Source organism: Phalacrocorax aristotelis, chromosome 1 (assembly GCF_949628215.1).
Source record: "Phalacrocorax aristotelis chromosome 1, bGulAri2.1, whole genome shotgun sequence".
Taxonomy (NCBI): domain Eukaryota; kingdom Metazoa; phylum Chordata; class Aves; order Suliformes; family Phalacrocoracidae; genus Phalacrocorax; species Phalacrocorax aristotelis.
In genome coordinates, this window is record NC_134276.1 from 102,804,463 (window position 1) to 102,919,955 (window position 115,493).

A 115,493-nucleotide genomic window follows, 5' to 3' on the forward strand; every position below is an offset into this window, starting at 1 on the left:
ATCCCGAGTTAATCACTTTAAGTCATACATCAAAAGCCAGACTTCAGCTAAGACACATACAACACCCAGTTCTCCCAGAGCAGATCTTTCCATTGCTGTACCATCGTGTTTACTCTTGTTTTTCATACACACCTTCCAACTAGTCCAGCAAATGAGGCAAGGAGATCTTCAAATATTTAGTCAGAGACTGAAGGCGACAAGCCAAAGGGAAAAAAGTTTTAATTAAAAGACAACTACGTCCATGAAAATCAAGGTTAACTTAGGCATTTCTAGAGCGCTTTGACAGACTAGTAAGGGGCTTTAGTTCTTGGAAGCGTGTGGTGGGGAACCAAATACCATTTCTCTGCTGTACACAACATGAGACATTGATCCTTGTCCCCTAAGGGGAGAGACAGACACCTTGTTCCATAACAGTTGACAGAATACACACAAGTCACCTTAGTTTGTGGAAGAAGAGGTACTAGTAATTCTTCACCTCAACATTCCTACTACCATTGCAACGGTCAATTGCTTTAGGCCTGAGCATGGCCTTCCTGTGTACAAACTGTACTTTGTTCCTGTCCCAGACGAATTTCTGGTCAGTAGGTGTAACAGAGACCTCAAAGAGACTTCTATGAACTACTGGAGTCCATAAATCCTGGCAATCTGTTTGTAACTCAGACAGATCTGGCAAGAGGTGTACAATGCCCTTTCCAATTCAAAGTGCACGTAGCTAAAGTACTAATACTTAAGTTTAAAAAAAAAAAAAAAAAAAAGAGGGAAAAAAAAAAAAAGGAGGAGGAAAAGCTTTCTCCTTCCTCTCCCTTGTCAAACTGCCAAAACTCTGGATTAGGCTGTCTCCTTGAGGGCAGAGTACCATCACGGAAAAATTCAGCCCAAGGAGTTAATTTGGTAATAGTCCAAAGCAACCAAAAAGGACTACAACTGTTGATGATCTTCATAAAGCATACTTCTATGCTGTGCGTTTCTTCAAAACGTTGTTTTGGCATACATTTTAATTACTGTTTACTGACCAGCGATTAAGATTACGAACTTGTGCTGCTTTATTGACCAAGTTGGGTACAACAATTTAAGCATCATTCTATCCCCTCCCTCCCCCCCGAATCCAGTTGTAGATTTGTTAGAGTTTAAAATTCACATTAACCACAAATTCATACAATCAACATCAGGCAGTGTGTTAATTTGTTTGGAATAGACAACTCCATCCCCTCCCTTCTCAGAACATGCAGGGAGAGTCACCTTTACATTGCCAGTCTCATCAGTTCTGTTGCTGGACTTTGCCATCTGTTTGAAAGCAAGTCTTTTGCCTAATCGCGTACGTCCTAGAGCATGGGCTGTATGGCCAGTCGCAGTGCACCACCGAGTTAAACCCCCAAAGAAAATGCAAAGGGAAGCCGCAGTGCTAACGCTGTACAACAGGGCTGCCACCGCGCACCTCCTCACAGGGGTCACAGTACTGGCCCAGTATCTGTCCAGCAGTACACGCCAGCCTTGACTAGACTAAGGTTAAGCCGCACGACCTTGGACCAGCTGTCGGCAAAAGTGCAAGAGTAGCTTTACCGAGACCAGGGAAAACTGCAGCATAGTACAAAACAGTATGAAAGTGTTAACATTCCGTATTGAAGAGAAATCGCATGAGTTTTCAAACAAGGGTTTAGATTACTGATGCCTCCAGAGTCTGTCGTCTGATTTAGTCATTTAAGAAATAATTACATCACTAATGTAAACAATATAAACATACCAAAAACTAAGTATGATTTAAATACATTTTGATGGTACAAAAGAAAAACCTGAAGGTGTCTGTACAGTTTTTACAACGTGGGAATTGCCAATGTATTTACAACATGAAAGGGCAAATACCATTTTTGTGCAGAGTAAAATTATCTGAAATAATGTCAATATAAAAAACAATATCTAGCGGTGTGAGGCACTCCTAAACATGGTGGTATTAACCATGCTTTCCTTTGGTACAAGTCCCATCGCTTGGAGAGCCGCAGTTGCTGCTGTGGCTTTAGCATGCTTCTTATTAAGGCTGGCAAAAGTAGGCCTGTATTCATTTCCATTGACTCTCACCTGTTTGGGAAAGACGGGAGGAAAAAAGAAAGCGTTAGAAAGTGCCCCTTTGCTTCTGTTTCAAGGCAGTGCTACAGAGCTGCTGTAAGCACATTCTCTACCTAATTCCTCTCTAGGGGTAGAGAAAACCCGTATTTGGGCCATAAGCACAATCATTTCCAAATTGTGACTGCTGATACAAGGCACTATGTGAAAAAGAAAGCCGACATCATAAGGTAACTGAAGGACAAAAATAACTCAATCTTGTTCGCTACCCTTTACAACAGTAAGGCTTAACACCACACCTGCAAGTAAAGAGCAAGAATACAATACCCTATATATAGATTAATCATTTTAGTAAGGAGAATAGCATGTTTCTTGATGTATTTACAGGAAACAGAACACAGAAATTCTAGCATCAAGACACTGCTTGGCAGTCCTCAGCCACCCGAGGTGGCTTATTTGTTTGTATACATATATAAACATGGATTTACATCACCTTTAATAGAGAAACCAACAGCAAAATAAACCTCAAACACACCTTAAAGATAAAATGTTTGCGATGATCAGGCCCACTATCATCCACCAACACAAACTCAGGTGGTGACCATCTTCTTTTGTTACAGATCTCCATCAATGCAGAGACTGGATGTTTACCTTAAAGATAAAACGGATAAAATGGATTTCAATGTTGCCACCAAAGCAATCATTTTAAATGAGGGTATGAGGGTTTGTTTTTTTTTTTCTTTGACAAGTAATAATCTCACCTGAAAGATCCTTCATCACAACATAATGTCCAGATCTCTTTTGTGCCTTCTCTCCCACAGCAACAAGCCCTAAGCAAAACACAAGGAAGTTTACATTACAATTCCCACCTGATTTATTTATTCTCATCTGTAAAACAGTAACAACATGTATCAGTAGGGAAGAAACCTGGAGACACCATACAACTGCCTTCTCTGAAGCTTTTCAAACCTCCCTTTCGTCCAGCATTTTTTCCCTCGATACTACACAGAATATTCTTCTCAACTGCTTTAGTAAGACTCTTAACAAGTCAGGCAGTAGAAAACTTTCAGCAGTCTTATGCAAGTCGGGAAACACCTAGTTTTCCGTGCCTTCTTTGGAGAAACACTGAACAAGAGATATATTTAAAAACATTCTCTCATTCAGTATCTGTTTTGTGCAACCCAAAACTACCGTAGCAGTTTGCCTCTAACGTACTAAGCATTTGAAGTATTTCCACTGAACAGTAAAAAGTGTACCTAGCATATCCTTTTATGATACGAATAAAACGGTGGTGTTCTTACACCATGTGCTCTCTTTATCTAACAGCATGTGCAAGCTCACAGCCCAATTACCGTGACTTCAATCACATCTGAATATAAAGCAGCAAAGCATGCAGCTGGGCCCCAAGTCAATACAAATAGCACAAGTTCCAAAGGAAGTCACTGTGAAACACCGAAGCTGAACATTTTTGGCTTTAAAATCTTATAAGAATAAGAAATAAAGTGTAGCGATTGCCAAAAACATATCAAATGCCAGTAACCATGCCATGCTCATGAAGTGACTCAGGCTTCTTTCCATCCATTCAGCCATAACCTTAACTACACGTAAACAAAATACCTGACTGGTTTTTCAGAATTTCTTGGACTTCAAGCCTTCAATATTACTTTGTTTCTTACCTCATTTTGTTTCTCTTCCTGGCTTTGATGAATAAAGACAGGGAAATAATGCAACTGTTTCCAGTTTCTTCGTGTTCCTTCAGCTTTCTGTGGTTGGCATTTTGGTTTGTTTTGCTTTAAAAGAAAATCCTTCCCTTCTTACCAGATTTTCATCCTAATATTCATGCAGCTCCTAAGCAGGGACTTTTCAAGTGGCATGAAACCCTCATGGACAACAATCATTGAAACCAAGTTTCTGTGGTTTGTTTTTTGGTTTGGGTTTTTTTTGTGGGTTGGTTTTTTTTTTTCCTTCTTACACAGCATTATATCCAAAACAATCAAAGATTTCCACTGAAGGGAAAAAACACTTTTGTCATTCTCCACATTCTCCCTCACTCTAAGTCACTGGCACACATCTTGTCCCTGGTACCTCAAGAGAGAATTTCAAACAAGCTGCAACAGATGCTGAGAAGCTCTGCTGATGGACCAAGCTTCTTTGAATACGAACAACCAATAGTTTACTGGCTGACGGCAAAGCTCAATAAGACTCTGGTTTCAGTGCTGTCTGTGACAGAACTACAGATCTCACTCAGTGTCTGGAAAAAACAGGGTCTAAGGGAAAGCTATGGCAAAGGCAGACAACATTTTGGTTCACATCTTACTGCAGCCTACTGAGTAACTCCTTAGCAAACTCCTTTTTGCTGTATCTAGAAATAGTATTTTATTTGGGGACAAGTCCTAGAAACGGTTTAAGAACCCTACCAAACAAAAACAGGTTGGTTACTTAATAACAGACAGGCTCCTTTTAAAAATTTTGCACTTTTCTTTAAACCTCACACAGAACTTTTAAAACAATTGACTGTTTATACATTTAAGCAAAGAACACTGATTTTTGAGGATGCTTTTCAGCTGTTTGTCATAGATAAATAGCCACTGTTCAGTTGCTTCTTTGTAATGCATGAAACCTGCTGCTTCTTTGTAATGTCAGTTGTCTCCCCATATTATAGACTCGGTTGACTCAACACAGTATTCTTTATCAACACAGAACACCTTTAGATTTTCTGTGGAAATTATCAGATAAGACTGCATATATGATAATAATGAAATATTTTTAAACTATGAAATTAAAACACAGCCTGGACATCACTAAGTTTATCACTATTTTCAGATTCATCTGTCACATGCCAGAAGAGGCACCCTTTAACTCCATTTAACATTTTTAATTGTTGTTGAAGACCCAAGTGTTCTGCAGCAGAAGGAACAAACTATCTGTTACAGAATGCCCAGCACAGCTAGAATCTGACCCTGTCTCAGGCCTTACGGCTTGATCCTTGAAACTTCAGTATCAAGTTCTGCAGGCATTAAGGAAATTTCTATCAGAAACTACATGAGGATCCTGGGGCACGCTTCTAGAACTGGAAACTTGAGCTGTGACAAAGTTGTGTATCACCAAAATGCTTTCAATATTCAAAACATTCACCGGTTGTGCAGCAATGCTGCCTCTTTCCCATGACGTGACAAGAAGCAAGCAACATAATGAAGAGAGCTAACTCTTCCCTCTCGCCACAAAAATCCATCACTGTGTTACGCAGGCTGCTTGAGAAAATAATAATGAAATGGTCTGTTTTCAGTTTCTTCCCTCTGACTGACATTAACCAAGCAAAATTGAAGGAACCCTTACCAGCAGTGAGAACTTCAGAAAACAACATCTACAAAGATCACAGTAACTAAGCAGAAGTAACAAAATATTTTTCAAAGATTTTCTTGGCCATCACTTTGTCACCAGCCGTATTTTTTTCCTTTCTTTAAACAGAAAGGTTGCGCAGAAGAAAAACAGCTGCAAAGCAATTTTGGTCATTGTTCATATAAAATGAGTATGTCTGTATTATTGTATTCTTTACTTTGAGACTGTTGCACTTCTCTGTAAAACTCTATTATGCTGCTAGAAGGTCTTTAGAATTTAGAAAGCAAAGGGTATGTTTCATAACGTAGGCTCGCATTCTCATTTTATGCCTCTATGCACTTAATATTTAAATGTTCAAAGTATATTTTCACTGATAGCCTGGTCACCTGAGCAGTACTGAACTATCTCTGTATTGAGAACTAGCGACTGACAGCTAAAGATTCCCCCAACAGCATCTCTGCAAATAAACTTCACAACGTTTGCATTTGTGTGCTGTGTTTTCTTCTGAACTCAATTATGAGCATGGACAAAAGCTCATACAAACCCATAATTCAAAGTATTTTCATGCTTTAATATTAGATGTGAACTATTTAATATATTAAAGGTTTCTAGTTTTTTAAAAAAATCTTTAGAACAACGGTAAGGATTTGTTTTACCCGCAGTCGGTATTCAATTGGTTATTTTGGTAACATGCATTATAGAACAATTAAATCATAAATCTTGACTGCTGAAATTCTGCATCTTGTATTTTAAATGGTTAGAATTTATATTTCAGGAGGAAAAAGATTCCCTCTGAAAACGGAACTCTTGCTTAATAGGCTGGCGAGATGGCCAATCACATGAGCCACGCTGCCAGCTTAAGCAGCAGCACACTGTCTGTAAATAAAAGGATAGTTCTTTCGAATCAAGTGAGGCGAGTGCAACAGTTCTCCACCTGTGGCCACGGACTACGTAAAGAAGAGGAGGAAAGACTGCTCAAGCAATCTTTGGAAACAGCAGGGGAACATCACTGTAGTTAAGCACAGGTGCCTGCAACAGGATCAAGCTAGGAGATGGAAGAGCAGGGAGATCAGGTGGACAAAAAAGGAAACTGAATCCATTTTGAAGACCTAAAACCATCAGTATGACAGCCTATTTATGTCAGGACTGCAGCTGAAAGGCAGCAGTTTCTCAGCTCTGTAGCTCTCACCTCTGACCTTCACCCCAGTTTAAAACTGATCCAACTATTCATTCTTCTATCCTGCCCCATTCCTGCTTCAGCCACTTCCTCTAGACCAACCACAATAGCTTTTCCACAATTCGCTCCCCTGTACGTGCCTTCTCTGTACATCCAACTGAAGCAGCACAGCCCTAACTTGAGAACCACTGAGAAGCACTTTTTAAACTGGAAGGTGACGGTTAGGGAAAGTTAAAGAATGTCTGGAAGAGGTCACAGGCGTAAGGACAAAGCCTATATACCTAATCCAGGGCTTGAAAAAACTAGTACAGAATCACCTACATCATCCTGTTCATTTTTAGAGTGAAGCTGTACCCAGACAAAGCAAACTACTTCAAAGTTATTTTGCTTATCTCCAAAACAGACATGAGAAGTTCATACTGCCATAAGTCATTTAAGGAAGGGCTTACCTTTTCGATCTGTCTTAAAATCGACCATAATAGGCTCAACGCTGCCTTCTTTGTTTTTTCCAAGCCCTTCTCCTTCTCTCCAGCCCATTTTTCTCATCAGCTGAGCTCCCATTCCTCCAGTTACAGGGGCTGCTCTTAAGAACTGATCCTATCCAGAAAAAGAAAAGTAAAACAAGTCCTGAAGTTAGCACTTGGATTTAAAAAAATAAGCGGGAGCTTCCAAAACAATGTTTCTAACAACCTTTCACAGACTCAATTCAAAAAAATACACCTTAGCTTTAGATACGTTAACATCTTGTATAAACCAGAATTCACGCAGACACACGAGACACAAATCAATATTTTCAAAAAAGAACAACTTAAGAAAATTCTAATGCAATCCAAAAGTGGCAAGTGACCCATTCCAGACATATGTACTTAATAAAATGATAACCGTCCATTTTTAAACACGCTACTTTGGTTCCAATGCATCTCTTCTCATCTTGTGAAAGGAGGCAGTGTTAACTGTTTAACTGGCAACATGTGTGCCAAGTGTACCTAGTTATCGAACAAAATACAAGCACATTTAGTAATGACATTCACATAGTGTTTAGGCATATTTTAGATAAAAAAAAAAGTTTCCCCATTTTATTATAATACAGCAGTTGCACATTCAAGTTCTACTCTGAAAATCCACATGAAACATACAGGTTTTGCTTTTCTTTTTTTAAAGGAAAACAGGCGCTTAGCCACACAGTTTAGCAGCAGTAGTCTTCACATTCTTTCAAATCATCATTAACATAAGAGTTGTTAAATGGTGAAAGCTTATAAACAGAAATTTTAAAAATCTGTTTTGATGTAAAGAACTTTAAAAACTCCTTAAATGTTTACGTACCTAGGCCTCGATGGCCGCAGTGTTGTGAATAGTAGGGCTGGCATTGACCGTGGCAAGAAGGCAGCTACAAGGATTTGACCCTGAAACAAGTTTCCATATAGAGGGGTGAAAGTTCACAGGTTATTCTGTGAACTATCATCTCTCTTCTGCCCCCCCCACTGACCCAAGTAAGTAAGTCAATCATTTCCATCACAGCAAAAAATTGCTTGCCTTAAAATATACAAGTTTACACACTGGCACTGATAAGTCCATCAGTTATTTCGCATAGTAGGTTAGATGATACAATGCCTAGTATTTTGTGAAAATTTCACTTACTATCAAAGCAAATTAATAGAACGATATTTTTTTGCCCTTCATTTTGAGCTGTGCTTGCAAAAGTAAGCATCTTCCAGATTTGGACAAAGGACTGATAGGTCCTTGGTTTTGATTTGTACGTAAAAAAAATCAGAAGTCTTACTTTTGCAGAGATTAAGGATAATGTATTTTTAAGGGGATTTCAAATTGGCAACTGACACACACTAATGATGCAATGGTGCATACGTGTGTAATCCCCACTACATGTGGTGTTTTAAAAAAATTTTTTTTTTAAAAATAATTGCTCAAGATTGTGGCAGGACTTCTCCAAATATTTACCTATTAAACAGTAAATACCTGTCAATCATGCAACTGGATGCTGCGTTCAACAGCAAAGTGCTCTGATGGAAGAATAGAGAAGCTAAGCGCACCTCTCCAGTTCAACTTTTTTTTTGACGGGTGCAGACCATGCAGTGTGTGTGTGTGTGTACACAGAGACAATCAGTTTCTTTGATACTAACTGCCTCAATCTATACACCTAGAATGGCTTTTACTTACTTCCATTTTCATCCTCCCCTCTCTTTTCCAGGAACCTCTCATAAGAAAAGGGCAACCATGCCGAGAATGATACAAACCCCAGTCAATGTCACCCTGGGTTCCGATTCCTCTTTTGTACCTGCTTTGCAATGATAGAATTTTCAATATAAACATCTGTTTCATTATCACCAGTGTGTATTCAGTTCACAAATGACAGAGTGCAATTTCTTGATGAGGTCATTTTAATGTTACACAGCCTTCTCATCACACCTGTAAATGTACCAATTCGGGGAGTAGAAGTGGTGTAAAGAGGGGAGAACAGAATCAAAATATTGCTATTTGTAGTTAAAAATCAAAGCCCCTTTTCCTACACAGGATACGAATTACCAGAGCCTAAACAAATCCCAGCTACTGGAAATAAAGAGTTCTACATTCCGAAGTGCCATTTATTCAGAACACTTCTTCCAACATGTGAATTCAGAACCCTATCTGACAACTTTATAGTAGGAATTTTTTACACTAGGCTGACTCTTTAACATGTACAACAGAACCAAGACAACAAAGAATTAGGAATTAAAGGTTTGTTTCGTTACAGAACAGCTGTACTTGTGCATCACACAAAAAGGTTAAATGAAGTAGTTCTCTACCAATATGAAAGCAGCCAGGAGAAGCCTACTTTGATTCAGTTTACTGAAGAAGCAAAGAAGGCCTGCAGCACGGGAAGTTCTTCCTTCCGTTTTTGGGTTTGTTTTGTTTTTTTTCCTTAAATAAAAAAACTGAATATAAATCTCTAATGTCACCTGCATAATCATATTCTCTTTCACTATTTCTTTATAATTTGAAGACAACTTCGCTCAGCCCATGATTTAATAGAGTATGGGTAAAAACTGGTGCTGTGTTTGTAATTACATTTGAAAACATAAAAATAGTAGAAACATTAACATGAGCAGGGAAGCAAGATCTAAATTTCAGTTTTAAAAATCATAAAAGCTGCTAAATAGTTTTGTGAGACTGGGCCTGTGTATCCTCGCAGATATGGCCCATAAGGAGGATATCAAGCTGAAGAGTATGCAGTATTATACACCCCCATGTTTACGTATTTGGTTACTGTTGTCAGAATTAACTAATTATTTACAAAATAACTGTTCTGTTTCATTCCCTAATCTCAATTTCAGTAAGTCTGCATGAAAATGTAATATCCTTTTTCTCATCCTTTGATCTCTAAATTCCATGAAAGGTCAGCCAAGTAAAGTACACTTCCATTCTTCCAGCAGATGGAGACAACTAATAAGCCACATTCTTGTGTCGACACTTTTTCTTTAAAAAGGCGGCTACATAGTAAAACCTTAAGAGGGTTTTTTAGTTATTTTAATTAAAACTATTCCTCTTTTACCTTAAGGCAACAGATTTTGGGGAACGTGAATGCATGAATTAGCATTTATGGGCTTAAACAAGCAAATACCAAAAAAAATAACACCTGAAAGATGATGTTACAGGTTTTTTTGCTGTAACACAGTACATTGGACAGTTGCTGTTTAACTGCAACAGCTGTCTTTGGGAAAATATTGCATACAGCATTGAACCAAACAATCTATAAAACAGCACCCGCAACATCCAAAATATTAAAGCCATAATTATTTGAGAGATCTTAAAATACATCATCAAAATTGCCTTCAGAAAATACCCATTCCTTCTCATAATGCTGACATGGCACTAAATCTTAAGTTCTGTCAGAAGGAAGGTTTATTTCTTTTGAGCAATAATTTATTAAGCAAAAGACAACAAAGCCTTAAAGACACTAGGTGGACAGTTTCAGCTCTAGCACAACAGGCTGCCTTAGAGATTACCTTAAGACTTAAGTCCAAAGAATTTCTCTGAGTCAAGTACCAGGAACAAGCATCTATCTTTGGCAAAACTTTTGTAGAGTAGCTGAATTTTCCATTAAATAAACTGGCACTTCTAGCAGCAGCTACATCCCTTCCCAAATACAAGAGGAAGAATACCTTTCTAAAGAATCCCATTAAATGCCTTAGAAAAACTACACTCACAATCGGCTTCAGGATTTCTGTTCACAGCTTTTGCACACAATCAGTAGAAAGCAAGCTGAGGATAGCTAGAAAAAAAAAAACCCAAACATTTTGAAGACTGAACAGGCAGGCAGTCCAATATAACTAACACAGAGCTGATTCGCCTTGCTGTGTGGCCTCCACTTCCAAAGAAAGCTCACTGTGACATGTAAGGCAATAGGAATACAAGTATTTTGGTAAGTGGCCTTCTTAGAAGGTCAGCAGTCCTTGTGCAAGTGACAATCACAAGACTTAGTTTTACCTCCACTGCTAGCATGTTTTACTCATCTGCCATGACTGTGGATGAATGGAAGGAATGCTTTAACTTTTCCGAACTTGCTACACAAAGCAGAGCGTTCTAACTGCTATAGTAAAACTGCATGTCACGCTTTAGCACAACTGAATAAAACAGCTTCCAAGCATTACCCTGTGCATGTATAATGTTGCAAAAACCTTGTTTTGGAGAGCAAGTTTAGGCTCTAGAATTAAAATGATAAATCCAGAAACCAGTGGTGAGTCTGGAAAGGCTGAATAAGCAGACCTCAACAGAATTTGCCTGGAAAAGATTTTTGACCACTTCCTCTGATTTGCCATTTATTCAGCAGCATGGTGTACTCGGAAGAAAAAAAGGAAAGAAAAAAAAAAGAAGCAACCTCCAGAACAAGGTAGTCGTATTTGTGAACTGATTACACCTATGATGATAAACTGAAACAGACACCACTTTTCAAAAGAAAAAGATAATATTGTTCATAAATCTGTTTTCATGATACAAGAAACCTAGCAACATATTATTGCTTTGTGAATACTGCTCAGAACCCTATGCATGAATATCATGAATTAGCACATTACTTAGAAAAAATAAGCCATACTTCTAATTGGTATGTCAATCATTCAAGTATACCACGTTAACCACTTCAGTAACTAATTCCCTCAAGACTTTATTGAAATAAAATTGAAAGTGCAGGCATACTTTGGTTTGAGTACATATTACCTCTCCAGAGTAATTTTTAAAGTACAAAAAACCCTGAAATCCAAGAAATGCAAAGTGAAGACAGTGCTTATCAAACAAGTTCCCCAAGTACTTTCATTTTTCTCCCCTCCTGACACCGCTCTTCTCTTTTGTTACATCTATCTCCTTTTGTGATTACCTCTGTCAAGCACAATGTCTGTACGTGTTCTAACTCTTTGTTTAAACGATACACAAATAACTAGCTGACATGGGTTCTGTTCCTGCTGAACAGTGCATGTCCACAAGTCCTCTTACAGCAATTGCTTATGGCAATCTCCCAAGCAAAATGCCTTCATAAACAACATCTTCAAAAACAGGCATTAATTTACACACCCAACATACCCCAAGAAACTCCACAGCCCTACTAGCAGATGAAAAATTTAGATACTATTTTTTTAAATGTTAAAATGCATTTTCTAACGACAAAGAAAAAAGGAGTACAAGTCTGACTTCTTAGTGCTACATTGCATAATTAACAGGAACTAAGTTACACAAGTTCAAGTGCCTAAGTAAAATACAACCTGTACTTTGCATTTCATGGTTGGTTTGCATTCGTGTCACTGAGAAAGATAACATGCATTCATAACCCATTATCCCTACTTCACTTTTTTCTGCAAAACCATTCTCTAAGCACAGGATGTGACTCCACATTGAGTTCATCAAACCTAAGTTTTGTGAGGGCTTTCACAGGCCCCACCTTCCCCCCCCCCCCCCCCGAAAAACCCCACAGGGCAAGTCTTGTGTAGCCCCTAACACATTTTATAGGGGGCGCGCGACTGTAACTACTTGTCATCTCATGAGTTTGATGGCAATGTGCGTGCAAATATGGAACCTAGAAAGAGCAAAAGAAGTCAAGCTGAGGAATGCCAGAGCAGGAAAGAGGACTGCGTCCTCATCTTCTTCACCCAACAACTCTTCTTGTTTCCAGTAGCAGCCTCCCTTCTGGCAAACCACATGATGCTTGCTAGGGAGGACGCCTACTACTGCAAACCACTTCCTTTTTACAGCTATGGGAAGGACAGAAGTGCTACTGCTGGCTCACTTTTATTTCTAGATTCAACAAAATGTTCCAATATGCTTCTGCTCCTCCCAGCAGTCACGTCCACAAGCCAGAGACCAGTCTGTCACTGGACCAAAAATGGTCTTCACTCATTTTCTCCCTATGAAGGGTTTAGTTGAGTTTTTTGTTGGTTTGCTGGGTGTTTTTTAAAGCAGAACGCTGAGTGAAGTTAGAACACTGAAAACACACTTGCCTTCTCCACTTAATTTTTGTTGGCAGACACTCCTGTTACTGTAAGGCACAGAAGACCACCACAAAACCTCAAGGGATGAAAACAGAATGAGAAGAGGAGGCTTGGGAAAGAGATGATCAGAGGTGCTCCCTTTCCGTTGCCTTGGGAACCCACCCAAGCTATGCAGAAGGGGAGGACACTTCGGTTTGCTGATCTCTTTCAAAAGCCTTGTGGTGGAAAAGCTCTCATTTTCTCACCAATACATCCCTGCTGACTGCTTTATATTTCTAAGTTCCGCTGCCAGGGACAATTAATGTAATCACCAAAGCCAACATTTTGCTACAATCTCAAAAGTTAAGAATTGTTAAAATAAGACTTTATCATCTATGCTCTGCATCAATACTGAGAAGAGCCCAAAAGATTCCCCCTAGCAAGTAACTTGGATCTCTGCATTGTCTGGGTCTCTGTATTGCTTGGCTATATAAAGTGGAAAAACAAGTTAGTGAATCTCGGCAAAAATATTTCTATTTTTAGGATGTTATAATTCTAGACTTTTGTGTTCAGTTTACACCAAGTTTTATGGAAAATTCTACCTAAGCCTCAAATCTAACCTACCAGTTTTGAGGGCTGTCTTAACACTGAGCTCTGGAAGGAGAAGCAGATACAATGTATACTCAGCTACATTACTGGCAAGATTGTCCGCCGTTAACTCATTATTCTTTTTGCCTGGAAGGTGGGTATTGCTTGAATTCCTCAGTTCTACTTCTTGAAAGAGAACCAGTTCAGTATTCATTTTCAAAGATGAAGCATGAGTTATTAAACTTGTAAAACGCATGTATGTATGACGCACCACACCCCAAAATAAGTCAGTATCACTCTGCAGTAAGAGGTAACTATTTCACTGTAGGATGACATTAAACTTATTAACCCAACTGCAACTCCTGGTTTAAAACTCAAAATCTTTGGCTCCCAGAAAACCCTGGTGATTCAAACAGAGGCAAAGCAGCAATCAGACAGAACCAAGTCAAACAAAATGGAAGTTTGGAACTTGGTTCTCTGAAATGGATGCCAAAACATCACTGACTTCAGTAACGTCAGGATCAAACCTTAACTGATCTGACCCAATCCCATAAATGTAGTGATGGACCTACCACTGCAACCATAGCAATATCATGAACGTCATTTCAGTGTAAGGTAACGGTATATATGAACCAATCTGACTCAAATACCAGACGCACACCTTATTGAAATACTCTGTCATGAGCAGCAACCTTAACACACAAGAAAATGGACACAGCAGCAGCAAGTATCTAAATTCATCGAAGACAATGATTTAACTCAACCTGTTGTATTTGACACATGCATTACCATAGGTTTTTATGGTACATTTTTTGCATTTTCCGATACTTCCACTGCTATTTAAATTGTGATAGTTAGACAAGTACATCTGCATAACTTCTACCTTTCTAATCCATGCTTGGGGACCACTGTTGGTCAGCTCATCCGAGGACAGTATCTGTGCTCCAGTACTTCCCGTGAACTGGCCAGGTATGGAGTTTGATTGAGCCCAGGCATCAATCTACAACATAAAAATCAAATGTAAGACCAAAATAAAGATTTACACATTCTTCCTTTGCAATTCTCTGTTGCTTCTCAATAATTTTCATCATGAGACCTCACTTATATTTAGTGCTGTCTTCATTAACACTCACTTGTAAGCATATAATCCAAAAAGCTGAGCATCTTTGCATGTTAACCCTTAAGCTTGAGTTCAAAGTCTAGCAAATTCACGGTTCATGGTTTGCTTATCCTCAAAATCAGTGTTATGAAGTGCAAAATAAAGGCAGAATTTTTAAACACGTGCCCATAAACTGGGCTTCCGAAAACCTATACTTAAATACATAAGAAAAATCAGCTGATCTGAAGGGTGAACATTTACGTTCTTCGAGTCCATCAAAATGCTGATGAGTAAGTGCAACATACCTGTTCCTGTGCACGATTCAACATGCACATGGCCTCTAAATCAAATGTGTTTTCATTAAGCCTTTTCTGAGCCACTGCTCGATCATTCATAGCTGTAGTTATGTCCACACCCTAGGAAGAAAAAGTTTATTTTTAAAAATATATCAGACCACAATAATATCCATTTGATCTGGAAAAAGCTGTTGCAGAATAAATGCTACAAATACTACAATGTTTAACACATTGAATAGTTGGTTTGATATATAAATAGGCAACATGAAAAAATCCTGGGACTATTTCTTAAGTATATACAGTATGGGCTTCCCTAAACAAATACAAAATCTGAAGTTGAAGTATAACATCCTGATAATTTAGTATCACCTGTACATACAAAATATCAAAAGACATATTTTCAGAGAACTGTTTCGGTCACAAAAAGCTCTGGTGTATAATACTTAAATAGAGAAGCGTATTATTGTTCAATGGAATCTTATTAACAAACAGAATTAAATGTAATTTAGCTAAGAATCTAAAAAAAAAAAAGTTTCTTACAGAGCTGTTCACATGAGCACCCTGCTATTAAGTCACACTAAAACTTTAAGTTATATGTATAGAAAAAATTACAGCAAGAATCACATGTATTCCATGAACTTGGCTTTAGTGTTTTGAATCTTAATCTTCAGCATAAAATAGACTTAGATAAAAGTAAAACCAGCCTGGTAGCTCATAAAATTGACTGTTTTGGAAAGGATTATTTAGATCTGTGCTGCTGAACTAGAACAAAATATAAAGAAAAATAGATTTTTAACCATCTCACACATACTAATCTGAATCATTTGCATAAACATATGGAGCAAATGAAGCTCAACGCAAACCTCTACTCTATATGCAAAGCAATCAAGAAAGAAATCCAAAAAACATTTGGGGATACAGAGATGTCACAAATTATGGCTAGTACATAGCTCTTTTGTAAAATTACTTGTGCCTTGTTCTTCAGATTTTATGCATCATTCTATTCTGAAAGGAGAAAAAGAACAGTGCTCAGAGAAAAGTGAAATTTCTTTGGAGATGAGCATGTGAAGGAGACTGAAAGGGCTGGAACTGTTTGAAGCACAAAAGAAACCCAATAATCAAAATGCCAGATGCCACATAGACATCGAGTTAGTCGATGGCTTAATTTTTTAATTTGTATTACAAAAGACTTGTACCTTTTGTTAGTCACCATCTCATAACCTTAGCCTCTCACACACTATACTAGAATAAAGGGCCAGTAAAAGAAACAAACTAATTTTAATATTGACTCTGCTAAACATTAAAATACAGTTAATCCACAAAATCCCTGTCACAGGAACCAGGTCAAGAATTTAGTAAATACTGAAAAACACTAAGAGACAGACATGAATGTCTACACTTGCATAAAACCAAGTAATTATTTTTTGTACTCTGGCTATTAAATCTTATTTTAAGATGGGAGATTTTTTTTTTTTTACTGTTTAGGACAAAAAGTATTTCTGTTGGGAAGATTATTAGTGAAACATCTGGCACTGAAGTCTTGTGTGTTTATTAAACTGGCTTCAGTGTTTATTTATTGTCCCAGCTGACAAAAACACAGACCATAAGCAAGGCACAATAAAAAATAAAATATTTTCTAACAATCACCTAGCATGACAGCCCCATATGTAGAAGAATGCCTGTTTATAATACACACTTTCTTGCGTTAATAAGTTTCCCCTATATCATTAAAATAATTCTTCAATGTTTTGTCTGTGAAACTGGTTCAGGAGATAAATAAAAGTTATTCTACTCACCAAAAGCTTCAATCCAGCAATACACATAGGCATGCAAGTAGTCCACTGAAACCACATGGGGACCACTCACATACTTAAACATACATGTGTACTTTAGTGCTTTACCGGACTGGGGCCTATTAGTAGATACCCTGGTTAGTTAGAATTCCCATACACTTTCCCCACATGGTCAGTCACCATTTTGGAGACCATCATGGCTTTGTATTATGTCAAGACACTCGATGGCAGCTTTGGATCTTGAAAAAAAAAATCTCTGCTTGAAGTATGAAAAGTTGTTATTATTTAGTCAAGTAAAACAGTTTCAAGTTCAGCATGCTATTCTCTGTAAGAGTTTTGCCTTTCCAATCCTGACTTTTAGTAACATTTTCCCCACAGACACAAATCACAAATATTGAAGCAAGAAGGAAGAGGCTGACAATAGAGAGCAGGCGCTTCTGACATACTTCGTAGGTCCATCAATACACCAAATGCATTTGCTAGATTTTTAGATCATGGCGACTTCTCTGCATAGTCACCTGTGCATACTCCAAAGTTAAATACAACACTTCAACTCTATACTTCCAGACTCCCAAATATAGCTTCTTTCTCACAGGTTTCTCTGGCTTCTAGAGACATGCTGATACTTCAGATTACTCAAGACCTTTTCCTCCATCTCCTACTACCACAAACAACTCTATTAAAAGCATAATGTTTTATTAAAACAGTTTGTAGTATATTAGCTGGGCCATTTTAGACTGCTTATTCCCATAACTAGTTCTGTTACTTGAATAAAAACATACCAGTAAAACCAATTATGTATTTTTTTAATGTCAATATAGACTTGCATCAGAATTGTCACTATCGGATTTCAAAATCAGCAACAAAATGAATGGACGTAAATTATATCTCAAGCTTTCTGAGGATCCAAGCACACTCCCCCACTACTCTACTCCAACAGCAAGGGAGCTTATCTGGCTTATTTTGCCAAAGGAAGCCATTTCATCTGTAAAGAGTCCTCGTAAGCATTTAAAAAATTAAGCAGAGAAGCACACTGTTACCTTTCAGACTCCCTGGAGAAACATACAGGGATTCTGCTACTACAAGTGCATTGCTGTATTTCAAAATTAAAGATTGCCAAACCCGAGGAGATGGTATGCTCTGCTGTCAGCTAATGACCCTTGAAATCACCCTTAACACAAACCAAGTTAAGGTAAATGCAAATAAAAGTATTTATTTACAAAATATAAAAAACAGACAACATTGTTACAAGCATTTATAAAGATACACGTGACAGGAAGGAAGGAAAGTTATGTTTAATATATTTACTCCAATGTCAATTTTTAAGGCCTCTTCTACATAATACACAAACCATCAGTGCTTAGCTAACCCAATTTGTCATTGGCAACCTGGATGCAGACATCTACAGAGCTCGCCTAACTATGAGCATATCATTAACCATTTGATGGACAAGACTTTTTACCACCTGGTAAAAACACAGCCAAATGTTAGTATACAATATTTCCGTGCTCCAGACTCTTTACATATACACTAGTAACTGGGAATGACATTCTGCACAAACATTTCAGAATGTTTGTCTTATTAGTGGTTCATGACAAAGACCAAACAGCAGTTACCATCTACACTGAGGGAACAATTAATTGGGTGCCTGACCGACAAACTCCAAAGTATACCGTGAAAATGTCCATTGAATGAGTTATATTCGCTGTGCGTTTGTTGCTGCAAGAGACACAGAAGGAAAGACCTTCTGCACTTCAGGAAGTGAATCATACAATCTTAGAAAGTTCTTGAAAAACAAAATGCATCAAGTGGAAAGACTGTTTCACCAGAAATTGATGCCAAGGCTTTTATGTTTATTTGCTTTGAAAGGTATGAGAACAAGTCTCCAGATGGAGTGAGGGTAACATCATCTTGAAAAAAATTACATCTACCTTAAATATTTAATTTACTTAATTACAAAAACCCCACAAAAATATCCTTTTGAAGACATTTCAAGGGGAAAAACATTTGCCTTCTTTTTTCTTTATAAGTTTATTATACATACAATTAGATTTCTCCCTTTGGAAGGCCACATGGAAGACAACTATGTAAGAAAATGTGACTGTAAAGCTGAAAACTTAGTAGATACATCCAGATGAAATGGCAGTTTTAGAAACTACTTTCAAATCTATTTTTAATGGATTACATTTCAATGCAGTGTTATTGCTCTAAGATCAGTAGGACAATTTTAATTGTTATTACATCTATAATTATGGAAGTCTCAACTTAGGGTATTAACCTCTGTGGGAAACCGGACAAAAAACTTGCTTTTCATCCTCAAGCAAAGGTCTAAATTCTGTTGAGACAAAGTCAGTAATTGACAAAAGCACACAGTACAGGTACACGTTGCTTTCATCATTGCCTACGTGAGCATGGCAACCGAATTTGAAGGCCGCAGCAGTTTGGATAATTAGCTTACTGAAGCGTTAGATACTACCTATGTAAGTGTTTTTTTTTCACAGACTGCGATTTGATACCAGACTGACCAGGTAATGGTTTTGGTTTTCTTATATGATATGCTTTCCTTCCCTTCCTTACCTCAATGGATGGTTTGGGGAAAACATCATCCTTGCTTTCTTCTTTGCCTTTTTCAACTGGAACCCATTCTCCATAGACACTATCTGCTTCCTTCTTCCGATGTTGAGACCCAGATGAAACAGGAAATTCCTTTGACAGGCTGACCTGATTTTTTGGTTGTGGTGGTGGTGCTGGTTTTATGCTGGGAGTCTTAAAGAAATAAAATCAGGAAAAGTTAAAAGCTTGAAAACACACAATACTCACAACATGTCTTTGAGAAACAATTTGGTATCAAAGTTTTCATAGAACAGTCATCCTTCTTACTAACAGCAAACCAATTAATAACAAATCATTTTAGCACAACCATAGAAACATTCAAGTAGCAACAAATTGCCATAGAGAAGATGAAACAGCTAGAAGCTAAAAACCGCTTAAATCAGCACAGCAGCCAAAAATAAGCAAAACCTCCCTCCCTCTCAAAATTAACAGCCCTGCTTTCCCTCCACCCCATCATAAAGAGAACAATCTTCATCTGCCACACATGCATTTTGTAATGAAAAGCTCCAAAATGAAAATCCTGGGCAGCAAAAAACATTGGCTGTGATATCCACATGATAAAAAGCTCTACATTACTACACATAGAGAAAGCAGTTTTCAGCATTTTGTTTTCTAGTTTTTGATTATTTTTTAATAGCAGCATGCATTTCAAAGTAAATTAGGCCTATCAGCTTGCATTCCTTAGAAAGTATTGGTAATATATTGAGAGTCCACAGAAATCTGACAGGTTCCTCTTCTAAGAGGCAAACAGAGCCCAGACAGGTCACAATATTGGGTAAACTCCGATTATCAAAGGATCATGGATGTGAATGGTATCAAGATTAGAATCCAGAAAGAATGGACAGAATGATACTAAGAGGGTCACAGCTGTGGAAAACAGGCAGAGCAGCCCATAACCACTAAAGAACATTCCTCTTTGGAGCCTGTATGGAATCCCAAGATTTGAGTTTCATCATACCACTTTCTGACGGTACAATATAAAGTATAAATCTATTTCTACCTTACATCTTACGTAAATATGTATTACTGCTTATTTTGTGTATATCACAAGCTATATATATTTGTACATTAAAAATATAAACAGTATTTTTATGTTTTCACTTGGCATATTACTACTTTTATAGTACTTTATACTCTGCAAAACCAGAGCAGACTTTCATGAGCACAAAACCCAACAGAGATACAACTGTTAAAAAAATCTAGACAAGTTCTAATCCATGATTCAAAGCATACAAATCCCAGACGCATTTCAAGAAACGCTCCCTCATTTTATTCCTTCCAACATACATGCCCATATCCAGCAAGTGTCAACACAAGCTGTGACAGAGTCAAAAGCAGTCCCCCAAGGAGGGGCTTTAGTGGGACATTTAGACCCTCTTAGTAACAGGCAATTATCAGTCATCCTCATTCTTAACACAGAATTTACTTCTCTACTGGCTAATCTCAAAGCTAACAGAACTTTTTTCTCCTTTAGCAAACATTTGACAACTGCTGAAGAAGCAGATGCACAAGATTTGGAGTCTGCACAAAGCTGATGGCATCATCTTATTTAGAACACCTCAAAATGCTTTTAGAATTTTGCTAGGGTTTTTTTTATTTGTCTTTTGAAGAAAACCAATGCTGTTACAAAAGCATTTCCCAATTCTAATGCTTGTTTATAAATCTATATCGGTATTTTTGAAACGAAAACATGAAGTAAAACCAATCATCTTTATGTTATTTAAGCCTTAAAAGTTGCAAAGACTTTAATGAAAACAGTTTCTATCCAATTGTGGGAACTACCACAGTTTCATAGTCTGCAGGTAGGTTTCCTACTGTACTAAGAGTCTTCTTAGCAACATCCCAGTGCAATTTCGTCATGATTTTCAATCCCTTTTTCATTTCTGGAAAATAACTTGCATTAATTTTAAATATTTAAAATTGTTGCTATTTTTAAGTAAAGAAATACTCACACTTAAATTGAAAAAAATAGGTTTTGGTTCACTGAGCTTAAAAGGATGATTATAGAAAGGACGTTCTTCCTCCTCTTCATCAGAAACATGAGGTTTGTTCACTATCACATCATCTGTGCTTTGAGCAATCTTCTTGCATTTCTAACATTAAAAAAAAGACAGGACAGCTCTGAATAAACCTGGACTTTCAACCAAAACATACAAAAAGAACATTTTTACAAAACGTGGGGGGGGGGGTTTCTAAATCAGGAGGTATAATCTGAGAAAATCTTGTAGCAATGTTATCAATATATGTACTTTTGACATTTTACGCATGTCAAATACCTACCTAGGTTTGCTAGGCACTCATGTAGCAAATAATTTCACAGACATAAGATTTCAGCAGCATACTGTAAAACTTGCTACACAGTGCTAGTGGTAAGGCTATAAACATTCCAGAGTAGGAACTCACTGGTTGTTCAGCATCCCACATAACTAGCACATTGCAATCTGATAGAAAACTCAGTGTAATTCACAAAACTACTACACAGGAAAACCTAAGAAATAACAGTTAATAAAGCTTTAGTATTAGTTTTTTCCAGTAGTTTTACTAACAGTTAGTAATCACTGGAGTGCAGGGACCTAGTCAGAAGCAACGGCTCCAAAAGATCTCAGATTTCTTCTGAAATATTTTGATATTGGCCAGGAATGCAAGACATTCCTGTTTTATATTCCACAGAAGCTGAACATAAAACAGAGATGCTATGGGGATACTACAGGCAAATGAGAACCTCCAGAAGGAGGGAAAAAAAAAAAAAAAAAAAGGGGGGCATTCTACAGAGGCTAGAATGTTATGATGAAAACCTCTTTACTAATCATGATTATCTGCACTGAGCATTTACCAGCACTAACTATAACTCAGTCCAAAATGCAAAATGCATCTGAGAACATTATAGTCTAGCATCATGCCTCTATTATGTCCCCATTCATGGAAAGTATACTTGCCAGACTTCTAAGACATTTGAGGACTTAATATTTGAGGAAATACCACCAGCAAAGTGAAGCCATCATCTGACTTGAAATTTCATACCATTTTAAGTTACATCTGTTTGATGACCTGATTGTTGGATTATAAAGACCAAACAGGCAGCTCCATCACTAAAAATCAAGACGCATTGATGGCACTGTTCTTATCAGTCCTTAAAAAAAGATTCCTGCACTTTCCTGTGCTAAGATGCCTCCAAACAATTACCGAAGCACATTCTTTAGGCAACAGGAAAGGTCTGCATTATTCGGAAAGCTAATCAACAAAATGTATTACCTATAGTTACTAGTTGGCTCCCAGCTAATTGGAAGCAGTTTTTCCAGTTTGCAGGTTACACTGCACAGAGGAAAGACAATGCAGCTAGCTTTGCAAGGAGCTGAACAGGCTCTGGAAGGGGTTCTCCGCTTGGGCCCACTACAATATGACAATGGCCGGGACTGCTTCTGTGGCCAATTGTGATTCAACAGAACAGAGACATCATCCAAGATTCCCTCAGTTGGAAACAGCAAGGAAGGGGCAGGTTTGGGGCTTCCAGATCAGCAGTAGCTACACTGGATCCTGGTCAGGTTACATCGAAAACCACTTAAGATGTCTGCACTGTTTATCTGCACAGCCTCAGCTTTTTTACTAACAAGTCCTTCTGATTCCAATAGCCCACACACCACTAAGAGATTACTTTTGAGCAAATTGAGGTTGCTTGATTTCAGATGTTATTTCTATGAACAGTTATTTCAGAACTGTCACACTGATGATGTAATTAATAAACAAAAAAGCACACTTTCTTTCCCCATTCCAAATTTTCTCTAGTTTCTGGGGGAAAAAGCATAGGGGGAAAATTAGCAAATGGAACAAGGTGACATTACTACCATAAAACAACAAGTAGCAATTTTTTCTCCACATCAGAACAATAACATCCCATTTATAGACTTGAACTGCAACAGGATAGAACTGCAACAATAATTCTCTAAAAATATCTTAGAGTGCATATGAAAATATACAGAACCACGTGAAGTGCGCACTGGATTTTTAACCCAGGGATAGCATTTAACCATGAGAAATTCACTATCAAAAATAAGAGCTTAAATAACAACACCAGAACCATAAAGTAGAAGTGAAAGCTTTGGTTTTATTAACAGGACTGCAAGGAGAACTATCAATTTGTACACAATTAGAGCAGAATAAAAAAAAAATAAAATAAAAAAAAAATTTGGATTTCATGCATTTCCAGGGAATTAAAAAGCCTGTTTTCATGACTTAAAAAAAAACCATGTAGAGAATAAGAGCTCAACCCACAAGCCAGCTTACACACCAACCAAGCACACAGAACAACAGCTTGCCTCAAAGTCACAAAAAAACAACTTGGTTTTTTTCAGGTTTGATACTGTTCTCACTTACCTCAGTGAGCTCCTTTAGTGTATCTCTTGATGACTTCTGATTGGCTTTGTCGTCTTTCTTTTGAGATAACAAAGGCATCAGGCTTGGTGGTAAGGGAACACCAGACTTAGCACACATGGCGGCTGCATTAGCTTTTGCTATTTCAAGTAGCTGGGCCTTGTCTAAAAAAAATTGTAATTTTTTTTTAAGAAAAAGTATTATTTTCAGATTCTTGTTTTAACAATAAATAATAATTTCTGGCAGACTAAACAAAGTACAAAGAAAAAGCACTAGATTTACCCACACTGTGCGCTTTTATATTCTATGAAACTAACTAAAATTGTACTTAGTTGCTCCAGACTTTTTAAAATTTGGTCTACCGAACAGACAAGTGAAATTGCAAATTTAACACAAAGCACCAAATCCAAATTACAGCACTCAAAACCCTCCAAATCCCCGAAGTTCTGATGCCTATTTTACTTCACTGATCACTCTAGTTTTGGAAATACTGGGTCATTTTACTCAGCATAAATTCCCAAGTCTACTTCCTAGCTACCTCTGAAAAGCAGTCAAAGGTTTTGAGGAAGTCCCCTCAAGTCCTCCAGTACACAGCCTGAAAGCTACTTGCAACGAACCAACAGAATAAGCACTGAATTAAATGTGTACTTGCATAAAATACAATTACACACAGAACTGTTAATAAAACAGTATTTTGCTTTATTAAGGAAAAAAGCACATGTGGCCCTATGACAGAAACAGGGAATGAAAGTATGCCTTATTTGATCTGCCAGCTTGCAAAGAAATGAGTTACCACTATCTCTGCAAGCATACAGCTTTACAAAAGATCCTGAAGGACAACATTCTTTTACTTCTTAAGCAACAGAAGTATATAGATACAGACTTGCTGCATAATCAAAGCATGAAGGCAGATTCAAGGACGCTCATTAATTCTCGTGTTCTTTACAAAAATACTTCTCTGGCAGAGGGGCTTCCATGGTAACTTTGAGACTAAAAGGATCAGATCCTGAGATCCACAAAAGGAAGCATCCTCACACACTGTACAAGAGCTCGTCTTTCAAAATTAAAACCTGCTTTCTCCTTATGCAACTTTCTGCTAAGGAAACTACGAGGCCTTTCTTCTCCAGTCACAGAGAAAAGATGCCATTCATTTAGGATTTTTTTCTTTTCTTTTTCAAACAGCTGGGTCTGGAAATGTTTTCAGAAACAAGCCTCCCTTTCCCATTAAGTTCTTAACACAGGAAAAGGGCAAGACAGAGTAACGGAAACAGATAAACAAGCATTACAGCTGACAACAGAGCTAAGACCTCTCCAACTGGCACTTACTTTTAAATGTTCTTTCAATACTCAGTTTCTTGTCAGGAAAACTAGAAATTCCTAAGTTTCTTACAGAGTACTTGGCCTTTCCTAACTATTACAATGAACAGTGTTCCTCAAGACTGCAACATACTACTGTCACATAAAAGCTCTATAATCAAGACATAACCTGCTCTAAATATGCTTTCATCCACATGGCAAGCACTGATTCAGGTCTGACATAAAAGTTCCTACTGGAAGTCACTGCCTAAAGGTAGTACACAATACGACTTCCAAAAAATTCCTTACGAATGCTACAGAGATATGTTAAAAATAAAGTATATGTAAATGAACACAGTTATCACCCAACCATAGAACTACTGAAAATAAAATTATCACTTACCCAAGTCTGTAAGACGTTTAGGTGACCTGCTTGAAAATCGTTCTGACGACCTCGACCGACGACGATCAGGTGATCTGCTGTATCTTCTTCTTCCTGAAGATCTTGATCGCCGTAGTCGAATTGGTGATCTACTAGAGCTCCGTCTTCTTCCTCTTGACCTTGATCGCCTTTGACGAATAGGTGTTCGACTCCTGCTCCGTAATCTGAGTGATATTCTACGATCTCTTGAATCTGATCTTCTTCTTCTTCTGTCAGTAGATCTTGACCTATTTCTCTGAGATCTCTTACGCCTGTCTCTTGATAAAGAACGCCGCCTTCTTGATGCTGACCTTGACCTACTCCTCCTTCTGTGCCTTGAACGCGACAATGAGCTAGATCGAGAGCGACGATTAGATTTTGATCTTGATGCTCTTCTGCGTGTTACTGATCTGGAGCGATTCCGTCTGGAGCGAGATTCTGTATCATATCTCTGGGATCTGTGCTGAGAAGACCTGGAGCGTCTGCTTCTAGACCTCCGTGAAGATTCTTTGTCTGCTGTTTTTTCAACAGATTTGGATCGACTCCTTTGGTGAGCTGTAGACCTGGAGCGCCTACGCCTAGACCTCCGTGAAGACTCTTTGTCTGCTGCTTTTTCAACTGATGTCGATCGACTCCTTTGGCGAGCAGTGGACCTGGAGCGTCTACGTCTAGACCTCCGTGAAGATTCTTTGTCTGCTGTTTTTTCAACAGATGTGGATCTACTCTTCTGGCGAGCAGCAGACCTGGAACGTCTACGTCTAGATCTCCGTGAAGACTCTTTATCTGCCACTTTTTCAACAGATGTGGATCGACTCTTTTGGCGAGTAGGAGATTTTGAGTGTCTGCTTATTGATCTTCCTGGAGACTCTTTGTCAGATGTTTTATCAACAGATTTGGACCTAGATTTTTCACGTTCAGAAGACTCAGAACGCCTACTGTCAGGTATAAAGGAAGAGTCCTGTTCCTCCAGCCTCTCATGAGGCATGGAATCCTGTTTATCTTCATCTGCCAAAGAGGGCTCCGCATCCTCGCCCTCCTCACCAGTGGTAGACCTTGACTCACGGTCATCTGACGATGTGGAATCTCTTCGTTCAGCTGTCAAGGAGGGCTCCGCATCATCTACTTCTTCACCAGTAGTAGACCTTGATTCACGCCCATCAGGGGATGTGGAACGTCTGTGTTCAGTTGTCAAAGAGGGTTCCATATCCTCTGCTTCTTCACCAGTGGTAGACCTTGACTCATGGTCATCCGATGATGTGGAATCTCTTCGTTCAGCTGTCAAGGAGGGTTCTATATCCTCCACATCTTCACCAGTGGTAGACCTCGACTCATGTTCATCTGAGGATGTGGAGTGTCTACGTTCAGTTGTCAACGAGAGCTCCTGGTCCTCTGCTTCTTCACCAGTGGTCGACCTTGACTCACGTCCATCAGGAGACATAGAACGTCTATGTTCAGCTGTCAAAGGCGGCTCCAAATCTTCTATTTCTTCGCCAGTTGTAGACCTTGAATCGTGATCATCGGAGGATGTGGAATGCCTACGTTCAGCTGTCAAAGAGGGCTCCCTATCTTCTATATCTTCACCAGTGGTAGACCTTGACTCACGCTCATCAGAGGATGTGGAATCTCTTCGTTCAGCTCTTAAGGAGGGCTCTGCATCCTCTGCTTCTTCACCAGTGGTAGACCTTGACTCATGCTCATCAGAAGACACGGAGCACCTACGTTCCGTTGTCAAAGGCTGCTCCAGATACTCTCCTTCTTCACCAATGCTAGATCTTGACTCGTGCTCATCAGGGGACGTGGAGCGCCTATGTTCAGATGTCAAAGAAGGCTCCAGATCATCCATTTCTTCGTCTATGGTAGATTTCTGGTCATGGCCCTCAGGGGACAGAGATCGCCTACGTTCAGAAGTCAAAGAGGACTCTAGACCCTCTTCCTCCATGGGGGATTTCAGTTCATGACCTTCCTGATATGAGGATACAGAATGTCTACGTTCAGATATCAAAGAGGGCTCTAGGTCCCCTGTTTCTTCACCAGGGCCAGATTTCACACTGTAGCCATCAGGAGACATGGAGCACCTGCTTTCAGGCATTAGAGAAGGCATTGCATCATCCGCTTTTTCAACAGCGACGGATTTCGTTTCGCTATCATCAGGGGACATGGAGGCTCTATCATTTAGCGTCAAAGGTTCAAGATCACCTACTTTTCCAATAGTGGGGAATCTCAACTTCTGGCTATCAGGGGATGCATCAAGTTCATTTTCAGGTGTTGGAGAAAGCTCCTGCACATCTGCTTTTTGAACAGGGGTGAACCTTACCTCCTGGCTCTCAAAAGACAAAATATGGTCATTTTCAGATGTCAAAGAAGAATCCATATCCTCTGTTTTCTCAGCATGGGTCAATCTTGATTCATACTCTTCAGGGAACAGAGCATGTTCATTTTCAGATGTTAGGGAAGGTTCCTTAGCCTCTACTTTTTCAGCAGGGCTAGACTGCAGCTCCTGACCTTCAGGGGACAGGGCACATTCACCTTCAGACATCAAAGACAACTCCTGAACCTCTGCTTTTCCAACAGCAGTAGACTGCAACTCCTGGCTATCAGTGGACACTGAACTTTCACTTTCAGATGTTTCAGAAGGCTCCTCCATTTCTTCTTTTTCAACAGGACTGGATCTCAAGTCATGGCCTTCAGGGGATACATCATACTCGTTTTCAGACAGCAAAGAACACTCCTGCACCTCTGTTTTTTCAGTAAGAGAAGAGAGCAACTCCTGTCCTTTGGGGGATGCAGCATATTCACTGTCTGATATTAGTGATGGCTCCTGCACCACTGTGTTTTCAGCAAGGGTAGACTGTAATCCTTGGCCTTCAGGGAAGATGGTATATTCACTGTCAGAGGGCAGAGAAGGCTCTTGCACTTCTTTTTCAGCAGGACTGGCTGTCATCTCCTGGCCCTCAGGAGATACAGCATATTCATTTTCAGACAGCAGAGAACACTCCTGCACCTGTGTTTTTTCAGCAAGGGAAGATGGCAATTCGTGATCTTCAGAAGACACAACATGTTCATTGTCAGGTGCTACAGAAGCCTCCTGCATCTCTACCTTTTCAGGAGAGCTAGATCTTAGCTCCTGGCCCTCCCAAGATACAGTATATTCATTTTCAGATGTCAGAGCAGGTTCTTGCACTTCTACCTTTGCAACAAGGGGTGACCGCAACTCCTGGCTCTCAATGGACACTGAACATCTTTCTTCAGACACCCGATAAAGTTCCCGCATCTCTCTTTTATCAGCAGGGGTTGATGTAAACTCCGGACCGTCAAGCCTGATTGTATATTCATTTTCACACATTTCGGAAGGCTCCTCTACCTCAGCTTTTTCAAAAGGGATGGATGTCAACTCATGATCATCAGAGGGAACAGAACATCTGCTTTCCAGTATCAGAGGTGCCTCCTGCACCTGTATTTCTTCATCATAGGCAGGTCTCAACCTGTGGCCATCGGGACATGCAATGCATTTCAGTTCAGATGACTTGTGCACCTCTGCTTTTTCAGCAGGGATAGCTCTCAATTCATGACTATCAGGCAACAGGAGAAGCCCACCTTCAGATGTCAGAGAAGTCACTGGAGCCTGCAGTTTTTCAGTTGGTGTGCTTACTGATTCACAAACATCAGCAGACTCCAAGAACCCACTTTCCAGTGGGAGAGGAGGCTTCTGTATCTCCATTTTTTCAGCTGCAGTGGATGTCATTTCATAGCCTTCAGGGAAGACAGAACACCTAAGCTCAGATGCCAATGACAGTTCTGCACCTTCTGTTTTCTCAAAGTAATTGTGTTTTGATTTATGGCCATCATGGCACACAGGAATTCCACTTTTAGACACCAAGAAAGACCCTGTACCCTCTATCTTTCCAGCAGGCAAGTATCTCGATTCATGCATTTCAGAAGATTCAGAGCAGTCAATTTCAAGTACATGTGAAAGTGTCGGACCATCTAAATCTTTGTCCACAGATGATCTGGACTCATGAACTTCAGAAGACTTGCAGCTTTGTCCTAAAGTTGTAAGTACAACTCCCCGCGCTTTTTCAAAAGATGACGCTGAAGTGAAGTCATCAGAGATCTCAACAGGACCACACTCAGATGGCAGGGAAACATCTGGAGCTTTTTTTTCAACAGACAAAGGTCTTTGTTCATTTCCATCAGGTGACTTGAAGGACCCACCTGCAGACATCAACAGAAGCTCCTCTCTTTGTGCAGCAAAGCTGGGTCCTGATTCATGTCCATCAGGAGACTTGAAGCGTCCACTATTAGAAGCCACAGAAGGCTCCTGTATCTGTCCTTCTTCAACAGGCAAGGACGCTGACTCACAGACATCAGGGAACACAGAGCATGTAACTTCAGGTGCTAGGAATGATTTTTGAGCTTCTACTGTTTCAAAAGATAGTGACCTTGACTCAGGGCTGTCAGCCGACATAGAAGATTCACTCTCAGGTACCTGCAAAAAGTCCGGATGCTCGTTTTTTTCAACAGGGATATGTCTCAATTCACGGCTATCAGACAAGTCAGAAAGCACACTTTCAGACGTCCGAGAAGACCCCTGAACCTCTGTTTTTCCAGAGGACGAGGAGATTGTCCTGTAATCATCAGAAGATACAGAACATCCACTTTCAAGTGTCCGGAGAGGCTCTGGACCCTCTATTTCTTTGAGAGAGGCAGATCTTGACTCATCTTCATGGGATGCGGAGAGCTGAAATTCTGTTACTGAAGAAGTTTCTGGATCGCCTCTTTTTTCAACAGATGAGGAACTTGATTTGGGTGTGGAGTATGTAAGCTCAGGTAGTGACGCAGACTCCAGAGCCACTGCTTTTTCAGCTGATCCATTTTCAGATGTCATAGAAAGCTCTGAAACCTGTGTTTTTTCCACAGGAATGGATGTCAATTCCTGGTCATCTGGGGTTTTGGAGCTGTCAAATTCAGATATCACAGAAGGCTGCAGACCCACTGTTTTTTCAACAGATGAGCTTTCCTCAAGACTATCGGAAGTTTTGGAAAATCCACTTTCAGATGCTGGTGGCAGCTCTGGGCCATTTACTCTTTCGACAGACAAAGCTACTGACATAGGACCATTAGAAGATTTTGAGGAGCTGTCTTCACTTGGAAAAGAAGGTTCAGGAACATCTACTTTTTCAAGAGATTTGGTTGACTCCTGAAGTTCAGAAGACTCCACGTGCTTGCTACTGCACTTCACCGAGGATAACTTACTCTCTCTTTTTTCTACAGATTTGGACCTTGACTTAACACTATCAGAGGACTTGGAACGCTTCCGTTTGGATTTTTTTGAAGATTCCTTGCGCTTTTTTTCAACAGACCTAGACCTAGACTTGTAACGTTCAGAAGATTTTGAGCGGCGACGCTTAGATTTTCTTGAGGACTCCTTCTTTTTTTCCACTGATTTGGATCTAGACTTGTAACGGTCAGAGGACTTTGAGCGCTGGCGTTTAGACTTCCGTGATGATTGCTTTCGATCTCTTTTTTCTACTGATCTGGATCTAGACTTGTAACGGTCAGAGGACTTCGAGCGTTGACGTTTAGACCTCCGCAGAGATGCCTTTCGACCTCTCTTCTCAACAGATCTTGACCTAGATTTCGAACGATCAGAGGAACCAGACCCTCTGTGTCTGAATCTCCATGAGTATTCTTTGCCACCTCTCTTTTCTGAAGACCTAGATCTAGATTTAGAACGGTCAGAGGACCTGGAACGTCTGCGGCGGGACCTCCAAGAGGACAACCTCTTTTCCACTGACCGTGATTTAGACCTGTAGCGGTCAGATGACCTCGAACGTCTGCGTCCAGACCTTCGGGAGGACAGCCTCTTTTCCACTGACCTCGACTTAGACCTGTAGCGGTCAGAAGACCTGGAACGTCTGCGCCCGGACCTTCGAGAGGACAGTCGCTTTTCCACTGACCTGGACTTAGACCTATAGCGGTCAGAAGACCTAGAACGTCTGCGCCCGGACCTTCGAGAGGACAGTCGCTTTTCCACTGACCTGGACTTAGACCTATAGCGGTCTGAAGACCTGGAACGTCTGCGCCCGGACCTTCGAGAGGACAGTCGCTTTTCCGCTGACCTAGACTTAGACCTGTAGCGGTCAGAAGACCTCGAACGCCTACGTCTGGACCTTCGGGAGGACAGTCGCTTTTCCACTGATCTGGATTTAGACCTGTAGTGGTCAGAAGACCTTGAACGTCTGCGTCTGGACCTCCCAGAGGACAATCTGCTCCCTCTCTTTTCTGCTGATCTGGATTTAGACCTGTAACGGTCGGATGACCTGGAACGTCTGCGCCTGGACCTCCGGGAAGACACTCTTCTCTCTCTCTTCTCCACAGATCGGGATCTAGATTTGGAATGCTTTTTTCTGGAATCTGAATAGTTTCTGCTCCTAGAACGTGCTCTTTTAGAGGTCAAACGCCTGGAAGTAGAACGTGACCTTGACTTTTTCTTCCTCTTCCTAGACCGGGACTGAGACTTGGAGCGACTCCTTTTTTGTTTCTTTGCATCATGTTTTTTATCACTGCTTCTATGGCTACTTTTTTCAATAACTTTTTCAAGCCTCATCAGTGTCTCCCTCATTCGTGCCGCCACATCAGGTTGCACATCAGATGTTTCTGAATCTCTTTTCTCTGACTCCTGTTCTGGAGTTGCTTCTTTGGCAGCCTCAGTCTGTGGAATGACTTCTGACTGGCCTGCCTCTGCCACAAGTACTGGAACGGCTTCTGTAACAGTCTCAGGTACTGGAGCTGCTTCCGAATCTTTTGTCTCAGCCTCCAACCCTGCAGCTGCTTCTGCATCCTTCAGGTCTACAACAGTCTCAGGAAGAGAAGCTGCTTCCAAATCTTTTGTTTCTGCCACATGAGCTTGAGCTGCTTCCAACTGTTCTGTGTCTCTGACTATCTCAGATTCAGGAGCCCCTGCTGACTCTTTTTCATCTGCTGCATGTGAAGGACTAAAAACTGTTCCTGCTATTAAAGGCTCAGATGCTTGAGTTTGCTGCACATCTTTCTTCTCAACCACTATCTCGCATTCCTGAGCTTGACCTGGAACTCCCAGGTCATCTATTTGTTGACCCAGCACCTCTTCTGCATATTGTGCTTCTGCTGCCACTTCATGTTCCAGTGTTGTTTCTGCATCTCTCATCTCCCCTGGCTTTGGAACTGCCTCAGACGACTTCATTTCAGCAGTACTCAATATTTCTGGAGCCTCTTCCATACTCTTCCACTCTGCAGCAGGTTTTCCTTCTAGAACTGCTTGCAGATGTTCTTGCTTTTCAGAGTGCAAAGATTCTGAAACAGCTTCTGAAGCATCCTCTAAAACATTAATCGCCCCCACAGCTCCAGACTTCTGGCCAGTTTCCAAACCTTGGATATCCATATCAGGCTCTTCGACTGTTTCAGAACCTTTCACCCCTACTGTTGCAGACTCTTCCATACTTTCCAACAACCTCACTTCTCTAGCTGGCTCCAAATATTTTGCTTCCATTGATTTCTCTGTTTCTGAAGCTTCTTCCAAATCTTTTACATTGGTAAACAAGGGCTCATTTTTTTTGGTGCTTGTCCTCCTCGTTGCAATTATATATTCTACAGTAGGTCCCTGAGTTCTCACATCTGTCGAAATGTAAGATTCCAAAGTTCCTCTCAAGTTCCTCACTTCTGTCACTATTTCTGATGCCACAGTTTTTTCTTCCACTCTGGGCAAAGACTCTAATACTGCTTCTGAATGACCTACTATTTGTTCCTGGACAGATTTTGAACTTGTTTCTAAGGTTTGCACAGGTTCTAGTATTGCTTCTTTGCTCCTTGCCTTTGCTTTGTTTGGATCTTCTGGAGCAACTTCAGAATGCCTAATTTCTCTAGCCACCTCAGATGCCAATGTCCTTCCCAAGCCTTGCATTAGCATCTTCGTTTCAGATCCCGCAACCATTTCCAAATTTTTCATCTCTGTTAAGGGTGAAGTTTTTGATCTCGCTTCCAAATCTTTTACCTCTGCAATGGCCTCAACTTCCGACAAGCTGGATAAACCTCTCACTTCTACAGTGGCAGAACTGGTAGCTAGTTCAGAATCCTTTATCTCCCCTGCCACCTCAGTTTGTGAGGTTCTTGTATGCGTCATGACCTCAGACTGTGAAATGATGGAACTCTTTGTTCTGCTTGCACCAAGAGGTTCTGCATGTTTTGGTTCTCTTTCTGCTGTGGTTTTCAAATGCATTAGTTCTGCTAGTGCCTCAGACTCTCTAGATGGTTCCATGCTTACACATGCAACCACAGATTCAGGAGTCCTTTCTGACCTTTCTTCTATGGCAAGACATCCTGGACTTGCTTCCAAGACTTTGCTACCCATTTTGGCTTCAGAACACACATTTTCTCCTAAGCCGCTTACCACTGCAAGGGTTCTAGGCTGCAAGACTGCTTCCAAAGCTTGTACCTTTGCCATACCTACAGACACTGGATCTCCTAAATCTCTCATGCCTTTCACATGCAGGTGGGATGAAGATGTCTTCATCTCTGTTTTGGCTCTGTCAAGGTCTGCTTCTGAATCTTTCCTTCCTGTCTCTGCTACAGGTCCTATAGTTGTTTCCAAACTTTTCACTGGTGTCACAGATCCGACTTTCATAGCTAGGAGACTGGCATCTGAGCCTGCTTCTACTCCTGCCATACTAGCTAGATTTATTTCTGAACCTTTTGACACCGCTGCTGAATCTATTGTTGCTGCTAAACCTCTGGCCACAGTCTCAGAATGCACTGTTTCTTCTGAAGCTTTCACGCCTTCCATTTGCAAAGACAGTGAAGCTGTTTGCAAAGTTTCTGCTTCCACCACAGCTGTTGGTCTTAGGGTTCCTCCTGGACTTCCCACGTCTCCTTTCTGCAAAGACAGGAGAGTTGCTTCCAAACCTCTCACATTTGATTCACTCAGCATTTCTGGCTGTCTCAGTAATGAAGTACCTTCTGAATCTTTTGCCTCTGTTACAGCTACAGGCTTGAGAGTAGATTCTGAAATTTTTGAAGCATTAGTATTTTCCAGTTGCAGAGTAGCTTGACTTGTTTCTAGACCTTTTATTCCTATTAGTGCTGCAACTTCTGTGGTTGCTTGTGGACCTTTAAAACCCTGCACCATCTGGATTTCTGGGGTTGTTCGGGGAACGAAGGTCTGCACAACTGCTACAGGTTCTGAAGTTGCTTTTAAAACTTTTGCCTCTGCAACCACATTCACATCTGTCAATTCTGCTGGAAGCGCAGATCCCTGGGTTCTATCCACACTTCTTGTTTCTGTCAAGACTTCACGTTGTAGGAACACTCCTGGTGCATTCAGCACTGTTGCAGGATCAGTGGTACCCTCCACACCTTTGAGTATTTCAACTTGCAGAGATTCCTGAGCTGCTTTGACATCTTTTGCTGTAACGCCCACAGGTTCCATGACTGTTTCAAAAGTTTTGGGCTTTACTACAGCAACTGGCTGTAGAGCTTCTTCCAAAGTTTTCACATTTTCTGTACGCGCGGAGCTTCTAGCTGGTTCAGTATCCTTCGCTTTTGTAACAGCTCCTGGTCCCAGAGGTATTTTGGCACTTTGTATTTCCACCTGGGTCACAGCGGGGCTGCACGGTGTCACACTCAAATTATCAGATATAATTGAGGGCTTCAGGGCTGGCTCCAAAGTTCTGCTCACGCCCCCCAGTTCCAAAGATCTTTCCACATTTTTCACATTTCCCATACTGAGAGATTTTTCAGTTGCTTCTGGAATTTTCACTCCTTCCATGGCCACAGACATGTGAGCTACCTTCACAGTACTCAGATCTGCCTGATTTGCAGATTCAGGAATTCTTGTCACATCACTTCCCCAAGACACAGATGCTGAAGTTGCTTCTACCTCTTTTTCTCCACCCTGTGCCACAGATTGTAGAGATGCTTCTGAATATTTCAACACCTCCATGGTCTTAGACTCAAGCACTGTATCTAAAGCTGCTACTTCCTCAGTGCCTTTAGATTTCAGAAAAACCTCGGAACTTTTTAGTGCTTCTGTAACCTCTGAAGCTAGAGTTGCTGCTGAATCTTTCTGAATCTCAGATTTACTGGCAACCCCAGATGGGATGCTAGAGGAAGTATCATTTCCAGTATCAGCAAAAACACCCTTTTCACCTGCATTAATAGCTATAGGATAAATATTTTCATGAGACTGTTTAATTTGTTCTTCTCTAGTGCAAATTTGAGTTATACTAGCATTTTCTTGGATATCACACTGGCTGCCTTCTAAATTAAATGGAGGATTTGTTGCACACAGAGTCCCTTTGTCACTTCCAAGATTTTCTGTAGATTGCTGAGAATCAGTTCTTGACTGAGAAACAAGTCCTAAAGCTTGTCTATCAAGCTCCTCACTTGCCTTTAAGCACAGTTCTTCTGGCTGCACATGGACAGCCAGATTTGCATCTCCAAATCCTCCCTGCTGTACACTGGAGGTTGATTTCTCTGGCATCAAGTGAGAAGCAGGCTGCAAACCTGCGTGTTCTCCATGACGTGTACTCAACTTGGACTCCTTTGGCTGCTTTTTATGCTTTTTCTCTTTCTTTCTTTTCTTCTTCTTTTTCTTCTTCTTCTTGCTTTTGTGTTTCTTGTTCTTTTTTGATTTTTTCCTAGGAATTTCATCTTCAGCCGTAGAGCTTCTTTTTGTAGACTGAGTACTACTTTTCACAGTATTTTTGTCTACATCTAGAAAAAATGATATTTTCCTTGTAAATGTTATTAAAAGTACATTTTAAAAATTCTTTTAGACTAGTGACCAAGTATATGGACAGAGATACAAAAAATTTAAACTTGAAACGCGTTCCTTCTTCACTGAAGTACCACACACAAGCCCCCTTTCAGCCCTCTTACCCTTCCTCTCAGGAATTACATTAAGTAAAAATAACTAATTCTTCTTCCAAAAAGTTAACCAAATCTTCTCAGTCAGCAACCCAGTTCCAATGGGAACATGACTCTTTCCAATAAGCAGTTGGATATACTTCCACCTATCTAACTGGGCAGTGCACTCTTCCAGGAGGCTGGAGATGTGCTTTTAACACCAAGCTGCACATGGAAGTGAAACAACTCCCATTTTCCAGGCAAATTATCTAAGAAGTGGTATGCTTATCGTGTAGAATGGGGCCAGCCCATTATCCTCTACTATGCTTTAACTTGTGAGCAAGCCCAATATCGCTGGTGTGTTAGAAATTATCTAAGCATATTTACCAATTAAGTTCCTGATGGCAAAGTTCTGCAAACAAATTTGGGGAAACAGCACCTACTTCCCCAGTCCCAAACAAGCTTTAAGGCACTGCAAGCAACCAGCTGTTCAGAGGGGACTGCAGTTGCCAGAAGCAGCTGCAAATATGCGAGTATCCAGTAGGGCTTTTCCTTCAAATAGGAAAGTAACCAATAAATTCAGGTGACTGCAGGGACAAGCAATCACTGAGAGGGAAAGATGAAGATGAGGTTTCAATCACCTTCTTTTAATTCTGTATCTCACTTCCCTCCACATTTAACCTGTGTTAGGTTCTTACCCTTCACTGGATCTAATGCCATGTTTTCATGAGAAAGGCACTTCTATTAAAGGCAATATGTTACCATTCTCTTAAATATGAGCTATATATTCAAGTCTGCTTGCATGCTATCTTCAATGATTGTATTTATACTGGCCAATGCAGCAATATGGATTCTCCAGCTATCATCTGGCTGTTATTACAAAGCATACTCTTTCAAGCAAACAACGAAAAATCATGCAAAAACTGTTGGTAATTACAATACTAGTAACTTAAGATTCCATAAAAAGCATCTCAGGTAGTTCTAAACACACACGTTTTTACAGGATAAACAGCTTAATAAAAAATGTTTCCACTAACACTGCTGTGAATGCAATGAAAGAGGACAACGAAGCTGCATCAAATGACCTTTCCTACACAGCATTTTCAGATAATCTCTGTTGTCCAACAGCAACATTAACTCCTTTCCAGATATGAACACTGGGAACATTACCATAGGTTAGGTTTATTTACTTGCAGGTTAATACGTTTCACTTATTTATTACTATGTTAGCATGTCTCATTCTTCCATGACAGCATAACAAAAATACAAAAAGATGCCAGCTTGAAGTGCTGCTTGTACAGTGTAAGTGAAAGACTGTTGAAAATGCTCATGGTAAACAATCCACTGTGCATAAAAGAAAGAAAAAGCAATTCTAAAACCTTGCAAACAGTATCTTTGAAATAAACAATTCTCTACACTGCATCTTAAAAAAAAAATCACTCGAACTATATTTACCAAGCACATACCAGTCACCTAATGTGTCAACTCAAAAAAAAAATTAGAAATGCAATAATTAGAGCCTTCATCTCACTAACTCTCCCAATTCAGAAATTTTACAGAAAGGACTAGTCCCATGGGAAGGGAAACTCATATGCAACTTTTTTGGCATAATAAATCCCATAATTTATTGAAGTTATGAGATTGCTACATAAAAATTTCATTACCTTTGGAAGATTGCAATCTGAGTATCTATGTTTTAAAGATAAGGGCATTATTCATTTTAAAACAACACAGCATCTTACTCTGACAGAATAGTTAATATCATACAGGTCTGCATTCTAATAATTGATTTTTAGAAATAATCTTGCAAACCAATCCAAAACAACACAATAAACAATGCTTCTGCCCATCACTACCAGCTTTGTTAGTAAGAACTGCTAATTGAAACTGTAAAATAAATATATACAAAATAAAGCAGTTATATATGTATACACACATTATTTATAAGCTTTGTTAGTAAGAACTGCTAATTGGAACTGTAAAATAAATATATACAAAATAAAGCAGTTATATATGTATACACACATTATTTATAAGTTTTAGCATTGTTGTAACAGAGAGAAAAGAAAAATAACTTTTTCCCACACTAGGTAATGCTTTCGTATGATAACCAGCTTCAATTTTTAAATTGCATATTTCTCTGTCCATCTATGGTTGTAAATCACAGCAGACAAAACAAAAATACTTAATAAACATTACAATAAATGTACAGCTTGTCAGATGAAGCTCAGTGAGAGGAACAGTACTAAAAAGTACTTCTTCACCTCTGTAAAGCTGATCCAATTTTAAGCATAATGACAACCTTCTTAAACAAGAACATATTTGCCATTTACCTGATTTGCACTGCAGCTCTGTATCAAGGGCTCCAGAGAGCACTTCCTCTATTTTCTGCACTATCTGATCATTCTGACGACTCCCAGCACCAGCAACAGTGTCATCTGAAGGGTTGGCTTGCTCAGCTGGGACTGTGTCACCATTGGGCTGGCCTTCTACCTTTCCACTAACCAAAAAAAAAAAAAAATTCAACATCGTACAAGTAATTTTGAGCCTTTTTGACCTTTTTTTAAAACTCATAAGCACTTATTACACTTAACCCTTTGAAACGGTATTTTAGCCTCCTGAAGAAGCCACACTTTTAGCAAAGCATCTACCTCTTGACTGATTTTCACTTATTTGCTACAGAACACATTGTGGCAACTGAATATTAGGCACGAGAGGGGAAAACATGTTCTCGAATGTGCCACTGTCCCTGTCTTTTATGCAAGAACTTGTACAGGCTCCCCTCACAAAATAAGCACTCATCACTCACTCTTCTCCAGCAGATTTTAAGAGGTAAGGCTAGGGAAAACTAGGCGAGCTTAAATGCAGGAAGACAAATCGCAGACGCTCACCCCTTTCCCTCCTTCCCCCACCTAAGAGACCAACACTGACAACCCGTGAGTGAAAAAGGGTGCGCGTTCTCCAGGAGACAAGGCGTGCGTCTGCCCCCCCCCCCCCCCCCCCGTGTTTTCGCTCAAGGCGCTTGCAAGGGCCCTAGCCCCTGGGCCCCGCCATGTTGACGCCGAAACGACCGGCAAAAGGCCTGGGCTCATCTCCCCCCGTCCCGAAGCGGGGCCCGCGCGCTTCCCTCCCTTCCCTTGCACCCCTCCTCTCCCCGCGCACTAGGCCCCGGTGCGAGCGCGGCTGCGCCGCCGGCCAGGCTCGTTACCCGCTGTGCTGCTGCTCTTCCTGGATCTCCCGGAATTTGCTAACCACAAAGGACCGAAAGATCTGCTCGATATTAGCCGCCATGACAGCCCCCCCTCCCCGCCCCGCGCTCCGCTTTCCTTCCTGCCGAGACGCGAGGCCTCCGATATCCCAGAAGCCCCCACCGCAGCGCTAGGCCCAGGGCCCTCGCTGACGTGCTCGCTAGATGCCCTCTCGCCATTGGCTGCCCTCTAACGGATGACGTAGGCCGGAGGGGCGGGGGGGGGGGGAGAACGGCTCGGGCCTCCGGAAGGCCGCTCTAACCGAGAAAAAGCCATAGAGCGCCGGCCCCGTCTAGCTTCCGGGGGGGGGAAGGGGGGGGGAGTCTCGTGTCTCAGAGAAGTTCGCCGCTCCCCGCCCCCCCCCCCCCCGCCGGAGCGCGCCCCGCCGCCATGTTGTTGCGCCCCACCCCCACCCCACCGGCCCCGCGCCCCATCCCTCCTCTCCCCGCGAGAGGCAAAGACCCGGCGGGCTGCCGTGCTTCACCCCCCACCCCGGACAGGTTGAAACCGTTAACTGCCGTACTGCCCCCCCGCCCCGCCACACAAACACACACACACACACCCCCCGATGACCCCCTCCCACACACACACCGCCGCCGTCCTCGGCCCCTCTCGCGCCCCGTACACCGAAAAGCCGCGTCCGGGCTCCCGGGAGACCGGGGGGGGGGGGGGAGTTGGAGGGCGCCATGGCGTCGGTGACCGCCGGTCCCTACGGCCCTGCTGTCCCCGTGTGTGTGTCATTCACCCACCCACCCTCGCCCCCCCGTCCCCCGCGGCGATCGCGGCCCTCCCCAGGAACCACCGGGTCCCGGAGCCATTTAGGCCTTCTCGGAAAAACCCGGCGGCCAGCACTCACCTCGCCGAGGGCCGGAGCGGCGGCGGCGGCGGCGGGGCCATGGTGGGCTGAAGCGTGCGTCCGTGGGTGGCGGCGGGCTCGGGGCCGGCGGGGGTGGGCGTGAGTGATGCCATTGGTCTCCATGGAGCGGGGCCAAGCCCCGCGCCTCCTCCGTCGCCCCGTCCGCCGAGCGCCTAGCAGGGGGGCCGGCCCGCACACTGCTGCCGCTGCTGCTGCCGCTGCTGCTGCTGCTGCATCACAGGGCCCAGCCCGGCGCGGCGCGGCGCTGCCCTCACTCACCGAGCGGATCCATGCGAGAGGCGCCCTCCCTTCCCTTCCCCCTCTTCCCGCCCCGCCGAGAGAGCGGGCAGGCCGGCTGTGACACGCACATGTGCGCCGGGGGCTGGCGGCGGGGCCGGCGCCCCGAGAGGCGGCAGGAAAATTAAAGGAACAAAGAAAGAGAAGGAAAATGCCGCCGCAACCGTGAATAAATAAATGACACTGGAGTGAAAGCCGGCCCCGGCCTCAGCCCACCTGCAACGCCAACGTCTTCTGTGAGGCGTTTTGCTGGAACGCGCCAAAATCCATTTGTCCCAAGTACAGCTGCCCGCCGCACTGCCCCAAAAGCCGTTCTCATGTATGCCTGTGTGCAAACACGGCTTTGTCAGCCTCGGTCCTGTAAAACCAAATAATCCTACAGCTGGAAGACTCATCCCGCATAAGAGTTTCTTCTGGTGTCATGAAGCAGCAATTTAAGGGGGTTAGCTGACCTGAAATAAATTTAAAAGCCCTCAAAGCCTAGGTGTGGCTGTTTCATTGCCCCTGGGGTCTTCATTTGCAACATCAGCTTCAAGTTCAACGAGGTTTAATAATCACTTGCAAGACCCTTTAAAAGCAGCATTGTTCTTTACTGTGTGCTTTAATATTAACTTTGAAAAAACAATGGATTTGACGCTTGGATCAGTTTGCCTCCTTTTATGCCACAGACCATTTATTACATTTATAACAGAAAGCAGTTATATTTAAGAGGCCCTTTTACAAATAACCTGTACCTTTCATGCCATGCCAACATGGATATATTTGAGATCTTACCAGCAGAATATGGTATCTAATTTATGGTATTCAATGAGCTGAAGATTGAAAACGTTTCACTTGAACAATTTCAGACATATTTAGATTCCCCTGATGCAAATGGCCTTGTCTAGACCAGGCATGCTTTTACCCAGAAACGAGTAGTGATGTTCTACATAGGCATAAGGTTGCTCATGGGGGCCTTGCCGTAACAGCAAAGCTGGGAAGGCTTTCAGCACGGTATGATCGTAACTTACACCTCCCCAAAAAAACCCCAGCTGTACTAAGGATAAAAGTAGGTTTGACTGGCATAACTTAGCCTGCATTAGGGGCTTCAGGCAGAAAAGCTGTTCCAGGCAGGGATCACATCTCAGACACAGGCCGAGGGGAGCCCACACCACTGACCTGCCCACCCTCCAGAAAGGGGCCCTTTTCAGATGCAGTTGATTCATTCCCAGAAGGAACACATGTAAATTTATATGTTAAAGAGCTTAACTAAACTGATACCCCTACCAGTGTAGGCCTCCATCTATTCAAGGAAAACCATGGAAAAAGGTGCAAAAAAAAAAAGCCAGGGAAGTATTTTAGTCCATGCTGTATATTTTGCTCTGGTTCCCTAAAACTTAGCACAGACAAAGTAATAACTATAAAAATCACTATAGAAATGAGGATCCACAGCTCCACAGGAAAACAAGTATTCCCACGCTCCCTTCCCAACTCTGCTGTAAAAGAACACCACAACCCTTTAGTTAAACAACTTAATTCAGTTAGATGTTGGGTAGTTTTCAGATTAATTAAATGAAATATTTTACTTTAATCTTGTCAAGATGAACGATTGTTGCTGATACGTTTAGTGTTCAATTTGTAAACCTAGCATTATGGGACTTTAGTAATAGCAGTTCTGCTATTTTTGCTGTAATTTATATTTCTGCTGCAATTGTCTGTACTACTTACAGCATTTATTCATGTGACTGTTCCCTTTTAAAGCAAGAGTCAAAGATGTGCTTAAATATGCAAACAATATTTATTAAACCTGCATTTCATAAGCTAATTTACAAAGAACAGTGAGGTTTTCACATTATAGCTGGGGGGGGGTAAGGGGGGAAAAGCAAAGCTACGGATGAAATCTGTTTTCATTAACAGTCTCACTGCAATTTTAATGCTAAATTAGACTAAATATTGCCCAACACTCTTTGGTTTCATAAAGTAGAAAGTTCAGCACTGTACAAACTAAGGAAGTGCTCCTAGAAGACAGAGAGGAGCATTCCCCCGAAAGGACACACAAACAAGATCAACTAAGTCCTACCCAGCCAACTTAATAAACTAACCACCTTTACCCGCTGAAGCGATACTCTATACTTCCATAGATAAAAGCAATAACCTACATACAGGCAAGGTTTATTCTGCCGGCCCTAGCACCTTCCCGGCCCGGCTCAGGACGCTCCGCAGGCAGCGCCCACCCCGAGGTGAAGATATTTCTAGACTTGAAGAATTTACGTGCAAAACCAATTAATCGGTCTCAAGGGGGAGACGTTAATTACCCTGCCTACCTGCCTCCCTCCCTTCCTCCCTCCCTTCCTCCCTCCCTTCCTTCCTCCCTTCCTTCCCCCTTTCCTTCCCCCTTTCCTTCCCTCCCGCCTGCCCGCCCCCAGGCCGACCCGCCGCCATGTCGCGGTGCCGTCTGGGTGCTGTAGTTTTCGGCGGCCCAGCGGAGGATGCCTTCCCGTTCCTTAAAATCCCCCTGAAGGAAAGTAAGTTTTTCTTTCGCTCCGGAGAAGGGCGTGATCGGCAGGCCGCTCCGTCTCGCTGTCGCTGCCCGTAGCCAACCTCCCGCGGCTGGGCTGTTCGGCGGCGCCCCGGGAGAGGCGAGGAGGAAGCGGCAGCGGCGGGGCCATGGCTGTGGCCATGGCTGTGGCCATGTGCTCCCCGCTACCCCTGCGGTAAAATGGCGGCGTGGCCCCTGCTGTGCACGGGCCGCTACCCGGAGCGGGCCTCGCCTCAGGAGCCGCGTGGCTTTGGTTTAGTCCCGGTCCTGCTTTGCCCCGCACCTGCGGCCGTGGAGGGGCGTCTGGAGATCTGGTTGTTGCTAACGGCTTATTTACTTCTACTTTTATTTTAACTGCCTGCCTCCTGTCCAGATTTACTTCTGGGAAGCTTGGTGTGTGGTATTTTTTAAACGTACCGCACTTTAAATTGTTTTAAAACGCACGTGGCCTTTATTTCTACGGGTTTTAATCTCTGCTCTGTTTGGCTTTGAAAAAGTGATGAAATATTTGCTTTAAAGTAAATGTTAAACCTCTAACCTCTCATGTTGTGGACTTTGACTCACTTTGAGTCTTTTCCCTGATGTTTGCAAAGCTGGGGGCTTACCAACTAACATTGGCCATCTTTTTTTTTTTTTTAGTCTATCCAGTGGATATTTGAAATTAATAAGCAGAGTTAGTATGTATTTCGCTGTGTTGTGTGTATAAATGAAGTAACACAGAAAGGGCATTTATCCCCCCCCTCTTTTCATTGCAGTTCTCCCCACGTAGCTTCTGCTGATGTGAGCACTTCCAGCTTCCTACATAGAGTTTGACATGTCAAAATTTCGTACTTTGGGGAGGGTGATAAAACTTTTAAGGTCCACTTACTTTCAGTAGTGAAACTTGCAGTAGTATTTTGCCTAGGAAACACAAAATCCAGCTGTTTGGAGGATCACACCAGGAGGCAAGACACCTGCCTTGCAGATCCACAATTCAAGCCATGAAAGACTTATCATTTATTTTCAACTCTGTTTTCCGCAGGGGTGAAACACAGATAATAATGAGTGTTCTTGGTGTTTTTTTTGTTTCATAAAGCTGTCTGATGCAGCATACTGTATGGCCAGGTGAGAGTCAGGAATTAGTCCTAAATAAAACGCATGAACAAAAGAAGCTTACTTAAACCCAAAGCTATAACTATAAAAACCATAATTGCCACCTGATTCTGGAGGCTTCTGTACTGCTTAAGCAACTCTCTACAGTAGTGAAAGATGAGGAAATTAGAAGTTCTGTAAGGCAATGCTGTTTTTCATCAGGTTGAGCCTAATGCTGCCCTAGCCTACACTTGCAGTTCCATCATGGTATTTTGGCCATTTTGCCAGTTTAGGCACTATGGCTGTTTGTTTCTGTACCTTGTATTGCACCAACAGAGCTGCCTGCACAATTGGTATGGTGAATTCCTTCAGGAAACTGATCCATATAGGAAAAAATTTGGAAGGACATGGATCTGTCCCCTCCCCAGCTCTCATTTGATTCTCTGGTCTGACTCGGCCTGTGATCATAAACAGGCTGGGGCAAGAGGTGGGAGCAAGCAGTTGGGTGAGAGGATAAATTAGGAAGTAGTGTTTGCAACCAATTGCAATATGGTCACTCAGTCAATCAAGACAATCTGATGGTGCAGTACACAGGATAGCTAGGCTGATGAGCAGTTTGCTGCAGAAAAAGCCGAGCTCTTTTCACCCTCTCTGGCTGCCTTCTGTTGCTACTTCCCTTGTACTGGCTGTGGTGATCACGTCATCCCTCATTGAGTTAGTTTAGCTCACTAAACTGGCAGAAAAGTATGTCCTTAATGTGTGCATATATATTTGCTTTACTACGTTGGTTATTGTTGTAGTGTTAGTTTTCAAGTGTTACTGGCTGCCTGATCCAAGTGAGTGCCTGCCCTTGGCACACAGGAGTGGGAGAGGTGAGGAAAGATTGGAGGTGGAGAAGTTGTTGGGACCAATGGGAAGCTGCACCAGTAAAGGGCAGCACGAGCCAATTGTGAAACAACAGTCAGTGAACCTGCAGCTTGCTCATTTCAGCCTCCCGTTGGTTTCCAGGCTTGAACAGGGTCCAGCAGCTGGCAGAGGTTCACCGAGAAGGCCAGCTTGGAGCTCACCTCATGTGTATTGAGACCCGTGTACACTCGTAACATGAAGTGGACTCTTAAGAAATTACTTGACCTGCTGATTAGAGCATTAATTTAGAAAGCAGAAGAGCAGGGTTCAGGCTGAGGGGATTGGGACTGTGCGATCTCGCTGCTGGCAAGTTCGGAAGCCAAGTAAAGGATGTCAGGTTCCTGGGAGGGAGTATGGCAGCAGCCTAGCTCTTGAAGTTGGGATGAGAAAGTCCTAGGTTTTGACTTCTCTTCCAAGGGGTTCTGTCAATATTTTATCCTATTACAGGTCTATGATAAAAATCTGCATAAATGGTCCTGACTGCTAGGGCTAGAAACTAATACTACACTCAGTGGGGAGGCAGCTGAATTGCAGAGTCTTCCCAGTTTTGTGTTCTTTTTGTGTCCTGTGAGTCTTCATTTCTTTTCCTGCTCCTGCCTAGCTTCAAGAGGAAGAATGAACCATCTCCTTTAGTCCAAAGCCAAGTGATAAGAGCTTTTGTCCAGGGACTGGAGGGTGTGGGTTTGAACCTTCTCAGTGATACTAGGCTTGAGTTCTTTGTGTTTGGGTTAAGTGCTGTCACCCTGGGCCATTTTGTAGCCTAAGTTCTAGGAAAGGTAGAAGTTAAGATGCTCTGGGTGAGGACCATATCTTTTGTATAAAGAAATTTGAATGCCTGCATCAGGTTTTCTGAATCCCAATGTTGGGAAGCTAAGGAATTGCAGCTTTTAAATAGGCTGCAGCTAAGGTTAAATGTTATGCATGCAATGATAAGAGTAAATTGCTGCTGCCTGAAAGGCAGGTCTTGCCCTCAAGTTCTGCTCTGCTGGCCTTCCATTCACTGTTAGTGTCTCTAGACCTTGACTGATGGCACTTCAAGCCAGTTTAGCTTACAGAAATCTGTTTTGGATTGGGTTGGTTTTTGGTTTTTTTCCCTTCTCTGGTTAGTTTTATGAAATCTCAGTGAATTGACTATGTTCCGGTGAGCACTGGAGCCAGTACAAAGAAGGGGAAAATGTGTCTGGGTTCACAACATCCCTTTCAGTGACAACAAGGTATATGAGTGGTCCAGCGTTAACACGTGTAAATTTTTGCAGCAGAGTCTAAGCTTGCTTGAGCAGCAAATACCTTTTAGTGAAGGGCTGAAGCACCTTGGCTGCTGCACAGTGCAGCATTTTAACTATACCTAAGTGTTACCATTGTCACTCCACTCTCAGCTCAGATTTTGTTGGAACTAAGACACTAAAAAGTATCTTTTTAAACTACTCTGTTTTGTGGCACCTTTTCCACACAGGTTTTCAAGGTTTGGTGGTGTTTGGCTCATCAAAGCAAAACATGCTCCACCCAGGTCTCTCAATCAAGGAGCACAGAGAAGGCCAACAGTATTGGAGCTTAACTTAAAAAAAAAAACCAACAAAAATGTCTGAGCAGTGAGCTGCCACCAGTCATGTCCTTTACTGTTTGTGCTATATTGCATAGAGTGTATTTTAATTGCACCTTTTTACTGCTTTAGTTTGGGCTGAGGTAATAAGGCAGTGGCTTATAATGAGACTCCACCTAGTCGAGATAAAATATTTAGGTAACTTGCACCACGCATTTATGATATGAAACTGAAACTTGGAAAGAAATTGCTTAATGAGTTTACATTTTCTTATATAGTTATCTTCATAAATACAACCAATGATCTTAGTTTAACCCCCAAGTCAGCGCACAGGCTCAATTCAATAAGAGTCAATGGCTCCTGTCCCTTCCTGGTTAATAGGGTGAGAAGGGGCAGCAACTGAGTGAGTAACCTTGTCTCACTTCTACCTCTATTTGAAATCTCTCTGTGCCTTGTGGAGGAGTCAGGATGGAGAAAGCTATCAGACACTGTTGGATTTGCCTTCCTCACTTTATTTTTTCTGCTCCACAGGCCTTGACCTAGTGGAAGAGTTGCCCAGCTTCTTGGTGAGCCCTACCTTTTGTGGAGGATAAAGGTCACTAGGCTGATGCTCATCCCTGCTGACTTTCCACTGGCAACCTCAGGGACAGGCTCTAGAAATCGACTTGTCTTCACTCTATCCTCATGTCCTCTCCTCTTGGATACATGGAGTGATTAGCTTGTTTCTGCTTTCCTGTTCTAATTTCCTACAAGGGTCTAGTAATAGACCCTTGCCCAAAATGACACCTATCCTTATTTTAAAACACCTTTCAAACAAACATATCTTCCTTTTTTACAATAGCAGACAATGGTTGCTTAAGGTAATTATGTACTGTGTGTTGGAATCTGCTTGGAGTTTAAGGATTTTACATACTGCTTCCAAAAAACCCTGAGTGTATGGTAGTCCTCACAGAAGAAATATCTACCTTGTGAATGGCTTTTGGCGTTTTGAGAACAAATTTTTGACTCCTGGATTACTGACAAAATAAAAAGACATGTCATCTCTAGGAATTTCCATTTTTAAGACAAGATATTGCTGGGCAGCAGAGGGCCTACATGGCATCTTTTTATGTCAGAGTGAAAAAGAAAGGCTGCAACTTCTAGATGTGAGCCTCCTAAACTGGGATTAACACCAGAAGTTCTTCTCCAGCCACATCCCTGAGTAAAAGTTGCTAGGATACCGCTTGTGGGATGCACAAATAACATTGAGTTTCAAAACAAATGGCTGAAACTTATTTTTTACTCACATTTTGTTATAAAATGGTTAAATTTTATTTCAACATATCATATATGGCTCATTCTATTCACCTGCTACTATTGATTTTTCCTTCAGCTGACAGTAGTAGTAGAATGAATATGTTTCCTTTGGGGACAAAAGGAAGTGAATATTTGAATGAGTTGCCATCATGGTGAGTTACTTCAGCTGGCAGCAGTGTCACTGGATTTTCAAGCCTGTCCTACTATTTTTAAGCAGGAGGCTTAATGGAGCGTGAATGTGCATCATACACCTTATTCTTTCATACTGTTGATATGCATAGGACTATGCATAGCCTCATTTTTATGCATAGCAAAAATGTGTAGCCTCATTTTTAGATAAAAAGTGAATGCTTACAATCTGATTAGTAAACAGTTTTGAACTGCAAAAAAAACCTGGGATGCGACAGAATTTATTTTGTATGTTTAGAAACAACAGGATGGGCTTCTGTTCTGCGGAGTTTTTGCTCCTCGCTCCTAGACCATTTGTGTGTGAGTTTCTGTCCCCTCTTCCCAGCTGGAATGACTGAACTTTCCCATTCATTGGCTAGCTGCACAGTGTCATCAATGGGGCGGTAATATTGGGACAGGGGTACTACATTTTAACCAGAGGCTGCTTATTGCCTCTCTCTTTGTGCATCTGAACTCTTGAGTACTACTTTCCTCAGAACAGCAGCACATAGGTAGAGTAAGTATGTTCTCTGTTCGGGTTTGAATCTCTGCACTCACTTCTGAGGTACTTGTAAGAAAATGCCATAATGTGTATGGTTCAAGTTATTATTGATAATTTGGCCATAAAGTTGTTATTTAATGACGACTGTCTGTGGACAGCACTGGAAACATGCTTGTTTGGTGTAGGGGATAACTGCCTGCTACATGATAAACGTTTATTCTTTTATATTGCATTATTTTGTCCTAGGTAGCTGTCTTTATCTAATTCATCCCTTCATTGTAGCCAGCCCCTTTTATCTTTTCTTTTTGCTTGAATTGTAATATAAAAGAGGTTTAGCATAACTTGACATCCCAGATATGTGTACCATAACTGATACTTTATATCCCAACATATTTTTTTTTTATTGTAAGTAATCCTGGAGTTTTTTAACTAAAACATCTCTGCAACACATATGTTTTGTCAAACAGTGTGATTAGAAAGCTACTGGTCTCCCCCTACCTGAAACTACAATTAAATTTTAACTCTAGTGTGTTTAGTTCATGGTGATCAAATCAGTGTTAATTTTCTGTATTTTATCCTCCTAGTCAGGTTTGTTTTGTCCAGCAGTATCACTCTGAACAAATCATTCTTTTGTTAATGGATTAAAATACATTAGCAAATGGCATAGGAATACCTTCTAAAACACATGTGGGCTCTTCACGTCCAGAGTTTATTACAGAGGACTTGGATTTAAGAATCAGGCTCACTGTACTCATCACATAGTGACCGCAGAGCAGAAGCCATTTCCTGCATAGTCCAGGCCCTTGGGAAGGACTGGTTTCTCCAGGGTCAGAGCTATCAGAGCAGCTTTATTCAAGTTAAGCTGTAGCACCTGATGTGGGGGAGAGGCACATGCCCCTGCCTTATCAGTTGGCTGAAAATCTGCTTTCTGTCATGTCTTTTTGCTTTTCCCTTAGAAATCTGTTGGGGTTTTGTCTTTTCTTTTGTTTAAGATGTGCTTTATGCTAGTCGTCCTCTCTTGTCCTCTTGCAAAGGAGGGGACCGCAGAGGAGTTCTGACTTTTCGCTGCTTTTGGAGATGGACCTGTCACCTGCATGTATTCAGGCTGCATCATGTGTTGGGGTTCTTTCTGTAAGCTCGCCGAGGCACTGTACACATTGGCAAGCACAGGTCAATGACCAGCTGCTTAACGGAAGAGGCACAGGGAGCGACCAAGGGTTGTGTGTTACGTGTGCCGGGATTACAGCAGGGAGACTGGTTGTTCCTTTTGACCAAAACTCTTATCTGGGCTGCGTTCCTCCCCCCCGATGAATGGGAGGTCATTCATACAGCAGAGGGGACACATTAGGCTTCTTTGCTGGCCATGCAAAGTCCTTTAAAAAAATCGTACTGGTTTCCACGTGAAATTCTTTTTGTTTATTCTCATTACTTAAAATGCTTTAAGCCTTTTTTTATAGGTTTAGATGGTTATTTTGCATGTGTTATGATTTAAAGCTTTTAGATTTTTTTCCTGCTGCACTTGGGTGTAGGACCAACTACTGATTTGTAGCTGCTCACTTTCTGCTTAACTGAATAGATTCTTCAGGGACCATTTGACTTCTGTGAATAAAACTCACTTTAACCAGTGCAGTGGTTTGTGTATGTAATTTATGTACAGTGGATTAATGTGACTGTAACAACTTATTCTTTGAATAGCTTAGGAGGCTAGCCTTTGCTTTCCAAGGAATTCCGAATAAAAACATATATACTTATTTTATAAATACTTTATTTCTTTATATACTATTTTCTGAATTCCAGGGGTTTTTTTTCAGTGTAAGTGAACTCTTCTATTCCCTTGCTAGTTGTGTGGTATCATTGCCGGGTAGCAATTCTGAGGTGACGTACATCAGTAAATATGTACACACAGAATACACAGAAGTAAACGTGTCTTAAAAAGCAAAGGCTAACTCTCAGAGCTGCTCAAAGGAAAAATTGTAACAATGACATGGATCCAATATGTGTAAATTATGTGTACGCACACACATAAGGACATAGCAAGGGTGAAACAGAGTTTGTTTCATTTTGTGACCACTTTGTTTCCAAACGCTGAAAAGGTTTTGGACAGTTTATAACAAAATTGCAGCCTTCGTTCATACGCCTACTTTCTGCGGACCAAGAGAGTGCTAATGTGTTTTTCTAAAACTCAAGCAGGGTGACAGAAAGGAGCAGACACCCTGCAGTACATTCTCAGAGCGAGCTCCTTTATTAATGACACCTGGTCTTTCCTGCTGTTTGACTCATGGTTGTTCTCTCCTAAGGAAAGCCAGAGCTGCAAGTTGATTTCCCTGTTTCATTGCTCTTAGCCTTCCGTTTTCCTGAAGTATTTAGAGCTCTTTCAGATATTACCTCTTAAAAAGTCTTGAGTGGTCCCATTCAGCTCCCTAACGCTGTAATACTGTGCTCCTACAGTTAGCTCATGAGAAGGGATTTGCCCTTTGCAGGCTTGGATTCTCCATGAATTTCTAGAGGTCACAAATCACAGCCCACTCACTCATAAGGGCTTTTCCTATATGACAGACTTCTGCGTAACTTGGAGCAGTCGCCAATCTGACTAAAGGAAAACAAGGATGGATTGCCCTGTGGGTTAATTCTGTTTTCTGGAGCAGTACAGCCTTTGACATTTAGTTGATATCACATCTGATTAAGTCAGTTATCCATTTTCGTGCACCTATCTCCTTCTTTTTTTTTTTTTTTTTTTTTTCCTAAAACCAACAGAACCCTTATAGAAATACTGTTGCCTGAGACAAAGTCACATCATTCACTTCTGTTACGAGTTGTGTTGCATCCAGCGCTTAGAAACATGGTCTGTGAAGCTCTTGCTTTCCTAACCTCACATGCCTAATTCTGGCTGTTTTGCTTGTGTTTTGGTTTTATGCAGACTAATGGCTGATCGAGTGCTTGTGATTGGCAGTGGAGGGAGAGAGCATGCGCTGGCCTGGAAGTTGGCTCAGTCTCCACATGTAAAACATGTGTTTGTTGCTCCAGGAAATGCAGGAACAGCTGACAATGGAAAAATTTCAAATTCAGGTAAAAAGAAAAAAATACAGTTTTTAGATTTGATAATGAGTTGTTCCATTCATGGATCTGTTAATGTGAAAGGATTATTATTATTGTTATTTTTTAAGGTTCCAGGCATGTCAAGTAGGTGATTACAGTTAAATAAAAATGCCTGAGCAAAACCTTGTGCAACTACCACTCGTTTTATATGATCTCAATTGTGATAGCTCGTTCTTTGGGTTCGGGGGTAGAGGATGCAGCCAAACCTCCATCTGTCAGATGAACATTCCTCCAGGAATACAGATTGGGATAGCTGCAGTGGTTCCTGCCTGCCAGCAGCCTAGCAGGGAAGGAGTGATGGTTTTTCTTCGTACACACTGCAGTTCAGCAACTGGTTGATGAACAGCTGAAAAGTGCCTGAAGCAAATGCCAGCACCTAAAGCATTAAATTCACTACTATATTCTCAGAAGTGCATTAAAACCCTGTGATCCCTACAACCTTTGATGAGAATACTTTCTCACCTGAGGTGTTCAACCATAGAATAACATTTATTCTTTTGTCTTAGTGACCTTAAGAAGTTACAGTTATTTCCAAATGTTTCTCTCTTTGTACTGACTGCCTGTTTTGAGTCTCTAGCTTAATATGTTAAGCTCTGTCTGGCTGTAATTGAAACTATTCATAGATATTAGTTTTGAGAAATCAAGCTTAAGGTATTTCAAATTGAGCATCCAAAATTATGTGCTGCATTTAAAAAAAAAGATTGGTCTAAGGTGCTTGCCTGGAGGCACACAGTGAATCAGTACAAAACTCAAGAGATTCCTGTCTTGTGCCCTTTATGTAACAGATCCTGAATTAGGTACTTTAAACAACTGACTTAAGTTTCCACTTTAAAACATGTGATGACATACGGACTTAAAGTTAACATAGAATGCATGTGAACATGAATTATGTACATAAATTTTCTGCATCCATATTGGTATGTGAGTCGAATCTTTTTTTGTTACCATCTCATGTGGAAACATGAATCCTGTCAGATTCTTGTACAGCAGGTAATTATCATACTTAATTCAATCGGAATGCTTAATCACAGGCTGTTTAAATAACTTTGTCCTTAATTTCTTTGACTAGTCACAGTACTGTAAGTATTTTTTTGTTCTGTTCGGTCTCTGAGGAGAGGGCCCAAGGAAGAGCCAGACAGAAAGTCACACGTTTCCTTCTCATCCCAGAAAGCCAAACAAAAATCTTGATCCTTGCGCTAAATGAACTCAATGCCCATCTGTATGGCCTGCAGAATGTTAAATTTCAGGTTTTTTTCACAAGTGGTGTCTTCTAAAAACCACTGCACTTTTCTCTCACGTTGTTATTCCATAAATAATACTGCACCCTCAACAGTGGAAAATATTTGAACATGTCTGTAACAATGCTTGAGCCAGGTCCATGTGTACTAAAATCTTTTTTTTCTAGACTATGGGCTCACATGTACTTTAGGAGAGAAGTCTTCAGCCAAGCAGGAGACAGGAAGAATCTAGAATTTTTGAAGAGTTTGACTTCTTTGGTTTTTAAGGAAAAAATTTGTCTTATCTGCTCAGGCATTTTAGTCCTGCCGCTGGGGGTCTAGATTTTAACTTAGGAGAAAATGGAAAACATCTTCACAGAAGCATGAGAGCCCTGTTATGTTGTGTGAGCCTGGGCAACAATGTCTGTGAAACTGCTACCACTGTTCCTGTTTTTTTGGTATAATCAAGATTTGGCTCTGAAAGTTCATCTTCCCTTCATGGTTCATGAGATTGCCTTTAATTAGCATTGCAACTCTGGTTCTCAGATGATTTCTGAAATACATAAAGGTGAGCTTAAAATTATAAGTAAGCTTAAATCCTTCAAATCTTGCCTGTATCTAAGTCAAAAAAAGGTTTTCTTGGTTAATTTGAGCCAGTAATCATTTCTGACAACAAAGACAGGTTGAGGTTGAGTGGCTAAATATAGTTTTGTATTCAATTTATATTTAATTAGCAGGACAGTTTTGGTGCCAGAAGCATACAGAATGGCTTGCTGAATCCAGAGACAGAAATATGCGTCTGTGAATGGACTTCAGCATTCTGACACCTTCTTCCGTCATCACGTTTTAGCTCTTAGTGTAACATATACTCTTAACTTGAAGCTCTAGCTTTGAAAACCTTGGTCCAAGGTCCTTCTGTCTGGTTCAAAAACGAAAGTTTAGCTGTCGTTTTGAGAATTAAATGTAGCTACAAAAATGCTCCCTTTCAGACTATATCCTGAGGAAAATTTTAGGTTTCCCCACAAACATAATTACATAATAACAATGCAATTTATTCCTTTCCATTTGTTAGTAGGACATTTCCACATCATGTAAATCTTGTGCGCTATTCACTGCTCATTCCACTAGTCGATCAGGCCCGTGGCAAGACAATTTGGGATGAAAAGTGCAATCACCTTACATGCTCATTCCTTTCCTTGCTCCCCTTTGCATGGATTAATCGTGTGGGGAGCAGGGATCATCCCTCTTCAGTGGCCCACCAGAGCTCCCACTCTTTTCAGTTGCGGTCTGCTGTTCTCCACCTGCTTGCACAACAGCCCTATGGGACTGAAAGACAATATTGACCTTTATGTTAATCAGTACTTGAAAGCCAAGTGTGTTATGCTTTTGGTTTTGCTCTTTTGTGAGCCAGAAGTCAATTGGCATAAACTGCACACAGAATTCAAAGGCCTTTGCTTCTCCTTACTTAAAAATGTTGGTGGAACAAAATAATTGAATTGTTAAATAGGTATCAAGGAGGTAATTTTTATTAGTGTTCAGTCAGGTTTTTCCCCCACTCCACCCAAACAGGCCAAATCTATAACCAAAATGTAGGTTCAAATAGCTGCTTTTATGCCATCTCTTAGGCAGAAATGACCACTTCTCTTGTGGAAGTGTGCCGTTTATTCATACGGGATGGCAGGAGCGCTGGAGTGGGTACTGACAGAAAATCGCGTCTGTTTGTCCAGCAGAAGCTGCTGTATCACTGCCTCTCATTTCTCTCTTGTCACTTCCCCAGAAGCTAGCTGGAAGAGACCATCAGCTCCTGGTGTGCTTGCCAGTATGGTCACTAACAGAAGACCACAGATGAAACTTAAAGCAAAGTAGACCAGCTGCAAGGAGGGTCTGCGCTGTGGTGTGATGTGCTCCCTTTGCCAGCTTCATGCCCTGATGTGTTAGTCTCCTCCCTGCAGGGGCAGCCAATCCATGCCGGGCCGCGCTCACCACTTTTTTGGCTCTGTCTGGGTTCACGTTCCTGTCCCCTGTAGACCTTGGCTTTATTTATTCTTGATAAAAGCAGTGGAATTGCATTACATTTGCGTAATTTTTTTATCATGAGACTTAACGTTATTGTCTTTAGTGCAAGTTTGTTCTTTTGTTTGCACAGTTTTTGGCATTCCAATTATCATGATATTAGATGTTTATTTCTGGAAAGATAACGGTTTGAAAAACCTAAGACCAAATATCCTTACCTGTAATTACAGCACCTGCCCTTATTAAGTTCAGCCTAATGTAAGGAAAAAATGTTCAGATTCCCCTTTGTTTCAGTGGGGTCATGGTTTAGTGTGGCAATTTTTATCTGGCACTACAGGAAGAAAGAAAACAAGAAAAGAAAACGGGTGCAATACCACCACCAGCTACTTGTTCCTGTCCCCTACGCCGTGCTGGCACAAACCTGTAAAGCTTCATCATGGTGACCCTACTCAGGGAGCAGACTGGTTGAAATTTTTTTTTTTTGCTTGTGAGTTATTTTTCACATGGATCCTCCATGATGCATCTTGTGCTGGCAAACAGGATGCTCCTGGAGATGAGAACCATTTACTCTATGACAGGGTAGGGGAACCTGAAAATTTTTTTCTCACTTTCAAGAGAAAGGTCGGTTTACAATGTGGATGTCAAACTGCAGCCTTTGCTTGGGGGTTTGGGCCTCACGTGAAAGTCTTTATATCAGTGTGCGCCTTGCTCTTCCAGATTCACAGTGACCTGCCATTCAAGAATGCAAGTGGTGAAAATGCTCCTTCAGCGTTACGTGATAAATAAGTGCTAAGCAACAGTAACAAATGCAGTCTTACCACCCTTTTGTATCTTTGACAGCTGTTTCAGTCAGCAATCATGCTGCACTTGCCCAGTTCTGCAGAGATCAGGAGGTCAGGCTGGTTGTGGTTGGTCCGGAGGTTCCTCTTGCTGCTGGTAAGAGAAAGCAAGCTAAAAATCATAGCCTTTGTAATTTAGGAAGAAAAGTAAATTTTAGCCCCCATCTTCTGTGCACCACTCAATAGTAACCAAGTATCTTCAATAGGAATGGAAACAGATCCTCTGTGGCAGTTTCCCTGAAAATCAGGGTTGTGTTGTGATGCAAATTGATTTCTGAAGGGTATTGTGTGAGCCATATAACAGTTAAAATATCCTTAAATGTTCAGTTTCTTTTGAAGTGCTTGGGATTAGTAAAAGAGATATCAAAGTGTTTCCATATAGGAACCTTAACTAGAGTTTTGATTTTTCTGTAGAGTTTTCTTTTTTTGAAATAATAATAATTTGGGACTTGGTAAAAAAAAACCCCAAACATATTTATAAACACGTTGATAATTTTTCTGCTTTAAGCTTTTACATGATCAACAATTGTCATCTTCACAAAAGACTAACGTTGACTTTTTAGCTAAAAGCTATAATAAAACAAGGGGAGATTGTAGTCTCTTACCAAATGTGGCAGATCTACTTAGCCCCAGGTATCACAGGGTTACCTGCTCCTGATTACAGTGAAGAATGCACCTTTTTTACCATCCATCTGCTAAAACAGGCACTGGATAGACATATGTGGCTTATCATTCCCAACATACTTGTTCCCACAAATCAGTGCATCTATAGACTTGGACTACGTGACTCCTATAAATCATCTGGTGACTTATAAAATTCTTTTGTGTTGTCATTTTCAGGAATTGTTGACGACTTGACAGCAGCTGGAGTAAGTTGTTTTGGTCCAACAGCAGAGGCAGCTCAGCTGGAGTCCAGCAAAAGCTTTACCAAAGCCTTTTTGGATCGTCATGAGATCCCAACTGCGAGATGGAAATCTTTTACTGATCCTAAAGCAGCCTGTAGCTTTATTAACAGGTAAAATTCTTGTCATTTTAGAAATACTTTTTTTACAGTAATGTAAAGCATCCTAGGTATCCGAAACAAACAATTAAATGATTACTAATGTATGAATACTTTTGGCTGTGATATGACATCTGTAAAGGTTTTGAAGGAGAATCTAACATGACACTATCAGACTGCAATAAGTGATAATTAAATGGTTCTTATCTACTGCTCTTCAATAAAAATAAAGTTCAGTGTTCAGTTTACAGGAGAATATAGGGCAAGTTTTTATTTTTTTCAAATTGCCCATTGTGGAAACCCAGCTTGCAGTCTGATAGTCATGTGTTCTGACTTCTTTGTACCTTTTCTCCACAAATATAAATTCTGCATTGGAGGCTTACTCAGCAGATGACGATCTACTCATCAGAATACGGTCCAGGTGACCCAAAAATGATACAACAGTAAATTATGAAAATGAAAGCAACCTTTCAGAACAGTAGTGAAGTTTAGTGGTAGGGAAAAAACAGGAAGCAGAAATCCTTTACAGCCATAGCATAACAAGAGAAGCCTCGGTTTTATTTGTGTGTTATTCAATAAGGTAAAACGGTTGCTGTGAAAACTGATAAGTATTTTGATCTTCAAATATTGAAATGTTCAAAATGCCTACAAAATATATTTGCAATACAGAGTGTTTGCTGTTGAATCTCTCTTATCTATCTTTGAAGTGCAAACTTCCCTGCTTTAGTTGTAAAAGCTAGTGGCCTGGCAGCTGGCAAAGGAGTAATTGTGGCTTCAAACAAGGAAGAAGCCTGCAAAGCTGTTACTGAAATCATGCAGGTGAGTAGAAATGTCATGTACTAACTGGAGGAGTTCTCACACAAAATAAGTTGTTAACCATCTCAGAGTCTCAAAGATATTCTTTATGCCTATGTAATAGGGATTTGTCTAAAAGACATCAAGTCTTTTACCCATTATTTGGACAGCTATGAAGCTGTTGTATTTATTGCTTGAGGCAGGGTACTCTTTCACGGCAGAGTTCCTGTAGGCTAAAATAAAATCATTCCTTTTTTTTTTTTTTTTTAACCATTTGGGACTACTGCAGTCAAACAAGTACTACAGTACTGTAATATTAACACCGTGATTGAGCTGGATCTTGACAAGCAGCATCAGCTTTAGGACTCCAGATGCACAGCATTTAAATGTGTAGTAAAATTCCAGTGGAATTCTTTCAAGTTAAGTGTATATTTAGGTAGGATATTCAACAAATATATTAGGACCATCAAAATCTGAAAAGAAGCAAAATGAAGCAATTTCATCTGAACAGTTGGGAACATAGAGCTGGAAAATCAGACACATACGGGTTGGGTCCTCAGCTGGTGTCAGCAGCACAGCATCTTACAATTCAGTGGAGCTATGCTGATTCGTGGGAGACATTATCTGACATAATTGTATTTCAAGGGTTAGAATATAGGGCCCGCACTCACCTTTCGGTGTGTGTGTATGTGTGGGTGTGGTTATTGGACAAATAGACGTCTTAACATGTGGCCCAATGTCTTGAACAAAAAAAGTATGTTGGAGAGTCTTACAGACCCACAAAATTATCTTGTCAGTGTGAGGTGGTAGTTCTTAATTGCCTGAATATGCAGTGTTCAAACATTGCATTGAAATATGAAAATATCGCCCCCTTCCAATGTATTCTATAGAATTGTACTTTCTTATAAAGTAAAAATTTGGATTATAAACTTGACAGTCATTGCTCTCAGTATCATGGGCCCAAACTTCAGAAGGTAGAGCATGAGGAATTGCTCAGTAATTCATAAATATAATCTGCAATTTGAAAAATATTCAGGCATAAAACCTGCATTCATTTAAGAATAAAGAGAAAAGAGAAGCAAAGATTTTACCATTGTTGACATACCCAGGATGGAGAATGCTGCATTTTTCTTGCTATTTTAAAAGTATTTTTTCTGGTTGCATTTTGAATATTTTAAAATAACTGAAACAGAACTGAAGAGATTTTTCTTTTACTGTAGGATAAGGCTTTTGGCACAGCTGGGGAAACCGTTGTTGTTGAAGAACTTCTTGAAGGAGAAGAAGTTTCTGTAAGTGTGCATCTCACTGTAACGCTTTGATTATACCGTTCTAAATGATTTAGGAAACTCTATGTAAGTACATACAGTAGGGATGTGTAAGATTTTATTACTTGAACTAAAAATAGTTATCTATATCTTAGTTTATAAATAAAATTGTATTAATTAAAGACAGCTGTGTTAAGAACTAAACTTCCTGCAGTCTGTTAAAATAATTCAAATTAAATAAAAATAACTCAAACAGTAATCAGTTGCTGCCACATGGAAAAAAATCAAACCTTAAAAATTTTGAGTGTTATTGAGCATGCAGTTCCATGTTATGATTTCTCTGACAGCAAAGACAGTATAAGATGTCCCTTCCCTTCCTTATTGTTACCTCTTCACTCCTGTTTGCTGTTGTTTCAGTTATGCTAGTTAACTGTTCAAGAAGCTACAACCTAAAGACCTTTTTTCAGAGAATTCAACACCACCACCTTGCATGTTTTCTGTATTCTGGTTTAGAGCCCAGTGCCTTTTGAATCAGTACAAGTAACAGGATGGTGAAATGCAGAGCAAGGCAAGGAGTGGTTGGGAGTAAGGGAGGATGGAGGTTTTCTCGGCTGATGAAGGGAATATGTTAAACTGCATCATGAGGGAGCAGTAAACTTCTTTGGAGCAAGGGAACAACTGGATCAAGACAGGTGCAGGCAGGATCCTCTTTAACCAGTTTCATTGCTAGAGAAATTGCAATGTGGAAGTGCACCCGGGGACGAAGGATCTGGAACCAAAGACCGTTGAATGATTTGACAGTGCCGATTTACTCTGCTGTAGAGAGAACATTTCCTCCGTTTTAAGCTGAGTCAGCTCCTTTGTTTAAAAACTGTATCTGATTTAATTAGCAGAGCGTGAAGGAGAAAAGGAGGATTGGAGACTAGGTTTTGAGGTGGCAGGGGAACTTGACACTTGCATCACACGAAGTGTAACGGCCAAGTACCAGCTCAGGTTCCCAATTCCTGGAGCTGGAATTGACTTTTGCTGGATGTTGTGAACATTCATCTTGGAGGTGGTGGTATTTATAAAGTAAGTGATCATCTCCAACTGTTGCCAATCTTTGCATAGTCTGGTTTCCTGCCGAATATGAAGAAATAAGATGTGCAGATATTGGTCATCCGTATTCTTTCCTGGTTGGCTTGACATTTTTAGAAACTAAGGGGTTATCCAGATCTTCATTCTCAGATGAAAAATATGTAAATATCTTAATTAGTCCTTAGAATACTAGCAGACTTACTGTAATGTAACACAATAATATAAACACACAGTTGAAAGGGTTTTTTTCTATGATTCCTGACAATAATGAAGAAAAAATATTGCTTGCCTTGCCTGTCAAAATAATTCATCTTCTGCAAATGACTGTAGTTTTTAATATATTAATATTTGGGCATTTCCAGGTTTTGACAAGGAATCCTTGCTTGTTTTTTAATTAGCATTATAAAATGTTTTTATGAGTACTGCTAGCAGCAGTCCAGACAGTGAACATCATCACCCAGTTACGAAGATGCTAACAGGATTGTTACTATTAAGATAATGAGGATAAAAGCATCTGCTATACAAGTAATTTATAAACAATTCAAAAGTAAATAGTTTTATCAACAAGGAAAAGGAAGTCTTGAAAGGAATGTAATGCCTTCCTCGGGGGCACAGAGGAGGAAGGGGGAGGGAAGAAGTAGCTTCCATCGTGGAGTATTTAAAATTTTTTTTAACCTTCTGAGTATTTCTTTTCAGTACAACTACTGATGTTATGTTATAACTTTTTGTAGGTTATATGAGAGCTAAGTTCTGTAGGAAAGTCACATAAATTGAGGTGCTGCTTCCTGAGGGAAAAGGGAAATGTTTAGAATACTGTAGTTTGTTTTATCAGGGAGACAGAATTTATACTTTTAAATATCCATTTGCAACACTGAAAATCAAATCTATTTGCACTTTTTGCGCTTTAATTTTATCATACACTGAGGTTTTAATTATTCTCCTTGTTTTCTAGTGCTTATGTTTCACTGACGGCGTCACAATTGCTCCCATGCCTCCAGCCCAGGACCACAAGCGACTAATGGATGGAGATGAAGGCCCTAACACTGGAGGGATGGGAGCTTATTCCCCAGCACCACAGGTAAAATTAATTCACAAGGAGATGTTTCACTAAAGCTGTACTACAGCTCTAGTACTGAAAGCATGTGTGAATTTTTAGTTCTACCATGGTGAACAAGAGAGTGAAGAGAGTGGGCTCTTGCGGGTGTAAAGAGTTGCCTAAAATAGACTTAGTCAAGTAAAGTCCATAACTTAAATTTGTTTCTCTAAAGAGGAGGCTACTTCTACTGAATTACTTTTAATTATAAACGTGGAAGTGTTATTTCTGCAACCTTGTATTCTGATTTGGCTTTGCAGCGTTATGAAATACTGATTGTTTGATCTAAGTGCTTAAACCCACATTTTTATCTTGTGCCAAACTACAATCATGATGATCTTAGTTCACTTGCTGTACTTCAAGGTAGTTTGGTTTCTGTTTGGTAAGGAACTATTTGCAAAAGGACTTATTTTGCTTTCTATTCATCGATGTCATGGCCAGAGTTTTTTCTTTAAGTTCAAAAAAAACTATAGGTTTTGTTCATAAGGAAAGCTATTAATCTTGTTTATTGAATAAAATTTTATCATTGATCACTATATTTACCAACCATGTTTGGTCATTGAGGACTTGTCTAAATGCCAGTATGTCTATGCAAAGGGTTTGTTCCAGTGAGGCCAGTGGGATTGCTTGCACATGTAGATCTAAGCATGGAAAAGTGTCTGAAGAAATGCAGATGGTTGTTTTCATGTGAGAAGAGATTAAAATAATTAGCTTTCTGTTGTACGAAACGTTTTGGAGTGAGCAAGAGACCGTCCAAGTGTTCTGCTTGGCTCTTGAAAATGCTAGCCATCACTAGCCGCGGTAGGAAAAATCATGCACTCCCTTTTGACAAACACTGTTTTCTAATCCTGTTTTATTAGATTTCTAAAGATTTACTGCAAAAAATAAGAGATACTGTTCTTCAGAAAACTGTTGACGGCATGAGGAAGGAAGGTGTCCCCTATTTTGGTATGTACAGAAGTTTGGGCTTTTCAAGCATAAGGAGAAAGACATTTGTTTAGTTTATCCTCTTTATAGGCCTAGCTCACACTGTAAGCTAAGGAAGATAACTTTTTGATCTATTTGGAAACTGGGTTTAGTACCAGTGGCTTAATTTAGAGTCCACTGAAATCAATAGATATTGTTTCATTAAGGGTGGATAACTGCCAAGTAAGGAAGAACAGAAAGGACAACATTTGAAAATAATATGCAAAATTGCATCCACAACTATTTCTCCCTGATATATTTTTAACATTTCTACCTTTAAATTAACACAGGTGGCATAATTTTTAACACTATTATGAAGATTCAAAGCAAACAATCTATGCAGTTGCTTAGATGGATTTTTATATAATTTTTTATTCCAGGTGTTCTTTATGCTGGATTAATGCTTACCAAAGATGGACCTAAAGTTCTAGAATTTAACTGCAGGTTTGGTGACCCAGAATGTCAGGTGAGTTGTTTAGTAGGTAGATACAGTTTGCCATTATGGGAGGAGAAAGTCTGTTGCCATCTACCGTTATTCTTAACTAAATATCGGATTTAAAATTAGCTGATTGCCCTGAGATTTAAAATATTTGGTTTGTTTATTCAAGACAGAAGGTCTGTTAAGAAACTGTTCCATTCCAGGGAAGATTTCAGCAGGTTATACTCAAATATGGGCTTTACAAGGGTAAGCTTGAGTGAAACTCAGCACTTTCCTATCTTTTCTGGAGTGGAGTTGGACTTTTTTTTTTTCCTACTTAATTAAAGAAGTGAACAGTTCTTTTCCTGACTCCCTGTTGACAAGTGGAACAAAACCCTTAATTTCTGTTCTTCAGAACAAACAGGGTTCTTTGGCCTCTACCTTTTTCCCTCCATATGTAGCAGTTCTTTTACCCATAGAAATTATCTTCAAGGAAGAGTAAGTATTGTTTTCTGTAATTTCCTGATCTGTTTTTTTTGTAGGTAATTCTTCCACTGTTGAAAAGTGATTTGTATGAAGTTATGCAAGCAGTTATCAATAAAAAGTTGTCTAGTTCCATGCCAATTTGGTATGAAGACAGTGCAGCAGTGACGGTGGTCATGGCTAGCGAAGGGTATCCAGGATCATATCCCAAGGGTTTGGAAATAACAGGTAAGTACAGCAGGAGAAACCGCGGAAGTCTGATTCCTCTCTCCATTCTCTCTTCTGCCAGATGAAGGTGCATCAGTGTAACTCAGACTCATAGAAACTTTAGAACTTGTGGTTATAGGTCAGCAAGAGACAACTGAATTTTCACACATCAAAGTTTATTGGTAATGCACCCGTAGCATTTGCAAATCTCCGTACTATATTGAGCATTTCTTTAATATGTGCTACAGTAAAGTAGTTCTGGGCTGCTCATTGGTTCTTACATAACGTTGATGCTGATATGTTTTGTGGTCTTTGTGTCAGTGAAGTACAAAATCCAGCTTGAATTAAATTTTGTATGCAGATGTTTCAGCAAAATACCTCTTTCTGTGTCTCTGGGCATAAAAGTAGCAGACTTGTCCCTCCTCAAAATGTAGTTTGTACAAATTTATTCCTGTCTCCAAGCATGATCACACTGAATTCAATTGTCACAGTAAGTGCTGAGTATCTATTGATGTGTAATTTAATAGAAAATGTTCTAATCAACTGATTTTTCTGCATTTATTTTATTGAACAACCATTACAGGACTTTCTAAGGCTAAGCAACTAGGATTGGAGGTGTTCCATGCAGGCACATCCCTAAAGGATGGCAAAGTGGTGACTAGTGGTGGAAGAGTCCTTACAGTAACTGCTATTAAAGAGGATCTAATGACAGCACTGCAAGAAGCCAACAAGGGAGTAGCAGCCATACACTTCAAGGGTGCCATTTATAGAAAGGACATTGGTTATCGGGCTATAGCTTTCCTGAGACAATCCAGGTAGATATTTGAAATACTTGAAATAACTGGTGTAAAAGGGACATAAAGACATCACTAGTTTACATTTATTATGCATAACTCTATAGACAAGTTTTAACTAGCATCCCTGTGAGCAATCTAAGCAAGACCAGCCAAGGAAGGAACAGGTTTTTTTATGGCTTTCTCATCCGTGTCCTTATTCTCCCAAGTCTGAGTTAAACTACAGTGACCAGCACACAGGAGCAACTTGTGGTGTTGCTGCCTTTGTTATGTCCGTTTTAGGGAAGGTGACCTTCTTGTTCTTAGGCTCTTAAGTCATAGCTTTTGCTCTATATTTGTGTTGTCCATAAATCTAATATTAATATAATTAAGTCTATGTATGAACAAAGTTTGAGCTATTTTACTGGTTCATTTTAGAGTCTTTAGAAATGGTTAAAATGGTCTTGAAACACCTACCTAGTTGGAATATGCATTTTAATGGAATAGCTGGCTAATGATGTGGGTAGACTTTATCCTTCCTTTTTTGAAATTATTACTCTTTTTATTTTCACGGTATTCAGTTTAACAATCTTGAGATGGTGTGGTTGCGGGGTTTTTTTAAAGGAGTGTGTCCTGCTGTTTCTAATGTTATTGAGAGATTCTTGCAGGTTTTTAGAGTCATTTTTCCTAATATGAAGCATATCTGCCTGCCTAGTCTCCAACTAGCTCAAAACATAACTTCTGACATAGGTTATTTTGTGGTCTATGAAGCATTTTAATAAGAGTTTCATTTTTGCTGATAGTGTATACCGATTAGTATATTGTAAAATTATGATCAATAAACTTACTAAATGAACAAGGGCATTTGTGTCTAGTCTTCTTTCTTTTTCAACTACAGTGCATCTTTTGAGAAATTTAGGTGAAAATGTGTAGTGGATATTTGTATGGTAGTTGAAAAAAAATCAAGTCATTGTGTGAGGCGAGAGAAGGTGGTACTTTGAAGAACCAGTTCTCTTAAGTCACTGAGTTCATGGCCCATGGCCAGCAAGTTTCTTGACTGGAGTGCCTGTATGCTGGGAGGATCCCTGGCTTGTGAAGGAGACTCCTGGGAACTGTTTACAATCAGTGCCTTGAGTCTGCACTAACTTTTGCTCAGACATCCTAAAATTGGAAGAACAGTGTCAGGCATGTTTCACTTTGGACTCTGTGTTGCACACGGTTAAGGAGGGGTGATGGTTGGCTCAGTAAAGTTGCAGACGCACCTCCTCTTGGCAGCTTTGAGGATTAAGTCCTATGCATTTTGCTTTATGAAAATATCCAGAATATTTATTTAATAAAAAATATTTTAGAACAATACTCTTTATTTTAAAGAGTCAAAGTAAATACCATACTTTTAAAAGTGAGGTGAAAATATGTTGAATATTCATCATGTTCAGACTGAAAGGGCGTGACTGGTCTCGTGTTATTGCAGGGTAATATTTCTTTGACTCTTATTCACAGGCTGAACAGCTGCTTCTTATAATTATTTTCCTCTTGCAAATTTTTGAGCAGTGATACAAAGTGAGTGCAGATATCTTTGTATTTTCCTGGTACTGCAGCTCTTTGGCCAGTTGTTTTGTTGTACATGTCATTGTTAATCAATAGTGTGTTTCACCCTTAGAATTTAAATTTAATCACATCAATAAGAGAGCTAAAATACGTATAAACCTTAAATAGGGATGCACCAGGTAGCCTAGTTCATACCACTGACAGTGTAGAAATTACAATTGCTTAACTGGAGAGAGTTTGGTACAACTAGTAATTAAGTCATTAAACTCACTATCTCCAAAATGAAAAGGTCCCTCTAGAAATGTGATAATTAATGTTTCCAGTCAGTCATACGGACAGACAAATCGCACACACCGGTTTGTAGTAAGGGTATTTTCTGTATTGTATGGCTGTATATAAAAGAAAAACCTGGAGCTTTTATGGACATTTCTTTCTAGATTGCTAAAATGGACCTTAGGAATGTAGTTATTTTAAAATAACTTAAAAATATATACTTTAATAGACAGTCAATTTAAGTAAAAAAGAAGCATGGTTGGTTCTGTGGTGTTATCGTTCCAGGTGATAAGGAGAAGCAACCTTTAAGCTACAGTTGTAAAGCTCTCCAAGTATCACAGAGGACTACTGATTTATGTGATACCTCTGTTTTGAAAAGCTAAGTTGAGCTTGATCCTGCACGGTGCTGAGGTGGACTGATTTAGCAGTGTACATTCGTGTATGTTTTGTTTTTGAACTATACTACTGATGCCTCAGTGTCCAGAGCAGGTGTTCAAACCTTGCAAAATCAGGTTCATTATTCCACTTATTTTTCCTTGTTGGATTTTCTTTTTTGGTTGGTTTTTATCTTGGTATTTGACTGGATAGCATACGATGCTGGTGCTCTGATGCGATATTCAAGATATCTGGAACTATTTGAATAGCGCTTATGGCAAACTCCCTGTGGTGCAAATCCATGAAGTTTTGTTTATTTGGTGTAACACTTCCTAACTTCAGCTGTATGTTTGAGGTCAGGTTCCAAATAGCAAAAAGATTGACCTTTGAGCCATTGAGGCTGCCTGAAATGAATACTGCAATACTTAGAACTATCATTTTATATAAGTAAAGTTACAGTACAGGTGGGAAAATAGTTGTATTTGGCAGCAGAATAGGATTCTGAATGGTTAACCCTTAGTGATGAAATGATATAAAGAAGTAAATATTCTTCTAAAATACATGCTTGTGCATTTAGTAATCAATTGCTGTAACATTTTTTAACAATCTTTCAGAGGAGGCCTGACTTACAAAAACAGCGGGGTGGACATCGCAGCAGGGAATACTTTGGTTCAGAAGATTAAACCCTTAGCTGCAGCCACATCAAGGTCAGGTAAGACTTGTACCTTCTATTTGTATTTCAGTCAGTTCATGGCAATGAGGCTTGTCTTGATCTTGATACAAAAGCTCGTATTTGTGTTCTGCGTGTTTCTAGATTACACAGGAAATATCTGTGGTAAGCAAACGCCTGTGATTTCTTAAAAATGTACTTTGTTATATTTACAGACTTTCTTCTCAAAATTACTCTAAACTGTGTCTCCTGAATGTCATATGTGTTAAGGGCACTAGAGGATACAGTTCAGCACTCTAAAAGGTTAAATGCAAGCAAAAATCCTACCACTTAGTGCTATTTTTGATTACCTGGATTATTATTTCTTGCACAGTGAACTATACTATCTTTGTAGGTAAATGTTTAGAAAGGTGTACAAGACGTAGAATTCCTCAGAGACACTATCTATTACTTGAGATAGATATGGAAGACACATCTTTCGCTTGGTTAAAACAGAATCAATTTGTCCTTTTGTTATGATCTCAGGCACATCTTGCTCTAGCATGTCCTTGTAATTAATCTGATAGATTTAAAATAGCAGTCATGTATATAGTAAACCTTGAACTTCAGATTAATGGAGAGCCTTTAGACAATGTCAGATATACATCGAAAAACTATATACACACACACACACACACACACACACGTACAACTAGTCACTTCTTAGCATTCATGGTGTTTTCTACTCAAGTTTCACTCTTAGGATTTAACCAATTTGAGGTTTAAGGTTACCATACTTACCTATCATAACCAGTCTTAGGAACAAGGAGTCTTAAGATACTCTAAGTAGTAGTATTAACAAAGAGAGAAGGAATTACAGTTGGAAAATGCCTAGCTATCATCTTTTCCCAGAAAGCCATGGGCTTCAGTCTGTTATCACAATTCCTTTTCTGTTTTTCAGAAAAAAAACTTAAGTGGAAGGGGGAAATATATCAGTCAAAGTATTTATTGAATGCTCAATCACAAAGTTTTGGATTTTTAGCTTCAGGTAATAATGAAGAAACAAGACAAAGCAAACTTAAGAGGATTAGGAGCTCCTGTGCCTCTGTGAAGAGGCTCTAAATGTCAGAGAAAACTTTCCTGGTGACAAGGCAAAGTCACATTGACAGATACCAGAGAGAATTTGTGTCGGAGACCCTGGAGAAACCCATGAAAGTAAAAGTTTACTATTTTCCCCTGTTTTCTGCCTGGCAGGCTGTAATGCGGAACTTGGAGGCTTTGCAGGCCTTTTTGATTTGAAAGCAGCTGGTTATGAAGATCCTATCTTGGTATCTGGGACTGATGGTGTTGGCACAAAACTCAAGGTAATGTGAAAATCCGTGTAAAGGAAGGACAATAGCACAGAAGAGAAAGTGCTTAATCACGTTGTTAATGTTTTAACAGAAAATACCAGTTGTCTCTTAAAAATACCTATTTCTAAAAAGGGAATGAAAAATGGAAGTGCTCTTCTTCAGGCAAAGAATTAAATATGTTTGACTTCTGGCATGTAAACAGCCATACTTGAAATGATGCTTAAAATAACTCATTTTTAATATTAAGTACGTAATCAGGGACTTCATTTCATTAAGGTAGAATCTCCACCCTCAGAAAGATTACTCATGAGGAAAACCATTTAATTATACGGTTCCTATTGTGTTTACACAAGCTGCAGTGAAACCCTTTCCAATTCAATCTCCTTCTATAAAGTGCCTTTTGTCCTTGCCAATTAAGAAAGTAACAGTGACCAAAATAAAATGTTAGGAGAGGCTCACAGACATGATAATAACTGAGGCTGCTCCTCAAAAAGCATCTACGAGGAACAGCGTGGTTTTGACCCCCTTCTTCCATTGCAGACTCTCTGCTTGTGTTTCAGTTTCTCAAAGCTAACTGACAGGTTCTCTTGCTGTGTTTTGCAGATTGCACAAGTGTGTAAGAGACATGACACCATAGGTCAGGACCTGGTTGCCATGTGTGTCAATGACATCTTGGCTCAAGGAGCGGAGCCCCTCTTCTTCCTTGACTATTTTGCCTGTGGCAAACTTGACGTTGAAGTGGCTCAAGGTGTCATTGCAGGAATAGCTGAAGCTTGCAAAAAGGCAGGATGTGCTCTTTTGGGTATGAACACTCTTCTCTGAAGGATATGAAAAATCTTATGCAATCTCTTTATAATGGGTTTTAATGTGTTTGGTTTCCTACTCTGTCGAAGAATCTTAGAGGAGTGAAAAAAAACCCCAAAGCGTCACGTCTTTGCTTTCAGGGAACGTAATCTCTACCCACTGGCAGGAGACAGTACTCTACAAATGTTGCCATAAGCTCAGGAACTTGCATATAAATTTTCTTATTCATAGCTTTTCATTTAACTTTGTAACTATAAGAGCTACCTAGAAAACTAACAATTCGTGTATTTGAATTCTTTGTATTTTTCAAGTACATTTTAAAACATGTGAAATAGGTTTGTTTATTTTCATCCTTTATCCTCAAGTTTTCCTCTAGAAACAAGATTTTGATGTGTTACTGGGCATGCAATGTCCCTGTGTGCATACATATTATCCTTTGAGCCTCTTGGCTGATTTTAACCAAATTTGACAGGAAAGGTAGAGATCTGATAGCTATTGCGTTCCCACAGGCTTCATAAAACTAGAAAGCCAGAAAATGTCTTTGTGAATGCAACAAAAGCTTCAGCTGGAGCTCTCTGCTTAAGACACAGAAGTTAACCACAAGACAGAAACATAAAAGAAACCAGGTTTCATTAGCTGCAAAACTAATAGAAAAACTATTCTTCTACTGAAGACGTGCTGAAGATTTATTTCACCAAGACTGGCATGTTCCAAGATGTTAAGACATAAATTTAAACATTTTCCTTGTCAGCCCTATAATCAAAATACATAATACATTTTACTAGCAAACTATGTTTGTACTCTGGTATACAGAAAACTGGTTATCCATGAAAATGATACAATGTTTCACTTCTTGAATCTTAAAAAATACAGCTTTAAAGCTGTTCAACTCAATAAAAATATTTCTAGGTCAGAGAAAAATACATTCTTTTGTAGAAGCTTATAGTTTCTAAAAGGAGTACAACACATTGGTAAATTTTAGCGCAATGAAATCCAGAAAGTTCCGTTTTCTCACATAGTTTTTGTTTTTCCTTCATTTTTAAAATAAGAACAGACATGGAGAATTACCATGATTTTTCAAAAAAACCCTTTAAGACTAAAAGTATCAACTCACATGTCTTGCTTTAGGTACCACTTTATAATTGGTAATACCATAGCTTTTTCCTTTTTTCCAATTCTTTAAAAAAGTTAGTGACAAAAGTCTTTACTAAGTGGGAGCGTGTCCTTTTGAGGTAGTTTACAAGAGGCTATTTATGTTCTAGTTTATTTTTTTTCTGCATGAACTAAGCTTTATAGTTCATGCAGAAAAGATAGCTTTATTTAAAGTTCTAACTGTATAGTTAGCTTTATACTTGTCTTAAGGTGTTCTCTCAGTTTATCAAATATAATCAAACCATTCATACTTCAGCATAAGAACATGTTATGTGAAATCTTGCTATGAAATTACTTACTGAAATTTCAATACTTTATTTCCATTTGGAAGACTTTAAGACTGCAAAGGGCTTTGGATGTTGTAAATTCATTACCACAGAATAATTTCTCAAAATTGTAAATGGGTTAGTAAATATGAGTCCAAACTCATAAATAAAACAACCATGATTTCTTCCCCAAATTTCTGGCACTCTCAGAAAAGAAGGGACAGACATGACGCAGTAACCCTGAACCTAAGGAGGAAATGCTTTTCTGTAGCCTGCATCACCAAAATAAATTTCAGTTTGGGCTCCAACTTCACACATTCATTTCACTGTGCATTCACGTAGCATGTATGTCTGTCTTTGTATAGTATCATCTCATAAAAGTCTCGTTTGAAGCATATTCTTAAATTCCTACCTTGCATTTCTGCAACAGCTGAATATTCAGCTCGAGCACCTTAAAGCTCATCACACCACTTGATAGCAAGGTACTGAAGGGCTTATGTACATGCTTGGTTTTGCACAAACATTATTAAATACAGACTCAATGTATCAGAGCAAATGAACTTTGATGTTAAGGTTGATTATAGCAATATAATTTAGAAACCTGGAAAAGCTTCCAGAGAATCGAGTATTGAGCAGTGTCAAGCACTGAGCACAAGAGCAGCTTCTACCATCACTCGGGTAAATTTGGAGCCCCTTCAGGGACACTTTGTGGAAATAGAAGAATTTTTGTATTGAATGAAACCTGGTGGGTGCAAAATAAAAGCAAGATGTACCGGTCAGCGTGTTAGGTAGTGGTCATAATGTAATGGTAACTTAATCATTGTCCAGTTGTTTCCTCCTAGCTGTTGTGACCAGCAGAGGGGTTTGAAGGAGAATAATGAGATGCCTGTGAGGATAGCTGGGGAGAGTTTCTCCCCGGTATGAGGGGATAGTGTGAAGATGCCTGTTTGGAAAACTTTGGAGTGAGCAGTAAATGCTCATTTCATGTACCAAACACAGGAAGTTCCCCTCTCTAGACTGAATGAGGCCGTGGCAGGCAGAACACGTCTTCAACAGTGAAGACCACCAGCTTATACCTGAAGGGCAGTAGGGGAGCCAGTGTGGTATGTATACAGAGAGAGAATGCTGTCTGGGCAGTGCTGTGCACTTCTGCGCCAGCTGGGAAAATTACAGTGTGTACTCTGAATGAGGTCAGCCAGAGAAAACACGGTTTTCAGGGAAAACAAGAGGATGTTGTAATAATCAGGGTATAAGATAATAGGCTAGACAACAGTTCATCTGCATGGATGGGTAAGAAAAGGCCCTCTTTTAGAGGTGTTCTCCCAAAAGAGTCTATAAACCTTAGATGTTCAGAGTTGGCATGATAATGATGGCCAGGTTGTGGGCAGGAGTGGCAGGTAGGATAGCGCTATGTACACAGTCTTTATGAAGGCAAATGAGACTAATAGCTATGTTGTTCCTTTGATGTCTTTGTGTGAATTTCTTGTATCTTGTAGGTTTTTGTTGGAGAATACTAAACTTGGCAGAAATTTGGAAATATGAAGCACTACATATATGCTTTGATTTTAAAATGTGAATGCACAGCAATTTGATACTGGTTGTCAGAGTGAGGGGGGAAATGTTCTTTCACAATTTTGTATTGCTTGTTCAATTGAAGGCCCTGTGACAAATGCAGTTTTAATTCTTTTTAATGTTCATTCATCTAATTAAAAAAACCTAGTCTGTTAATGCCTTATGAGTTTAAAACTTTGAAAAATTGCATGCCCACTGGTCCCAATGGTTTTCCGACACCTCTTTTCTCTTTTTTTGGTTTCCACAGGAGGAGAAACTGCTGAAATGCCAGGCATGTATCCACCCGGAGAGTATGACCTGGCTGGCTTTGCTGTCGGTGCAGTGGAGCGCGGGCAGATGCTGCCCCAGCTGGAGAGAATTGCTGATGGAGACGTGGTTATTGGAGTGGCCTCTTCTGGGGTTCACAGCAATGGGTACAGCCTTGTAAGGAAGATTGTGGAAAAGTCATCATTCGATTTCTTTTCTCCAGTTGGTGTCTCCGGTGATCAGACATTAGGTACCACTTATAATGCAGTTTCTTGCAAGATAACTTGAACTTCTGAACAGGCAAATGTCACATAATTGTTTTGTCTGTGCCTTTGCTTTTGTTACTTTTCTAAGGCACTAAAAAAATTATCCCATTCTCGAACATGTTCTTGTCTTCTTTCTTCCTCTGAATCACATGTGCAGGAAAGAAATTGAGGGGGGATAAATAACTAATTGTATGCTAAAAATGGTAGAACATTGTGTTTTTTCTCTGTAGTGCAATGCCCATTAGTATCCAGCAAATTAATATTTTGAGATTTCCTGAATTTCATATCGATTAACATTTCCTTCTGTGCTGTAAATGGTTTTCTTTCATCCTCTTTCATCTACAGGAGATCTCTTGTTAACCCCAACTAAGATCTACAGCAAAACTCTGTTGCCTGTGCTTCGCTCTGGCCATGTGAAAGCGTATGCCCACATCACTGGAGGGGGCTTGCTGGAAAACATCCCCAGAGTTCTCCCAGAGTCCTTTGGTGTCTTTTTAGGTGAGATAAAATGAAAAGCTGTAGAAATATCCGCATGTTAATATGGATTGGGGGAAGCTGTCTACATAGGGCCATGTCAGCTGAAACTGGCTTGCACTGTAAGAGCTAGGCTTGCCTGTTCAGAAATAAGTTCACCTTTTTCTTCATTGTTGCTGAATTTCTCCTTGTAGCTGAAACAGAGCCAGTCAAAACACTTTGTAGCCTTAAGACTGCTGCTTATTGAGTTCACTTCCCCTGATGGTGTTTTGGATTGGTTTTTTTAGGAAACTCTATCCATACTTGCAAAGATAAAACTACTTTAAAAGCAACCCGAAGTGAGCTGTCACCATTTGCAATAACCTACAAAATTATTGCTAATTAAATGACACTCATGAAGTCTTTGATTAGCATTCAAATATGGTTACTAGCTCAAGTACATCTCATGCTATTCGATATACCTTAATTAATCCTCAACACAACCTCATCAGCGATGCTAGAAGTAGTATTTCACGTGTGGAGAAAGTGTAGTATGGAAAGGTAGGTGACTTACTATGGGTTATGCAGTGTTCATTGGGTTGTAGAATAAAATAAGGGAACTAATACTGAATTTTGCAATCCAGAACTGCATGTAAATAATTCTTCCACTTGTCACTTAAACAGTGGTCCACAGTGGACACTAGTATATATAAATGGGGTTAATACAATTTTAAATATAACATGACAGGAAAGAAACGTACTGTCTTTGGATTTCCTTTACAGTGGCTTGTCCAGAAACATTTCTCATGCTGCTGTAAATCATCCTTACCTTGTTGGAACTGGGGGCAGTGTAAGATTTTTCTGACAGTTTTTAAGGCTGTCGTTCTGGTACAATAGTTTCCCTAGAAGCAGAGTTGTCACATTCAAGAAGAGGTTGTTCCAAAGGCTGTCTCAGAGGCCGTTTTGAATTACTGATTAACGGACTGCAGTAGAGCAGTATGATTAATTTTCTCCCAGAGTGACACTTCTTCCTACTCCCAAGTCTTTTTCAGTAAGGAAGTTAAAAACATCCTGTTTCCGTGTGTGGAAGCTGATTTCACTCAAGCGAGTGCTGCTGTGGGGCTTTGTCTGTGCTTTCTATCCAGATCTTGCCTCTTCATGCTCTAATAATTTTATTATTTGCCCATTGGTAGTGATTTCCGCTCTTCATTTGTATTTTCCACTCTCTTCAGATGCTCTTACCTGGAAGATTCCTGAAATCTTTTGCTGGCTCCATAAAGAAGGGAACCTCTCTGAGGAGGAAATGACTCGGACATTTAATTGTGGGATCGGTGCTGTCTTGGTAGTTCAGAAAGAGCTGGCTCAGCAGGTCCTCAAGGATATACAGAGACACGAGGCAGCCTGGATGATCGGGAAAGTTGTCTGCCTACAAAAAGGTTATTAGATTTTTGGTTTTATTTTTATTTTAAAAAAATGCAGACCTAAATTCCTTAGCTGGTGAGTCTCCATTGAGGTTAGCTGAAAATCTTTTAATTGGCACCTCCATGGCTTTTTTGCATAGGGTATTAAAATGACAGTCCTCACTACTTCATTCTTAGTTCATAGAACATGTGCTCAGCAATGTCAAATGTCACCAGAACTATAAATAAATAAAGAGAAGTAAAGCACTGCCACTAATCTCTTTTCAGGTGTACTTTTCTCCTCTCTGTTTCTTTCTTTAATTTACATGTTGTTGTTTTTGGCTTTGTCGTTTTTTTTTTTTCGTGTATGTGTTCAGGCTCTGCCCCTGTTAAAGTCCACAATATGCTTCGAGCCTTGCAAGCAAATAGGTCACTGTCTCTGCACAGCCATATCCAAGGCAAAATCCAGACAAACAAAGTGAAGGTTGCTGTCCTTATCTCTGGAACAGGTGAGAGTTTATATTGCTTCCTACAGTGTAAAACAGACTATTGAAAAAGGAACTTCAGGTCAGAGTCAAAATCTCTTGAAGCCCTTGCAGTTCTCCATGGAACCTCTGATAGGCTTCTAACAGGCTTTCAGTAACAGGCAGGATAGATTTTGCCCTTGGATTAATTTCAATCACAGACAGAATAGTCTTTAACCTCTGCTGCAAACAGACTATGAATTGCACCTATGTTCATTTTATCTACAAATTCCTGCACATCTCTAGGATCAAGGAACTGTACCGCCGTATAGGGACAGCAGCATTATTTGACAAATAGATCAGAATTTCTTCTTGCTGTATAGGCTCTCCCAGGGTTTCCAGTATTCTCACTTGCTAAGAATTAGACCATCATTCCAATTCTAAAAATTACAGTTTACAAGTTTAATTGATAGTAAAAGCCCTGTAGCTTCCAGCTGTCGAATTCAGCTCCCAGTAAAATCACTGAAAAAAGAATTACTGTTAACATCAATGTTATTTTGGATTGGGTCTCACCCATATCGCTGTTTATCTAAAACGTCTTCTAGCTCTTAACTATATTTATTCTCCAGGAACAATATTCATTAGTTACTTTTGCACTTACAGGCACAAACCTGGAAGCTCTCATAAACAGCACAAAGAAGCCCACCAGTTTCGCACAGATAGTCCTTGTCGTTTCTAACAAAGCTGGTGTGGAGGGGTTAAGGAAAGCTGAAAGAGCTGGTATCCCTACACGGGTAAGTATTTCTCCTCTTTTTAAAACTAGCTATTGTAGCTCTGTCTACAGCAGGAAGGTACTGTGAGATAATGAGGTTTACTAGGGTAAGAGATGGTTTGACAGGAAGCCTTTAGCTTTTATTTTTTGGTCTGTCATGAACTTGTGCCCTCGGGCTAACTACCTAACATGGGAAGCAAAATACTTCCTTTTCTCCTTCACAGAGATTGCTGGCAATCCTGATGGTTTGGGGACTAGTCACTGTATTAAACCAGTGTGAACCTTTCACAGTTACAGTTGAAACTGCCATTTGTTTAACCACAGTGCATTTGCACTAAAGTAACAAGCTATTTAATTTAATTTTAAAATCATGTGCTAAACAGACATGGTAGTTCATTTCAATGAAATAGAGAGGGAGGTAAAACTCATTGGGATCTTCCACTGACTCCCTGGGCCATGCTTTGGGCTCTCCAGGACTCATTCAAAGCAAACAGCACTTCCCTTAGCATCACTGGATCCAGTGCTGCCTTGCTTTGGCTTTTGTGCAGCCATTTGCATTACAGATGTGAAATACAGTCACTTTCTACTGATAACTACCAACCTATGGAAGATTTGGGCCTGGTGCAAGCTTTGTTATTAACGTGGATAGTAGCAGGGTCTGATTGTTAGTGCTGCTCTCTCTTACTTGGTAGTATACAAAGATCACAAGTAAAATATGTCCATGGTATGTGGGTGAAGAACAAACATATAATGAGGAAAAAAATACAGCCTTGGAGAGATGATATTCTTAGTGGTTCAGATGCAGAGCGAGCGGTGGAGCAGGGGCACTGAGGAGTACGCGCCTTGCCAGTTATTACCTGGTAGTTCATAGCAGAGTTCAGCCCAGTGTAGAGCTGGACTCTGTTTCTAGCACCCTCTGCCACCTTTTCAGCTAACCAGTTCTGGTTTTTCAAAACTACTTTGTGATATTTAAACATGCCACCATGGTAAATCTGGTAGGGATTAACAGGTATTTTTATTTAAAAGGCTGTGTATGTTTTAAATTATGTAGTGCTGCCTTCTTCCCCTTTTAAATTAGGGGATGTATCCTGGATGGAAAATACTTAACTCGGTTATATTTTGCAGTAGGGGCTGTTCTATCAACTTTTGCAATTCTAACTGCTTGTGATTAGCCTTTCCTTCAAGGTTTTGCAATATAATTTTCAGCAAGGCTCAACTCTTAAAACTATCAGAGGCCTTAAATTGAGTGAAATCATTCTAAGACTTTAGGTTATCTTAATGACCTACATTTTTATGTTCTTAAATTATGTCCAAATGCTGGAACCTACAGCTGTGGGCCTAATAAAATGAAATCTTTATTTATTCTGATGATTGCTCTGTGTGAATAGGAATAAAGGCTGCATGTTTGTCTGTTAGCTGCATGTGTTTATGAACTGCTTTTGCTGTGTATGTGCATCCAACTTGAAGACGTTGGTATACGTGGAGATTTACTTGGCTTTTGTTTATTATTCCAGGGTACCATTTCATTGTGCTCTTAAGGCATTTAGATTAAATTAACACCATGTCTCTATTTCTTCATTTTTGGATTACCACAGGTTATTGACCATAAATTGTTTGAAAGTCGTACTGAATTTGACAGTGCAGTTGACAAAGTCCTTGAAGAATTATCAGTTGAACTGATCTGTCTGGCTGGATTTATGCGAATACTGTCGGGCCCTTTTGTCAAAAAATGGGACGGTAAGCACAGCACAGTAGCGTATGCAGTGTATGAGAAAGAGAAAGGCAGTATTTTTCACCTTCTCTGTCATTTCCACAGAAATTTAAGGAAGCCAAGGGCAAACCCAGATCTTGTGGACTTTGATTTATTAGAAAATATTTTAAAATAAGGCTGTGAAAACTTTGACCCCTGCAAACCTGAGGTGCAGGGCAAGTTGTTACCAAAGCAGTGAGTGTTGGCTGGGGAGAGATGAGCATCCAGCCACTGAGAATTCCTTCCCCTAACAGATGACCCTCTTTGGCTGCACATAAAACTGCAAAACCAGACAGCAATATGCAGTTCCTATTAACAAGATCTTGCCAGTCTTCTGGTCAGACGTCCAGATTCAGTTCTTGTTTGTCCAAAGTGTTTACAGTTCTGGTCATTTTTTACAATTTTCCAGGTCTTTGTTAGAGGCTGTTAACACCTCTGCCTACTTCAGTGGTTGTTCCCCCTCCCCCAGCTGTTACATTCCTCTTCTTACCTCTTTCTGTTTCTTTTAGGGAGTCCTGAATCACACAGAGGCAGCTGCTCTTCTCACTGTTTGCTCTGCTTTGGGTTCAGTCACGGTTACTTAAACTAGTTCTCACTCACACCGGTTACAGCCTGGTCAGCCTATACATTGCAGCTCTCCGGGTGGCCTTTATTGTTCACATGGTGACTTTTGTGTTACCCTGGGTGTGTCTATGACACAGACCTTTTACACCTGAACAACTTTTCAAACCTCTCTTTAAAATCAGTGGAGCAAAACAGGCCTTCCTAGGAGGCAATTCATTTTATGCTAAAGCTGTCAACTGAAGTAAGTCAGGTGAATTGTTTTTATTTATCTCCATTCGTTATGGAGTCCAGAAGATGAAGATGTAAACATCTGTACTGTAGACAGCTATAATTAGGAGAGAGGAATCCCTCACTATGAGAGATGTGTTTTGAGTGGAGTATCTGTGTAGAGGATGGAAAAGAACTTTCTCCAGTGCAGAGAACTTGTGCAAATACAGGATGAGCTTAGTTTCCTCCAACTGAGGGACACCACTCCCAGCGCTGCTGATCGCCCTGCCCAGTGCAGGACTTCTGTTACACATATGGCTGGCCTGAGAGCAAAAGAAAGAGACTCTTCAGTGGTAGGATGGCTGCACTGGTTAATTTGTGTTTTTAAATGTCCAGTGCTGAACTGAGCTTGAAAGCAGATACCTATCTACCTGAGCTTTGACCAAGAATATCCGTCAGTTAGGCCTTAGATGTGAGCTCGTTCAGTTCAGGTCAGGGATTTGTGCCAGCTAACAGGAGCCTGCAGTAAAACTCTGACCCGGTTATGCGCTGACTAGCCTAAATTGTCCAGGAGCAATCAATTCTTTTTGCTGCTCTCTTAAAAGCTGTTAACTTTCCTTTCACCTGTAGCCACAAGGACATACAGTGTGAAGTTAATTGTGAAACTCACTTGTTTAATGGCCCTGAAATGTTAATTTTGAATGTTAACATAAAGGACAGATTAAAAACAAAGAAACAAACAAAACGCAAACCCAAGCAAACAGAAAACCACTTTCCTTTAGAGCAGTTTCTGACAGTGCTGTAAGGAGAAACTGGGGAAACTCAGACAGCAGTGCAGAGTGTTGTTTTCAGCTTACTGTCCCCAGTCCTTTGCTCGAGCAGCAAGCAGGGGGATGCTGATGCTTAAAAGGGGGTATTTTTGAGATACAAAACACATTTGACATACCATTAAAGATCAGGCGATACATTTGCCTCTAAGTTGCACAGGCCAATATCTGGATGAGTTACTGCAGTGAGACTGCAGGTTTCGTATCGTGCTGCCAGAAATGGCCTTCACTTCACATTACAAAATCATAAGCCTCTATTTTGGTACACTGCTGCCTCCGCCAGCATATGTCAGCTCAGTCTTACTGCTTGGCATTTAGGTAGTGTTCAATGAATCCTGATGACATACAGTCTTCCTTAACAGGAGGCATGCAGAGACAGCGTGGGCGTAGCATGCTGTGATATAAATAGTATCGATGGCCACTTTTTTTTATCCTGTAAGGATTTGTACTGAATCTAAGAGAAGATCTAGGGCAGTCAAGCACCTTTTGACTTCATTCTGGTCCAGAATGGGCAGGAGGAGTTGTCACAGACACATTAGGAGCAGACAGGGGAAGTCTGCCAGAAGAAAGATTTTCTTGTGGTTTAACCATCGCGTTGCTTGTAGCAGCGAGACCCTGAGGTTACAGGCAGCCACTCTCCTGTACTTCACAGCTAGGAAGGAACTCAGGCGTTTGCTTTCTCTTTTAAAGGAAACATAAGGTACAGGCTTCCCAGGGTTATAACCATGGTCACACCTGGTTGAGCATTAGAGGTTACATTAGCAATTTCAGGATCCCCAGCCAACTTTCCGTGCGGAAAGCAGTAGTGGTAGACAGGTGCTTTCAGAAGGGCAGAGAGAAGGGCTCCTATATGAGCAGCTGTTGTCTTTTATTAAGCCAAAACAGGTGTGGAGGAAAAGTCCAGGCTAAAGAATTTTTGCCTTGTCACAGGGGGTCTGTTACATCATTTAAAACTGCACCAAGTTTCTTTTGGGTGCCGAGTCTTGTAAGAAAGAGGATTGGGCTTGTGATCAAGGAAAAAAAGACCAAGATGGTGGGGGAAAGGAGGAAAGGACAGCTACATCAAAAAACTAATCCTTACTAGTCACGGAGAAATTAGCTTTAGCCATGCAATCAGTTGTAACTACTTGCTGTCTTTGATTTTTTCCTGAAATAGTGAGACATTTTGAAATGCTTTGGGCTGGTTATCTGTCAGTATCATCAAAAAAACAAGTGTATGCAAAAGTCGTGAAAAACCTTTTTCACAAATGTATTTTGTTCCTCTGTTGATTATGGTACTTCGAACATTCTGGTAAGGCTGACTGCTAAAAGACAATGACCTCACTTATCATTTTCCAGGAAAAATACTGAACATCCACCCATCTCTACTGCCTTCTTTTAAGGGAGCAAATGCCCACAAATTGGTGTTAGAAGCTGGAGTCCGAGTCACAGGCTGTACTGTACACTTTGTAGCTGTAAGTACTTCCTTCTCCTCCCCTTTAACTCCATAATTCATTACTCTTAAGATTTTCACCTCAGGGCTTGCTTGGAACACCCTAATACCATCACGTTTGCTACCTTTTCTCTTTTGTTCATTCATAACATTATTAGACAATAGTGCTTGAGTTTGCTGTCCCTGGAGAAGGAACTGGAAATGAATAGTCTGTACAGGAGTTTAAGCTTTACCTAAGTTAACTGCTGCCTTCCACCAGTTGCGGCAGGGGTACTAGTTCATATAAGGCCGAAGTCTGTATTACTACACAGCACCAACTTCTTAGATTTTATCATACGACAGCCCTTCTTTCTTGCTTTCAAATTAAAAAAAAAAAAAAGCAACACTGGAAATGGCACAAGAAGCTTAGATTTGTTAAGAAGTAATCTGATGTTTGTGGGAAAGGAGGAGAAACTTAGCAATTTATGTAAGTCCAAAAATAAGAAAACAAAAGCCAGAGATCTCTCAGCTTGGAAGATGCACATTTTTATCAGTTCAGGGAGCATGTTTTCCGTCTTGTTCAGTTCTCAGGGTTGACAGTAACTAGTCTCCCCTCCTCTACTGCATTCTTCACACTATCCTCCCCTTCGCCACTGCTCCTGAAACCTGTTTTCATCATTTTTGCCTTCTCTTGGAAAAAAGACAAAAACTTTTTCCAAATAGAAGGAAAAATTGCATTCCTTTCACCATGATATGACTTAGGGTTTCTTCTCTGTGTGGCAGTGTACTGACAAACAATAACTAAACAGCAGGGATCTGCCTCATCAACATGCAAAAGAAAGATCTGCTGGGTTCTCTAGTCCTGCTCTGTGCCAAGGCTTGGCTAATTCACTCTTCTGAATTGAAATGTCATTGTTTTGTTCGATTTAGCCTATCATGTCCCTGGTTAACATGGCTATTGTTGTTTTCTATAGCAGAAATGTTACTCACTGGTGTTCTGCCTGCCTCCTCTTCTCCTTTGAACCCTACACTTCTGTTAGCTCCTCACAGGGCAGCGCGAGTGCCAGCATCTTTTCTGCACTCCTCACGTTAGCCCAAATTCATGATTCCTGTAATAACATAATGAAAAACAGATCCCCAAGGCAGCTGGATCACATTCATTGTCATACAGCTGGGCCCCCTCTCTACTCTTTCAGCCGTGCAGACTTTCTGGCTATTGCTTTTACAGGAGGAAGTCGACGCTGGAGCAATCATTTTCCAAGAGGCAGTTCCAGTTAAGGTTGGTGACACAGTGGAGACCCTGTCCAAAAGGGTGAAGGAGGCCGAGCACCGAGCCTTCCCAGCTGCCCTGCAGCTCGTTGCCAGCGGGGCTGTACAGGTGGGGGAAGCCGGCAAGATCTACTGGAAGTAGGAGCAGCAAGTCCGCGAGGGTCCTCAGATGGGACAGCCGTGGTGCCTTAATTGGTCAAAACAGAGGCCGCAGCCTAATAACACGCACACTGTTTTTTCTTCAGAAAGTGTTTTCGACACAGAGTTTACAATGTCATGTTCTCACTCAAATGGTTAAAGATTTGAAGTAAAATCCATAGAAAGCCACAAACGGGAATATTAAGGCAGGGGGCTGGTCTCAGTAGTTTCAGCAATGGCTCTGTTAGACGCTTCCTAATTACAATCACTTGCTTGGCCAATATTTTGGTTCTCAATCACTTTCTTAACAAACAAAAAAACATTCAGAGAGACCCGAGCAACTCTGAGATTGACTTAGGAACATCAGTATTGCTCTCTTACAGACATACAGGCTGTAACGGGATTCTCTTGTCATGTGCTGTTCAGTGTTTGTGAGGAAAAGCGCTGGAACTAGTTCAATGGAGGAGACAGCTAAAAGCAAAAAACTTCACTCATAAAAATCTCTAGCCAAAACAAGAAAAGCTGGCCTTCCAGAACACTAACTACAGATAATGGGGGGTTTTTTCCATATAGTTTCTGCTTTAATGTTGGTAGATCTCTGGCCCAGATTCTCTGAACGTATCCCGTAATTTCAAATATTGGACCTGCTATCAATCAGATGCTAAATGGAATTAAGTGCCTGCTGACCATTTGCCTTCAAGCCATCCCCATATGAATCCACCTGTAAATTCCCTTCAGAGGTTTGTTTAGAGCCAGAAGAATTGGGCTTTTTGGTTTTTTGGGTTTTTTTGAATGAGCAGAAAGGGAGTTGAGAGCAGACACAAAATGTGTTCTTGGCTTGTGAGACATTCTTCAGAAATTCTGCTGAAGTTAAGTGCCTTTATTCCTGGAACGATATTTTCACCTGGAATAATACTGATGGAAACCCAGTAAATGTTATAATTGTGAAAACAATAAGGGGTTTTGCACAGCTCAACTCTTGTGAAAAAGTACCTGGTTTTCTCTTAATGTTTTAGCGTAGCTGTGAAAACATTCTGATGTATTTAGTAAAATAATCAATTTTCCCCCATACAAACTAGAAGCATCTGTCTGAAGCTGATTATGTGTGGTTTAGAGCTCCCTTTTAATACCGAGAAAGCTGATTTGTACTCTGTGCACTGTTGTCCTTATGGTACTTCCATGTTGACGTAATCCTCAATTTGGATTTGAAAGAAAGTGTAATAAATTTGACAAATAAAATTTCAAAATCTTTCTTTCCTTGGAATTCCTTTACTAGGGTTATAAGCTGGAAGGAGGAGTTTGTGAAACAGAATCTAACTTTGTCTATGGTACAGCAACTGTCAATCAGTTTGTGAGGTTACAGACATGTGCAATCCTGCATAGGTTAGGAATGATCTGCGGAGTGTGGTGACCTTTCTGTGGCCAGGTGGTCTGTGATGAAAAACTTGCTGAAAAAATATTGCTGTCACCAAGGGTAAAGCTCAAGCAAATACGGAGGAAAATGATATGGTCAAATTTAATTTGCTTGTAAAGGGCAAAGAATAAAAGCTAAGTCTTCGGCCCAGCGTTTTTCCTTACAAACCTGCCCTCCCATGGAAGAACCTCCCCTGCTGGCAAACTGCCCACCAAGGCTCGAAATCCAGCCTGTCTCAGTGAGAATGTAGAAGATGTGGGGAGCATCCAGCTCTGGCAGGGGTTCAGCCTGCACAAGTTCAGTGCCTTAGCCATGACACAGCAAACCTTTTACAAGTCAGAAGAAACTGTACTTAAATTAACTCACGTTAGAAGAAGTCAGATTAGTAGGGGTGAAATCACTACCTGTACAGTTAATAAATATAACATTACTGATAAAAGCAGTTTGCTCACTGCCAGGAAGGCCAATAGCCGAAGACGTGGGAGCCCCAAATCCAGCACCCCATTCTATCACGGACATCTTAAGTAAGACTCGGGTATTTTGCCGCCTGAGACTGATGGCACGTGGGACATAAGCACCTATCTGTATTTCTACAAATTCATAAAAAGAAATTTCATGGTGAACTGGATCTTAGATGGCTTCACTTCAATTACCAGTCTGTAAAAAAGAATAAATAGGTTAATAGCCTATCACCACACCCAGTCTCAGAGGGGTGACAGGAGTGCAGTTAAAGGGAGTTGTTCAATACCACGGTGATAGTCTGGAGACCTCTCAGAGCACAATAACGAGCACCGTATTCTCTTAACATTTTATTTGTTAGGTCAGAAACATTCAGTCATGTGCGCTATGCAATTCAAACAACATAAAACATGATGTTACTACACAGTTAGAACAGACTGAAACTAAGCAATGTGCTTATCGTAAAAATTATCGACATATACTGAACGTTTGTTAACCTTGCCTTGTGACAGTTCTTCCTATTTCTCCCCAATCATGCAAAACACACGTTCCTTGCTCTAGTCATTGGAGTGCAAGGGACAGATACAAATTTCTGTAAGGAAATGGCAGAGCTTACAGGAGAGAACTGCATTTTTTTCCCCTCCCTAACTACTGAAACACCACTAGCTACATTTGAAAAAATAAAAAAAGGAAAATTTAGACTTTTTAACTGGTGCTGACTCATGCTTTCAAACAGCCTGATACAGCCAAGAGCGAGATACACAGTACGTCCCTTACTAGTACAGTACATGTAATACCAAAACAATACTACTTTTTTTTTTTTCCACTGCATCTAATGGCTATTAGTGATCCCTTGTCTGGAAAAATTCAGCTCTGGCTTCTTCTTTTCTAGTTTGTTCAAGTAGCTTCTTAGCTAGCTTTCTTCCTCTGAGTTGTTATTTGCATGCAAGTCATTAATTTTGGCAGATATAAAATAAGCTTCCACAGAAGAAGGTTTGATTGAACAGCAGCAGCTCTCTGGACCAAGCCAATCATTCAGTCAGCAAAGAAACTGGAGATTTTCCTGCTGCTGTAAGTTAAGCTGAGGATGTTTTGTTCTGCTGGTTTCAAGGACAAAGGAAGAAAAATGCCTGAAATCTGGTGTTTCTAGTCCCCCTAATCAAGTTTTCATCCCTCAAGATTCAAATGTTTTAATATGAAATTCTGGGAATGTCTATGCACTGCTCCCTTTCAAGGAGCAGGGGAAAGTCTCCAGATGTATGTTCAGTGTACACCATTCCATCATCTTCACAAGTAATCTGTGAAGGGGAGTCTGTTTCATTTTGGTTTGCCTTCTAAAGGTTCTCTGCCTTTTTGGCGTTTGGATCTTCTGCCTGGTAGCTCACGAGGCTGTGGCTCCCATGCTGGGGCACATGTTTACATGCCCTCCTCTCCTCTGTGCCCTGAGGAGCTTGTAGGTCCTTGTAGGCTCCCACCTCCTCCCACAGAACTATGCATTCCTCCCTAATGCTTCTTCACCCCCAAACCTACACCGTGCCAGGCTGGGCCTCACTTCTGATCTTCCGTGACACGTCTGGCCTCTTCCATCCAACAGTAGCTGCTCACCCTCTTGCAGCAGCATAGTTCGTGTTTGTGGTTGCTTTGTGAAGCTCTTGGTGCTCTGCAACGTGGTGCAGCCAACAAAAATTGATCTCTCAGAAGAACTGATTTCCCTCTGAAGCCCTAGATCATTTTCACAGGTTAAGCCCCCTCTTTGATTTGTAGCACAGTATCTCCTATGCAGATATAAAAACGGAACAAAGAAATTAAAATCTGAAATGATAGCTTGGCTTCCACTGCCAAATTTGCAAAAGAGACATAACTAAAGCTGCAAGCTAAGGGAAAAGATCACAGCTCAGAATGGAAACCTGTGACACTGATACGCTTGCAGTCACAGAAGCACATGGAGGGCAGGGAGGAGGAGGGAGGAAGGAAAGATGAGCAGGGAGCAAGACGCTCATCAACCTGGCTATACCGCATCGTTTTCTTGAGGCTCCAGAGCCACGAGAGCAGACGTGCACTTCTCCTCTTGAAGACAGAGACTTTGGCTCTCTTGTTTCCAGTAAGCTTTACCATCGGCTCCTAACCGCACTGCTCCACTGGCCACCAGCTGCAGGGCAATGGGAAAAGCCCGGCACTCGGCTTCTTTAACCCTTTCTGACAGTGTCTCCTCGGTGTCGTCTGCCTTCACAGATACCGGCTCCTGGTGGATCACTGCTTTCGGACTAGATTCCTCCTAAAATGGGGATATTGGCAGTCTTTCAGAAGAGGCTGGTTAACGGTCTCAGGAGGGTTATGGACAATGCGGAGGGGGCTGAGAAAGTCTCAGGAGAGATCTCGGCGAGCACATCTGTAGTTGTGTGCAGGAGGCTGAAAGGACATGTGGAGAGGCTTACGCCCTCCATTAGGGCTACCTACATTATATTAGGGGGTACAGCGGGGAGACAGACACAGGCTAGGAGTTTCAGAGGGCAGTTTGCTGAGGGTAGGAGAAACTGAAGAAAAAAACATAATATGAAGGGAGAAGACAGGACCTCAAGAAACCACAAATGCAAAGTAACCCCCACATCTTCCTGTTTTTACTGGTAACAATCCCAAGATTTCCACACATTCCTGTTACCTCTTCCTGTTTCTGCCTTCAGAAAGAAAAGAAAAGAAAAGAGCAAATTCCTTTTCATAACTTACTCAATGTTAGGCAAGAGGACACTTACCAGAACAAAATGCACGCTGCAGCCTGTGACTTTGAATCCACTTTGCAGGGCTTGCTGATGGGCTTTTCTGTCCTTGATTGGTGGGAAAAGTGATGGGGAAGCATTCAAAATTTTCCCTGGGCATCAGTGTGAGAGGAGGGGGGAAAAAAATCAATTTGAACTGAATTTCCTTTAAAAATAAGAGTGAGGTGTGAACATCAGTTCAAAAGAACATCATTGAGCACCACTCAGGAGTTTAAATGGTCTCAGCTGCAGTCAGAACGTAACAGGGCATGTTCAGGTTCAGGTTGAAAAGCAAAACATACACATGGTGTTACGATCTCTAAGGAAACGTGAGGAAGCGCTGCTCTGATCTGAGGAAATACTGCTCTTCCGAGAACACAGGTGATGGCGTGCAGGCTTTGGCAGCAGCCAGGCAAGCATGTTTCAATTAAGGCCAAGGACCCATTCACCTTTGTCTGTGCATGGACAGACCGCGTCATAGGTCTCTCCCCTCGCAGGTGACCAGCTCTCATGCTGCAGATGAGGGGCTTGGAAGTGGACCTGACACTGCAGCCTGATGCAGAGCCACTGCACAGATGGAAGACATTCTCATGGGAAGCATCATTCCCAAAGGAGCCTGTCCCAGTGCAATCCGCATAGTGTGGGGGTAACTTCTGAGCCAGGCCTCAGGAGCTGGCGCTTGGCACCCAGAGCCAAGAGGAAAGAGGAGTGTGCATTCCCCTCTCCGCTGGCCTGAAGCACATCTAAAGAAAGCTCTGCCCCACAGCAGAGCCACACTCACTCAGGGGTCTGCAGTGGGTATTTTTCCAGCGCACAGTTCAGAGTATTGCTATGCTGTGCAGCCCTCAGGGCGGCACAGGAAGGAGAGGCATTGAGAAATTAATCTCCCTCCCATTTTTTTCTGAGTAACAGCTGCAAGGAGTAAATTCAGCACAACTTTCCAGCACAGCTCCTTGGAAACGACACAGTCATGCTACCTGTCCCCTACTGCAGAGAGAACCAAACTGCTGCCTGCTCTGCAGGCATTTTTCCTTCCCAGCGGGAAGGCAGACAGACCAACCCCATGATCCTGATTTTGCCCCTGTTACTCATTATGCCAGCACAAGGCATTTCTCTGCCAATGCACAGTCAGAATCCCTGCGCAGTCCCACCGGCCAGAATGAATGGAAGCATAGGGCAGCCCCGCTGATTTACATGCAATCCTCAGTGTCAGCAAGGCTGAAGAACTATGACTGTGTAATTCTGGTGGAACCAAGCATCCATATTTTAATTTCTCTTTTACAGTTAAAATTTCTTACCTTTCCATTTTCTGAGAAAAGGACTGGACAAAATTCTCATAAATCCTGAAAGACATATTAGTTCAATAGCGAATTCTTCAAGAACTCGGTCAATTGTGCTGTCAAATTCAGAGCGACTCCCATATAACTTATGATCAATCACCTAAAACATTAAAACAGATCAAAAGCCATGTCAAGGAAATAAGTTTGTGTGAATGAGAGCAGCTACTTGGGCAACAAAGGGAAAGCAAAATGGATTCATTCCAGGACATTAAATGATTTAAAAGTTGTAAGTTTGTACATTATTCAGGATACTTGTGATTTTTCACATTCGTACAAACATTCCTGGGAACACCCCAATCACTTGCTAATTAATACTGGCTGTTTCACGCAGGATACTTTCTAGGATGTGTAGAAAATCTGCACAAAGAGAAGCCAACGGTGAAAGGAGAAATGTGCATAATGTGGTGTAGGGGGAAATAAGGGGGAACATATCAGAAGATACTGACCTCTTACTCCAGAACGTCTAGCCAAAGACTAAACTAAAAATAGTAATGATTCATCAACAACATAACCACCAGTTAGTCTACAGTTACTTAATGAAAATCACAAACTTAACTAAAAAGAGAACAAACTGGCCAGACGTTCTGTGTAAGGGGAGGAGACAAGTCTTGATCTGTTTCTACTGTACCTCTCAGCTCCAGCTCCCAAGGGAAATATTGATTCCTGACTCTGTGCATTAAGAGATTCAAATAAGGGGCTAACAAAGCTGTCGTGCTCTTGCCTATGAAAATGTGAATTAATTTTAACGTAAGTTTTTTTTCCCCCAGAGATGAGTCTTTATACTGCCAGAAAAAAAAAGTAACACGAATCCAACTCAGCTGTTGAGGAAGCTTCCTGAAAACTTTTTAATGCATGGAGACCCTCTAACAGTATTTATTCCCATCTGTGTGTAGCTGTACAAATATGGTAGCTGCTCAAAATCATTAAATGTTAGAAGGAAGAGTTCCTGGTGGGCGGCATTTGAAGTCCCAAGTTGTTGAATGTTTTCAAAAGCCATGTTCTATACTTTGACAAATATGATGAGATGATGTTATTATCTTTTTTTGTTTGTTTATTTTAGGAAACAAATCAATGCAAATTTCCATAACACAGTGTTACTCTACTGACCACAGGTAGAAGACACATATGGTGCTGCTGAAAGTGACTGAGCACAACATGAGACGAAGGTCTTTCTAAGAAGGGATGAGCCAAGGAGACAACACGCTTATGTTAGTGCTGGAGCATGTCCAAAGAAGAGCAATGAAGCTGGTGGAGGGTCTGGAGAGCAAGTCTTATGAGGAGCAGCTGAGGGAACTGGGGTCATTTAGCCTGGAGAAGAGGAGGCTGAGGGGAGACCTTATCGCTCTCTACAACTACCTGAAAGGAGGTTGTAGTGAGGTGGGTGTTGGTCTCTTCTCCCAAGTCACTAGTGATAGGACAAGAGAAAATGGCCTCAAGCTGTGCTAGGGAGGTTTAGATTGGATCTGAAGAAAAATTTCTTCATCAAAAGGGTTGTCAAGCACTGGAACAGGCTGGCCAGGGAAGCGGTTGAGTCACCATCCCTGGAGGTATTTAAAAGAAGGGTAGATGTGGTGTTTAGGGACATGGTTAGTGGTGGACTTACGGTCTCAGACTCAAATCATCAAAGCACTTGCAATTTTAAGTCTCTTTCTAACTCTGGACTGTAGCACTTACTGAAGAGAAGGAAAAGTCACTCACAGCCTCCAGTGAGCACTGTCCATACAGCTTTCAGCTTGCCTTTACTAATAACTTTGACAGGTTTGTGCTACGTCCACTTATCCATGTAAAAGTTTTAAAGGAAAGTGAAATATGAATGCCTACCAAGCATTTCATGAAGACCTATGGATCAGAAGCTGAGTTGGTGATAAAAAGGAAAGGAAACTGGTGTCTTTACCCTGGTGGGAATTCCAGCCCGGGCTGCATTTCGTAGTTCTTCCACACCAGACTTGTTGGAGATGACAAGGACAACTTGAGCACAACTGCCTGGCTCTTTTGCGTAACTGATGAGCGCCGCAAGGTTTGTACCTCAAATGAAGAGAGAGCAAACTTTCAGGGAACAGATAAGCATCGACATCACTGAGAACTGGCTCTCAGTCCCGTTTATCTAACACAAATCTTGTTTTCAACAACAGCACAAATAGAAGAGGACTAAGGAATTTGTGCACTAATAAAGCTCATTTGTTTTGCAGTACAACACACCTTCTTGACTTCCAGTCAAAATGCAACCTGGGTTTTAGAAGGCTCCATAGAATTCACTGAAAAAAAAGGGCAAGGTGGTTGCACTTATATCAGGGCTAAATTCAGCCTCTTCTTTGTAAGGACATTTCGCTGTGTGATAAGAAATGAAAGCTCACCTGTTCCAGAGATGAGAACAGCCACTTTAACTTTGTTCTTTCTGGGTTGGTGTTGACTCTCAACAACAGCGTTATTCAGCAGATGCTGGGGGCTGCTTAGCTGCAGAGCTTCCACAAGATTCTCGACTTTGATGTGAGAACCTCCTCCAAATATGTGAGGAAAAAGTTAAAAGTAAAATACCTTAGATTTTACTTTCCCATATAAATTTACTTTGTATAGTTTACAATTCGCAAGTTTCAATTAAGAGAAAAACCTATCAGTGATTAATTTATGCTAGCACTAACTGAACTACAAAAACACACATTACATAATCAAGCAAACTCATGTTCGTTGTGCTGATCTCTTTTGCAGAATTATCTCCAAAGGCATAGTCTTTTCAAGGATTATCCCCATCTTTTACACCTGTCTTCCTCTTTCTCCCATGTTGCAAAATTAGACTAAAGATGATGTTGACAGAGCTGAGGTTGCATTTTGGCTGCCCAAATTGTCCCCCAGGCTGTTTGGCTTCCAGAGGGGTTTTGGTTCACATCTTGCTGTATGTCAAGGAATGGACATACCAGAATGAAGACTTACCATCACATATAATCATATAATCATGTGATTATATCATAACATAACATCACAAACAGGAGTTGGAAGCCACCATGCTACTAGAAAGCTACGACCTAGTTGCCATTACTGAAACTTGGTGGGATGAATACCATGACTGGAGTGCGGCTATTGAGGGCTACAGGCTGTTCAGAAGTGACAGGTGAGGAATGAGGGGCAGAGCTGTTGCCATCAGCAGGCAGGTGTTCAGCCATATCTAGGAAAGCAGTGCTCCATCAAGCGTAACGGTGACTTGGGAAGACAAACACCACCATGCCAAATGTCTCCCCCCTTCCTTCTTCTTCCCCAGCTGTATATACTGATCATGACATCATATGGTATGGAATATCCCTTTAGTCAGTTGGGGTCACCGTTCCCAGCCATGTCCCCTCCCTAGCTTCTTGTGCACCCAGCAGAGCATGGGAAGCTGGAAAAGTCCTTGACTAGTGTAAGCACTACTTAGCTGCAACTAAAACATCTCTGCATTATCAACACTGTTTTTAGCACAAATCCAGAACATAGCCCTGTACTAGCTACCATGAAGAAAATTAACTCTACCCCAGCCAAAACCAGGGCACCTCTACATCAAGAAATGGATAGAGTGTGCAGAGCTGTCTCTGAAGAATACCCATGAGCAGGTTGAAAGCTTATGGGTAAGAATCAGAGACAACAACGGGAACCTTGTGGTTAGTGTATACTACAGGCTGCTTGATCAAGGAGGGCCTACTGATGAAGCCACCAGGAGGAGACATGCTTGTAGGCTCTTGGCCTGCTGGGGGACTTCAACCACCCCAACATCTGCTGGAAAAGTAGCATGGTGAGCTATAGGCAATCCAGGAGATTCCTGGAATGCACTGAGGATAAATTCTTAAGCCAGGAAATAGACAGCTCTAGCAGAGGGGATGTGTTACTGGACCTGTTCGTCACCAATTCAAGTCAGCTAATCGGTGATGTCAAGATTGGAGGCAGCCTGGGCTGCAGTGATCATGCACTGGTGGAGTCTGCAGTCCTGAGGGATATGGGTCAGGCAAAGAGTAAAGTCAGGACCCTGAATTTTAGGAAAGCGAAATTCCAGCTGTTCAAGGAGCTGGTCAATAGGATCCCTGGGAAACTGCCCTCAGTGACAAGGGAGCAGAACAGAGCTGGCATATCTTTAAGGATGCCTTCCATAAAGCACAAGAGCTCTCAATCCCCAGGTGTAAGAAAGCAGGAAAGGAAGGCAAGAGACCAGCATGGCTGAGTTGAGACCTGCTGGTCAAACTAAAGGGGAAGAAGGAAACGCACAGGCGGTGGGAGCAGGGACAGGTATCCTGGGAAGAGTGTAGGGAGGCTGCCCGGTTGTGTAGGGATGGGGTCAGGAAGGCCAAGGCGCGGCTGGAGCTGAATTTGGCAAGGGACACAAAGAATAATAATAAGGGATTCTACAGGTACGTCATCCAGAAAAGAAAGGTCAGAGAAAGCGTAACCCCCTTGACAAGCAAGACTGGCAAACTGGTAACAATGGACAAGGAGAAAGCTGAGGTACTCAACAACTTTTTTGCCTCAGTCTTCACTGGCAACCTCTCTTCCCACACTTCTTGAGTGGATGGACTGCAAGATGGGGACTGGGGGAGCAAAGTCCCTCCCACTGTAAGACAAGATCAGGTCCGTGACCACCCGAGGAACCTGAACATACGCAAGTCTGTGGGACCTGACAAGATGCATCCCACAGTCCTGAGGGAATTGCCTGAGGAGATGCCACTCTCCATGATATTTGAAAAGTCATGGCAGTCAGGTGAAGTACCTGGTGGCTGGAAAGAAGGAAACATTGCACTCATTCTTAAAAAGGGTAGAAAGGAGGACCCTAGGAACTACTGACCTGTCAGCCTCACCTCTGTGCCTGGGAAGATCATGGAACAGATCCTCCCAGAAGCTACGCTAGAGCACACGGAGGACAGGGAGGTGATTCGAGGCAGCCAGCATGGATGAGGCTTCACCAAGGGCAAGTCCTGCCTGACCAGCCCAATGTCTTTCTATGATGGAGTGACTACATCAGTGGACATGGGAAGAGCTATGGATGTCGTCTGTCTGGACTTCTGTAAGGCCTTTGACACAGTCCCCCAAAACATCCTTCCCACTAAATTGGAGAGATATGGATTTGATGGGTGGACTGTTTGGTGGATGAGGTATCAGTTGGATGGTCACATCCAGAAGGTAGTGGTCAACGGCTCAATGTCCAGATGGAGATTGGTGACAAGTGGTGTCCTTCAGGGGTCTGTACTGGGACCAGTACTCTTTAATGTCTTCATCAGTGACACAGACAATGGGATCAAGTGCAGTGCAATCTGAGCAAGTTTGCAGATGACACCAAGCCGAGTGGTGCCATTGACACACCTGAGGGACAGGATGCCATGTAGAGGGACCTGGACAAGCTTGAGAAGTGGGGCCATGTGACCCTCACAAGGTTCAACAAAGGCAAGTGCAGGGTCCTGCACACGGGACAGGGTAATCCCCAGTATCGATACAGGCTGGGGGATGAAGGGGTTGAGAGCAGCCCTGAGGAGAAGGACTTGGGAGTACTGGTGGATGAAAAGCTAGACATGAGCTGGCATTGTGCGCTCACAGCCCAGAAAGTGGATCCAATCTCAGCCTGCATCAAAAGCAGCATGGTCAACAGGTTGAGGGAGTTGATTCTCCCCCTCTACTCCACTCTGGTGAGACCCCACCTGGAGTGCTGCATCCAGCTCTGAAGCCCTCAGCACAAGAACATGGACCTGTTGCAGTGGGTCCAGAGGAGGGCCACAAAAATGGTCAGAGGGCTGGAGCACCTCTCCTAGGAAGAAAGGCTGAGAGAGTTGGGGTTGTTCAGCCTGGAGAAGGGAAGGTTCTGGGGAGACCTTACTGCAGCCTTTCAGTACTTAAAGGGGGCTTCTAAAATAGATGGGGACAAACTTTTTAGCAGGGCCTGTTGTGATAGGACAAAGGGTGATGGTTTTAAAGTGAAAGAGAGAAGATTTAGACTAGATATAAGGAAGAAATTTTTTACTATGAGGGTGGTGAAACATTGGAACAGGTTGCCCAGAGAGGTGGTAGATGCCCCATCTCTGGAAACATTCAAGGTCAGGTTGGACGGAGCTCTGAGCAACCTGATCTAGTTGAAGATGTCCCTGCTCACTGCAGGGGGGTTGGACTAGATGGCCTCTAAAAGCCCCTTCCAACCCAAAGCATTCTATGATTCTATATGACTACATAGCTGTGGCCTATCCTCAATCTTTACACAGGATCCATGTGAGTTGATTACCACGACTGTGGTAAAATATAATCAACTAATTAACATTTGAGTCCTTGCAGACAGTCACCAGAGGGATTTACTTGAGTCTCAAGCAGGTACCTAGGTAAGACACTATTCAAGTACTGACACACTGGAAACAAGTAATTCACTTCTTGCTGTATTTAGTATCGAAATCTAATTGTGATGGTGTCAAGTAGCCTCCAGCCTAGTGAAATGACAGAAAAAAAGGTATGAACTACACAAACTTTGTTGTAAAGAGTGTCCCCAGTGCCTACAGAACTGAGAAAAACTGGTACCTCCCAGGAGATTCTCAGCACTTCACAGAATCATACCTTAAAACAACTTACCCGGTATTGACTTAAAAATTAAATAGTGCATCCTGAAGTGGAAACCCCTCTGAAGTGAGACAGATGAATCTGTTAGACTTTGAATAAAACCATACTCTGTTTAAATTTTGTGTCTTCATTTCCCATTACGACACCTGCTAACCTGTGTGACAAGGGGCAACAACCTTCCCAATCAGCCAAGCTTCCTCATGTCTCTGTATGTCCTTGAGAACATGCTGAGCCAGATCCTTCTGCGCAACCAAGACTGCACCGATCCCACAATTAAACGTCTGAGCCATCTCCTCCTCAGACAGGTTTCCTTCTTTGTAAAGCCAGCAAAAGATTTCAGGAATCTTCCAACTGAGAGCATCTGAAAATGATTTAAATTTGTATATGGTCAGCACAACTGCTTGCCACCCATCTTTGATTATATACAATGACAGTGGTATATTACAAGAACTGATAGAGATTAAATCTTGCTATTTTAAGAATACTGCCCAAGGAGGACACTGACCCAACTTCCAGTCAAGTTTATAGGTGCTGCTTAGCTAGAGGTTTCTAGTCATAATTTGTGCAAGCCAAGCCTTCTCTAGGCTTTTTAATGAGAACATGTAGGAAATGATAGTGAATTCATCCCTCATCAGCCAGAAGGATAAAGCTACAGATGACTTACATCTCTTTTGTAAGAGATAAAGGAGACATGGGATAAATAATCTGGCTTTTTTTGACTACTGAAGCATATCCCGGGTTTCTGTTTCAAAGAATCAATAATTAGTATAAGAGTGTATAATTATGTGTGTTGATGGGCAGACTGGAACAGGTCTGAGCTGTCTACACACAGATGGGAAGCATCAGTGGGCTTTCACAGTAACCCTACTCACACAGGGACAGCCTTAGGCTGTCTCTGGGAAGTTTGATGGTACAGACTTGCCATCTCGACTTCACTTTAGAAAACTAACAACCCCTTGGGCTTGCTATCTTGTCTGTGGTTCCAGGCACTGGTAAGCAAGCTGGGCACCACATTAGTATGCTGGGTTTATTTCTTTCCTTTCTAATTTTATTCTAGAGAAATACAGACAGACATACAGACATCTTCCTTCCCCCCTGCCCACCCCCACAATATTTTTGGACTCACATGAATATGGTTTTCTTTAATGTTTTGAACTTATGAATACTTTGCCCAATTTTGGCTTAAACAGGAAAAGTTCTACCTTACTTACAGATGTCAAATGCTAATCTGTTAAGAGGAAGCTACCACCTACAATAAAATTGCATTAAATGTGTGTGTGTGTACACATACTCTGGAGCAAATTGTGCAAATCAGTTCTCTCAACAAGCTTCACTGTTTGGTCAAAATATTTAGTCTGGAGAGGTGTCTTGCAGAACACACAATCTTCTCAAATCCCATTTGTCCTAGAGATGAGCTGCCTTCAAACTCTCCTTAAATTTCCCCTCTTCAGAAAGAGAGTGGTGCTCATCAGCTGATGCTTACTTGAAATAGGATCGGTTTCGGTAGGCTTTTTGGAAAAGGATTGACTTTGGGTCATAACTGAAGCTGAAAAGCCAAGTCCGTGCTGTATATAAACGTTGTCAAAAAAACCCTGTCACCTTTGATATTTACCTAGGACAGCGCTGACATGTTCTGACAGGATTCTCGAGATGCCTTCCAGCAGCCCTTCCTCAGCAATGAAGGCAAAAGCCTTCACGTGCCCTGAGCGAAGGACAGGCAGCAAAGATGGACTGTACATTTTTGCTGGGGTCAGCAATATATCTCCTGCAAAAAAAAGTGTAAATTCAATCAAATTGTTTAAAAGGTCATTAGGTGTTTAATGGGAACGCTTCTCTGAACAGGTTCACTTCTGCTCTTTGTGGCAGACAACCTTGGGAAGTAGCAAAAAGTGCTGGCCCACTCTTCCAAAACTGTGGACGCAAGCCCACATACCTACCCCAAAAACTGATTAACCCTAACCCATCCTGAAGTAAACAACCCTTGGCAGCACCTAGTTATGAAAATGTCTAAACACAATTCACTTGCAGGTTTGTTTTTGAGAAGAAAGATATTGTACCTAGAGTCTTGTCACCACAGCTGCCAGGTGCTGGTGAGGAGTAGTGCAAGGAGGACATTAAGAGAATCTTCCTTATGATGCTAAAGCCACGGCCGTGAATCCCGGAAGAGGCCAGTCCAATAAGCACATCCTCCTCAACAGCTCTCTGCAGCCCCAGAAGCATCTGCCCTCGCTCCACTGCACCAACCACAAAGCCAGACAGGTCATACTCTCCAGAAGAATACATGCCAGTCACTTCGGCCATCTCACTGCCTAAGTGGGGAGAGAAAGCAGTCAGCACTAGCTGTAAACATTTTTTATTGTTAACATTAAATCTATAGTATCTCCTAAAATAAGCAACATATCCAGGATCGCTGCAGAGACATGAAGGCTAAGCAGGGCATTCAGATATATTTTTAAAATCCTTCTTGGTTTCTTACCTCACCTCAAGACTTCAAGAAAACAAAGCTTCATGAAGGTAACAAAAGAAGACTTTTTTTTTTTTTTTTGCATTCCATGCTACTTATCTGGCACCTCTCTGCTATGACTGAATATCAGAGAGGGAATGAAAACATATTAACACTTCAAGAATGTGAGGCAGCCAGTTTTGCTTTCCATTGTACAATGATAAATAAGCAAGAATCAGGATCCAAATGCATGAATAATAAAAATAATCCTTCTGTGCTGATCTATTTTAAAGATAAGGAAGAGTTTAAGCCCAAATGCTTGACTGTTTTTTCCACCAAACAGAAACTCACTGTTCTAGCGCCACATACTGCCTCTGCCTACAAAGTCTATTTCACTAGTAATCGTTTCTCAACATCAGAACCTTCAAATCTCAAAGGAGAGGAGTGTTCATACCCAGGAAAGCACATCCTGCATTTCTGCAAGCTTCAGATATTCCTTCTTTGATTGTTTCAGTCACTTCAACATCGAGTTTGCCACAGGCAAAATAATTGAGGAAGAAGAGAGGCTCTGCTCCTTGAGCCAGGATGGCATTGACACACATGGCAACCAGGTCCTGACCTATGGTGTCATGTCTCTTACACACTTGTGCAATCTGCAAAACATGGTGGGAACCAGCAGTGGTGACAAGAAATATGCAAACCTCAGATATTATTCAGTCAAATACGCAGAAATCTTCTTCTCCCTGAAAAGAATCACAATAGAACATACATGCAGAAGATAACCTGGTACATCATCTAGCTTAAATCAACAGTAACCAGCTCATTTTCTTGCAAAGAAAGAAAAATCTATTTTGTTTTTTGAAACATTAATTCAAATTCTAGCTCCAGCTACCCAGAAATTGTCTTTTGGGGTTGTTTGTTTGCTTTTTGGAATATTATGTCAAATCCACAATAAGAGGTGTCTAAAAGCAACTACAAATTCCCAGGATCTCCAACCTTCAGAACTTCCTACCAATTTCCAAAAAAATTGGGTTGCTCACTGTGTCTTCTGCTTTACTTTTGCCTACTCATTTCACTGGGCTACAGAGCAAAGTTGAAACAATTTATTAAGCAGTTTTCTTCTTCTCTGGCTAGTGAGGGAATGAGATTCTTCACCCCACCCTCCCCAAAGAGTCTTTTGATCTCAGCTATCTCATGCCACAGACAACAACATGGGTCTGATCTGTAGGCTCCCTTGAAAAACAGGTCCTTCACTAAGCAATAATATTTCCCTCAGGAAGGCTGCTATTTGGTTTTGAAATAGTTATGAAGGTGTGTGCATCCTGCAATTAATGATACCTGATTCAGGCATCGTGGCTTCTATAAAGTGCCGATATTTATATTCATTTATTGCAAGCAGAGGTTTCTACACTGTCAGGGATACACCATAGCGGTTCCACTTGTGCCAGCTGCTGATGTAGCTGCACAGCAGCAGCTCACACACTCCAGTTCACCTCCATCAGTTACCAATTCAGGGTCTGAAATAGGACAAAGATTGCATATGTATGGATAAATTTGCACAGTAACTACCTCTTACTGACACAGCTCTATCAGTGTAGTTATACCAGCGTGGAAAAGCTCAGTACAGAAAGATGGGCAATGGAAAAATGCAGCTAAATGCTATCACTGGCTTCAAAATGGTAACAGATCAGCACCTAAACAGTCTGAGTTTGGATTACAAGCCTGATTTCTTTCACCAGATGGTGGGTTTAGAAGTGCTATGGAAACCAGTCATTCCATGGCCTTTGTTGCACTATAACACTTCCCTCCCACTGATCTAGTAACAATTCACATAGGCATTGGCCAACTTTTTTTGGCCAAGGAAGAGTCTTGGGAAGAGTCTGTGGAAACACAGTTGGGAATGTCTCTCTGCCAAGCAGTTGGAACAAAGACTCACAAGAGCCAGCACCAATCACTTTTTCATGCTCAGAGGTGTCCAAGGCTGTAAGACTGCAAAAGACCTTCTGATTATTATGTTCAGTCTCCTGCTGTTGCAGGAAGCCACATCATATCATCGCATTACTAAAGGTATAAACACCAACTTTAAACAAATTAAGACGCTGTGCTTGATCAGTGAAAGGCAGCTTCAGACCTCCACTCCTCTGGTGGCTGAAAGCCTTCTTCTGATTCAATATATAAATATATTCCTGGCTCAACTTATCCTGCGTTCTTGTGTAATTAGCATTCTTTATCTATTGGCTTCTCTTCCTCTTTAATGTTTATATCCTCCATCCTTCTTTTTCCTGGTGCCCTAACATCAGTAATCATGCTACCTCTGCATACAATTTATTAAGCTAAGTCTGACAGTTATCATTTCAGCGCTTCACTGCACCAATTCGTCTCTGAACTGATCCTTCTCAAAGGCAATGGACCCTCTATTTTACAGTAGAAATTCTGGTTCTTAGTTCCTCAAGTGCCCAGCTAAATGTTGTATTATCATTTCACCACAAAATATCCAGAACTTCCCCATTCTCAATGACATATCACAGGCCCTGCTCTAAAGATCATCTACAAAGCTCAAATGATCACTGCAGTGGCCTTGAGATGTATTTATCATGCTCAGAAGTGTGCAGAGGTGCAACCGGCTGTGGCATTTAAACAGTCTTGGGAGATAACATAAGCTTTGCTACAGTCAAGTTGCAAGTTACCTGCAGTTTAGGTCCAAGGCCTTTAGTTTGAGATACCAAGATAGGATCATCATAACCAGATGCTTTCAAGTCAAAGAAACCAGCAAAGCCTCCGACTTCTGAATGACTGCCTGCCAAGTACAAATATGTCACAGATCATTGTTGGGGGAAATTAAAAATACCAAAACACTCATCATGGCAAGTACTGCAAATTATGATTTCTTGGATAAGACAGCACTGTGTCCACTGACAGAAACATGCACAGCTTTATATAGCATGGACCCTGAAGTCACATATTTCATGATGTTGTAAATAGATCTTTATTATTCTGTATTTGCAACCTATGAATCCTGTATAGCAGAAGTTAAACATTTTACAAAATTGTTAACAGCTCACCTTTTTTCTTTTTGCAGCTACTTTTTCTAAGGGGAAAAAAATCAACAAGAAATTTTCTTCAGTAGATCACCGCTAAGAGTAAAGAACATAGTCTGAAGAATGAATAATAAGTTCAGTGATTGTAAGCCACACCCTAATAACTGCTTGGATGTTGTACTCGTATATACAGCTGGTAGGATCACTTCTGTCCAGTGACATACAAAACCATTCCATTAATCCAGGAGTTATTCTGTACAATAGACTAACCTTGAAAAAGGGCAGTCATCCCCATGTTAAGCCAACTATTTTTAATTAAGCAAAAGAGGAGTGATAAGAAAGAAATGAGACTTTTCTTTCTTCATAGTGACCTCAGCCCAGTTTCTCAAGCTCAATTTCAATGCCAAGGATGCATTGCTCATCTCCTGTGGAAAAAAAAGGTCTGTTGCATTCCATATACTGAGGAATTTCAAAGCTTGCTCCCAGTCTTACCTGATCTGGTACCACTTACAATTGATGTTCCTGGCTGATGAAAAAAACCATCTCTGGTTATAGCTTCCACATGTCTCTCTTTGTATATTAGACCCCTGTGGAGAGTAAAGAACATGCTAGCAGCAGTAGTGACATTTTCTGCATAGACTATCATTCATCACGCAGATGGGAACAACAGATATAAAACTTTGGACTAGCATCTATTTCTGCTAGTGCCTTTGCTTACATACAGAGACTGTTTGAGAAGCCGTACACCACGATGGCCAATGTCCTTCCTGTAAGTGGCACCCTTGAAACGTATGGCCGCTACACCCCTGTTGGCTTCTCCCAGTGCTTTCATCAGGTCCTCCTTAACAGCAGTAATGGAGAGGACTCTGCCACCACTTGTCACCACTCTGCCATCCTTCAGAGTTGTGCCAGCATGGAACACCTCCAGCCCTAACTCTTTGGCTTGCAGCAGCCCTACAAAAGCAAAAGGAACTCTCTGAGTATTTTAAATCACATATTATGTTGGCAAAGCAGTGAAGATTGAAGTCCTTTCCTCAGGCAAGGGAGAACAACAACAAAGCTTCCCACCTTACCTTTCTTCTGAGAAACAGCATTACCACTGAAGGGTATCCCACTCCTCTGGCCCTAAGACTCCCTTCTGAGATGTCTGGTAAGGACACAGATCACCCAGGAACAGAAATAAGGGATCCAGGAGCCACAACATGACATACAACTAGCCTGTGCCAGGGCAAAACTGTGTTGATTATTGTAATTGTGAATCATTTTTGCAGGGCTTTCCTGAATGAAATCACAATTCACAGCAGTTTATTGCTTGGATTCTCTCCTCTCCCTGATATTAAACTATTAATGTGAATGTTACCTCAGCACTCCCCTTGCTATTCTGCTGTGCCCACTCCACAGAATTCCCTACCACACCTGGAATCAATGCTCTACAAACACTTGCAGGTGGCTGTCCAACAGCTAAAACAAATTACATATTTTGTTCTTTTAACTTGTTTCCACCTATTTTCCTGTTAGAGGAAAGCAGAACTGGTCAGGGTTATTTTTCAGATTCATATTCTGAGGAGGAGGAACTGCTGCCATCACTTGGAAAAAGTGAAACAAAACAGTTTTCCCCTTGCTGTTAGCTAGACACATTTTACAAACAAGTAAAAGGGACTTTTACACTTGCTGAAAGTATGGTGTGTTACGTTGCCACAGCACTGCCCTGACAAGGTCAAAGCTGAGCCCCAGCTGGCCTTGCTGTAACAGAAGCCTAACTCCTTCCCTTCATGTTTTAGCATATACTCCAAATAAAATGTTTATTAAAACCATTAAAATGTGGGAATCAATGTGGAAAATAGGGGGGGAAAAAGCCCTAATAAAATGCATACAACTCCAGGGGTTGGAGTGTAATAATAAAAGAATGAATTGGATTTCATTGTTTTGACTGTCTTTTTTTTGTGTGATTAACAAGCAAGGTGATTCTACGACCTCGCTCCTAAAGGTTCAAATACCAACTTGAAAAAAGTTACGTTCTTGAGTCTAACTAATGAAAGGCAGCTCATTAGCAGAGGGATTCATGTAGATACGTGGTTTGGATTTTTACAGTTACAGAAATGCAGAGTTTTCCAGAATATCACTAACAAAAAAAAAAAAATACAGTGAGTGAACTGGAAGAGGAGAATGGGCAAGGAGAACATGACAGCAGAAATCTTGACAAGGCCAAAAGCAACATATAGCATGACCTCTCTGGGCGATGTAGGGTAACTGGAGCTCTGACAAAAATATGGTGGCCTTGGTATAAGATGAATTGTCTGGGTTGCTTTACACAAGGCACAGGGATGGACTGGCAAAGCAGTAGCTGAGGGGGAAGGAAATAGTTCTGCAACAGTTCCCTCTGATTTTAAACATTTTTAAAAATGTTAATCTTAATGTTAAACCACAAGAATTTTAACACAGAAAAGGCATATTGATGTAAAGCCCACATGCCCAACTTCCCAAAAACCCTTTGAGGCCTGTGAAGAAGAGGTCCTTATTAGTATTACACAGTAATAACCTGGTTGGTTGGCACAAGGGAAGGAACCAAGCTGACAGCGGAGGCATGAACCTCTCCTATTTTAAAGGCCACAGGTCCTCAAGTCTCACTTGGTCAGGCATTAGCTAAGACAAAGTGACCTCCCAGCAAGGGAGCAAAACTAGCAATACATAGTCATGTGCTGACAACGCCGTGGTCCATGCTTCCAGTTTGCAGAAGTACTCCACATGAACGCACCAGAGTTGTTCCAGGAGGACATAATGCCCCATCATCTTTTTATCTCATTAACCAGCTATAGACAGAGCTTTATAAAATGATGTAATTTTAATCATTTATCCCCTGAGCTACTTTGGACAGGCATGCATTCCAGTTAAATGATTTTACTGAACAGCTATCCCTTCCACAAGGACAAGGAGTGATGGATGTAGCACATTCTGATGAGTATGAGGGGTAGGATGGAGGAAAGCAGTATAGCACCCTGGGAGAACAGGTAAATGCAAGCTTACTGAAGTACTAAGATAAAATTAGAGAGTAAACAACTGACTGAAGTTACCTGTTACCTCCATGCCTTTGTCATAGTCTCCTGGGTATCCTGGACTTGCCATGACCACACACACAGCTGTACTATTTTCTGACCAGGCTGGCATGAAGCTGCAGAGTTTGCCATCAATTGTTGCTTGAATCACTTCATAAAAATCGTTTTTAAGCAGTGGAAGGATTACCTGCAGAAAATTTTTGTATTGGTAGAAGTTAGTTCTTATTTTGCTGGCTTGTTAAAATTCAGCTTAGGGAAAATTCAATTAATAGAGTAAAATCTGTACCTGCCAAATGGAAAACACTGTATTTCCCCATACCAGTAGATTTAGAAACTATAGGGGAGCATTAATTTGCAGAATCATTTTGTAACTGGCAGAAATTTACAACATGATATGGCAGATTATGTAGGAGGAACATGAATTTAGGCTCCTCCCAGTCTGCTTCTATCCAGAAAAATAAAATCTGAGCAACAGCTCTTTAACTTGAATTCTTTAACTAACAATTCACAGAAGCTGACTAGTTAAAATTTCAAGGTACTTCACACATTGTCTGAACACTCTCATTCAGATCTGCATGCTCAGGGGAAGGAAGACATAAATCCAAATATATCACATACATTTCCTTAAGCATATTTAAGCTTCTAGTACCTTTCACTCACCTGGCACTGAGGGTCACCAAACTGACATTTAAAGTTTAAAATTTTCACACCATCTTTGGTAATCATTAAACCTGTTTGCAGCACACCTGAACAGAAAGAACACAGCCAAGCAAATGAATTTAAACATTTAGTTTTCAAGAACTCCTTTAAATGCAGCACAGTATTTTGGAATGTGGAAAGCATTTCTGCAAACCATAAGGGATTAGGAGCAGGGATTCTGCAAGCAGTTACACACAACTCGTAATAATTTCACAGTAACCAACAAAGTGGCTAGTGACAACCTGAGGAACGTTGCATCACATTTTAGAACAAATACAACAGAAGGCAACCCCTCTGCATCAGAAAGTCAAGTTCTGCCTTCTGCTACAGCCCTCTCATTGAAGGCATTCAGAGATCAGAAGGAACTGGCAGGATGAAAAAAATCAGTTCCCATAACGCCCCATTCATTACACCAACATTGCAATTTTCTTACCATTAAGTGCATTATTGTTGTGCATAAATATAGACATATAACTCTATTTTAGGCAAAAATAACAAACCAAAATTCACTACTGCTACTAACAAACAAGAACAAACAAAAACTCATTGAAGAAGGTATGCTGTGATTTCTGCTCAACACAGACATACATGCCTGTGGTGATCTAAAGCAGGCCTTCCATTGTATAATCAGAAACCAATCCCCAGAGAATAACGTGGGAAAATTTAAACCCCACATAGCACCAGGTCCTCCAGCATCATCCTGAAAATGCTCAACACCCACAATGTTCTTACTGCGGATTCGGGCATTGTGAAAAAGTTACCAAATAGCAGAGAATACATCTCAGACCGGAACCCAAGTCTTTACATGTACACGATCCTGACAGTCATCAGTACCAAAATCAGCCATTGGCGTTAAGTGCCAGCTGTGAGCATCACCTTCCCTCTTCAAAAGAGCCTTAAGACAAGGATCTTAAGAAAACTTACATTGCTGTATATAGGAGTGAACAATACAACTGTACTTAAGTATATATTATATCTTGAACTACAGAAAGTCTGGTTGCAGCTGTTTAAATACAAAATATTTAACACAAATACAGTATGTTTTATGGAGAAAAGATGAAAGATCTCTCCAAAGGAACAGCTAAAAGCCAAACCAGTGCCATTTAATACTAAATGAAAAATTAACTTTATTTTTTAGAACAAATATTATTTGGAATTCAAAAGCAATCCCTAACATTGAAACTAATCTTCATATGACTTTACTTTGTTTTTCAGCTGAATGCTTACTTACCTACATATGCTGTTCCTTCTTGTCTCATACTATCAACAACATGTTGAAGGATAGAATCATTGATTTTCTCTAGAAGAACTTCTGGAACCTGACAATCAACAAAGTGATTGAGACAGTGATGACATTTGCTGGACTAGCTCATAGGACCTGGAAGGACTGGGGTAAGCAAATGCCTCAGCTATGTTTTCTGCCCTCCCACCCCAAACCAGTGCGCTCCTTCCATCAGGGTGCTGCTGCCTGAAGGACAGATACCCTGATCCTCTGTCTCCGAAGATTTTTTGTTTGGTTCTTTCTTTAGAAGGCTAGTTTTAAGGAGGTTTGAGACACTGGCAACCTGGGCTGTACAAAGTAAGATTGTTTCTGTACTTAGAGAAAAACACACTAATAATGTACTTGAGCAGCATATTTAGCACAATGCAGTCAGCCTTAAGGTTCAACAACAAGAAGCCCACGGTTAGGTTTAAGACACAAAGACTCCAGGCATGCGGGGAATTTTGCAGGGACATTTCAAGTGATGCTAATCAGAGCAGAGAAACACCAAGTTTAGGAATAATGGAAAAGGTAAAAGAGAGACCATTCCTCAGAACACTGGCTCAGTAAATCCTAAAGAATGACTACTAAAGTTTGAGCCCTCTATTGCACTTACACAAGCAAAGCATCAATCAATTCGAGAAGAAACCTGACCTATGTGATAGAAACAAGGTTGGGCCCTAAAGGAGACATATTAACTGCAGATGTGATCAGCCATATTGCAGGCTGAGGAGGAGGACTGCTGTACCTGAGGAACTGGGCAATAGGCTCCCATCCCTCCAGTGTTTGGACCCTGGTCACCATCCAATAATCGTTTATGGGCCTGGGCTGGGGGCATTGAGGCAACGGTGACACCATCCGTGAAGCACAAGCACTGTTAAGAGGCACACACAACACAGAAACAGTGACAATGTCCTGTCCTAAAGGAAGTTAACACCACTGGTCACAGGCTGAGGCTCAGTTCTGCCAGGAAAATTTAGGAATCAAAGACAGAAAGCAACAGGATCCACCTATTCTGCTGCAGGCCCACTGACCTGAAGGGTTCATTGAGCTTTCTTTCTCATTTTTAAATAATCAGGAGAAACGGTGACCCTCATAACAATTCCTTTCTGATGAATTAGATCTTGACCTATCAGTCACTTGCACATATGCATACCTTTAGGTATGTGAATGGTCTTCATTGACTCCACAGAACATTCATATGTTTCAAGTTAAATGTTTGCAGATCTGGGGCCTGAATGAGTGTGAGGTATTCTCAGAGCAGGACAAGCCTTGCACAAAGAACTCTTTTTCAGTTTTCATGTGGCATATAATACGCACACTTCAGTTTTATCCTGCCACTGAGTAGTAATCCGTGGTAAGGAAAGTGCTAAAATAGGCACTAAATATTAGCACAAAATTATCAATATAACAAGAATTATCAAGGCAAAGTCCATGCAAACATATTTTAGGTCACCTTAGGAAAAAGGATAATTTTCCACCTAAAAATATCACCATAATTGCAATTTTATGCCTAATGTAGGAGAAAATGCTAATGTCAACATACATTGATTAGTATGACATCAAATTGATTAGGCTGCATATTTATTTATGTAAGCACAAACAAAATAAAAAACTTATCTGAAGCAATAAACTTGTGAGTTTATGCACAGAGCATAGCAATAATGCCAAAGAATAAAAGCACACAACCACACCATCAGTCACATACAGAAAGTTCTTCTCCTTGAAGAAGTTCTTCGATAACAACCATCCCTCCAAACATTCTGTCCTGTTCAAAAAAAAGTCTCCAGTTAGCAAACATGACATCTACTAGCTAGATCTTATCTTTATTTTCTTTCAACAGAAAAAACAATGTATATGAAAAGCACCAGCTACCTTGAATTCTGGTGTGTTGAGCAAAGCTAGCAGAATCTCATTTGGAGATAAGGAAGAGACATTGAAATGCACCTTATCAGACCTCAGGAGCCAATGAAACATGAAAAAGTTGGAGGGGCTGGGCAGCAGGACTCAGTGCTGGAATGAGAGTTCAGTTACAAACTGTAAAGCCCTGCTCACTGCCCACTGACTGTGGCAAACATGAGGAATTTGAGGATGATACTCAGAGAAATTCCTTGGTCAAATGGGCAAGTTTCTCCTGAAAATACTTGCTTATTGTGGCCAAAATTATAAACTCACAGGCTACAGAACATCAAGAACTGGATTCCCACTGAATAATTAAAGATTTATCCACCTGCATAATCTCTTGGACAGCTTTGCAGGCTTCCTCTTTGCTGGCTGCAATAGTGACTTCTTTTCTAGCAGCAGGGCCCCTCGCCCTTACAACTCGTGCAGGAAAGTCTGTGCTTTAAAAGAAAGCAAAAGTGAGATTCAGGCATCCCTCTGCATCCAGCAAAATTATAATCTTTAAGCTGAATGCCTCCCATATTCTTCCTTTTTTGTCGGATCAGCTGAAGAATAACACTTCAGAAAAATGCATTCCCTGCTAGCCCACCCTGTCATGGAGGTGAATGGGCTCTTATAGCCCTCAGCACAGTACTGCGAACCAGAAATCCATGAATTCTGTTGTTGGTTCTGGCATCAGCTTAGTGTATACCCTTAGACAAATCACTAAACTTTAACATCTCACAGTTTCTTCCTCTTTTCCCTGAGTTGGATTACTATTTTATTCCTGTCATAGGTCTGAAAAGATGAACTCGTTGATGATTTATAGTTTCATAACATCAGATTACAGTACATAATCCTATAAACCGCTCTGGAACTTTTCTTTAGGGTTGTAAGGTTAAGGCTGAGATAGGTCTTGCACGTAAAGGATATGTTAGAACTAGCATATTAACACTGTATCCCCAGAATTGCCCTGCTGACTCTTAAACACAAATTAAATTAAAAAAAAAACAAACAAACAACAAAACAAAACAGCATAACGTTAACATATTTTAACTACACTTTATACATTCACTTCTCTCTGGCTTGTGGACAGTCAAATAAAAAGTCCCTTTTGAAGAGCTGATTCTACACACTACTAGCCTGTTTTCTGAAACACCACCTCATTCCTCCTTTCCACATTACAATTTATATTAGCATAAATTTCAACCCTAAATTTATACAAGCAGCCAAAGCAAGCTCACACAAAGTTCCCTTTCTCCACATCTCAGTATTCTGATGCAAGTCTTATGCATGCTTACAGACATACAAGCTGTCGGCCTGTTTCTCTTACATGGCAGTAATACAGACTAAATGCTGTTACAGAGCAAAGGCAGTGAAAAGGTTGTTTTTATAAAAAAAAAAAAAGTTCCACTACATTATACCACATGTAACATGTGACAGCAGAGACAAGAAGTCCATGAAACCAACACACAGCCACAGACCAGTGTAGCTGCACACAGCAGCTGCTGTGAGATTGGACCAAAATAGCACAGTGGTAAGTTACTTTCCCTAAGGATCCCCAGTGACTTCAGAGACATCGCTGCTCAAAGCAATTGCAGAGATGTGTAGTTACATTTCTCTCTCCATGTAAAAGAGCTGCTGTCTAGCCTCGAAGAAATAAGAGCATCCTCCTTAAGTTATGAGTATTTGACCAGTCCCTCATAAATCTCTCCACAGATAGCATTTTGCTGGTGTCTGTCTGTGTGGAAATTATTCTTACCCTTACAGAAAGATTTATTGAAATATTTTCCTCTGCCACAATTTTTGGTCTTTTAAAAGCCTAACTAGCATCCTGAAGAAGCTGGTCAAAGAAGAGCTGTGATCTGTGAACAGAAAAATCAATCTGTTTACGTTCCCTGTACCTTCACCATCTGTCCCTAATTACAAAACTAATTAATTCAGTAGCTATTTGAGAAGAACAACAGTTGAAAAGTTACCTAGTTCTAGGTAACTATCATGGGTGAAAGCCAAATGCATAGATAACTTGACAGAAGATTTTCCAGTATCAAAATATCTACCTGATAATAAACCTACAAGCTTCCTGGGGATTGGTGAAGGCTTTCCATCTTGCTGTTGGGATCCCATGTCGATCCAGAAAGGCTTTGGCAAAACTGGTGTTGGATGCCAGCTGGGCTGCTTTTGCAGATGGTCCAAAACACCTAACTCCTGCTGCTCTCAGGTCATCAACAATCCCTAATTGGCAAAAATAGCAACAGAACCAAGTCATCCCTTTGGAAACGTCAAGCTGTTTGACAAAAGGAAAATCACATAACCATTCCAGCAGTCTGTTACACTTTTCCTTGTCTCAAACAGCTACCCGTAAAACTTGAGCTGTCTCAAACAGCTTATCCTTAAAATAAGGTTCTGCATATCCAATGACCTGTTTCAGCATTTAGTTTTACGAGGTTACATTACTAAGTGCTGCCACAGTTACCACCCCATGACTAGTGTTAGGACTGTCTGGTACTTCTGTTCACTAAGACATGGAGAGCTTACTGCACATTACAATAAATGCACGTGATGGTTTGGGTACTGCTGCATACAGCAACAACGTTAGAACTATTGCAAGAAAATTCTTTATATAAAGGAAAGCAGAGCAGGACACACAAGACTACTTGTAACCATTACCGATTCTTGATCCTGAATGATTTCCCCTGCTGGTATCTAACACACAAAAAGCAGCATACAGCTATGAAGCCACATGTTTTAAGTGACTATAATTTACATTTACAAGATAATCCATATTTTCTTGCTTTTCAGTTTAATTAAGTCAGTGTGTGTCCTAAGATCCGAAAGAGTTCATTTTAAAGCACAATTCAAGGCCCTGATTTTTACTGTCAAGTTAATTTATTTCAGCCTTACCAGCTGACAGAAGAGCTTCTTGTCCAACTAACACAAGTCCAATGTTATGATCTTTGCAGAACTGGGTAACAATGGTGTGATTGCTCACTAATACAGCTGAAAAGGAAGAGGAAATTTCATTAAGTTACCTCTGTAAAGCCTAAATAAGAGATGGGAGATGAGAATGTCATTGTTCCATCTCCCTAATAAGTATGATTAAAGTAACAAAACAACCCATGAAGGGCAAAGTAAAACAAACAATATAATAATAATAACAACAGAGTCCAGAAGGAACAGTGAACATTTCCAATTTGCACCACTGTTTTAATACACATCTGAAAACTTATTAAATGTATTTTATTTGCTATATGTGATCAATATAAACTTTTAAAAGCTGCTTATCATACCAGAATTAAAACAGAAAAAATAAAACTGTAAGTTCATAAGGAACTTACAAAATCTGAGCAAAGATTTCCTCAATGGCAATGCATGATGTCGCTAAATTCAGCTGAGCAGTCTGGGCAGACACCAGAGAAGTTTCTATCCAGAAGTTATTAACTTTGAGCCTTCTAGTCATCTGCTACATTTTGCTAAATTTGGTAAGTGAATTCAAGCATAACAGCAGGAAGAAAGAGGTGAGGTATAGAAACACACAGTCTCATATAAGCCTTGCTACCTTAAGAAGCTAGGCTAAAAGTAGGTATAGTGTGATGTTTTACTGGGCAGTTCTAAAATTCAGAAACAAAACATGCAGAAAAAATTACGTATGTCCCTTAAATAATTTGTGGTATCAGTAAAAGAAAAGAATAATTGTTATCTCCTTCTGAGTAAACACGAACAGGCTCTGTTTTGTTTCAGTTCCAACACCCATATTACTGATTACTTGGCACAATATTCTATTTTTTCCTCCTTTTTACCTGAATTGGAAATTTTTCCATTGTCAGCTGTTCCTGCATTTCCTGGAGCAACAAACACATGTTTTACATGTGGAGACTGAGCCAACTTCCAGGCCAGCGCATGCTCTCTCCCTCCACTGCCAATCACAAGCACTCGATCAGCCATTAACCTGTGCAAACCCAGAATCATCATATATAGTACTATCTATTTATTTCACAAACCCATGTAAAAATAAGCAAAAATATGTAAATTATATCTTTCACTTATAATTGGCAAGTAATATCAATCCGGTGCATATTAGAAAGGTATCCATAAGACATCTGAACAATGTGACCCTACCAGTAGCATCACTGTATAGATGCATCATTCACATTTGATTAATTTAAATACAACAATTAAATCACTGAGAAGGTTTTTTCACTTGTTTCAGCAGAGTCAAGATTTCCTCTCTTAATTATCCAGGCTGAAATAATCTTGTCATGACGGGGTGTCATCAAGTCCTTTGCACAACTACACAGGACAGGACAGAAAGTTTCATACAAAGGCTTTAGGTAACTTGCCAGATAAATATATTTCAAACTGAACACTGTGGTTGATCTAGGAACTTTTATGAGTGTAAAAATCCTTAGTAATAAATAGCAAAGGCAATTTTCTGAACAGATTTTAAACTTTGACAATTGCTAAGAGGGTAACTTCAGCACAGCAGCATGCTCAGTAAAAGAACAACTGTTAATTTCACTAGCACACTGACATTTGAAACAGTTCCTCAATAATATTTCTAGGCAAATTAGTTTTGATTTATTTCAGAACTGTTATCATACTCAACATAGGTCACATCTGCAAACTTAATTTTTCCATATGTGCTGAATGTGGACAAATGTCAGAAAGAAAAAACACCCCAGAACATGACCTTTAAGGAAGATGCTAATGGCATAAACCAGTCCTTACCCAGGAAATAGATGATAAATTAAAGATACCATAAACCACCAGCTTTGCAAGCAACATACCAGCAGTCTTTTCCCAAGAAATCAGGACCATTGGTTTCAGTTCATTACATAGCTTCCAAAGGCAAACAGAAGCTAAATGGTGACACTGAGGTATACTATTTCAGAAAATATGTTCACAGAACTGTCATAAATCAATAATCATGTTTCGAGTTCCTGAGACAGTATTAAGATGTCTTAACCCAATATCAATGAACTAAAATTTAACCATATATATTTTCACAATTATTAAATTGTCCGAATACAAAGTAAATATTTCAAATAGCCTGTCCCTGGGGATTACGGACCATTGTGGATTATCTAAGAGACTAATTTTAAGTTTCAGGTATTGTGCCCTAGGCATATAAACGCAGAGCATACACTTAACGCTCTATCAATCGCCAGACTGATTTCCTTGGAAAAGACTTTCTAAGTCTTTATACTGTGTAACTATCCAATATGTCAGACCTTGTCTTTCCTTTTGTCACTGCTTGACAAATAATTCTGGAATCACTAGGAAGCTCCTGTGAACTTAAAAGTAGAGGGTTACAACAAAGACACCTACATGCTCTTCACGAAGCTTCATTAGGCACTACGGTCCAACTGCTATTAATAAAAAGCAAAGTGTTTTTAAAAGCAAAATTATTTTTTCCTTTAAATATAATTTCACAATTCACTGAAGTTTTCTAAAACACTATAAATTTAAGTTCCTGGCTAGGAAGAGAGTGAAACCAAGCAGTGCCTCCTACCCTGTGGAAAAAATGCACATTTCCATTCCACATCATAGTGAGGGCATGAAAGACGTTTTTTACAAAGCAATTTAGAAGCGTGCTGGAAGAAAAGAAAGCTGGTAAGACAGTTGGTCCTAGAGGAAAGGCTGTAGAGAGGGATGTCTCACTTGAATCATCTCCCCTTACCGTGTCAGACCCTGCTGTTTGTCCACGCAAAAGGCTGAGGAGTCCTCCAGATGGATTCGAGTCCTTCCTTCAGCTCCTGCTACAGATCCAAATGATTTCTGATCTCCTAAAGCCAAGGATAAGAGTGAGAGGGTGAAAGAAGCAGACAGACCTGCATGCTGCCCTGTCCCCTTTTATCCCCCTGTCTGATGGGAGGATGCCCAGCAATATCACCTTAATGCCACCCGCCCTTCAAAACAGACCTCCCCACAGACTTCAGCAGCATGGACCATTCTCCTCTCTTTCAATTTTTCCTCAGCTAGCAACAAAAGCACCTCTTGCCCACAAATCAGTCCTACAATGTTAATAGCATTCAGCCCCAGGGAAAAAAAAAAAGAAGAGAGAAGCTACAATGTGGTGTCAAAAAGCTGAGATCACTGCTCAGTTCCCATGTTAAGAGCACTTTTATATCCCCCGGCAAGTAACGAACCCCAAAGACAACTTGTAAAAATAAAACAGCTTTCATGGTCTACAGCTAAACAGAAAGACTCCAGTTAAAACCTGCACACGTAACTCCCACAGACCAGTTCTTTGTAATGGAACATTTCCTTAGGTGTATATATAAAGGTAATTTTAATATCTAGCATGCACTTGAATTGTGCCCCACTTAATTACTACCCTTTTTATCTTTTGAAGAAATTTAACACAAGCAGTGCCAGAGATACAGTGTATATAATACACTTTATTCTCCACTGGGTCTTACACCATCCTCTTCAACAGCCTAATCCTTTCATGATAGTATCTGAAGTAATTTGGTTAATATTTGGCAAGCTTGCAATGCTACCACTCTTTACTGAAAACAAAAGTTAATGTATCCCAACATAGCACTGAGCAGCATCTGTGTGTCTTAAAATCAGGCAACGAGAAATAAATACATTAATAGAAACACAAACCATTCTTTTCATACCACTAAAACAATTTTTAAAGGAAATCTGCAAAGTTTATTTAAAACTTCTGTGGAATTAACAGCTTGTGTATTGTTGGACAGATGCTGTATTTGAACCTCCTGGTTTAAGGAGATATGCCTGCTACACTAAGCATCACTTACCAAGTGTCTGTAGACCGCCTTCCTTAGATTTGCCAACTCACAGTTCTACCTGGGACTGAAGAGCAAACCACCACAAGGAAAGAAGAGTCCTATTTCTTGTAAGACAAAACAAGGATAAAATTTCTCTTTTGCAACAGTTTTTGGGATCTTTTCTTATACTTGGGAGGCTGAGACAAGTCAGAAACAGAACTTGCGCCGCCCTGAAATGTCTCTCTGCTGCATGACTGGCCAGAAGAAGATAATTCAAACTTGCATTCATCCCAAGAGGTTAATTCGTATTGCAATTATTCGACCAAATTGCTTTCTTAGGTGATGAAGCGAATATGCAGCAGAAAAAGACAACATATAGAGAAACTTCCAATATCAAAATCTGACTTCTACAAAAAGTGAATCTGAAATTAAAAAAATGTAGAAAAGCATTGCCTAATGATCCGGAGAGAAAATCTCTCTGAAACAATGTATTTTAGTATTGTTTATTCACCAAGATAGCATACTATCAAAGCCATAATAGGATGAGCAGTCAGAGTATAACACTGGAAGCTGTACTGTACACAGTTGTTGCTTCCCTTCAGACGTCAGTGCCACCATTTTACTGGCTGGATATGCAGCACGCTCAACCATACCCCACCAAGTACCTTTAATAAAAAACACAAGGGTTGTTTTTTTTGGTTGGTTGTTTTTTAATAATAGATGCTGGTGTTCAGGAAGAAAACAAATTGTTATTGGTCTTCCATCTACTGTGGCTTTAAGTTGTGCACCTGGGTCCTCCTTTCCAGGCTGAGGATGAGAACCCTTTTCCTGGTTCAGGGTTTCTTTAGGTGAAGTTGCCATTCTTTGACAGGCAGCCGATGCCACGCACTGAGGCTGTAGGAAAATCCACCAGGCGTTACCCGACGTGCTGCAACAGTGGGGGCCGGGAGCTCTGGGTGGCCTTTTTGGGGTGAGCAGTCCTTTTTGGGGTGAGCCCAATGAATGCCAGCGTCCCCTGCTGCTAATGCAGCTGCTCAGAGGCATGCACAGCATTTTGAAAACCTTGTTATTGTTTTCCCGAAAAGCGTGTTCATTCACCTTGTGTGCAAAACACCAAACTATACACAGAGCGGAGGTATTTTATTAATTTCATTTTTGCACAAAGATGGGTGCTAGGTGGTAACTCCACAAAGCTAGCACCCCACTCACTCCAAGAAATTACAAGGTGTTATACAGTTAAATGTGTCAGTAACAGCTAATATTCACATCCCCCAGCTAATAATTGGCTAGTTTCTTTCTCACTTCATCTTAAAAGTACAGCTCCCTTTAAATTTACCACTCATGCTCAAAGACTAAGGGGCTTATTTGAGTAGGGGGTTTTCTGGCCTATGGGCGTGATTTTTAGTATTACTGACACTGGATGGGATATTGATTGATACCGGATGGGACACCCAGGATGTCCAGAACATCTGGGCATCATTGATACCAGATGGAACATCCGGTCCCTGTCTAATCAAAATAACCAAAAATATATTTACAAGTATGATAGATGATATATTTACAAGCAAGATAAGGTTAGGAAAACATTATGTTTAGATAACAGGAAGAGTCTGGACATGATTTGAGTATCATGTCCTTGGACAATATATCCTGGATATGATTTAGTATTGCACCATGGTAGAATACATTCCTTACTAATTGACATGATTTAGTATTACAGAACAAGATATCCTAATTAGCAGATTTTTGTAAAATAAGCACATGGAAGGACCTTGAGAACAAGCCAAAAGGGTACTGAGCATGCTTGAAGATCGAGTTCAACCAGCGAACACGGTGAGGAGGGCTATTGACAACCACTAAAGAAATTTAGAAGACCACCACTGAATTTGACCGCGCATGTGCCAAGGACATTTGCATATATTAATGAGTAGTATGAATATTATAATCATTTCATGGAAATTTAATGAATATGCAAACTTTATGTGTATATAATATCTGCAATACAAGAGCCTGGTGTGTACATTAGGTGGAGCGATCCCCTGTGCACCCAGCACTGCAATAAATGCCCACTTTCTAAAACTCTAAA

General features: G+C 40.8%; 3 protein-coding genes across 9 annotated transcripts; 1 reads left to right on the top strand and 2 right to left on the bottom strand.

Annotated features, from left to right (window-relative positions):
* Nucleotides 1–202: 202 nt before the first annotated feature.
* SON (SON DNA and RNA binding protein) lies at nt 203–41,083 on the bottom strand. Of its 6 annotated transcripts, XR_012661776.1 has the most exons (14): nt 40,483–41,083; nt 38,712–38,878; nt 25,483–36,246; nt 23,787–23,947; nt 21,368–21,508; nt 19,380–19,568; nt 15,019–15,129; nt 14,498–14,614; nt 8,750–8,867; nt 7,898–7,977; nt 7,024–7,171; nt 2,820–2,888; nt 2,594–2,709; nt 1,667–2,073 (listed from the first exon to the last, which is right to left on the bottom strand). XR_012661776.1 is itself a non-coding variant. In XM_075100745.1 (12 exons), the coding sequence occupies exons 1-12, from the start codon at nt 40,593–40,595 to the stop codon at nt 1,915–1,917; spliced, it is 12,255 nt and encodes a 4,084-aa protein (XP_074956846.1). In that variant the 5' UTR covers nt 40,596–41,083; the 3' UTR covers nt 203–1,914. The 6 variants fall into 6 exon arrangements, 3 of the variants coding, with proteins under 3 accessions (XP_074956846.1, XP_074956857.1, XP_074956871.1); XR_012661770.1 differs by lacking the exon at nt 8,750–8,867; XM_075100745.1 differs by lacking the exons at nt 7,898–7,977; nt 8,750–8,867 and having other exon boundaries at nt 203–2,073.
* Nucleotides 41,084–43,196: 2,113 nt separating this feature from the next.
* On the top strand, nt 43,197–83,031 carry GART (phosphoribosylglycinamide formyltransferase, phosphoribosylglycinamide synthetase, phosphoribosylaminoimidazole synthetase). Of its 2 annotated transcripts, XM_075100897.1 has the most exons (23): nt 43,198–43,283; nt 47,346–48,795; nt 51,698–51,846; nt 55,947–56,042; nt 56,786–56,960; nt 57,653–57,764; nt 58,961–59,029; nt 61,035–61,160; nt 62,036–62,123; nt 62,522–62,607; nt 63,102–63,270; nt 63,833–64,064; nt 66,833–66,930; nt 68,122–68,231; nt 68,823–69,021; nt 72,261–72,509; nt 72,871–73,023; nt 74,211–74,414; nt 74,756–74,887; nt 75,506–75,636; nt 77,210–77,351; nt 80,301–80,416; nt 81,602–83,031. In XM_075100897.1, exons 3-23 carry the CDS (start codon nt 51,702–51,704, stop codon nt 81,782–81,784), a joined length of 3,015 nt encoding a protein of 1,004 aa, XP_074956998.1. In that variant the 5' UTR covers nt 43,198–43,283; nt 47,346–48,795; nt 51,698–51,701; the 3' UTR covers nt 81,785–83,031. The 2 variants fall into 2 exon arrangements, with proteins under 2 accessions (XP_074957006.1, XP_074956998.1); XM_075100905.1 differs by lacking the exon at nt 47,346–48,795 and having other exon boundaries at nt 43,197–43,283.
* LOC142060564 (trifunctional purine biosynthetic protein adenosine-3-like) lies at nt 82,340–110,619 on the bottom strand. Its single transcript, XM_075100919.1, has 21 exons — nt 110,471–110,619; nt 109,575–109,670; nt 108,731–108,905; nt 107,020–107,131; nt 106,498–106,557; nt 105,538–105,663; nt 104,760–104,847; nt 103,490–103,575; nt 102,848–103,016; nt 100,499–100,730; nt 100,269–100,363; nt 99,426–99,535; nt 97,193–97,391; nt 96,353–96,604; nt 95,908–96,060; nt 94,450–94,656; nt 90,101–90,244; nt 89,641–89,771; nt 87,705–87,846; nt 86,404–86,519; nt 82,340–85,928 (listed from the first exon to the last, which is right to left on the bottom strand). Exons 1-21 carry the CDS (start codon nt 110,613–110,615, stop codon nt 85,662–85,664), a joined length of 3,105 nt encoding a protein of 1,034 aa, XP_074957020.1. The 5' UTR covers nt 110,616–110,619; the 3' UTR covers nt 82,340–85,661.
* Between the last annotated feature and the right edge of the window lie 4,874 nt (nt 110,620–115,493).

Coding starts and splice junctions, on each gene's coding strand:
- GART (XM_075100905.1), top strand. CDS start 51,702: ATGGCTGATCGAGTGCTTGTGATTGGCAGTGGAGGGAGAGAGCATGCG. Junction 63,271..63,832: donor CAAGGGTTTGGAAATAACAG/GTAAGTACAGCA, acceptor CAACCATTACAG/GACTTTCTAAGGCTAAGCAA. Junction 80,417..81,601: donor GTACTGTACACTTTGTAGCT/GTAAGTACTTCC, acceptor TTGCTTTTACAG/GAGGAAGTCGACGCTGGAGC.
- SON (XM_075100745.1), bottom strand. CDS start 40,595: ATGGCATCACTCACGCCCACCCCCGCCGGCCCCGAGCCCGCCGCCACC. Junction 23,948..25,482: donor TAAACGTCTTACAGACTTGG/GTAAGTGATAAT, acceptor AATTTTTTTTAG/ACAAGGCCCAGCTACTTGAA. Junction 19,569..21,367: donor CTATTTTTTTCAATTTAAGT/GTGAGTATTTCT, acceptor TATTTCTTTAAG/ACTCCCAGCATAAAACCAGC.
- LOC142060564 (XM_075100919.1), bottom strand. CDS start 110,615: ATGGCTGATCGAGTGCTTGTGATTGGCAGTGGAGGGAGAGAGCATGCG. Junction 105,664..106,497: donor TTCAAGGAGAAGAACTTTCT/GTATGTGACTGA, acceptor GCCTCTTAACAG/TGCTTGTGCTTCACGGATGG. Junction 96,605..97,192: donor TGCAGGATGTGCTTTCCTGG/GTATGAACACTC, acceptor CTCCCCACTTAG/GCAGTGAGATGGCCGAAGTG.